The sequence below is a fragment of the Mesoplodon mirus genome (genome assembly GCF_964341445.2).
Source record: "Mesoplodon mirus genome assembly, chromosome: 3".
Classification (NCBI taxonomy): Eukaryota; Metazoa; Chordata; class Mammalia; order Artiodactyla; family Ziphiidae; genus Mesoplodon; species Mesoplodon mirus.
Window position 1 is genome coordinate 102484131 of NC_138978.1, and position 144179 is coordinate 102628309.

At 37.7% G+C, this 144179-nt stretch overlaps 3 protein-coding genes across 7 annotated transcripts in view; 1 reads left to right on the forward strand and 2 right to left on the reverse strand.

The window, feature by feature from the left end:
- Nucleotides 1-9467: 9467 nt before the first annotated feature.
- GPSM2 (G protein signaling modulator 2) lies at nt 9468-71979 on the forward strand. Of its 2 annotated transcripts, XM_082612679.1 has the most exons (15): nt 9468-9653; nt 23390-23692; nt 32468-32689; nt 33073-33208; nt 33566-33708; nt 34241-34364; nt 34529-34644; nt 37139-37294; nt 38410-38518; nt 39394-39523; nt 55248-55318; nt 57736-57912; nt 60223-60382; nt 61492-61709; nt 71170-71979. In XM_082612679.1, exons 2-15 carry the CDS (start codon nt 23637-23639, stop codon nt 71395-71397), a joined length of 2046 nt encoding a protein of 681 aa, XP_082468805.1. In that variant the 5' UTR covers nt 9468-9653; nt 23390-23636; the 3' UTR covers nt 71398-71979. The 2 variants fall into 2 exon arrangements, with proteins under 2 accessions (XP_082468805.1, XP_082468806.1); XM_082612680.1 differs by lacking the exon at nt 23390-23692.
- Nucleotides 71980-72799: 820 nt separating this feature from the next.
- CLCC1 (chloride channel CLIC like 1) lies at nt 72800-99785 on the reverse strand. 3 transcript variants are annotated; one of them, XM_082613697.1, is made up of 12 exons: nt 99673-99785; nt 88190-88330; nt 87688-87789; nt 85451-85558; nt 82381-82602; nt 81974-82114; nt 80521-80614; nt 79156-79253; nt 78727-78873; nt 76773-77114; nt 75013-75303; nt 72800-73114 (listed from the first exon to the last, which is right to left on the reverse strand). In XM_082613697.1, the coding sequence occupies exons 2-11, from the start codon at nt 88316-88318 to the stop codon at nt 75043-75045; spliced, it is 1644 nt and encodes a 547-aa protein (XP_082469823.1). In that variant the 5' UTR covers nt 88319-88330; nt 99673-99785; the 3' UTR covers nt 72800-73114; nt 75013-75042. The 3 variants fall into 3 exon arrangements, with proteins under 3 accessions (XP_082469823.1, XP_082469824.1, XP_082469822.1); XM_082613698.1 differs by having other exon boundaries at nt 72800-75303; nt 76803-77114; XM_082613696.1 differs by having other exon boundaries at nt 72800-75303.
- Nucleotides 99786-102779: 2994 nt separating this feature from the next.
- Nucleotides 102780-144179, reverse strand: part of WDR47 (WD repeat domain 47) — a 56476-nt gene continuing 15076 nt past the window's right edge. For both annotated transcript variants that reach the window (XM_082613411.1, XM_082613410.1), the window contains exons 2-15: nt 143020-143186; nt 139628-139711; nt 135243-135327; nt 132655-133457; nt 128473-128596; nt 122976-123154; nt 119066-119326; nt 115909-115984; nt 113952-114109; nt 110665-110834; nt 109700-109870; nt 108884-109015; nt 105841-106059; nt 102780-104138 (exon numbers count right to left, since the gene is read on the reverse strand). In XM_082613411.1, the coding sequence (XP_082469537.1) occupies nt 103996-104138; nt 105841-106059; nt 108884-109015; nt 109700-109870; nt 110665-110834; nt 113952-114109; nt 115909-115984; nt 119066-119326; nt 122976-123154; nt 128473-128596; nt 132655-133457; nt 135243-135327; nt 139628-139711; nt 143020-143177 (2763 nt within the window). In that variant the 5' untranslated portion in view covers nt 143178-143186 and the 3' untranslated portion in view covers nt 102780-103995. The remainder of the gene's footprint in view (nt 104139-105840; nt 106060-108883; nt 109016-109699; nt 109871-110664; nt 110835-113951; nt 114110-115908; nt 115985-119065; nt 119327-122975; nt 123155-128472; nt 128597-132654; nt 133458-135242; nt 135328-139627; nt 139712-143019; nt 143187-144179) is intronic.

The window sequence follows — 144179 nt, forward strand, 5'->3', positions numbered from 1 at the left end:
AGCCACCAGAAGGAAATGATAGAGAGGCACACTTATGGGGGGATGGGGATATGCAAATCCACGGTAATTTTTCTTAGTTTTTAAACCTTAAAAAATTCCTTTATGTTTTTCTGCTTATTACAGAAAATGTGAAAAGTAGAGAAAAGTGTAAAGAGAATGCTTCAGCATAATTCTTTCTAGTGTTTATTAAACATTTTTTACATAGTTGGGGTCATAATATACAATTTTGCAACATGCTTTTTTCACTTAACATTGATTTCCCCATGTTATTAAAAACTTTGAAATAAATACCTTTTAAAAATAGTTATATCCACTCTATAACTATACTGTAATTAATCATTTCCCTAATGACAGACATTTACGTTGTATCCAATTTTTCAGTGTTTTAAAATAACATAACAGTAAACATTCTTGCCTGTATTTTAAATTATTTACTCTGGATAGAGTCTTATGTGGGAAAGTATTAGGACAGAGTGTAAATATTTTAATGCTTTTAACATGTATACCAAATTAGTTTCAAAAGGCATATATTCTCATTAGCAACCTGGGAGTGATATACTGATATATACTCTGTAACACTAAACAGTAACATTTTAAAAATCTTTGTCAATTAAAAAATAATTTCAGGGAATTCTTTGGCAGTCCAGTGGTTAGGACTCCATGCTTTCACTGCTGAGGGCAAGGGTTAGATCCCTGGTCAGAGACCTAAGATCCCGCAAACTGCGCAGTGCAGCCAAAAATTTAAATAATTTCAGTGTTGTTTTAATTTGAAGTACTTTGATAACTGGTGTGGTTAGACATTTTTCATATGTTTACTGGCCTTTTTTTTTAAATTTATTTTTGGCTGCATTGGGTCTTCGTTGCTGCGTGCGGGCTTTCTCTAGTTGCCGCGAGCGGGGGCTACTCTTTGCTGCAGTGCGCGGGCTTCTCATTGCAGTGGCTTCTCTTTGTTGCAGAGCACTGGCTCTAGGCGCACGGGCTTCAGTAGTTGTGGTGCGTGGGCTCAGTAGTTGTGGCTTGCGGGCTCTAGAGCTCAGGCTCAGTAGTTGCAACGCACAGGCCTAGTTGCTCTGCGGCATGTGGGATCTTCCCAGACCAGGGCTCAAACCCGTGTCCCCTGAATTGGCAGGCGGATTCTTAACCACTGTGCCACCAGGGAAGTCCCTATTGGCCATTTTTATTTCTTCATTTGTGAATTATCTCAGTACTTTGCTCATTTATCTATTATCCACAATACGACTAGTTATTTTATTACAAAAGTAACTAAAAAGTAATGAACACATTGTAAAATGGATTAGAACATTTGAATATTTATAGTGTTTTATAACTTGCTCTTTAAATAACTCAATCCAATACATTGAGAATATCTTTCTATGTCAACCAGTGTATATCTAAGCCATCATTTTTTTTAAACAAACAACTTTTTAAAACAATATTTATTTATTTTTATTTGGCTGCACTGGATCTTAGTTGTGGCACATGGGTTCTTCATTGCCATGTGCAGGATCTTCATTGTAGCATGCGGGATCTTTTAGTTGTGGCATGAGAACTCTTAGTTGCGGCATGCATGTGGGATCTAGTTCCCTGACCAGGGATCAAACCCGGGCCTCCTGCATTGGGAGCGTAGAGCCTTAACCACTGGACTACCAGAGAAGTCCCTAAGCTATCATTTTTAATGGCTGTATAATATTCCGTTGTATGGATTAACAAGAACTGTTTTCACCAATCCTCTGGACATGTAAGTTGTCTCTAATATTTCCATGTTAAAAATGACTGTGATGAATGTGATGAACATCTGGTTCATTTATTTTGTGTACTTGTCCGATCATTTATGTAGGTAAAGTCCTAAAAAATGGAATTGTTTGGTCAAGAGGTACTGAAGTTTTTGATATGTATTACAAAATCTTCCACAATGGTAATACCAATTTCCTGCCCCAAAAGCAGCACGTGAAAGGACTAATTTCACATACCCTCACCAACAGTATTATCGTTCTTTAAAATCTGCAATATGATAGGCAAAAAAGGTGTCCCATTGTTTTAATTTTCATTTACTGAAACACTAGTGAACCTGAAGTTCACATGTGGGCTCATTGTGGTTCCTTGAATTTCCATTGTAAAGTGTTGGTCCCTGTCCTTTGCCTCTCTATCAGGTTGTTGCCTTTTTTTTCTGTTGGCTTGTTTCATTGTAAGAGCTCTTTAAATACTAAGTATTTAGTACTAACCCTTTGCCAGTCACATATGTCTCCATTTATCATTTTCCTTTTGACTTCACAAGAGGCAGTACAGGGAGAGACACACTGGCTCTGCTATTTACCAGCTGTGGTGTATGCTGTTTAGATGCCCTGTTCAGAGGCCCTTTACTGAATACACATCTCCCAGCTGCTGTGAGGTTGGCTACTAAGGATTACAGCTGCCCTCCTCTCTGTAGAGTTTGCCCTAGAGGGAGCTGCCATACCTGGGGAAGTTACATTTCAGCCCATCCCGATACAGGGGAACTAAAAGCCAGCACCCTTCTCTAAAGTGGGTGAGGTTTATGCTCTAGACTCTAGAGCCCTCTCTCTATGAATCAGACCAAGGCTAAGATTTCCTTGGAGTTATTGTTGCTCAGCTCTTTTCTGTTCCCTATTCTGTTTCACTCCTTTCCTTACAGGTGCCTCCTGTAGAGCTCTCCCTCAATAAATCATGTGGATCTAAATGTCTGTCTCAGGATCTGCTTCTAGGGAAGCCAATCTAAGAGTCTGTATAATGGGGATAATATTAGTACCTACTTCATAGGGTTGTTGTGAAGATGAAATATTAATTAAAATAATAGTAATAGCAAAAATTATCTAGTATTTATTATGCACTAGGCATTGTCCTAAGCAATTTACATGTATTAATTCATTTAGTCCTTATATCAGTCAGGGTCCAGGTATAATCCTTAAACAAGTAAAGTGCTTAGAACCATGCCTGGTGCATATTTAGCATCAATTAATCTTATCTATTATTATTGATTGATTCATTCTCCATTTCAAATCAAAGATTAAGCCTGTTAATAGGTTGTTTCCCCTGCATTTTGAGGTCTCCTTCCCATGCCCCTTTTCTTAGGTATTCCTTTGGAAAGTTCCTTCCCCTTCATTTTTTTCTCTTTTATTCCAAAATGTAGAGCTGCCAAGTCTATATTCTTGCTGAGGAACCTCCACACCGAACATTCTTTTTTTTTTTTTAACATCTTTATTGGAGTATAATTGCTTTACAGTGGTGTGTTAGTTTCTGCTTTATAACAAAGTGAATCAGTTATACATATACATATGTCCCCATATCTCTTCCCTCTTGCATCTCCCTCCCTCCCACCCTCCCTCCCTATCCCACCCCTCTAGGTGGTCACAAACCACTGAGCTGATCTCCCTGTGCTATGCAGCTGCTTCCCACTAGCTATCTATTTTACATTTGGTAGTGTATATATGTCCATGCCACTCTCTCACTTTGTCACAGCTTACCCTTCCCCCTCCCCATGTCCTCAAGTGCATTCTCTAGTAGGTCTGCATCTTTATTCCTGTCTTGCCCCTAAGTTCTTCTGACCTTTTTTTTTTCTTTTTTTTTTTAGATTCCATATATATGTGTTAGCATACGGTATTTGTTTTTCTCTTTCTGACTTACTTCACTCTGTATGACAGACTCTAGGTCCATCCACCTCACTACAAATAACTCAGTTTCGTTCCTTTTTATCACACCCAACATTCTGACTTTCTTTCAGTCAAGGGAGCACTGTTATTCTCTGATACAATTGTTGGAAAAGGAAGCAACAAGCATCATCCACCGGGTTATTCAAATTTGTCTTGATTCAGTGGTGTCATTTATAACTCAGAGAAAAGTCCAGCTACCCAACTTCAGCTTTTAAAAAAAGAAGCTAAGCTTGATCTATCCTAACAACCCAGCAGGTTTAAGGTTATGCACACTCATTGCTCTCTCCCTTCTTCAAGGCACTGGAAAATGGTCAAGTAAGCCCGTGTCAACACCAGGGTATTCATCTAGTAGTGTGGAAATGGTGCAGTAAGAACCCCACTGCTGTTTCCCTAGTACCCAGCATAGTGTTTGGCACACAATAGACATTTCAACATATGTGTTATTGAATAGATGACAATGAATTTACAAGGCAAGATAGGGCAATGACATCAGTTAATAATTGTTTATATGTATCTATTTATTTACCACTTTATATGGTCACCATTTCCTTCATGCATCTTTAACCATCCAAGATCATTTTCCTTCTTGAAGGAGAACCCATATAGCTTCAGTCAATGAGGGTCTGTGATGGCAAAACCAGTTTTTGTTTACCTGAAAATGCCTTTATTTCATCCTCATTTTTGAAAGATATTTCCACTGGTTAAATAACTCTAGGTTGACAGTCATTTTCTCTGACCGTAATATCAAAGATATTCTGCTTCTGGTTTAGTTTTTTGCAGTTGCAAAGTCAGATGTCTGCCTAATTGTTCCATTGGAGTTAATCAGCCCTTTCTCTCTCACTGTTTTTTGTTTTGTTTTGTTTTGTTTTTTGGCTGCGTTGGGTCTGCTGCTGAGTGCCGGCTTTCCCTGGTTATGGCGAGCGGCAGCTACTCTTCGTTGCGGTGCCCGGGCTTCTCACCGCGGTGGCTTCTCTGTGGCGGAGCACGGGGTCTAGGTGCGCGGGCTTCAGTAGTTGTGGCGCACAGGCTTAGTTGCTCCTCGGTATGTGGGATCTTCCCAGACCAGGGCTGGAACCCGTGTCCCCTGCATTGGCAGGCGGATTCTTAACCACTGCACCACCAGGGGAGCCCTTTCTCGCTGGTTTTACTTTGTTTTCAGGGCTTTGCATTTTCATTATCTCATGTCTGGGTGTAAATTTTTTTCTTTTCTTCTTTTTAAAAATCCTGCTGAAAGTGTTGTCTATTTCTCTTCTCATCTTAGAATTTCAATCAGACACGTTAGATCTTCTCAGTCTATCCTCTGATTCTCTTTTATATAAAAAAATTAGTTCAGTTCTATCTTCCAATTTGTTCATTCTCTCTTCAGAATGTCTAATCTACTGGTAAACCTACCCACTGAATTTTAAATTCTAATTATTATGGATTTTTTTAAAAGTCTAGATTGTTTTTAAACCTGCCCATTCATTTTTTGCAGAACTTCATTATTTATATTTTCAGTCTTTTATTTCTTTTATATTAAACATACTTATTTATAGTCTATGACTATTTATAATCTATGACTGTGATCTATTCCAGTTTTAAAGTCTTTATGTGTTTGATTCTCTTATCTGGTTTTTTGTTTGTTTGTTTTGGGTTTTTTTTTTTTTTCCTGCTAATTCTTGTACAAGATGCCTTGTCTCTTTGTATGATTTCTGATTTGATTGAGAGTTCACATTTCTTGGAAGTTTTTCTGTGGAAATGTTTGGGGTCTGGCTTAAGTTGGTGTCATAATCAACTTGGGTTGACAAAATACCATAAAGTAAAATACCATTGCTTAAAACATCTATTCCTCACAGTTCTGAAGCCTGGAAACCCAACATCAAGGTGCTGGCAGATTCAGTGTATGGTGAGGGTGCCTTTTCTGGTTCATAGAGGGCTATCATCTCACTGTGTTCTCACATGGTGGAAGGGGTGAAGTTGCTCTCTGGGGTCTCCTTTATAAAGGCACTAATCTCATTCATGAGGGCTCCACTCTTATGACCTAATCACCACCCAAAGCCCTTATCTCCAGATACCATCACACTGGGGATTAGGTTTAAACATATGAATTTGGGGGAGGAAAACAAACATTCAGCCTATAGCATTTGGATTTCTCTAAACGTGACCTGGTTTACCTTTGCCAGCTGCCTGGGGGCATCACCAACCTGAAACCACTTTAAGGTAAATTATGTGCTTGAGTTTTTCAGACAACTCAGGTAGAGAAGATTATTGCCTTTGGTTAAAAAAAAAAATCTCAGAGGAGATATTTCCCCCTCCATCCTATATTAAGGCTGATTATAGGCAATTTCCTTTTGTAGTCTTCTGGAAAGAGGCTGAAGAGGCCTTTTGGGGGATCCTGGCTTTATGTGTGGAGTGTCTGATGAGATTCCTCACCCTGGCAGGAACCTGGCTTTTGTCTCTTCTTTCCATGACTCATGAGACCATGACAGCTAAAACTCAAATTTATCTGATTTAGCCAAGACAAAGCTTGACTTCAGGGTTCTACTTATCTCTTTTACTAGTTCTTAGCTTGAGTAATCAATCCTTACTTTCATGCTAGCTCATTGATAAATTTTGTATTTATTTATTTATTTATTTATTTATTTTTTTTTGCGGTATGCGGGCCTCTCACTGTTGTGGCCTCCCCCGTTGCGGAGCACAGGCTCCGGATGCGCAGGCCCAGCGGCCATGGCTCACGGGCCCAGCCGCTCCGCGGCATATGGGATCCTCCCAGACCGGGGCACGAACCCGTATCCCCTGCATCGGCAGGCGGACTCCCAACCACTGCGCCACCAGGGAGGCCCTGTATTTATTTTTTAATATTTAAAAGCATTTTAAGTTGCTTTCAGTCTGAGTTGGACAAGGTATCTATTTCATTACTGTCAGAAATGGAAGTCTACAGAGTGATTTTCTTCCCTACTTTTTATTCTGAAAAATTCCAAATTTCTAGAAAAGGTAAAATAATAATACATGAATAGTAGAGTACAAGAATAGTAGAATAGTATATATATATATATCCCCATACATCCTCACCGAGATCCAATTGTTAATATTTGGTTTGTATTTCTCTCTGTCTTTTGCTGAGCCATTTGAATATAAGTTGCAGAAGTCATAGCTCTTTACCCTTAAATATTTCAGCTTGCATCTTCTAAAAATAAATTCTCCTATATAGCCATAATTCCATATCTGAGAACAGTAATTCCATAATATCATCTAATACACAGTCTATATTCAAATTTCCCCATTTGTTTCTTAAATGTCTTTTATAGTCTCTCCCTTCTTCTCTCTATCTCTCTTTCTCTCTTCTCTTTCCCCTGTCTCTCTCTCATTTAGAACTCCATCAGGATTCACATAGCTTTTTTTGGTTTGTTTTTCCTGACAATGATGTTTTTGAAGAGTCTGGGCTAGTTGGCTAATAGAATGTCTCAAATTCTGGATTTATTTCACAGTGCTTTTTAAAAAAATATAAACAGATAAACTTATTTCCATATTTAAAATCTCCCACTGGCTTCTATAACAATAAAGCCCAAACGCATTCCCCTGGTTTACAAAGGCCTACACGAGCTGTATGCTCTCCTCTCCCTCGCTGCACTTAAGCCACAGTGGCCTCTTTCCAGTTTCTCAAACCCACGAAGCTTGTCCTCACAGGCATTAGCTTTAGTCCTTGCATTAGCTGTTCCCTTTGTCTAATGTGCTCTTCCCTGAGCTTTGCTGGAAAGTTGGCTCCTTCTGATAATTAAAATTTCAGTTTGAATACTGTCCTCTCAGAGTGGCCTCTCTCACCTTGACCCTCAATGTAAAGCAGTCCTTCAGTCACTCTCACACCCCCCTACTTTGAATTCTCTGCATGTTCCCTATCACAGCCTGATATCTTTCTTGTTATTTATTTTAATTGAATTCCAGGAGGGCAGGGCTGTGTTCTTTCTTGCTTGTTACTACATTCGGGCACCTAGAACAGTTCCTGACACATAGCAAAAACAGAATAAATACTTGCTGAATACTGTGATGAATAAGCTGAAAGCTGAGGACTGAAAAGCAGCCAGGCATTTAAAGAGGCTGGGGTAAAAAACTCACAGAGGGAACTGCCAGGGAGAAGGCCCTGAGAGAACCCTGAGGCTTAGTCTATTCTAGTGTCTGAGGAATGTCCTGTGTCCTTGGAGGGAAGTGAGCTAGCAGGAGGGAGAAATGCAGGAGAGTGGAGAGGTGGGCAGGGAAAGATGGTTTAGGGTTCTGCGGATCATGGCAGGAAATTTAGATTTTATTTTAAATCAAATGAGAAGTCACTAAAAGGTTTTCAAGTAGGAGTAGGGCATCTGATTTATACCTTTTAAAAGATAATTCAACTTGAGTAATATGGAGATAACTAATATGAGTGATAGAAAGTCATATGTGTAAGAGAAGATTTGCAAGGGGGAAATAATGATTCATTTCTGACATGATGAATGTGACATATTGTACTTCCTTTGTGGCTTTCATATCAACACCCCAAAAAGAATTTATGAGTAAGAAGAGATTATAATACCTATCTCTGAAATAGTACAGCCAGCTAATTCAGTTGTTGCTTCTAAGCACCTGATATTAAGGGTAGTTGTTGATAATAATGATAATAGGTACCATTTATTGAGCAGTCAGGCACGATGTTAACCACTTACCAAAACTTACCTCACTTAAGCATCGCAACCACCTTTATTAAAAGAGGATTTACTATTTGTGCTTTACAGTTGAGGAAACTGAGGCTAAAGAAGATAAGGATAACTCGTTCAAGGTCAATCAAACAGTAAGTGGCAGAGATGGAACTCAAATCCGGGTCTAGTTTGATGCCAAAGCTGTTATTTTAACCCCTTTGCCATTAACACGTTCTCAGAGATACTGAAAGTGGAGTTTTCTTAACACAGCCTTAAGCCTGTAAAAACCTTTAAATTTCATTTCAGTGGAGAAATATCTATTTGAGAAATAATCCGATTAAATTCATCAGATTAGCCGAGAGAGATTATAGTCTTAGTATTTTTGTAAAGCACAAACAGACCTATTTTTCAGTTAACTTGACGTGAAGAGGAAGGGAATGGAAATAAAACTTAGCCTTCCTAGTGTCTTTGGAATGTAGTTGCTTGAAACTGAGCAAAGCTGCCACCCAACTTTCCCGGGAACCAGCGATTCTGAAGTCAACACAAGTTTGCTTTTTTAACAGCTGGGAACGCTGGAATTGTGACACAGCCTCAAGAACTGAGGCTGCCTTGTTCAGACTTTCACACGGGTCCCTCTGTTCCTTTCATGGAGCCCTCTTTTTCTTAAACATCCCACAAATGCCGCTGGGGGACTCATTCTCCGGGCCGGAACCAAGCCTTCAGGACAGGCGGCACTTGCTTGGGCTTCCCATCTTTTAAAATGCTCTGCGCCAGACCCCGTCTGAAGGACGCTTTCTGGACGATATTTATCGCCCACCCTTCAGCGTCTGAAGAAGAAACAGGAGGGCAGGAAAGCAACTTCAACTTGGTGGTTGAGGGCAGACGCCGGGGCAGCGGAGGGACTAAGAACCCTAAGGTCCTCCTCAGGCCGACACGCAGTCCCCAGCCCACCCTAGACAGCGGAGGCAGAGCGCCGATGGCCCCGCCCCGCCTCGCCTCCCGCGCTGGCCATTGGCGTGTCCGAAAGACGCGGGGCGTTGTCGGTTTGAATGGGAGCGCCTGGAGCTGTGGGGCGCAGGCGCAGAGGAGGGGCACGGCAGCGGGCGGGCGGCGCTGCGGGACCCTTGTGTGGCGGTCGACTGGCCGGGAGGCGAGGAGAGCCCCGAGTTCTGACCCACGTGACCTGTGGGGGCGGGGTAGGGGGGTTGCGCGCCGGCCTTCCGCGGTGCCTCTGCCTGAGGACCCGCCGGGGGAAGGCCCGCGGCCACCCGCCCGTAGCCCGGGTGGCCCCTGCCGCAGCTTCGCCGTGTGCGCCGCGCTCCCCAGACTCGCCGGCCCCCGCGAGGTGAGTTCGGAGGGGAGTTTGTGGGCACCCCGCGGAGGGAGGTGACAGGGAGGGGGCGTGTGGGGGGGGGCGGGCTCCTTTGTTCGGGGCGGGAGGGGGCCGGGGTGGTCGCGGGGGCGGGCGTCGAGAAACCTGAAGCTCGGGGTGAGCAGCAGCCCTCTCCAGGTCGAGCAGTCGGGTGTTTTCAGGTTGGAGATTTAATAAGAAGAGTACATTCTAAGAGCTTCATTCCCTAGTTTTTTTTAAAAAATAAAAAGTACAGTAGGATACAACGACTTCTTACGTATTCGGAGTGTAACAAACATTAAAAACCCGAAACCCTGTGGAATTAAATCCAAGGCGGGTCGCGTTCTCTTGTAGTCGTGAGTTTGGTGTCTAAAGCGGGCAGGCTTTTTCAGACACCTGCGTTTACCACATTGACATACATGGACTTTGGGGAAACCAACCTGTCGACTTACCGTAGAAATTGATAGTTGCTGCAAAAAGTTTTAGTAAGCAGAGAATGTCAAGAAAGCGCTTTCCTGAAAATCTATAGAATATCTTCGAATACTAAAAAGTGGAAAACCTATAATTTCCTTGTATTGATGGTAACCAGTTAGCTCATTTTACCTGGTATCATTTGAACTCTTAAAGAAAAGGAGTAAGGATGGAAATTCTATTTGCCTTAATGCATAATTTAACCCTCCCGTGGAGTTGAACGAAGTAGATTCTTGGCTTTCCTTTCAGTCGGCTTGTATTGGAGTCGCTGGTGGCGTGTGTGGGAAGCTGAATTTTCAAGCTGCCACTTTAGAAGGGTGCACGGAAGATTTCTGGCTTGATAATCACCAGTGTGATCACCTCTGATAAATACCACTTTTGCTTGGCTTGTCATTATTCAAGAAGCAGCTTTGGTTGATCGTTTAGAAGTCAGTAAGAAGCATTAAAAAGGGGCAGATCGCTGTTGGTTGACCTGTGTGTGTGTGAGTGTGTGTAGGTGGGGACTCGGGAGGAGGAACAGTCTCATACCTACTCTTCTTTACACCCTACCATGGATTCCTCCTTGCAAGCTCTTTCTCAAGATATTATTTATAATATGAGGAGTGGAGCAGATACAGAGTAAAAAGTTGTGTGTTATTGTTTTAGAGGCATTCCCTCCAAATCCTCTTTGGCTAGATAAGCTGTTTAGTTGTATTTCCTTCTGTTATTAAATCAGACATGCAGTGTTACAAATATTATATTTTAATATAAATCTCAGACTTGGTACTAGGCTAATTAAAACAAAGATAGGTTATAGTAGTTTTTTAAATGGCCTTGTTCTTAAGCATAAAATGTTTCTAAGATTTACCTAAAAGATAAAAATTCTGTAATTCTCTGGAATTTTAAAATTGAAAACCTGACATAGATTTAGACTAGTGTTCTGAATCTATTCTAATAGACGTTGTTTTTTATAATAACAATGGCAATTATCAGTATTACTACTCTATTGAGTACTTTTAAGTACCAGAGCCAGGCACTGAGGTGCTTTTTATAAATCATATCTCTAATCATCATGACACATGTTGGATAAGTATCATTACGCCAAACCAACACTGAAAGTTTAACTAGCTCAAGATCGTATAACTAATAAGTCACCGTGCTGAGATTCAAACCATGGCCTGGTCCCAAAGCACATGCTGTATTGCTTCTGTGTTTGTTTAAATCTCCTCCAGGTCTCTGGATTCCATTTGTAGAGACATAATTCTACTTTTAAGATGCCTGTGTGTGCTCTGTTTTGCTGTGAACTGTGCCGAAATATTTCAACCCTTCTTTTAGGACAGCTATTTTCCTTTCAGTGCTTTATAAGTCACATAACATTTTCAGTGTCCTTTTAATCATCTTTATAAAAACAGTAAAAATATAAGAGTAAGACTTTCCTGAGTTATTTACGTGACTATGAACATACTCTTTACTTTGGAGCAGAAATGTATTAAAGTCCGGTTTTCTCACTACCATAGGATTCTTTGCTGCTTCATAGTTCTTATCTTCTTCCCAGGCAAGAAATCAAAAAAATTTGTTGGACATCGATTATGTGCAAAGCAATTTGCTTGGTGTTGTGAGATAGCGGAGAGAAAGCTTCCTTTTCAATAATAGTTTCTGGAGTTTTTGCAGTAACTTCCTTCTGTCCTGCTCTATCTGTTGCTGCCAGTTTATCTTCCTAACACAGATCCAGCTTTGCTATTCCTTTGTTGAAAAAATTACAAGGTTTCTCATCATATAAATACAAGGACAAATACTCCTTCAGCCACATACATATTCAGTGTCCCTCACAATTTAGTACCTTCTTAGACTTCTCTTTTACTACTGCTAACCCAGTGTACTCATCCTGGCACACTTTATCTGCGATCCCACCTCCTTACTTTTGCTTGAGCATTCCCCATGACTGGAACGCCTTTTCTGGATTTGCCTAATAAGATTTACCCATCCTTCAAGGTGCAATACCGATTTCCTTGCTTTCAAAGAGCTTTCCCTAGTCCTTTTTACTTAGAATTATTCTTCCTATATCATCTCATAACGTCACTGAATTGAACAGAAACATTTTTACACTTAATTGTGATAACTTTCAGAAGGAGAAAACAGTTATATTTTCCTATGAAGAATTCTGAATTCAAACTCTCCAGGGATTCTTTTTAGGCATTTATAATCATTTTGCATTTGGGATTTATTTGTCCTTAAAAATGTGTTTGAAGCCAATTTTGCCATTTCATAGTTCTTCTGTTAAGAGAACTGATTTATTGTCATTTACTAACTCAAGAACAATGCTCAGGAAAAGGGACCACTTCTTTTCTCCTTCACTATTTAGTTCTTCATACATATATTAATTGATTTAAGCTGATGGCTGACCATCATTGGTAGTAATAAAGGACTTTTGGTCATATTTTCTGGTGACTTGGTGACGAGTTTTGCTCAAAGTAGTGTTCTCCCCATTGTTTACTAATAAGTACTTCTTTTTTTTTTTTCTGACATAGTAATGTCCTCATAAGATGATGTTTATTTTGCATTTACTTCTTTGAGCTCCTGTTAATTGCATCATGTTTGTCCGATAATTTATTTATTAACAAAAGATTACAGATTGGAAAGGGCAAAGATTAATGTATATATTTAGGTTTGGTTTTTGTCTTTTTTTTTTAAGAAATTAGGCTTAGTGTGAATCATCAGTGTTTTTGGATTGCAGACATTTTCTTGTGATCACCTGGCCTTGTAACCTGAGTAGTCATTTGGAATGTACTGAAAATATAATTGGGGTTGATTGAATTTTTAAAAAAATTATCATTGTGTCTTCTATAACCTTGATATTAAAATACTGCTATGTATCCAATTTTATGTGTTTACAGTAATGAACTAAAAATCATTTATGTGTCTAGTTGAAACTCTTCCAAAAGGTTATTAATTTTACTAATGGATTAAAAGAACAATATATTTTAAATTGTTTTATAGGAGGGAAAATTAACATTAATTTTAGACTCTGGGCTTCAGTTTGAGGAAAAATAAAACCAAGTAAGAGGGAGAAAAATACTAATTTTATTCTAATGAACATATATAAGACTTTTCTCCTTTAGTTGGACATACTTATATTCTTTTTTTTTTTTTTTTTGCGGTACGTGGGCCTCTCACTGTTGTGGCCTCTCCCATTGAGGAGCACAGGCTCCGGACGCGCAGGCTCAGCGGCCATGGCTCACGGGCCCAGCCGCTCCGCGTCATGTGGGATCTTCCCGGACCGGGGCACGAACCCGTGTCCCCTGCATCGGCAGGCGGACTCTCAACCACTGCGCCACCAGGGAAGCCCCCATACTTATATTCTTAAATGTAAATAAGTAATCTTGTTGGAATAGGATTTTTGATTCATTAACTGCTTTGCAGGGAAGAAAGGTAACCAAGATTAGAGCTGTTGCATAAAAGAATCTTCCTTTTGTTCTTGAAAATTTTAAGCAACTGTTTCATCCTCTATAAATTATTGTAATCACTAAGGACTGTGATTTCAGAACAGCAGTTTTAATGATTAGCGTAGTCACTGGCATAATTCACATTGGCTCCATGTTAATCTAAAAATAGATCCCCTTTCTAGTTTATCATCCCCTTCCCCCAGGAAAATATTCAGTATTCTACTTCTTTCTGATTTATCATGGGCTGCCAAACCTTAAGACACTAAGAGGCTGCCTGTGCAGTAATGATTATATTTGTAGTGCTTCTTGTAGAGATGGTTGGAAACTACCGTTGAACTACAAACTTTCAGCCTATCTCATAAGTAGACTCATACACTTGGTCCTTTTTCACCGTTAAACAACAATGCTAAGATGAAGTCTTGAAATATTCAAATCCCTTTCTTCTAGGTTACATTTTGTTTTAGTATTTATCTAATTTGAAATTTCATATACGGTGTTTATTAGTGTTTTGGTTATCCAGAGAACATATTCTTTGAAGTCCTTTTAGCTTTATGTGATTGATAAAAGTATAAATGCTCTTCACCAAAAAAGGAAGTTTATATATAGTTGTTTAGAATGGTGAGCTTTTAGGTGTAAACCTTGGAAAAAAATGAATTCTTATTTTATATTACTAAAATGATTTTTGGATTATACAACTTTGAAATAGTTGCATTCATTGTTTTACTTTTTTAATGTCCACAGCTCTAGACCTGAATTTCTTGTTTTCTAATCTGCCAAGAATAAATATGAGAGTTTAAAATCAATAGTGCTTTTACTTTGCATGTATTTGCTGTTTTTCAGAATGACCCATGAGGATTAATTTCAAATATACATGGGAACCCTTCTGACTGGTGATGTGCCTTTAAGATATAGATTTACTTGGAATCTAGAATCATTATTCTAATCTGTTCATTGAATTTATTCTATTTATTTAGCTGATCAGTAGTCACAGTTTATTAGAAAGTTTTTATAATGAAATATGTATTTATTTAACAGTTACACTGTTAGTTACACTTGTTTTTTAACCTAACTTGGCCTAACATCTTACAGACTATATTTACTGTTGCAGACTTAAAGGTTAGCAATAAATTGAGATGTAACCTTAATTGGAGCACATACTTTAGGATTATATATTTGCTAAAGGAAAACTTTACTGATACAGTTTTTATAGCATAGTCTGTGGCAAATTCTCATTTCTCCAGAATGATAGAGAATAGAATCATCTGCTTTACTATGTACCATGATTGTTTATTTTATTAATTTCAGATTGTGTAAAGTAATTTATGTTTGATATGTACAATTATCAGTTAACACTAAAACTATGTCCAACACTATAGATAGATATAGATACACACATGCCTATAATCTTGAGTTCACAGTATTATGTGACAGTTTGATTATATTATTGGTTTAGAGATTTAGTATGTTGAGTAAAGAATCAGACCTTTTATGCATTGCTTTATTTATTTTTTCTCCCATTGCAATTTCTCCTTAATTTTGCCACTGACTCATCACAGTTTTTAACATTTGAATCTCATGGATACTTTAAAATTTTTTAGTTTTAAAGATGTGCAAAATTAAGAAATATTAGTCACTCATTCTACTTCCCCCCTCCCCCATCCTTCCCCATTTATCAAATTTTATCTGATATCAAATTTTCTCAAGTTATCTTTTTGTTTCTTTCAGCTATTATTTGTGAACCTAGCACTTTACCAAGTACAAGTTTGATACAAATAGTCCATTTCTTTTTTCTTCTAGAAGTATCACTCTTGCAATCCAATTTGTCAGTTACTGTGCCTATTGCTACTGTTCCACCTGTTCTCAAAATTGGAAGTCTTGTAAGCTCTCTGTCGCTGCTTGACCTTTGCCTCTCACCTAGCCAGTGGGCATTGTTTTCATTTTTCTGTAGGTACTCTTAGCTAGATTACTTAATCAAGTACCCAGTCGTTCTTGATCCTGACTTCCCTTGCTTTAGGCACTAATTTCCCACATCAGTCATATATTCTAATGTCAAAATAATTTTTCTTGCCTTTGATTGGCTCCTCAACACCTGCTACACTAAAATCAAACTCTGAGCTCTATGTTGGACTTTGCTTACTACACCCTTTGCTTTTTCTTACACTTCATATTCTTCTATGTAAACTTCCTGCTTTTACCTTCCTACTCCTGATTTTACATGTATCGTTCCTTATACCTGCCACCTTGTTTGCACTGTAGCTTCCAGACAAAATTTAATTAGAAATACATGTTTGGATTAGGTGACAAGCCATATTTAGACCATCTACAAATAAATTAGTGTCTGCTTACTGATACATAATTTGACAGAAAATAACCAGTTTACCTAGGGTAGTTACCTGAGTTTATTTTATAAGTGGATGTTTTGGCCTCCTACTTTGCTACCCCCATCAGTACTATGATGTGTATTTGTTACTCTAACCTATACCCTGAATTCTAATGTGAAAGAACTTTATTTTAAATGTGTTCTTCATTCTTCCTCAGTATTTATCCCAGTTCCAATTTATAAAGAGCTCCTGTATCTGATTTGAAACATTACAACTGAAGAGATTTGGAGAATTTGAGTATTGTACCTTAGAGGGAATTATTAGGATAAGAGGAGTTTAAAGAATTTAGATTATCAAGCCTGGAGGCAAGAAAAGTAAGATATTTATTATCTGATGGGTGTTACTACTTTATAGAGACACTTAAATGAAAGAATCAGACCAAAAGTTATTGGCATTTAAGTTGCAGTCAGGAGTAGATAGTTTAGATTAATTGAAAGAAGGACAAAAGATATAGAGTTGACTCTTGAACAATGTGGAGGTTAGGGGCGCTGACCCCCTGGGCAGTGGGAAATCCACAAATAATTTTACAGCTGGCCCCCCATATCAGTGGTTCCGCATCTGCAGTTTCAACCATGTGGATTGTGTAGTACTGTAGTATCTATTTATTGAAAAAATTCCCCGTTTAAGTGGACCTTTGGAGTTCAAACCCATTCAAGGGTCAACTGTAATTGTAACTGTCTATCCCTTCTTTTTCACAGTCACCTAGTTTGAAGATACTTTACTGCTAATAGAGTAAAGCAGGGCTGGAATTTATTGTTTCCTCTGATTGCATACCTTGGACAGTATCTAGAAGTCCACCTAGGTGTATAACGGGAGTCTGCCTGTTTTGACCTCTTAATCAGGTAGTTAGACATGAGGTGATCAGAGTTCTCTACTAGTTGATCTTTCTATATGCTTCTGTCGGTTTCTGGGATATGGAAAATAATTATTGCTTTCTCTTTATCTATGGTCAGACCAAAAGATGCTGTGAGCTAACAATTTTTTTTAGCAGTGAGGCTTTTGGAGCATTGTTTGTTAAAACCTGAGAGATGCTATTAAGGGCATATGTGTTTCTTGCAGATTATTAGTTGTAAGTCTTAATGGAGGTTGGAAGTTAAACTTGATAGCTTCTTAATATTCTTTCAGACCTATAATTTCCATTCCATTTCCTGGTCCTATCATTACATTTTATTATCTTAATTATTTTTAAATATTAAAAATAATTTAATATTTGTTGTAAATTTTATTAGTGTTATCTAGTAATATGTAAACTATATGTTAAATATGAAGTGGGTTTGTTAACTCCATGTGGAGCATGAATGAACACGTTAGTAAATTAGTTAGAGAGTTTTTGCAACATGAATCACTGAATCAAGAATTGCTTGTTTGGGACTTCCCTGGTGGCACAGTGGTTAAGAATCCGCCTGCCAATGCAGGGGACACAGGTTCGATTCCTGGTCCGGGAAGATCCCACATGCCACACAGCAACTAAGCCCATGCACCACTGAGTCTGCCCTCTAGAGCCCACAAGCCATAACTGCTGAGCCCACGTGCTGCAGCTCCTGAAGCCTGCATGCCTAGAGCCCGTGCTCTGCAACAAGAGAAGCCACCACAGTGAGAAGCCCATGCACCGCAATGTATAGTAGTCCCCGCTTGCCACAACTAGAGAAAAGCCCATGCGCAGCAACGAAGACCCAACACAGCCAAAAATAAAATTAAAATTTTTAAAAATGTTAAAAAAAAAAGAATTGCTTGTTTGTTCAGTGAATAATTGTAAGGTAAGAAATGCTACTTAGGGACTTCCCTGGTGGCACGGTGGTTAAGAATCCACCTGCCAATGCAGGGGACACAGGTTCTGTCTCTGGTCCAGGAAGATCCCACATAGGCAGAGCAACTAAGCCTGTGCGCCACAGCTACTGAGCCTGTGCTCTAGAGCCTGTGAGCCACAACTACTGATCCCGAGTGCCCAACTACTGAGCCCGAGTGCCACAACTACTGAAGCCCACGTGCCTAGAGCCTGTGCTCTGCATCAAGAGAAGTCCCTGAAATGAGAAGTCCACGCACCACAACGAAGAGTTAGCCCCCACTCTCTGCAACTAGAGAAAGCCTGCACGCAGTAACGAAGACCCAATGACGAAGACCCAATACAGCGAAAAATAAATAAATAAATAAATAAATATTTTTTAAAAAAAGAAATGCTACCTAATTGTTATGGAGATTGAAATTTAAGAGTGACTTTTGCGGGGGGTGGGATACTCCTCCTTTGAAGATAGTAAAGCCATATTATAAATTGTCTTTGGTAAAATGGTGAATTGTATTCTCTGTTTTCTTGCTTATTTAAAAAAATTTTTTAGTGGTTCTGTATGCAGTCCTAATCAAGTAAGGTATTTTGCAGCTCCACTTATGTACATTTGTTAATTAAATGCTTACATTTCAATAAGTTAACTTTTTTTAATGATTGGTGAATTTGGGGATTTCATTATGATTTCATGGCTGGAAAAATATTTCAATTAAATTATAATTTAACTTAATTCTAAGTTAAGTTAATTCTAATACCTCACCTTCTGCCCCGTAGTATAAATAACAACCTAAACCTCAAAGTGGTAGTAGAAGACAGTTTAATTGACAGTGTAGCTGTTGTGTAATTTAGATGCACTTTGGAACTATTGCTATGAATATCTACACTAATTTCCTTAATGTTTTTTATTAAGGTAAAAAGGTACAGTGGAATTCTGAACAAAAGGAAAAGAGAAGATTTGTTGGATTAATAACTGCTACGTACCTTTTCATCTTTTCTTAAGACATGTGTTCCTTTGTTGGCCAAGAGAGAGGATAAGAGGAATAATATTTTGTATTTCTTATGTGCCAAACTGGTATTAATATGAAAACCTCATTTCCTCTAGGAAGCTTGTCAGTGTTCCCAAGGCTAATCCTTTCCACCTTCCTCCTCCTGCTCTGTTCCATACTAACCTCTTTCTAACTATACTTAATTAACAAAGCAGCAGGAGTATTATCTAGAGTCTAATTTATGTTATAGTTGAAATACTTAAAAGGATGTGGAAGAGGAATTAGGCTCTACTGGATGGCAGCAGAAAGGAGAAATTGTGTGCAAATGGAAAGATTGCTCAAAGTGTGGAACAACTGTCTAAAAGGACTATTCAAAATTAGGATTAGCTGCCTTGTAACCTTTTGGGAGTGTTGTAGTAATATGTTGGACTAACTGACCTATGGGGTTGTTTATAATGCTGGATTCCAGGAATGAATGAATGAATGAGTGAATGAATGAATAAATAAATTTTATTTATATAAGCACATATATCTTAATTTTACCTTATTTGTCTCTTTTAACGGTTACTTTAAAGGTTATAGTTTACTTTCCTCTTTGATTCCATTGTTGACCCATTGGTTTTTTAGTAGCATGTGTTTAGTCTCCATGTAATCATTTTTTTCTCATTTCCTTTTCTGTGGTTGATTTCTAATTTCATGCCATTGTGGTCAGAAAAGATGCTTGAGATAATTTCTATACTCTTAAATTTGTTGAGGGTTTTTTTTGTGCCCACTATGTGGTCACTCCTAGAGTATGTTCCATGTGCACTTGAAAAGAATGTGTGTTCAAGTTTTTTTGGATGTAGTATCCTGAAATTATCAATTAAGTCTAACTGTTCTGTTGTATCATTGAGTATCTCTGTTGCCTTATTGATTCTCTGTCTGGAAGATCTGTCTATTGATGTGAGTGGGGTGTTAAAGTCTGCTACTATATATTGTATTCCTATCGATTTCTCCCTTTATGTCTGTTAGTATTTGCTTTATGTATTTGGGTGCTCCTATATTAGGTGCATATATGTTGACAAGTGTAAAATCCTCTTCTTGTATTGATCTTTTATCATTATATAGAGTCCTTCTTTATCTTTCTTTATGGCCTTTGTTTTAAAGTCTATTTGTCTGATATAAGTATTGTGACCCCCACTTTCTTGTCATTTCCATTTGCATGAAATATCGTTTCCATTCCCTCACTTTCAATCTATAAGTGTCCTTTGCCCTAAAGTGGGTCTCTTGTAGGCAGCACATTGCACACTCTTGTTTTTTTAATCCAGTCTGCCACTCTGTGTCTTTTGATTGGAGCATTTAGTCCATTGACATTTAAGGTAATTATTGATAGATATGTATTTATTGCCATTTTAAACCTTGTTTTCCCGTTGATTTTATATTTCTTCTTTGTCCCTTTCTTTTTCTTTTTGTTTTTCCTTTTGTGTTTTGGTGATTTTCTTTTGTATTGTACTTATGTTCTTTTTGGTTTTTGTGAATCTGTTGTATGTTTTTGATTTGTGGTTACCCTGTTTTTCAAGTCTGTTAACCCCTTCCTATATCTACTTGCCTTAGACTGGTAGTCATGTAGGCTCAAACACATTCTAGGAGAAAAAAAATCTACATTTTCTTACTCTCCTCCCCCACATTTTATGATTTTGATGTCCTCTTTCACATCTTCATGTTCATCCTTTTGCTGCTCATTGTGGTTATCATCACTTTCACAGAAAATTTTTTATTTTTATTTTTGCGGTACACGGGCCACTCACTGTTGTGGCCTCTCCCATTGCAGAGCACAGGCTCCGGATGCGCAGGCCCAGCAGCCATGATGGCTCACGGGCCCAGCCGCTCCACGGCATGTGGGATCTTCCCAGACCAGGGCACAAACCTGTGTCCCCTGCATTGGCAGGCGGACTGTCAACCACTGCGCCACCAGGGAAGCCCACAGAAAATTTTTTGATTTTTTTTTTTTTAATCTGTGTACTGGCTTATTTAAGTGATTTATTTTCCAGTTGTGATCTTCTCTTTCCTATAGATTCTTAACTTCTTTTCTATTTAGAGAAGACCTTTTAATATTGCCTTTAGTTTAGGTTTAGTATTGCTGTATTCTTTTATTTTTGCTTGTCTGAGATGTTCTTTATCTCTCCTCCTATTCTAAATGATAATCTTGCTGGGTAGAGTATCCTAGGTTGCAGATTTTTCCCTTTTAGGACTTTGAATATATCTTGCCACTCCCTTCTGTCCTGCAGTGCTTCTGTAGAGAAATTAGCTGATAGCCTTATGGGGGTTCCTTTGTAATTAACTGTTTATCTCTGCTGCCTTTAGAATCCTCTCTTTATTCTTAACTTTTGCAATTTTTATTATAATATGTCTTGGTGTAGGTCTGTTTGGGTTTATCTTGCTTGGGACCCTCTGTGTTCCCTGTACCTGGATATCTGTTTCCTTCTTTAGGTTTGGAAAGTTTTCAACCGTAGTTTCTTCAAATACATTTTCAATCTTCTTTTCTCTTTCTTCCTCTTCTGGCATCCCTATTATGTGTAGGTTGGCATGCTTTATATAATCCCATAGGTCTCTCATACTGCTTTCGTTGTTTTTTCATTTGACTTTCTGTCTGCTGTCCTGATTGGGTGATTTCCATTATCCTATCTTCCAGGTCACTTATTCATTCTTCTGCATTATTCAATCTGCTCTTCATTGCTTTTAGCTTAGTTTTCATCTCTGCAAATGAGTTTTCTAATTTTTCTTAGTTCTTCTTTATAGTTTCTAGTTCCGTTTTACAATACTCTGCATTTCTGTTGATAGCCTTTCTTAATTCCTTCAGTATTTTCATTAGCTCCATTTTGAAATCGGTGTCTATCAGACTGAAGAGGTCTGCTTCATTTTCTTTCAGGGGAACGCTCTTGGTCTTTTAACTAGGAGTGGTTCCTCTGTTTCTTCATTTTGCTTATATTTCTCTTACTCTGTGAGTTTAGGAGAAACAGTTACCTACTGTGGTCTCGGAGGGCTGTTTATATGTGGGGGTGTCTCTGTGTTGCTTGTGTGGGTTTAATATATTTGGTGCGCAGGCTGTTTTAGTATGGATGTCTGTCGCCTCTTTCCTCAGCATGTGCTGGTTGTCATCCCGTTGATAGAGGGTGTGCCCATGCGGTGGCAGGTGCCCTGTCCTGGGGTCCTCAGTGGTGGCAGTGGCAGCTCAGGCACGCCCCTGGAGCACGCGATGGCAGCGGAGGCAGCTTGCAACCACTCTTGGAGTTCGGGCAGGCGGTCATGGGGACCTGTGACCACTCCTGGGGTCTGGGAGGGAGGAGGTGGGGACCTGTGACCACTCCTGGGGTCCGGGAGGGCAGCAGGGGGGTCCCACGACCACTTCTGTAGAGGTTATAGTTTATATATGATGGTCTGTTGTTTCTCTGTGGTATATCTGGATATTGATTCATTTTTATTTGTCCTGCTTAGGACTTAGTGTGCTTCTTCAATCTGCTAATTAATGTCTGTCTTTGATTCTGAAAAATTCTCAGTGCTTATCACTGAGGATTTTGCCTTTGCTCTTTTTTCTGTTTTTCTTTTTGGTACTCTAGTTAGACCTCTGTTAGAGCCTTTCATTTTGTCTTCCTTTTCTCTGAACTGCTCTTTAGTATTTTTCATCTCTATCTATTTGTGTATGTCTGGGTAAACTCTTCAGATATTCTTCTAGTACATTCATTCTCTCTTTAGTTTATCTGCTGTCCTGTTTAACCAGTAATTTGAGTTACTAGTTTCAATGTACATAGCAAAACTTTTAATAGTAGCAAAACAAAATCTGAAAAACTACAAGTCAAATGCCAATCAAAAGCAGAATGAAAAATACATTTGGTATACAATGGAATGTGATACAGCAATAAAACATGCAGATTGTAGCTAGTACAACAACAAGCGAGGTGAATCTCAGAAACATAATGTTGAACAAAACCATACAAAACTAAACAATATATAATTTAAACCTATACAGACAGTTGTGGCAAAGTTATAAAGAGAAGCAAGGAAATAATGAACACAATTCAATTTAGAGATCACCTTAGATGGGTTAGGTTGTGGCACCCGGGAGACTTCAAAGGCAGTGCTAATGCTCTTTATCTTAAAGTGGGTGCTATTGTGTCATTCTACCATACACATATTTCCTAAATTTCTTTTGTACTTACTCAGTGAAAACATTTAAAAGTCCTTAAAGATTTTAAATAGGATGTGCATTGAGAACAAATGAATATAAGTGTAATATTATTATCAGCACAAACATCTTCTTTGAAGAAATATGTTTACAGAGTTTAGGATTGACTTGTTCAAATGAATTATTGAAATTTCATTTTACTTGTTAATAGTTTTTAAAATCTTGAAGTATCATAATTTTAAGATACTAATATCATACATATTCTATGTTTGTAATAGAAAATATTACATAAAATTATTTATTTCAAACCAATTTTAAAAATTAAAGTACAGGTCTCAAATAAATATCATACACTCACATCCTTATTTAGAAGCCCTCTGACAGTTAAGCCCTCTGCTGTTTTTCTCCCGTAATTGACATGACAACAGTCTGTGAAGTTACCTGTGTGATTATATACAGCTTGGAAGTACTTTAGGTTATTCTTTGAAAATAGGACTTCAAGCAAAACATCTTGTATTCCTTTTGCAGAAATGTTGCTGAAGTGCTGCTGAGAGGGCCAGAGACGCAAGGATTTGGGACACATTTTGAACCTTTAAGCTGTCTGACATTGACCTCCTTTCATTATTAATAAAGAAGAAGCAGGAGCTTAGGTTGTATTAACACCAACTCATTAATATACTAACCGGACAATGTTCTGCAACGACTCTACATTGTAGAACTGGATTGGCACAAAATAAAATAATTTCTTATTATACCCAGCTTATAATATGATTCGATGGAGGAAAATCTGATAAGCATGAGGGAAGACCATTCTTTTCATGTTCGTTACAGGTAAGACTGCTGCTTTCTTAGTGGGTAATTTTTAATACTTATTTAAACGTGTATTTAATTCTGATCATTTCAAATTTAAATTTGAAAGTACTAAAAATATACTAGCCATAGTTAGAATCTCCTTTAAGCAGTGTTTTCTTTTTGTTGTGGTTGTTATAAGTTTTTATATCCTTTCTATAGGAAAATGGTAGTAGAGTCCAATTATTTACTATAGTTTGTTTATTAATGTTCTGTGGAAGAGTTTATGAATAGTTACTTTAAACTTTGTTACTCTTTATATAATGCAAATATAAAAATGAAATATATTTCTGAATCTCTGAGGGCAGAGGATGGATTTTGTAGTGTGGTTGGCTGAATGACCTAATTTTTCTGTTAAAATTTTTAGTGATCTTTTATAAAGGAACTTTTACAAAATGGGTATTAATGTTGGAATGGTTGGGTACTTTCTAAACATGATAAACTAATAGTTTAATATTTAGTGGTAAAACTGGGGGCTTCCCTGGTGGCTCAGTGGTTAAGAATCCACCTGCCAATGCAGGGACATGGATTCAAGCCCTGGTCCGGGGAGATCCCACATGCCGCGGAGCAACTAAGCCTGTGCGCCACAACTACTGAGCCTGTGCGCCACAACTACTGAGCCTGTGCGCCACAACTGCTGAGGCTGTGTGCCACAACCACTGAAGCCTACACACCTAGAGCCCATGCTCCACAACAAGAGAAGCCACCGCAGTGAGAAGTCCGTGCACCGCAACGAAGAGTAGCCCCTACTCGCCGCAACTAGAGAAAGCCCGTGAGCAACAACGAAGACCCAACGCGGCCAGAAAAAAAAAAATTTAGTGGTAAAATATTAATGACATTTCTGATACATTTAGGAAGAAAGCAAGAATATCTGCATCATCATTATTTAACATTTATTTTGGAAGTTCTGGTCATTGTACTAAACTAAAATAAAGACAAATATTAGAATGGAAGACAGTTATTAGTAAGGTGATTAGATATTAATAGATTCCTTATCAAAACTATTATAAGTTAAATATTATTGAATAATATTTAAAACCATCAGAACTTATGGCTTTGAATAGTATTCAAATCCCTAATGAGTGAAGATGTTTGATACCAAATTTTGGATGTCTTAACACATGCATAGGAAATAATGAGGAGATTTACTGTCCTTTGCTTTGGTCCATTTTAGGGCATGGTGCCAAGGAAGTTTATATAGGTAAGCTGAGAGCATTTCTATTAAAAATTTAAACTTTTCAAATAAAAGAAAATGGAAGACATTCACCATAATTAAAATGAGCTTTTAATAGAAATGCTCTCACTCTACCCTCTGGGGCATAGTTCCAGGAACCTCTGTATCCAATGTGAAGTCTTGCTGGTTTTACCTCCTAAATGTTGCTCAGATTTTATCCATCCATCTGGATCCTCCCCACCACTGCTACAGTTCAGTGTAGCAGTGAACTAAATCATCTTCCCTCCAGACTCCCTGCCTTCTCCATTCTCTCCACTTGGAATCTGTCTTTTAAATTTGCCTCTAGAGGGGTGGGATAGGGAGGGTGGGAGGGAGGGAGACGCAAGAGGGAAGAGATATGGGAACATATGTATATGAATAACTGATTCACTTTGTTATAAAGCAGAAGCTAACACACCATTGTAAAGTAATTATACTCCAATAAAGATGTAAAAAAAAAAAATTGCCTCTAGAGGGCTATGTCTAAAAACACAGAGTTAACCATGCAGCCTTTGGTGGCTCCTAGTCACCTGTAGGGCAGAGCCACACTTAATATAGTACATGAGAGTGTCCATTGCCTGGCCTCTACCTACTCCTTCATCCTTACTTCCTTCCAGTCCTCACCTTGCACTTTGAGCTCTGGTTCCCTGTGCATGACTCAGTGCCTTTGCTCATGCTACACCCTATGACTTGAATGCCCTTCCCACTTTCTGGGTTTAGCTAATTCTACTCAATATCTAAGATTCAGTTCAGAAATATTCTCCTCTTAGAAACCATTTCTAAACTCCATAGTTTGGCTATATGCCCTCACATATCGTGTGCATATCTCTTTCTTAGCACCAACTGTATTAAAATTCAGTGTATCTGTTTATATGTTTGTCTCCTCCTCCCTGCCACTCCCTTCTTTTCTTTTCTTTTTAAAACTTTTATTTTTTGGCTGCACCATGTGCCATGTGAGGTCTCAGTTCCCCTGACCATGGATAGAACCCGCGCCGCCTGCAGTGGAAGTGCAGAGTTTTAATCACTGGACCACCAGGGAAGTCCCCGCCACCCCTTCTTTGATCATTTAGCTCCCTTAGGGCAGCCATGATGCCTAGCCTGTGGTCTGGCTTGTAGTCCACATTTGATGGAATTGTCCATTGAACTTCACTGGACATAACCATCAGATGAACCTGGTAAGATGTTTATCTGTCTTGCTAAACGTTTTTAAGAGTGGTTTGCTTCTTAATACTGTAACAATAATAGATAAGCAGGAGCGGATTGTACCTCTGCCTATAAGAAGGTCTTAGATTCATCCTTTTTTCATGATATAGCATAGGTCAAACATGGTTATACATTGTTATAGGACTTCACCAAAAGAAATTTAAGACTCAACTGCTTGTAGTAAGACTATACCAAACAAATCTCTGGTTTCATCAGTGCTGTAAGATCAGCATTCTATACACTGACTGGATTATTGTCTAACTGCAGGTAATAGTTTATATCCCTTGTGTTAGGAGTTATGGCCCAATATAGGTTATTTTTTTACTGTGGAAAACACTTAGCATGTAAAGTTTTATCCATCTGGTTCTTTCATTGAGGAGGTCCTCATCTATCTCTGGAGGAGCTTCTGTGGCACAATAAGTTTGTAATTTTGAAGTGGAATAATTCTTCAGACACTAAGAAACTTCCTGAGAGATATCAGAATGCTTTATGAAATAGTTTACAACTTATTAGTGGAGGCAGAGAGAAATGGAAACTGATAGTAAAATGGGATTTGTTTCTAAACTTTTAAAAAGTGTGCAATTGATTTTAAATAACTATCATTAAATTTTTTAGGAATGATAATAGTACTGTGATTATATATTTTTTTAAATTTATTTATTATTTATTTTTTGGCTGCGTTGGGCCTTCGTTGCTGCGCGCAGGCTTTTTGTAGTTGCGGCGAGTGGGGGCTAGTCTTTGTTGCGGTGCACGGGCTCCTCATTGCAGTGGCTTCTTGTTGCGGAGCACAGGCTCTAAAAGCACAGACTTCAGTAGTTGTGGCACACGGGCTTAGTTTCCCTGTGGCATGTGGGATCTTCCCAGACCATAGATCAAACTCATGTCCCCTGCATTGGCAAACAGATTCCTAACCACTGCGCCACCATGGAAGTCCTGATTATAATTTTTGAAAATGGCTCCTTATCTTTTAGAGTTACATACTAAAATATTTACTAATGAAGTTATATGCATTCTGGAATATACTTCAAAAGAATCTGAAGTTGTAGAGTGAGGGTGGAAGTAAAGATGAAATATATATTGATAATGTATCATATATTGGTAATTGTGGATGTAGAAGGATGGATGTATCAGGTTCATCATACTAGTTTCTCTAGTTTTATATTTCTTTGAGAAATGTCCTTGTTCATACTTGTTACTGTGAATAACAAACATTTCAGTACTTTAATGTAAAAATTAGATTATTGCACATAAGTTGTAAAGGAATACAGTTTTGGTGTTGAATTCTTCAATTTTGATAGATAAATATAGTTGTTAATAATATTCTTTCTGAAGAATAGTTTGAGGTAATGTGGAGTGGTGGAAAGAACACTGTATTTGGAGACAAAGACAGGATTTCACTTCTCAGATTTGTCATTGTATGATCTTAAGCAGGTCACTGAGCATCAGTTTCTGCTTCTGTAATAATACCTATCTCAGAGCACCATTTTGAGAATTAAATTTGATATAATATATAGTTAGAATCACTTTAAAACTAAGTTACCAATCAAAATTTAAATTTAAATCAAGATGGTTTTGCACTTTCCCTTTTATAAAGTAAACTGGAATAATTAGATATATGTGGTAAATTGGATGGATGAAAATTGTTTATGGGGGCTAGGACTGGTAATGGAAAAGATCCACGCCCAAGTAGAACACATAGAAGGTGGAGCTAAGGGCTGTAATGAGAGTGGACTGCCACAGAAGACAGCACAATGGAGAAGGTGCAGGGCACTCTTGCTTTGATCTTAAGTCCTGAATCCCATCGTTTATTCTTAATTAGTATGTAAGCCCTTAGAAGGGAGAGTCAGATTTGGACAAAATCGGTTATTAAATTTTTTAAAATGTTGTAGCGTCAAGATTTTAATCCTCTTTTGCTTTCATTGATATACTATAAACATAAGAAACCAAAAATAAGGAGGTAAAAAAATTGAGTTGTAGAAGTAAAAAATAATAAAATATAAAAATTAAAATAAATTGAAATGACATGTTTGTGCAGAAGGTGAGGAATTAAAGCTATAATGTTCAGTCTGTTAACAAAAATGAAAACATTTCAGTCAAGGATAATAAGACTGTCTTTATAGTTATTAGAAATGTACTTTTTTGATTATGTAATTAAATAGGCCATTAGTTAGAATAAAAGAAACTTTGTATGTGGGATGTATTTTAATGGAGAGCTATTTTCCTGGTTTGTCTTCTACTCTGGGTATGTTCTTTGTTTCCAGCCCAACTGGTAAACAAATGAAGTAATTCTATTCTCTCATAGAGACAGAGAGGATATGAAATTACTTTCTCTGTTACTATTTAATGATCTTCTAAAAAATTTATAAACCAACCTGTGTTGGCTGTTTTGCAATTAGGTAGGTATATTTGAGGTGTTGGAGATTTTGCCAGAATATTGACTTATTTTCCAATAAAATATACCAGAGCCATAATATATGTCAAAATAAACTCTAATAAGCTAGAGAGTTTTGAGCATTATTTTGGGCATTCGTTACTGAAATGACTTTTCTAAGGTAGGTTCTCCTGTAGGGCAGTCTCACCTCATGCACTTTAAGGACAGCTGTGTAGCCAGCAGGGTTCCAGGTGGCTATCACTATTTCCAATGAGAATTATGTAAAGTACCTTTTTAAAAATTTGTAGCTCTTAGGATACCATTCAGCCTTATAGCTAACTTTTGTTAGAGGCAACAGCATTTGGATTGATGGTTCCATTGTAATGTTGTATAAGTTTAAGTCCAGAAGGTCAAATATTTGTGGTGAAGATATTTATTTGAAGAAGATGCTTCTGTGTTTTATATGGATACTGTTATTAACTTCCAGTTTTTACATATGAATAGCGCTGACAAAAAATTAATCAATAGTTAATCTTAGAAAGAAAGGGAAAATTTTATTTGCGCCAACCTGACTGAGGATTATAACCTGGGAGACAGTCTTTCAGAAAGCTTTAAGGACTGTTCTGTCTTTGAGAGGTTAATGCACAGTCATAAAAGGTTTTGAGACAAAGGGTTTTACATCAAAGTAACATGTTGACAGTTTACATAGTCCAGCAAGGTTTGAGTAGTGGATTATTGTGACCCTTACAGGATTGAGAAAGGAATGTTGTGTCTTTAATGAGTTACCTGCTGGCTCCAGGAGGAATTGCTTTTTTTTTTTTTTTTTGGCAAGTAGGCATTCCTGTGTCTTCTAAGGGGGTCTAGTTAATGTATAATGCAGGTGCACAATGCACACACTAAAGGGGAGAGGGTAATGGCTCAAATGGCAAAGAAAATTTTATGTTAATTTTTTTTGTCCTGCCTTAAAAATAATTTTGTTTCATCAGTAGCCTTATCTCTAATTTCCTGGCCAGCAACCTAATCATCCTGAACTGATGGTTCTGGTGTGACTATTTCTCTACCTCTCCCTTGGTGAAATCATGTGCCATCATTTAGTATTCCATTGTATGGTGGCATGTAATTTTTTTTAAACAATACTCTAGTGATGGGCATTTAAATTGTTGGTAGTTTTTTGCTGCTGTGACTATCCTTTTACATATATCCTTTTGAATTTGTGTACGTGTAGCTTTAAGATAAATTCCTAACAGTGAAATTGCTTAATATATAATTTTTTTCCATAATTGGTATCATGCTTAAATTAAAATTTGTTAATAGAAAAAAAGCAATGTATTTTATATGTAAAAATATCTTTTCTAATTTTTTTCCCTATGATAATTCTTAGAAGTTCAGTGGTTTTAGTATTTAGACAAATAAAGGCAAGTAGTTCAGGTACTTCATCTAGCGAAAATAAAACCACATTTTTACATATTAATCTTTTGCTGACTCATTTCTCTTCACACATGCATACACCAGTAACCTCATAAAACCTTAAACAAAAAAAATCTTTTTTTCTTAACTCTTTCATCTTCAAAAATACAGTTCCAAAGGGCAGTTGTCACTTGCGAAAGACAAAAATAGGCTTTTTTAATTTGAAATGACCTATAAAGAAAAATAAATACAGCAATTTAAGGTTTCCAGTAAACTGATTTATTTTAAATTTATTTATTTATTTATTTAAAATTTAACATTTTAAGCAAAATGTTAAAAAGAGGTTAACTTGCATTATTTTACTTTGACCCATAAAGTGAGGGTGAAGTCACTAGTCTAACCGTGAGCAAACAGTAGCCTTTGGCTAAATCACCTGAATTATTAGAAAAAGATACCTGGATGTAAAACTTAAAAATTACCTGTCAGAGATGTCTACTTTCATCTGCTGATTCTGAGCCAGAAGTCTGCTTTGAACCTTTGTTAATTGGCTCTATTAATCTTAGTCCAGACTTTTCATTTAGCTTCACCTGGTTCATTTTCTACTTTTACAATTCCATTTTAATTTATGACTCTAAGGAAACTTGAAGTTTTATAGACTAAAAGACAGCACCTGAAGAAACATATTAATTGATCTGCTACTAAAAATACAAAGTGTAATCATATTTGAATGAGTTTAGGGTGAGTGGTGGTTTAACTCATATTTCCTGTTGAAGCAGTGATACTCAACCTGCCTTGTACATTGGAATTACTTGGGGGCTTTTAAACAATACTGGGGACAGACCTCACGCCCAAGGGAGTGGGACCCAGCATTGAGTTTTAAAAAATGCTCCATGTGAGCTCTGCTGTTGTGCAGCCAGGATCAAGAACCACCACTCTGGTAGAGTTGCTCAAAGCTAATTGTAGTAAGGAATAATTTAGTGCTGCTCCAAATATTAAAATGCTTGATGAGCTAAATCAGAGTCTTCCAAAGGATGGTGTTATACCACTGGTGGTACATAAGGTAATTTTACTCGCTTTTTTTATTTTAATACTTCCATATTTGTTTTGAGGTGCATTAGAAAATGAATGTAAGTATCACATCAAACTCACAGTTTCGTAGATACTGCTTTGGATGAAACTAGATTTTTTTTTTTTAACGGCATGTGCCAATTTAAAGGAATTTGCCAAATTTTAGAAACATTTAAGTGAATGATTATGTAGTACACAGACATGGCAGAAATCATAAAAATGTTGAAGAAACACAATGGCAACTTCGGTGAAGGGCACCTACTAAAGGTTAGGATTAGAATCGGAAGTAATGGTGCTTTTTTCTCCTAGATATATTTATAGTAACTTAATTTTTCTGGCTTTTAAAATTCAGTGACAGACTTTGAGAATTAGAATTTCTGCAAATCTTTAAATCATTGCTTCCTAACATAAAGTTTCTTAACACTTAGTTCTTTCATAGGAGTGTACCTTGTGCATCAAGATATTTTGCTCCTCTATTTTTCTAAGGTATAGGTGATCCTATGGTGATAAAACGGGGAAGGGGGTGGTGGTGTGTGTGCTCATGCACGTGCATGGACACGAGTATGAGATAGGGTTGATGGACAGGTTGAGTAGATCACCTGCATACCTGGATAGAGAAGAGTATTAGTTATAGGACTTCACCTCCCACAGGCACCCCTATTCTCCCCAAACTCTCAGAAAGTCTGTAAGTCTGCCACAGTTCAGAACAGTTTAGGAAAAACTACTAGGTTCTCTGGTAAAGTAGGTTGCTCTGGGTGAGGCAAGTAAAATGAGCTCTGTCGATGAAAAAATTAATCAGTGGATCTAAGAAAGAAATGGAAAATTTTATTTAAGCCAAATTGAAGATTGTAACCCGGGAACACCTCTCAGAAAACTCCGAGAATTGTTCTACCTGTTTGAGTTATGTACGTTTTTGAGACAGAGGGCTGTACATTAGATGACGTATTATTGACATTTTACACAATCCAGATTTACACGTACTAAGCAAGTAATGGGTCAACAAAGCAAGTAGTGGGTCATGGGGTCATCGTGGCCCCTTAAAGATTAAGAAGGAAGGTTATCTCCTAAGGAGTTGTGACCCTTGATGAGATTAAGAAGGAATGTTGTCTCCTAAAGATGTCTGGTTAATGCAGATGTACAATACACAATAAAGGGGAGGAAGGAGGCCAAATGGTCAAAGAAAAATTTTATGTTTAAATTTTTCTCATCTTGCCATAAAACACGAATTTTATTTCATCAGCTCCATATAGAGGTCTTTAGCTATCATATAAAAAAGACCTCTGTAACTGAGAGACATTTGAATAGGCAAATAAGCATTTGCTGTAAATAATAGTTTACTCTTTTATCAATAATGTGTATATACTTCAATTATAGAGGCTGCTGTTGTAAGCAAGAGTAGCCACAGTCCACATTTAAATTATATTACTGGAAGTTAAAACACTGTGGTGCATTTGTAATGTAATCTTGTAAATGTCTGTCCTATATAATTTTATAGAATGGAAGCTTCTTGCCTAGAACTGGCGTTGGAAGGGGAGCGTCTGTGTAAATCAGGAGACTGCCGTGCTGGTGTGTCCTTCTTTGAAGCTGCAGTTCAAGTTGGAACTGAAGACCTAAAAACACTTAGCGCTATTTACAGCCAGCTGGGCAATGCTTATTTCTATTTGCATGATTATGCCAAAGCATTAGAATACCATCATCATGATTTAACTCTTGCAAGGTAATTAATTTAAGCTGAATTCTCCCTAGATTAACTGTCACTTTAAAACACACTTTCATTCAATTAAAAAAACTAACAATTCAGTACATTTAGTGAGTTCTAATTTATTAGCATTGAATTTTAAAACTAATCTTTAGGCTGAATACAGTTTAATTAAGTAAATGAATAGTAGTGAAATGATGCTAGAGTTTAATTAAATGAATGAAAATTAATTAAATTTAAATACAGAAATGTAAGTTTAAGATTTTTATTTAAAGAAGGTTTCAAGGCTAATGGGTCTTTCTTACCTTAAGCATGTCAGCTGTTCTCTAGGGAAAACTGTATTCTGGCTGCTTTATATTTTAACACACCATTTGCCTTTTTTTCTTTTTTTTTCACCCTAGGACTATTGGAGACCAACTGGGGGAAGCTAAAGCTAGTGGTAATCTGGGAAACACCTTAAAGGTTCTTGGGAATTTTGATGAAGCTGTAGTTTGTTGTCAGCGACACCTAGATATTTCCAGAGAGCTTAACGACAAGGTAATAAGGAAACATTAGATGGTAGGCCAAATGTTTTTATTGAAATTGCTTTGTGTTTTAATCCTGTTTAATTATACTGTAGTTTATCTAAAAGTTAATACCAAAAAAAAAAGTATTTGTAGAAAAATGGAAGAAAAAGAGGAACATAATGAAAAATTTTTAATAGATGAGAAAAAAGAACTAATGAGAAGTCCTTCTTTCATAGGTAGTCATGTGTTTGGTTCTGTATGGATGGCTAATGTAAACATTTCTTTCTCTTGACCGTAATATCAAGGATATTATGAATAAATATATGTGATAGCATTATAATACCTGGCCTCTGATTTCAAATTGTAAACTGCTGTTATCTTCATCTAGGTGGGAGAAGCAAGAGCACTTTACAATCTTGGAAATGTGTATCACGCCAAAGGGAAAAGTTTCGGCTGCCCTGGTCCTCAGGACGTAGGAGAATTTCCAGAAGAAGTAAGAAACGCTCTGCAGGCAGCCGTGGATTATTATGAGTGAGTAGCATCAGCAGTCATGTGGCCCACCCAAGCCAGTAGTAAGTTTTTAAGTTTGGCAAAGGTTTTAAAATCATAGACTAGTAAGTAAAATAAACCATCAAATCATTGCTAAAATGTTATAGTGTTGTATTAGAAGTAATCCCCTCCCTCCCCAGGAAAACTTTCATTTAAACTGCAGACCAGTGCCACTTAGTGGCACAAACAAGAAGCATCAGTAGTTAGTCTTAAGTTATTTGGAGTAAACTTAGTCTTTTATCAATAGAATTTCATAGAACTTTTTAGCTATAGGGGTTCTAAGATTAGCTCTGTCCTGGACTCTGGGCAGAAACCTACCTGAATGTTTGAGTAAAATGTTCCCAGTTATTTCCTGTAATCACCCTCCAGCATAGCTATATCTTTTAAATGTGGCACATTATGGTTGTAAGCTTATTTAAGTATTTTTTTCCTGATAAAGAGTTTAGATTTGTAAATAAAGTCAATAAATGTTTTTCTCAAACTCATTTTTTCACAACTTTTTATTATCACTTAGGGAAAACCTATCACTAGTGACTGCTTTGGGCGACCGAGCAGCCCAAGGACGTGCCTTTGGCAATCTTGGAAACACGCATTACCTCCTTGGCAACTTCAGGGATGCAGTTATAGCTCATGAGCAGGTATGATGCAAGGCTTTGGAGCCAGGTCGTTTTCTCCATTAGTGTTTTGAACAGTGATTAGATTATTCTTTAGTTTTATTATAGTTCCATTAGTGTTTTGAACAGTGATTAGATTATTCTTTAGTTTTATTATAGTTATATCTAATTAAAATTTTCTGTTTCAGCGTCTCCTTATTGCAAAAGAATTTGGAGATAAAGCAGCTGAAAGAAGAGCATATAGCAACCTTGGAAATGCGTATATATTTCTTGGTGAATTTGAAACTGCCTCTGAATACTATAGGTTAGTCTAATATTTCTGTAGATAAATGTAAAATGGGTAGTTATGCAATCCAAAGAATCATAGGCTTTGGGTTTAAAACTTTTTTGCTGCATACAAGCAGCAGAACCTTGGGCTTTCTGTCTCAGTCTTCTCATCTGTAATGGAAGATACCAATACTTGGCTTTTGGAATTGTTATGAGGATTGAATGAAAGAATATATTAAGCACTTATTTAGCACAGTACCTGGCACACGGTGCTCAATACATATTATTGTACCTAAGATTTAATAGCAGCAGTATGGCCCCTTTATATTTTTATTAGCTTTTATCTTTAAAACATTATTTTTAATGAGATTCTAAACATTTAAAATCCTTTAAACCTGTTTAGCATGTATGGTGTGTATAGTTATATGCTCCCACACCACCACCACCAGTTACGGCTTTGCAGAGAGGCCACAAGAAAGCTTGGTAACAAATAGATGCCCTAGTTTTCTCCAGTGATCACTGAATTTCCCGCCATCATCCTACCATCTTATCGAGCAGTTATCCTCCCACGCTCTCTGCCCAGCTTTGATCCTTGCTGTAAGCTGAGGCCCCGTTCACTTACTCGAGGAGTTAGTACTCCCAGCTTCTTCTGTGGCAGGGTCTCTTTAATCTATCTGTAGACTTGAAGCATACATGATAGCAAAGTTTAAACTGCTTCATATTGCCTGCCCTGTGCTTTCTAGATTGTTCAGAGTTTTCTCTAATTAGTGGGAACTGAAGGCCCATACAGACCTTAGGCAGAAGCCAGTTTGACTGAACCAAAGACACAGTCTTGATTGATTTATATTTTATTGTTGAAAAATCCATGAGAGAGTTCTGGAAAGTTCATCATCTAAAAAAAAAGGTAAAATTGCTTTAGGTCCATCTAAAAAACTAGAATGTCATCCCATCCTCCTTTAAACTTCAACTAATGGTTGATATTTGTTGGTTGACTAGTTATGACTAGTTAGATGTGAAATATCCTTCCAAATAAAGTACATCACTATATAAGGAGCATATGTTTTGATTTTAAATACAAAAGTTTCTTATATTTTAAATCCAAAACACATAGAAAAGTCTTAATAAATGATGTACTTGTATTAAATACTGAAAAGTTCCGTAATAAAGTGGATGGTGCCTGTCTGACTAAAGAAGCATGAGTATAAAGTAATGAAATTTACCCCTGCCCCACACACCCACAAACAGGTAGAACTCAGAACTTTACACATATTCCAAAAATACTGATTAAAAATATTTTTGGAACTCTTCTTTGGAATTGTTTTCAGGGCCACACAAGAAAACTCTCTTAACATTATAGATCCATAATAAAAAGGACAGAAAGCAGTAGTTTGGTAAACCTACTTTAGTAAATTGAGTTTGGTTCCAGAAAGACTTCCAACCATTTACATATTAGCTGTACTCTCAAAGAATAACAGCGTGCCAGAAAGGGTTGTGCCACAGGGCCGGAAGCAATTCCAAAAGTCTTCCGAAAGTGTTTGAGAGGGCAGGCGATGTTAGAACACGCGGGTAGCCTCCCAAGGTAACAGCTTTAAAGGTATCATCATTAAACATATAATTTCAGGTTTGTTTGCTTAAAAAAAACTATCACATTATCATATAGTTATAAATGATATGAAGTATTTATACTGTTTGGCAGAAATTATAGGAAAGAGTCATTTAAATTACTGGATCCAAAAAGCATCTGTAGATTTAAGCACTGATGATAATAATAACAAAACATATTAACATTTATTAGCATCTGTTGTGAGCAAGATGCTATTCTAAGCACGTTATATATACTAATTCATTTAATCCTCACAAACCCCTGTGAGGTGTTTTCCCCATTTTATGTAAAAGGAAATTAATGCATAGAGAGGGTGAGTGACCTGCCCCAGCCAGTCACAGAGCTACTAACTGACAAAGTTGGGATTTGAACCCAGTCAGCCTAGCTCTAGGGTCCATGCTCTTAATTGCTACACTAACTTCTTGTTGATTCCACAAGGTAGAATTTGGTTAATATTTAAATGTAGCATTTAATATTTTTCATGAATCAGTGACTAATGGCCTATACATAACAATTTTAACTAAGTATTTTCAATTTTGACAAAATGTAAAGGCAACAGTATGATTGAAAAGAGAGGGTAGGTATGTGGACAAACTTACTTTATGTTATTGCACTGCAACAGCGAAAGTTTTTTTTTTTTTAATGTTAAAAATACTGTGATAATCTTTAGAGGCATTTGATCTCATGCATCTGTTCTCCTTTTCTCTGGGGAATTACTAGGACTCCTACATTCTAAAAGTCTGGATTTGCTTTTTGTGTTTCAAGGACATTTTTTCATTTTATCTAGAAGTAATGGAGAAAATATGGGATATTAGGATCTAAAACAAATTTACTTTAAAGGCAGGAGGAAAAGTGAGCTTTATTTTATGGTTATTATAGCCAATATAGTTATAATAGCCATTATGTAAGAATTAATTTCTTTTTTCAGAAAGACACTACTATTGGCTCGACAGCTCAAAGACAGAGCTGTAGAAGCACAGTCTTGCTACAGTCTTGGAAACACATATACTTTACTTCAAGACTATGAAAAGGCCATTGATTATCATCTAAAGCACTTAGCAATTGCTCAAGAGCTAAATGATAGGTAAGTTATATACCTTTTTACTATAGTTATGATAAAATATGGATACATTGTTGAATCCCTAGAATATTTCCTTTAAATTTCTTTTTTTGTTTCCTTTGTTTTCTTTTTAATTCCTTTTTAAGGTATTTCCTCTGTTTCAGTAATGTCCTGTGTATGTTACTGTTTGAAGGGCTAGAGAGGATTAGAATGGTTCCATATAACCTTGAACCAAGATCAGTAAATAGGTCACAGACTCAATTGCCTGCAAAGGTCCTCCTGACTAGATCAGTGTGGAAATTGTAGTGAAATTAATAGGCCCAACAGTGTTAAGGGGACAGCTGCTAGTCAATTCCAGCTAAGTGTTGCCTGGCAGGAATGAGGATCCAGGGCCGCCTCTTTTTTCAAGAGAAGCTGCAAAGTCCTGGGTTTCATATAAAATCTTCTGATTTTTAAATGTTGGTGGTTAATTCTTCTTTTTTTTTTTAAACTGTATGAAGAAACAGAGTATCTGTGCAGGACTTTAGTCTGTGATGTTTGCTTTAGTAGGATAGATTTTTATCTCAGTATGAAGAACTCTGTACAGTTATTCAAAATGAAGTATGCTACCTCAAGAGGTGAGCTCTCTCTTCCTCATGGCGTTCAAATACAGACTGAATGATTACAGACTGAACCCTGGGAAGGATGCCATGGAAAGAAAATGGGGTAGTTGAACTGCAAGACCTATCCCTGAGACTTTATTTATAATATACTGCATGTTTAAAAAGGATGTTTTCCATTTTAAAACTTGACTCTTGAGTTCATTATTATCTGGTTATTCTAACACAGTCGTCCCTTGATACCTGCAGGGGTTTGGTTCTAGGATCCCTGTGGATACCAAAAGCCATGGAAGCTCAAGTCTCTTATGTAAAATGGTGTAGTACAGTCGGCTGTATCCGGGGGGTTTCTCAGATCACGGTTGAATCCACGGATGTGGAACCTGAAGCAGGCCATCTAGTATTATGATAGTTTGTTCTTTATAAGAAAGACCAAATAAATCCAAAGCATTGTTTATGCCTTTAATTACTACTAGATAGATTTTATTCTTCACACAGACCTCCTTTCAGATAACTGCATGTTAGCTTTGAATTATCTTGTAGAATTGGTGAAGGAAGAGCATGTTGGAGCTTAGGAAATGCATACACAGCTCTAGGAAATCATGATCAAGCGATGCATTTTGCTGAAAAGCACTTGGAAATTTCAAGAGAGGTATGAAACTAAAAAATTATTATCTGTGCTATTGTGATTCACAGATCTGCAGCCCTATTATTTCTCTAGAATGCTCCTATATGGCTGAGTAATAAATTTAATTATATATTGTTCTCTTGGCATAAGAACTGCACAGAGCATTTTGAGATACAGATCAGCGGTATGTTTGCACTGGCCTTGATGTAGGAAGACAGGAAGGAAAGGCTGAGCATGGAGGAATGGGAGAATTACTAACATGTGCCTCCACTGTCCCCCCATCTCTACGTGGAAAAGTAGCATGGTATGAAAGGAAGAACATGGCTCTTAGAATCAAGGACTGCTTCCTGTTACAGTTCTGCCATTTGCTGGCTATTTGAGCTTGGAAGCTTTTCTGAGCATCATTTCTCTCATCTGTAAAATGGGAATAATAATAATAATAATAATATCTGCTTTGCAAATTGTTATACAGATTAGAGATAAAGTATATAAAAGTACCTAGTATAATGTCTAGTGCTAGCTTAATAAATACTGTTATTATAGGATGGAAATACAGTATTCTAAGGAAATTGTATTCATGTGATGCCAAGTTAACGTGTCACAGAGTAACCTACTTTATTATTTAAGGTGATCATAAAGATTAAGAGCAATCTAATATTTAGAGAAGTAAAGAATTGGTAGAATGTAATTATCTGTCCTCTTGTCATATTTTAGTAACTTTTCTTCTTTAAAATACTATGAATGAAAAAACCTATTTCATTCATAGTATTATAATTTTAAAATAACTATTTTCATCTCCCTATAGTTTCTTCCAGTTTTAGGTTGACAACATTTTCAACTAATCTTCACCATTCTTTACTTTAAATACTACTCTAAAGTATAAATGCTTGTGGTTGTAGGTTGGGGATAGAAGTGGTGAACTAACAGCACAACTCAATCTCTCAGATCTTCAAATGGTTCTTGGTCTGAGCTACAGCACAAACAATTCAATGATGTCTGAAAATATTGAAGTTGATAACAGTTTGCATGGTAAGTATTAGGTCTTCAAAACCCAATTTCTTTATCCTCAAGATTTACATTTAAATTACTTATCTCATGTTTACCATATCCAGAGAGAGATATAACATAGGAAGCTCAACTTTTATACTTTTTTGCTTTACCACTGTCCCATTAATTTATCAGTATGGAATACAGTATTTTATAGCTTTTATCATGAACTTAGAAATGGTAAAGGTATAACTATTTCGTTTAAAAAATTTTTAAATACACTTAAATTCTGTATCTCTAGGCTCACTCAAAAATTTATAAATGTGAAGATGTGAAAATTAAAACATTTTATTGTTTAATCTCTTTGTTTCAGATGTCTTTACATATTTGATTTTTGTTTAGCTTTTATTCCCCCCGTTTCATTTCTAAGGGGGAATCTCAGGATTTTTTTTTTTTTAATTCAGAAAACCCAGAAATTCTCTTCAGGTGCTGATTTGGTTTTGACATTGCTATAAGAAAAAAATATGCTATAATGTCTCTGTTTCTAAGTGAAAAAATAAACACCTACTTTTGATTAAAAAAATAAAAAGGAACAAGAGTAGAACCACATTTTTGGATACCATCTATATGTAACTCTATGTGAGATCCATTTTAAAGATCCAGCCAAGGCTTAAAAAATTCTTAGTCTGAAAAAAAATTACTGAGACAGATGTTTTGAACTTGGAAGTCAGTGAAAAATCTAGCGTTTATCTTCCCAGTATCCTCCTTTAACCCATACAAAGAAAATGAAAAAGAAAAAGAAATTAGTGGCTAGTCATCTAAGACTTTGAAAGAACATTTAATTGAAAAATGATACTGAAGTATGAACAGTATAGTAAACTGGACCGTGTACTTTGTAATTGAATAATGGGCTAAAAGGTTTTCCTGTGTTTAATTTTCAAGTTGGTTAAGTTGTAATAGCTCTCATATTTTAACAAATTATCACTTGTCCTCATGGACCGCTCTAGCTATAGACCTATTCCTTTGTTCCCCTTTACAACAAAACTTGAAAATAATATCACTGTTTTTTGTCTTTACTTCCTCACCTCCCATTCTCTCTTCAAACCACTGGACTCTGGCTTTGGCCCCATCATGATACTAAAACCTTTTCAAGGTTACCAGAGAATGCCATTTTACCAAATACATTGATCAGTTTTAGATGTCAGCATATTTGATTTCTCAGCAATATTTCCTGTAGCTGATCATTCCCTCCTCATAGTGCTTTGTTCGTTTGGCCTCCAGGATCACCCTCTTCTTCTGGCTTGCCTCCACCTCACTGGCCAGTCTGTCTTCATAACTCCCCTCTCTTCCTCATCTTTCCAATCCTTGACATTTGTAGTACCTGGGGTTCTGTTGCTGGACCTCTTCTCCCTTCCCTCTTCCCTCTCTCCTTCTCTGTCTTCTGTCCATCCATATCCTTCCTTCCTTTCTGATTTTATCCTTTTTCCTCTTATCCTACACTCTAGATCAGTGCTTCTAATAGAAGTTTCTGTGAAGATGGAACTGTTCTGTATCTGTGCTGTCCAATATAGTAGCCTCTAGCCATATGTGACTGCTGAGCACTTGAAATGTGGCTAGTGCAAAAAGAAGTGAATTTTTAAATATTATTTAACTTTAATTAGTTAAAGTTTTAAAAGCCACATGTGGCTAGTGGCTACTATATCAGACAGCACAACTCTAGATGATTTCATTCAGTCGGTTGGCTTTTATATCATCTATATGCTGATTTTCAAATTGATATTTCCAGTCATAATTTCTCTCTTGAGTTGGAGTTTCATATATTTAACATTTCCACTTGAATATCTAATTGGCATCTAAAACTTAACACATCCAAAATGGATCAATTGTTTTTTTCTCCCCAAACATGTTCTTCCTTCAGTCTGCCCTATCTCAGGAAATGGTACCATGATTCACACCAGTGTTCAGGCCAAAAACCTAAGGGCCATCCTTGTTCCCTTTCTCCCACCCACTCCTACATCCAACCTATCAGAAACCCTACCTTCAAAATATATCCCTATTCTCTCTTACAGTGTACACTGCAACAATCTTAGTACAAGCTGCCAACATCTCCCAGTAGAGCATTAGCCTTGCAACTGTTTCTTTTGTTTCCGCCGTTGATCCCTCACACTGACTTCCACAGGGCTGCCAGAGTGCTTTTTTAAAATACGAATCAAGTCATGTCATATCTCTGCTCAGAACCCTCCAGTGACTTCCCATCATACCTGGAACCAAATCTTCAGTCCTCATCGTGGCTAAAAGGCCCTGTAATCTGGGCCCAGACTGCTTTATCATTTCCTCCCACACCCCCTGCTCACTTTGGCTCCATGAAGACAGGTATTTTTTGGTCTCTTAGGTTCATTGCTGTATCCCTAGTGCCTAGAAAAATCTGCTGGCTAGAGGAACTGCAAGAAAACTTGTATAGGGACTTCTCTGGCAGTCCAGTGGTTAAGACTCCGTGCTTCCACTGCAGGGGGGCACGGGTTCAATCCCTAGTCGGGGAATGAAAATCCCTTATGCCATGTGGTACAGCCAAAAGAAACAAGAAAACTTATATATTTCTGGTGTTCGCTCAGGGTGGAGAAAAGGAGTCTCCCATAAGAATCTGAATTCATAAGCCTGTCTACACACTGGTTTGGAATTTGATTTATTCTACCTGCACAGTATAAGAAAGCCCAATCCATTAAAGTGCTTTTGGGTTAGAAATACTCCTAGGGACTTAGCAGAAGTAAGATCAAATATTTTCTGGAGGTAAGCAAGCCATCCTTTATCCAGGCCTATAAAGACTCACAACAACAACAATAACAAAATTACCAAATACCTAAAGAAACAAGCCAAAATGAGTAAGAAAACAAACAAAAGCAAAATCAGGTCACCAAGATCTTCAGAGCATAAAATGACTATGATTAAATGTTTACAGGAATAACAGAATTGAAACAAAGGAATAACAAAAATGATCATGCAGATTTGAATAAATAATAATAGCTAACAATTATTGAGTGCTTACTGTGTGCCCAGGCAGTGCTTTGCCTGTTTTAACTCATTTAATCCTAACAACTCTAGGAGGCAGGAGAGGTTAAGTAAATTTCCTGGGGTTACCTTTTTAAGTGGTAGAGATGGGAGTTCAACCTAGTCAGTCTGGCTTCAGAGTCTATCTTAGCTGATACTTCTAGCTTAATGTGATTTTAACATACCTCTCAGTAATTGATAGGTAAAAATCAGGAGTCAGATATCAGTAATAATATAGAGGATTTGACCAGCACAATTAATGGGCTTGATGTGTTTTTCAAATTGTGTGTTTGACCCATTTAATGAGTTATAAAATCAATCTCAGGTGTTGCAACTATCATTAAATACATACACACACATACATACATATTAATGGAGTTGTCATACATAATAAGGGCAAGTACTGTTGTGTGGAGATTTTGTTCTACATTTGTGTAAGTGTATTTAGGGTTGCAATGCAAATGTATTTTTTAAAGTTATAGTGGATCTACATTATTATGTTAGTTTCAGGTGTACAACATAGTGATTCAAAATTTTTATAGATTATATTCCATTTAAAGTTATTATAAAACATTGGCTATATTCCCTGTGTTGTACGATATATCCTTGCATCTTATTTGTTTTATACATTGTAGTTTGTACCTCTTAATACCCTACTCCTATCTTGCCCCTCTCCTTTTCTCTCTCCCCACTGATAACCATTAGTTTCTTGCCTGTATCTGTGAGTCTGTTTTCTTATATTTATTCGTTTTATTTTTTTAGATTCCAAATGTATTTCTTAATATGGGTCACAGTTAAAAATATGGATCACACTGATTTAATGGACACACAGAATACTGTGTCAAGCAACTGATCAATTCACATTCTTTTAAAACATTCATGAAACAGGTCTAAAAATTTGACCACATGCCAAACCAACAAATTTGAAGGAATCTGTATCACATAGATTTCATGCCCTGAGCACAGTGCAATTCAGTTAGAAATTAACAAGAATATAATGTATAAAACATATTCATTTGAAAATACACACTTCTAAGTAACTTATGGTATGACTTAAGAAGAAATCATAAATTAGAAAATGACTTAGGACTGAATTATAATTTATGTTGATACAACTTACTTAGAGCAAAATTTATATTGTATCATTTTAAAGGGAAAAAGACTCAGTGACCTAAGTATCCAGCTTTTAAAAAGTTAAAAACAAACCAAAAAACTCAAAAGAAAGTAGAAGGCAAGAAATAATAGCAGAAATTAATGAATTTAAAACAAAGATTCAATAGAGAGAATTTTTAAAAACCCAAATTTGGTTCTTTAAAAAGACTAACAAATCTACAGCAAGATTATTTGAGGGAAGAAAAGAGAGAAAAGGGGATATAATGTGGATGCAGCAGACATTAAAAAGATAAGAGATTATCCTGAATAATTTTATTTGAAAACCTAGGGGAAATGGACAATTTCCAGAAAAGCAGCTTACCAAAATTGAATCTAGAAAAATCTAATGGTAGAATGTAATGTGAATGGATGGCATCTCTAATGCCTAAAACCATAGGGAAACTTGATGAGTCATTTAAAATCTTTCTACTGAGAAAATACCTGGCCAAGGTGATTTTACAAGTGTGATCTACCAAACATTTAAGAAAATTGATTCCAACCTTCCATAAATTTTTATAGGTAACTAGAAAAGTGGGAACACTTTATCAGTCTTTCTGAGAATAGTATATCCTTGATATCCAAACTAGACAAGAATAGTATGTACAAGAAAGGAAAATTACAGGCAAATCTTTACTCATGAACATAGATGCTAAAATTTTAAACAAAATATTTGCAAACCAAACCCACAGTGTATTTAAAACAAATAAATAGGAATTCAAGTGGACTGAATATCAGGAAATCAATTAATGTAATATACCAGTAAACATAGTAAAGGAGAAAATAGCTCAAATATCCAAATATATCAGTAATTCTATTAAATGTAAACATTCCATTTAAAGGACCAGGAATATCAGATTGGTAAAAGAATAAAATCCAACTAAGCCTGAAAGTAAAAGGATTGAAAAAACATACCATGGAAAAACTGATCAAGAGAAAGCTGGTACAGCTGTATTAATATCAGATTAAATGTACTTTAAGGCAAAAGACTTTGTTAGAAATGAAGACAGTCACTTCACAATGGTTAAGAATTCAATTCACCAGGAAGATAAAAGCCTTAAAGTTGTATGTATCTAGCAAGCCTAATAACAAAGCTTCAGTGTACATAAAGCAAAACTGACTAAACTAAAAGGAGAAATGGGAAAATCCAGAACCATAAGGGGAAATTTAAACACATTTCTCTCAGGAATTGCACCTATCAGAAAACTAAATATTTTAAAGGTTGTCAGTTCTTCCCAAATTGATATAAATTCAGTGTGCTGCCAAGCAAATAATGACAGTTTTTCTGTGGAACTTGACCAGGTCGTTCATGAATGTATATGAAAGAAAAAAGGGCTAAGAACTCAAAGCCAAAACATTCCTGATGAAAAACAAGAGAAGAGAAGTGCTTTCTCTACAGATATAAAGATTATAAAACTACAGTAATGAAGACAGTGTGTTACTGGCATAGAGACAAATAGACCAATGGAATGGAATATAGAGTCTATATTTATAATCCTTGCATATATGGAAATCAATATCACACAAAAATAAATTCTTGATGGATCAAGGATTTAAGTATGAAAGACAGATTTAGAGCAATAATTATGATCAGCCAGCTAACACTTGCTGAATGCTTACTACTTACCAGGCATTATACTGACCCCTTTACAGATGATGGTGCATTTATCATCACACAGTGATCTATGAGGTAGGTATAGTTGTCCTTTACAAATGAGAAAATCACTGAGAGGTAGTTGCCCAAGGTCATATCACAATGAGTGATTGGTCTGTTCAACTCAGTATGCTGTACTACCTCTGAAAATAAAGGAGAATATCTTCATGATATCAGAGAGGGTAAGGATTTCTCAAAACACAAAAACAAAACCATTACGAAAAAGATTGACACTGAAATTAAGAACTTCATTTCATTAAAAGAAACCGTAAAGAGTAAAACACAAACTGAGAGGACATTTGCCACACAGATGATTAAAAAAGGATTTGTGGGCCTCCCTGGTGGCGCAGTGGTTGAGAGTCCGCCTGCCGATGCAGGGGATACGGGTTCGTGCCCCGGTCTGGGAGGATCCCATATGCCGCGGAGCGGCTGGGCCCGTGAGCCATGGCCGCTGGGCCTGCGCATCCGGAGCCTGTGCTCCGCAACGGGAGAGGCCACAACAGTGAGAGGCCCGCATACCGCAAAAAGAAAAAAAAAAAAAAAAAAAAGGATTTGTATCCTCAATTTATAAGAACTCCTATGAATTAAAAACAAGACAAATAACCTAACTAAAAGATAGGCAAAAGTGATGAACAGAAGAAACACAAATAGCCCATAAATAATGTGAAAAGGTATTTAACTAATCAGGGAAAACCATAGTGAGGTAATATTGATGGATGAGGTAGATGAAAATTAAAAGGCCTGATAACACCAGTATTGAAACAATACAGGTAATAGAAACTTTTATGCAGTGTTGATAGGAGTAGAAATTGGTTATTCAAAAGAGTAGTCTGGCAATATTCTGGTAGAGTTGAAGATGTACCAACCGTATGATCTAGCAGTTCCACTCCCAGTTACACTCATCTGTTATCCAGACTGGAACAAAGTCTTGCTCATGTACACGAGATATTTCCAAGAATTTCTGTAATAATATTGCTTACAGCTGTGATAAAGCGAAAGAGAGGCATGGACATATATACACTACCAAACGTAAGGTAGATAGATAGTGGGAAGCAGCCGCAGAGCACAGGGAGATCAGCTCGGTGCTTTGTGACCGCCTGGAGGGGTGGGATGGGGAGGGTGGGAGGGAGGGAGATGCATGAGGGAAGGGATGTGGGAACAGATGTATATGTATGACTGATTCACTTTGTTATAAAGCAGAAACTAATAAAAAAATAATAATAATATTGCTTACAATGACAAATGATTGGAAGCAACCTAAATAGCTGTCACCAATAGAAAGGGTATATGCTTTCCTAGTCCTAAAATCGCAATGAAAATTAAACTACTCATACCAACTTGGATGAATCTCACAAACATGAAGTTGCTCAAAGTAAGCAAGTTAGAGAACATACACAGTATGAGACCACTTATGCAATGTTATATAATAAGCTCCATTGCTTAGAGATATATACATATGTAATGAAAATATAAAAACTTAGGGAGGAAGAGGGAAGTTATGGGGGGAATTACAAAAGGGGGAGTTAATGTGTTGTGGTTTCTTTTTCTTTTTTTCTTTTGGCTTCTCAGAGTTCTTCTATTTTACAAAGTAAGCAGCACATGATACACAATTTGACTGAAATAATTTTCAGAGTTGGAAAAGTTACAGATTTTTGTGACAAGAAAACACAGGGTAGGAACTACTTATGGAAAGAAGGCAATTTCTGGAGAAACTACGTTCCCTTACCCCACCCCCATCAAGTAAAAATCTCAAAGAAAGGGACTGAAAGGGTAGCAACTGGAGAGGTTTACAGATTCACTTTGTACGCAAAGAATGACTTTACATTTCATTACTTTCTAGTGCATCCAATTTCTTTAAGAAAAATTTTTTCTCTTTATGTGAAATAGCTAAGAATAAATGAAGTAAAAGGCTTGTTACAGATGATGATTCTTCAAAAAAATTTGTAGTCATAGTTCAGATTACCTTCTCAGTGACTATGTTTTCCAGTTAAACTCTGAGAGCCCTTCAACCAGCCTCATTATTTTGTGAGCTTATTGTTTTAGAAGATGTATTTATTTCATTCTTTATCTTCAAGAGTTTCTTATCAGGGAAGAAAATTCTTGACATCATAAACAGTAACAACCACATTATGTGAGTATTTGTTTTCTGATGGTATGTATTCAAAAGTAATTTAATATTTTTAATCTATTTCCTACAACACTATTCCCAGAATAAAACTGTCTGAATAGAATAAGGTGTGGGAGCCAGTTCCTACTATCACCATGCCTCAAAGAAGATCATTAGAGCACTTCATGTTTAAAATGGAGCTTATAAAGTGGAGCAACAATCATGTTTTTTAACATATTTATTGGAGTATAATTGCTTTACATTGGTGTGTTAGTTTCTGCTATATAACAGTGAATTAGCTATACATATACATACATCCCCATATCTCCTCCCTCTTGCTTCTCCCTCCCACCCTCCCTATCCCACCCTTCTAGGTGGACACGAAGCACAGAGCTGATCTCCCTGTGCTATGTGGCTGCTTCCCACTACCTAGCTATTTTACATTTCGAAGTGTATATATGTCCATGCCACTCTCTCACTTTGTCCCAGCTTACCCTTCCCCCTCCCCATGTCCTCAAGTCCATTCTCTATGTCTGTGTCTTTATTCCTGTCCTGCCCCTAGGTTCTTCAGAACTTTTTTTTTTTTTTTTAGATTCCACATATATGTGTTAGCATACGGTATTTGTTTTTCTCTTTCTGACTTACTTCACTCTGTGTGACAGAATCTAGGTGCATCCACCTCACTGCAAATAACTCAATTTCGTTTCTTTTTATGGCTGAGTAATATTCCATTGTATATATGTACCACATCTTGTTTATCCATTCATCTGTCAATGGACACTTAGTTGCTTCCATGTCCTGGCTATTGTAAATTGAGCTGCAATGAACATTGTGGTATATGACTCTTTTTGAATTATGGTTTTCTCAGGGTATATGCCCAGTAGTGGGATTGCTGGGTCGTATGGTAGTTCTATTTGTAGTTTTTTAAGGAACCTCCATACTGTTCTACATAGTGGCTGTATCAATTTACATTCCCACCAACAGTGCAAGAGGGTTCCCTTTTCTCCACACCCTCTCCAGCATTTATTGTTTGTAGATTTTTTTATGATGGCCATTCTGACCAGTGTGAGGTGACATCTCACTGTAGTTTTATTTGCATTTCTCTAATGAGTAAAGATGTTGAGCATCCTTTCATGTGTTTGTTGGCAATGTGTATATCTTCTTTGGAGAAATGTCTATTTAGGCCTTCTGCCCATTTTTGGATTGGGTTGTTTGTTTTCTTGATACTGAGCTGCATAAGCTATTTGTATATTTTGGAGATTAATCCTTTGTCAGTTGCTTCATTTGCAAATATTTTCTCCCATTCTGAGGGTTGTCTCTTCGTCTTGCTTATGGTTTCCTTTGCTGTGCAAAAGCTTTTAAGTTTCATTAGGTCCCATTTGTTTTTGTTTTTCCATTTCTCTAGGAGGTGGGTCAAAAAGGATCTTGCTGTAATTTATGTCATGGAGTATTCTGCCTATGTTTTCCTCTAAGAGTTTGATAGTGTCTGGCCTTACATTTAGGTCTTTCATCCATTTTGAGTTTATTTTTGTGTATGGTGTTAAAGAGTGTTCTAATTTCATTCTCTTACATGTACCTGTCCAGTTTTCCCAGCACCACTTATTGAAGAGGCTGTCTTTTCTCCATTGTATATTCTTGCCTCCATTATCAAAGATAAGGTGACCATATGTGTGTGGGTTTATCTCTGGGCTTTCTATCCTGTTCCATTGATCTATATTTCTGTTTTTGTGGCAGTACCATACTGTCTTGATTACTGTAGCTTTGTAGTATAGTCCGAAGTCAGAGAGCCTGATTCCTCCAGCTCCATTTTTCTTTCTCAGTATTGCTTTGGCTATTTGGGGTCTTTTGTGTTTCCATACAAATTGTGAAATTTTTTGTTCTAGTTCTGTGAAAAATGCCATTGGTAGTTTGATAGGGATTGCATTGAATCTGTAGATTGCCTTGGGTAGTTTCTGGTAGCATCTTTAGGATTCTCTATGTATAGTATCATGTCATCTGCAAACAGTGACAGTTTTACTTCTTCTTTTCTGATTTGGATTCCTTTTATTTATTTTTCTTCTCTGATTGCTGTGGCTAAAACTTCCAAAACTATGTTGAATAAGAGTGGTGAGAGTGGGCAACCTTTTCTTCTTTCTGATCTTAGTGGAAATGGAAACTAGTTTTACACCATTAAGAACGATATTGGCTGTGGGTTTGTCATATATGGCCTTTATTATGTTGAGGTAAGTTCCCTTTATGCCTGCTTTCTGGAGGGTTTTTATCATATATGGGTGTTCAATTTTGTTGAAAGCTTTTTCTGCATCTATTGAGATGATCATATGGTTTTTCTCCTTCAATTTGTTAATATGGTGTATCACATTGATCGATTTGCATATACTGAAGAATCCTTGCATTCGTGGGATGAACCCCACTTGATCATGGTGTATGATCCTTTTAATGTGCTGTTGGATTCTGTTTGCTAGTATTTTGTTGAGGATTTTTGCATCTATGTTCATCAGTGATATTGGCCTGTAGTTTTTTTTGTGGTATCTTTGTCTGGTTTTGGTATCAGGGTGACGGTGGCATCGTAGAATGAGTTTGGGAGTGTTCCTCCCTCTGCTATATTTTGGAAGAGTTTGAGAAGGATAGGTGTTAGCTCTCCTCTAAATGTTTGATAGAATTCGCCTGTGAAGCCATCTGGTCCTGGGCTTTTGTTTGTTGGAAGATTTTTAATCACAATTTCAATTTCAGTGCTTGTGATTGGTCTATTTATATGTTCTGTTTCTTCCTGGTTCAGTCTCGGAAGGTTGTGGTTTTCTAAGAATTTGTCCATTTCTTCCAGGTTGTCCATCTTATTGGCATAGTGTTGCTTGTAGTAATCTCTCATTATCCTTTGTATTTCTGCGATGTCAGTTGTTACTTCTTTTTCATTTCTAATTCTATTGATTTGAGTCTTCTCCCTTTTTTTCTTGATGAGTCTGGCTAATGGCTTATCAATTTTGTTTATCTTCTCAAAGAACCAGCTTTTAGTTTTGTTGATATTTGCTATTGTTTGCTTAATTTCTTTTTCATTTACTTCTGATCTGACCTTTATGATTTCTTTCCTCCTGCTAACTTTGGGGTTATTTTGTTCTTCTTTCGCTAATTGCTTTAGCTGTAAGTTTAGGTTGTTTATTTGAGATATTTCTTGTTTCTTGAGTAGGATTGTATTGGTATAAACTTCACTGTTAGAACTGCTTTTGCTGCATCCCATATGTTTTGGGTCATTGTGTTTTCATTGTCATTTGTTTCTAGGTATTTTTGATTTCTTCAGTGATCTCTTGGTTATGTAGTAACATATTGTTTAGCCTTTATGTGTTTGTATTTTTTACAGATTTTTTTCCTGTAATTGATATCTAGTCTCATAGTGTTGTGGTCAGAAAAGATACTTGATATGATGTCAATTTTCTTAAATTTACCAAGGCTTGATTTGTGACCCAAGATATGATCTATCCTGGAGAATGTTCCATGAGCACTTCAGAAGAAAGTGTAATCTGTTTTTGGATGGAATGTCCTATAAATATCAATTAAGTCCATCTTGTTTAATGTATCACTTAAAGCTTGTATTTCCTTATTTACTTTCATTTTGGATGATCTGTCCATTGGTGAAAGTGAGGTGTTAAAGTCCCCTACTATGATTTTGTTACTGTTGAGTTCCCCTTTAATGGCTGTTAGCATTTGCCTTATGTATTGAGGTGCTCGTATGTTGGGTGCATAAATATTTACAACTGTTATATCTTCTTCTTGGATCGATCCCTTGATCATTAGGTAGTGTCCTTCTTTGTCTCTTGTAATAATCTTTATTTTAAAGTCTGTTTTGTCTGACATGAGAATTGCTACTCCAGCTTTCTTTTGGTTTCCATTTGCATGGAATATCTTTTTCCATCCCCTCGCTTTCAGTCTGTATGTGTCCCTAGGTCTGAAGTGGGTCTCTTGTAGACAGCATATGTACAGGTCTTGTTTTTGTATCCATTCAGCCAGTCTGTGTCTTTTGGTTGGAGCATTTAATCCATTTACACTTAAGGTAGTTATCAATATGTATGTTCCTATTACCATTTTCTTAACTGTTTTGGGTTTTTAATTGTAAGTCTTTTCCTTCTCTTGTGTTTCCTGCCTAGAGAAGTTCCTTTAGCATTTATTGTAGAGCTGGTTTGGTGGTGCTGAATTCTCTTAGCTTTTGCTTGTCTGTAAAGGTTTTAATTTCTCCGTCAAATCTGAATGAGATCCTTGCTGGGTAGAGTAATCTTGGTTGTAGGTTTTTCCCTTTCATCACTTTAAATATGTCCCGACACTCCCTTCTGGCTTGCAGAGTTTCTGCTGAAAGATCAGCTGTTAACCTTATGGGGATTCCCTTGTATGTTAATTGTTGCTTTTCACTTGCTGCTTTTAATATTTTTTCTTTGTATTTAATTTTTGATAGTTTGATTAATACTTGTCTTGGCGTGTTTCTCCTTGGATTTATCCTGTGTGGGACTCTCTGTGCTTCCTGGACTTGATTGACTATTTCCTTTCTCATGTTAGGGAAATTTTCAACTATAATCTCTTCAAATATTTTCTCAGTGTCTTTTTTTTCTCTTCTTCTTCTGGGATCCCTATAATTCGAATGTTGGTGTGTTTAATGTTGTCCCAGAGGTCTCAGAGATTGTCCTCAATTCTTTTCATTCTTTTTTCTTCATTCTGCTCTGTGGTAGTTATTTCCACTATTTTATTTTCCAGGTCACTTATCCGTTCATCTGCCTCAGTTATTCTGCTATTGATTCCTTCTAGAGAATTTTTTATTTCATTTATTGTGTTGTCCATCACTGTTTGTTTGCTCTTTAGTTCTTCTAGGTCCTTGTTAAACGTTTCTGATGTTTTCTCCATTCTATTTCCAAGATTTTGGATCATCTTTACTGTCATTACTCTGAATTCTTTTTCAGGTAGACTGCCTATTTCCTCTTCATTTGTTTGGTCTGGTGTGTTTTTGCCTTGTTCCTTCCTCTGCTGTGTATTTCTCTATTCTCGTTTTGCTTAACTTACTGTGTTTGGGGTCTCCGTTTCGCAGGTTGCAGGTTCATAGTTCCCATTGTTTTTGGTATCTGCTCCCAGTGGGTAAGGTTGGTTCAGTGGGTTGTGTAGGCTTCCTGGTGGAGGGGAATGGTGCCTGTGTTCTTGTGAATGAGACTGGATCTTGTGTTTCTGGTGGGCAGGACCACGTCCGGTGGTGTGTTTTGGGGTGTCTGTGACCTTGTTATGATATTAGGCAGCCTCTCTGCTAATTCGTGGGGTTGTGTTCCTGTCTTGCTAGTTGTTTGGCATAGGGTGTCCAGCACTGTAGCTTGCTGGTTGTTGAGTGGAGCTGGGTCTTAGTGTTGAGATGGAGATCTCTGGGCGAGCTTTCACTGTTTGATATTACTTGGGGCCGGGAGATCTCTGGTGGTCCAGTGTCCTGAACTCGGCTCTCCCACCTCAGAGGCACAGGCCTGACACCTGGCCGGAGCACCAAGACCCTGTCAGCCACACGGCTCTGATGAAAAGGGAGAAAAAGAAAGAAAGAAAGAAAAAATAAAATAAAATAAAGTTAATAAAATAGAAAAAAATTTATTAAAAATAAAAAAGTAATTTTAAAAAAAGAGAAATAAAGAAGAGAGCAACCAAACCAAAAACCAAATCGACCAATGATAACAAGAACTAAAAACTATAACTACTAAAAAATAAAATAAAACTAAATGGACAGTCAGAACCCTAGGACAAATGGCAGAAGCAAAGCTGTACAGACAAAATCACAGAAAGAAGCGTACACATACACACTCACAAAAAGAGAAAAAGGAAAAAAGAGTATATATACATATATATATATAAAATAAAGGAAAAGAGCAACCGAATCAATAAATTGCCAATGATAATAAGCTCTAAATAGTAAACTAAGATAAACATAAAACCAGAAACAAATTAGATACAGAAAGCAAACCCCAAGTCTACAGTTGCTCCCAAAGTCCACCACTTCAATTTTGGGATGATTCGTTGTCTATTCAGGTATTCCACAAGTTGACTGAGAGTACATCAAGTTGACTGTGGAGATTTAATCCACTGCTTCTGAGGCTGCTGGTAGAGATTTCCCTTTCTCTTCTTTGTTCTCACAGCTCCCGGGGTTCAGCTTTGGATTTGGACCCGCCTTTGCGTGTAGGTCGCCTGAGGGCGTCTGTTCTTTGTTCAGACAGGACGGGGTTAAAGGAGCAGCTGATTTGGGGGCTCTGGCTCACTCAGGCTGGGGGGAGGGAGGGGTACGGAATGCGGGGCGAGTCTGCAGTGGCAGAGGCCAGCGTGACGTTGCAACAACCTGAGGTGCGCTGTGTGTTCTCCTGGGGAAGTTGTCCCTGGATCATGGGGCCCTGGCAGTGGCGGGCTGCACAGGCTCCCAAGAGGGGAGGTGTGGATAGTAACCTGTGCTTGCACACAGGCTTCTTGGTGGCTGCAAGAGCAGCCTTAGCGTCTCATGCCCATCTCTGCTGTCCATGCTGATAGCTGCGGCTGGGACCCGTCTCTGGAGCTTGTTTAGGCAGTGCTCTGAATCCCTTCTCCTTGCACACCCCGAAACAATGGTCTCTTGACTCTTAGGCAGGTCCAGACTTTTTCCTGGACTCCCTCCCGGCGAGCTGTGGTGCACTAGCCCCCTTCAGGCTGTGTTCACGCAGCCAACCCCAGTCCTCTCCCTGGGATCCGACCTCCAAAGCCCGAGCTCAGCTCCCAGCCTCCACCTGCCGCAGCAGGTGAGCAGAGAAGGCTCTGGGGCTGGTGAGTGCTGGTCGGCACCAATCCTCTGTGCGGGAATCTCTCTGCTTTGCCCTCCACACCCCTGTTGCTGCACTCTCCTCCGTGGCTCTGAAGCTTCTCCCCCGCCACCCCCCGCCATCTCCGCCAGTGAAGGGGCTTCCTAGTGTGTGGAAACTTTTCCTCCTTCACAGCTCCCTCCCACTGGTGCAGGTCCCGTCCCTATTCTTTTGTCTCTTTTTCTTTTTTCTTTTGCCCTACCCAGGTACGTGGGGATGTTTCTTGCCTTTTGGGAAGTCTTAGGTCTTCTGCCAAAGTTAAATAGGTGTTCTGTAGGAGTTGTTCCACATGTAGATGTATTTCTGATGTATTTGTGGGGAGGAAGGTGATCTCCACATCTTACTCCTCCGCCATCTTGAAGGCACCCCTCACCCACCCCGTGGTTTATTTCTGAAGCTGGCTATCAGGTATCATGTATTTCTTACATTATGCCTTTTAAAACATTAAAGATTGAATGGATATGAAAGTTCTTCATATTTAATGACAACTTTTTGAAAAAATATTTTGAAGATCTTTTTATTTAACTTTTTTCCTGACTGGCAGTAAATCTGTCATCTAATGAGATCTTAAAATGGAAACGGGTAACTCAGAAGAGTAATAATAAAGTATTGGGATGTTATTTTGAAGGCCTTATGTTTTCCTTATGTTTCTACTTACTTAAACCTCTCTACAGTTTGTTTGGGTTGTGTGTATCATATAAAACCAGTTATTATAAAAATGCCTTTTCTAAATTAAGGGGTAGTTAGTAACCAAAGTTAGTTTCCAACCAAAACGTTAACTTCCTTACATCAAAACGTTTTAGAGGGAGTGTATATTTTATTTTAATTTAGTTGGTGTGGAAAATTATTATTCTTGAAAGAATACATGTTTCCTCCTTCCATGTGGGTTTTTGTAGCAGACTTTAAATTTGAATAACACAGTGATGCTGAATTTTCAGTCTTAAGGGCTCCCTGGCTTACTTAAATTAACTTTTTTTTCCAAAGGTGCACGCCCCAAGTTTGGACGCCGACACAGTATGGAAAACATGGAACTTATGAAGTTAACACCAGAAAAGGTTGGCAGTTTTTATTTCTTGAACAATTATAACAAAATATTTTAGCAACTTTTAATTTAAATAAGTCTTGTCATATATGGGTATCACTTTAACATTTTCCTTTGAAAAGAATCGAGTACAATGCAAAAAGAATGTGTATGGAATGCTGCCATCTGTTTAAGTTTTATGCATATATATCCTTTGTAGATGCATAAGACATTTCTGGAATAATATATAAGATACTTGCTAGTAACGATTGCCTCTGGGAAGAGAATTGCTGTCTGGGTTAGGAGAAACACTTTTATATACTATTTTGAACTGTTTGAAGATTTTACTATTTTACCATGTACATGCATTACTTTGTTTTTTTAATTAAAAGAAGAACAGGAAAATCAGAAAAGGATTAGGAAGCTTTTTTCAACTAAATAACAGCAACATTATTGGCAAGATTAATGATATGTATGATCAAGCTAGTGTTTTTAGCTGCATTTTTGAAAAGCATTTTTTTTAACAAAGGAATAACTGTTCAAGATGCATCTTCTCTAGGTTTTTTTTTTTAAGTAACAGAGAAGGGGCTTATATATAATTGGAAAAAGGTTATTGAAGAACAAATCTAGGCTGCTTTCTTCTACCTCCATTTATCTTAATTTTACATTGTTAAGGTATGCTCTTACTCCTTTATGGTGTATTTCTTGAAACACTTTTTATAAAATGTGTTTATTGTAGTAACTTTGGAAACTTCCAACAAGGAAATTAAAATTATCAGTAATCCCACCTCCCAGTAGTAACCAAAATTAATGTTTTTGTATTTATTTGTCTTGCATTTTCATATGAATATCATATTATAGATACTATTTTATAAGACATAGTAATATATCAACATCTTTCCATGTAATGAAATATTCTTCTGCCCTATTATAATAGGCATATTATTTTTTAATATTGACATTTTTTGTGTAAGTAGTCTTCATAAGACCAACATCTGATTTGAACTAATATCCAATATTTTTTTATTCCAAACAGTTACAGTTTTTTAAAAACTTCTGGTTAACTTCTGAAGGGCTTTATGATTTCCCCCATATATTTACCTCTTATATTGGTGAGTGGTTCTCAAATCCTTAAATCTATAGATTATTTAAAAAAAAAAACAGAACACAAAAAACTTAAGTCAATTTAGATCTCCTTCATTTTTCTAGTAGGAAGGAAACTAGTAATAAGCAGCATAATTAATTTGGTGCATCTGTAGTGGTACCAACAGTAAATTCCATGAGAAGCTGACCAGATTCAACCCTGTAATTTTCCAAGAGCCTAATGATGATAAAGCTTATGTCTAATTTAAAATATGTTTAAGTGGAATTAGTTCTTTGTGATTTTTTTTTTTTACCTCATAATAAATATTTATTTGTTTTAGTTTTGGCTGCCTTGGGTCTTAGCTGAGGCATATGGGCTCCTCGTTGTGGCGCGTGGCCTCTCTAGTTGTGGCCTGTGTGCTCAGTAGTTGCAGCATGTGGGCTTAGTTGCCCTGTGGCATGTGGGATCTTAGCTCCCTGACCAGGGATCAAACCTGCGTCCCCTGCATTGGAAGATGGATTCTTAACCACTGGACCAACAGGGAAGTCCCTAACTTCCTGTTTGGAAGTCATAATAAAGTCAAAGAGTTCAGTACAGTTTTATCAACAAAAGATTACTACTGCTGTGTAAGTTTTAGATATTATTTTTTAGGGTTATAAATTCTACATACATCCAAAATTTCCAGTTGTAACAGATTTCTAAGTAACTCTTATCAAGAATAAAACTTTGGCTTCTTCTCTGACCATTTAAATTTTATTTTTATGGACTTTTGGCAAACTTTGTTTTCTTTTCTTAGGTTTTTAAAAACCTCCATTTTAATATTTTGATAATGAGAAATCCATAACACACATTTGGTACAAGCTGTTGAAAACAGTGAGTTAGGGACTTTCCTGGTGGCGCAGTGATTAAGAATCTGCCTGCCAATGCAGGGGACACTGGTTTGAGCCCTGGTCTGGGAAGATACCACATGCCACAGAACAACTAAGCCCGTGTGCCGCAACTACTGAGCCTGCGCTCTAGAGCCCATGAGCCACAACTACTGAGCCCGCATGCCACAACTACTGAAGTGTGTACCTAGGGCCCATGCTTCGCAACAAGAGAAGCCACTGCAATGAGAAGCCCGCGCACCAAAACGAAGAATAGCCCCCGCTTGCCACAACTAGACCCGCACATAGCAATGAAGACCCACTGCAGCCAAAGATAATTAATTAATTAAAAAAGAAAACAGTGAGATATACTGGCAAAAAGGAATATATTAAGAGATCTAAGCCACTCACCCCCCTCCCCACATCCAATTACTAAATGGCAGTTATATATAGCTTTGGTGTTTTTTTTTCATGTCCTGCTTTCCATTTATAATTGTGTAGGTTCAAAACTGGAACAGTGAAATTCTTGCTAAACAAAAACCTCTTATTGCCAAACCTTCTGCAAAGCTCCTCTTTGTCAACAGATTGAAGGGGAAAAAATACAAAACTAATTCCTCCACTAAAGTTCTCCAAGATGCCAGTAATTCCATCGATCATCGAATTTCAAATTCTCAAAGGGTATGTTTAAAATAAGTTTTGAGTATTGTGTTTTGAGTTTTTTATATTCATACTGGACTTCTGTAATATATTTTTAGATATTCAGTATAAAATATCTTTGTTATTCAAAGAAGTCTTCTGTATTTTCCTATCTTTTCTGTGTTCTTCAAAGCTAGAAACTATAATTACTCCATTCATAGATAAGTTGCTCCACTACTTTGGGTAGTAATTATTTCTTTGTGTTTTAAGTCACTGTTGTTTGCAAAAATACTACCTTCATTTCACCAGAGTGTCTCCCAGTAAAAATGTCCTCCATTCAGCCAAGAAGTCAGAACAAATGAAATTCAGATGTTCAAGGAGTTTTAAATACTAATTTAAAATGAAAAGTGTCTGCATGCATCAATTCCTATTTATTTCTGTTGTTAAAATTATAGAGTTAAAAACGATTTTGTTGAAAAGTGAGCATAGAAATCAGATTATTAAACATAAAAAAATATTTAGAAGTTGAAAAATACCATGGCTTTACTGGTAAGTATCAGGGGTATTTCTACCTACCCTACACTCTGATAAAAAGATCAAAATAAATTACAAAGAAGATATTTCAAATTATCAAGTCCATTTTTCAAGCAGTTGAGAACCTTTGAAAAAATTGTTAGCCTTTTATTTTTTAACAGAAATTTCTATTGGTCCTGTTGTCGGCATTTTTTTTTTTTTTTTGTATCTGCACCCTTGTAGTGTCCTTTGCCTTGGTTTTTATCAGTTTTTTACATGTTCCTTACACATGTATGACTAACAAAATTATTATTATAATTATTATTATATTATTAAAAATATTATGGGGTATATAAAAATGGTCTAAGAATATTTTTGTAGATCTGGAAGGCATATCTTTGTTCAAGGTTTGAGGTCTTAACTAAGCCCACTTAGCCCAACCAAAAATGTCCGTATTTTTGGAGCCTGTCTTTTGATATTCAGAATTTTTAATTAGAGGCTTTTTGCCCCTAGGAAAAAGTCTTTTTGTTAGTGATTAAGACAGTTGACTATAGCTTATGTACATACTTATTCCCAAACCTCAAGCTCGACATGTTAAAAATTGTGCTGTCTCAAGCCCTCCTGTTTTCCTTACTTCAATTAAAGGGATACCATGTATACTACACTGTCACCCAAGCTAGGAACGCGGGTGTCATTCTAGACTCCCTCTCCTTCATTGACCACATCCAGTTAATCCCTGTATCACTCAGATCTGCCCTCACCACCCTCCCCCCACCTTTAAAAAAAATCTCTGCTACTGTGTGTTAGTTCTTAATGTACTGCTTTATCTCTTACCCAGATTTCTGGAATAGGCACCTGAACTGACCCCTTTCCTTCCATTATTAACCCTTGCAATCAATTGGAAGGGCCAGTTCTGTTTCTGTACAAAACCACTTAAAATTGGCTATTACCAGTGCTTCTCTTATGTCACATAGGATGTCTTTAACTTGTATGTCATACAGAGGTCCTTATGTTGGTCTCTTCTTCCCCTCCCCTTTTCACCACCCCTGCATATCCTTCAGTTCATTATCCCCTAAATACTACAAAGCTTTGGAATTGCGCATTAATCAGTGTGAAACATCTCTACCCTGCAAATGCTTATTCACTCTCCAGGAACCGACTCAAATATCACATAAGTTTCTGCTGTTTCACTTAAGAATTAGTTACACCCTTCTCCCAAGGCTCATAACAGTTTGTATATATGTACTTCTATTATAATACTATCATTATGAAAACTAAAATAATTACTTTTATTAAACATTAGTTATTTTAGTTTTGAAGCTTTCCAAATAAAGTATAACTGGTACCCCTGTCTCAAATATTCATTTATTTGAAGTTTATATTTTTTCAGGATCTTCAAATCTTTAAATACAATAAAAGACCTTACAAATCACTATGCCAGGAAAATATACATGCTTTCTTACTTTAATCAGTTCTTAGAAAGACTAGTTTACTTAAATTCTGTTGTAGAATCTTAGAACTGAACTTTGAACCTGGGGTACATGCCTGTATCACTGATATTTGCATAATTTATTCAGTATCTGTAGCAGTTCCCCTAAGTCTGAGGTACATTTATTTAGCTTTAGGATACAAGGATTAAAAAATAACTAGAAATGCTTTTTGTCAGTTGGATTGAAATAACTTTTTATTACCAAGTGGTTGGCATCTTGTATAAAGAAAATGTCAATTTTTTATTTTTAATCTTCATCGTTTACCATTTGTATGAGGTATATATGATATTGTTTCATTGATGATCTAAGGATAATGCTGAAATATTTAGATTTCCTCTCAATATTTTAGAAAATCAGTGCAGATACTATTGGAGATGAAGGGTTCTTTGACCTACTGAGCCGATTTCAAAGCAATCGGATGGATGATCAGAGGTGCTGCTTAAAAGAACAGAACTCTGGATCAGCTTCAACAGCAGCTTCTGCCACTCCCCCCAGAATCATGCTACAAAGTAAGTTATCTGTGCTTCTCCTGCAATTTGATATTCTTTTGATTTATTTCTGAGAATTTAGGAGGTAAAGGAGCCTGAATCAAGGTATATCTGAAACGCTGGTATCTGTACAGTTTCAAACAAGGTTTTGTTTCAGTTCCCCTAAGTTTATCTGTATTTCTAGTCCAGTGCACTTTCTACTAACTATATCATACTGCCTCCCAAGTTTCCTAGGGGTTGGGGGAAAAAATCTAACTTTAAAAAACTAAAAATAATGAGGAAAAAATTATAGTTATACATACCTTATGATTACATGTAAAATGCAGATACTTCATATGTGGATTAAAAAAGAAAAGCCAAGACAGACTGAAGAGGAACCTATGGCTATGGCAGAAGCTAAGTCTTGCCTGAGCCTTTGAAAGGTCTAAAATAGGTTACTTAAAATTTTCGGGCTTCCCTGGTGGCGCAGTGGTTGAGAGTCCACCTGCCGATGCAGGGGACACGGGTTCGTGCCCCGGTCCGGGAAGATCCCACATGCTGCAGAGCGGCTGGGCCCGTAAGCCATGGCTGCTGAGCCTGCGCGTCTGGAGCCTGTGCGTCTGGAGCCTGTGCTCCGCAACGGGAGAGGCCACAACAGTGAGAGGCCCACGTACCACCAAAAAAAAAAAAAAAAAAAAAATTCTATTTCAGCTACCAAAAGACTTCCTCCCCCATAGACCAAGACTTGCCAGCAGCACTTAACTCGAAGTTTAGTTAGCTGAATGTCCTATCCAGGGCATGGGATAATAATACTGTCCATTCATCCTGGTCTGAGAAAGTATGTGAGAAAAGCAATTTAGTTACCTTCTGAAATCTAGCCCCATATCTTATAAAGTTACATATTGGGTGACATTAGATAAAGGGAAATATAGTCAAGTCCGAATTACCTCCAAGCGGACCATCTGAAGTACTCTGGAATTCATTCTTCCCTCCCCATCCATTTAGTCTGGCCCCAGCCTATCAGTGACAAAGCTAAAGCAGGAGGGCACAAAGGGTGTTGGGAGTGAATAAGGCAGAAAGAAATTGTATGTATATAATAAATATGCTTAAATAACTTTATTATTTTTGGATTTTTTTCCCTCTATTCATAGCACCATCTGTTTCCATGGTGTCCCCCAACACAGATGAGTTTTTAGACCTTCTTGCCAGCTCACAGAGCCGCCGTTTGGATGATCAGAGAGCCAGTTTCAGTAATTTGCCCGGGCTTCGTCTGACACAAAACAACAGTCAGTCAGTACTTGGCCACCTGATGACTAATGACAACAAAGAGGCTGATGAAGACTTCTTTGACATCCTTGTAAAATGTCAAGTATGTCTGCATATTTTTGTCATTCCGTATATATAGCTCAGATGTTGTTGAGAGCTTTGGCAGTATTATGATTCTAAATTGGGAAAAGCTCATTTTGTATTAGAAAGGCAATAAGTTGATTATTCAGGGGTCCATCAGACACTGTTTCTCCCTTATGGTCGCTTCGTATTTTGTGTTCCTTTTGGCTGGTGAGATGGGATGTTGCTAATGACTCCCTCTAAGCTGTAGTAGAGACTACAGGAAGAGCCCCTCTTCTGAATTTTCGGAATAGCATCAGAAGCAACCAGTGATTAATATGGAGAGAGTCTAGCTGGGGCCCTTTCTAGACAGCTTACCATTTGGGAGAAATGTATATATTGAGATAGCTTTCATATTTTAGCTGTTTTAGTAATTATTAACCAAAGTGGTTAAGAAATATCTCAAATGGCTTGGACAGGACCATGAGAAAAATAATGCTTATTTTCACTAAAAAGAGACATTTCCTGTGCCTAACCCTAGTTCTGTGTTCTATGTCTCAGTTTTCTCATTCATAAAAAGATGAGATGATCTCTCATTCATTCAATCAAAATATTACCGAACACCTTTTATGTTCTGGGCACTATTCTAGATATTGGGGATACACTGCTTTTTAAAGGATCCTACATTTTAGCGGGAGAGACATTGAATAAGAGTGTGTGTGTACAGATAGATAGATAGGTAGTATATGTCAGGTACTGATACTTGCTATAAAGAAAATTAAAGCAAGATAAAGAGGTAATGGGTAACCAGGGGTGGTGGTGGTGGTGGTTGATGGAGTGTCTGTTTTAGACGTGGTGGTTAGGCAAGACCTTTCTGGGTTGACACTTGAACACAGACCTGAATGAGGTAAAGCAGTCAGCCATGTGCATATTTACTGGAAGAGCGTTCCATGCAGAGACAGCAAGTCCCCTCTTGGATACAGAAGCTTAGCAGGTTCAAGGAATGGCAAGGTGGCCAGTGTAGTGTGACTGGTGTAGAGTGAGTAAAGGGTAGAGGAAAGTGCTACAGGATGAGGATAGAGAAGTGATCAGTGCCTAGATCATATAGGCTCTTGTAGGCCATGATGAGGTCTTGTGTTCCAGAGTGATAGGAAGACATTGGAGGGTTCTGGGAGATCATCCTGACCATCGTTGAAAGAATGTAGTGGCAAAGGGTGTTTGTTAGTAGGAAAACCAGCTAGGAAACTAATGTGGTAATAAGGCAAAAAATATTGGTTACTTGGACTAGCATGTTGGGAGCTGTGATGATGATAAGTGGTCAGAATAGGGATATAACTTGAAATTATGGTTGGTTGGCAAGACCTGTTAATAAACTGGATGGAGGGTATGAGAAAGAGAATCAAGGATGATTCCTACCTTCTTGGCTTGAGTAACTGAGTAAACGGATGGTACCATTTACTGAAATGGAGAAGACCAGAGGAGAGACAGGTATGGGGAGAAAAGCAAGAGTTTTACTTTAGATATGTAAACGTGGGAAACCTAATTAGACATTCAAGTGGAATAGGCACTATTAAAATAAAATCCTGGAGCCCCAGAGAGAAGTAACTTTAGGAGTCATCAGCATATAGCTGGTATTAAAGCCCTGGGAAAGAGATTACCTAAAGAATAGATAAGGAAATAGGAAGACTAAGCCCTGGGCACTGGAAAACCACTAATTGGATAAAGGAAGATGAACCATTGAAGCAGGAAATCAGCCAGAGATTTGGAAGAAAACTTGGAGAGTGTGGTAGAAGCCAAGTGAAGAAAGTGTTTGTTTAAGGAATGTTCATCTGTGTCAGATGCTGCTAAGAAGCTAAGTAAGATGATGGCTGAGCCTACTAGATATGGCAACATTTATAATTGAGAAAGATACTGTTTTAGTGGCATGAGGGGGCAAAGGACTGAGTGGGTTGAGAAAATGGGAAATGTAAAAGGGGAGATAGTACACAGAAAAACAGGCAGGCAAAGAAATGAATCATGAGTTGTTGGAGGGGTTACAGGATATAGGTGGGTTTTTTCTTATTTTGAGAGTTAGTATACAGCATGTCTGCTGATGGAATGATCATGTAGAGAGGGGAACCAGTGAGGCAGAAGAGTATAGGATAAAGAACAGTTTTTGCATAGGTAAGAAGGAAAACAGAGTATATGTGTACAGATTTGGAGGTAGAAGCAAGTAGGAATTATCTCTGGTTGCTTTTATTTTCTTAGCAAAGTAAGAAGTAGAGCTATTTAAGGCAGAAGACCTAAACAGACATTTCTCCAAAGAAGACATACAGAGGCCAAGAGGCACAAGAAAAGATACTCAACATGGCTAATTATTAGAGAAATGCAAATCAGAACTACAGTGAGGTATTGCCTCACACGGGTCAGAATCCCATCATCAAAGTAAATACTAGAGAGGGTGTGGAGAAAAGGGAACCCTCCTACACTGTTGGTAGGAATGTAAATTGGTAAAGCCGCTATGGAGAACAGTATGGAGGTTCCTTAATAAACTAAAAATAGGACTTCCCTGGTGGCACAGTGGTTAAGAATCCGCCTGTCAATGCAGGGGACACGGGTTCAATCCCTGGTCCGGGAAGACCCCACATGCCGCGGAGCAACTAAGCCCGTGCGCTGCAACTAGTAGCACAGCTACTAGAGCCTGCGTGCTGCAACTACTGAAGCCTGCGCGCCTAGAACCCACGGTCCTCAACAAGAGAAGCCACCACAATGAGAAGCCCATGCACCACAACAAAGAGCTAGCCCCCACTCGCCACAACTAGAGAAAGCCCGATGCAGCAACGAAGACCTGGAACAGCCAAAAAAAAAAAAAAAAAAAAAAGACAATCCAATTCAAAAATGGGCAAAGAGGCACAACACTGTAAACCAACTATACTTCAATTAAAACAAACAAAAAACTAAAAATAGAGTTACCCTGTTATCCTGCAATTCCACTCCTGGGCATATATCTGGAGAAAACTCTAATTTGAAAAGATACATGCACCCCTACGTTCATAGCAGCACCATTTACAACAGCCAAGACATGGAAACAACCTAAATGTCCACTGACAGACGAATGGATAAAGAAGATGTGGTACATAAATACAATGGAATACTACTTAGCCATAAAAAAATGAAATAATGCCATTTGAAGCAACATGGATGGACCTAGAGATTATCATACTAAGTGAAGTAAGTCAGAGAAAGACAAATACCATATGATATCACTTATATGTGGAATCTAAAACATGATACAGATGAACTTATCTATGAAACAGAAACAGCTTCACATAGAAAACAAACTTATGGTTACCAAGGAGGAGAAAGGGGACAGGAGGAGGGATAAATTAGGAATTAACATATACACACTACTATATATAAAATAGATAACCAACAAGGTTCTACTGTATAGCACAGTGAACTGTATTCAATATATTTTAATAAACCATAATGAAAAAATATGAAAAAGAAAATATAACTGAATCACTTTGCTGTACACCAGAAACTAACACAACATTGTAAATTAATTATACTTAATTAAAAAGAAAAAAAAAGAAATAGATGGACTTCCTTGGTGGTCCAGTGGTTAAGAATCTGCTTTCCAATTCAGGGGATGCAGGTTCAATCCCTGGTCGGGGAACAAAGACACCCCACGTGCCAAGGGGCAACTAAGCCCACATGCCAGAACTAGAGAGCCCATGTGCAACTACAGCGCCCACGAGCCACCACAACTAGAGAGAAGCCTGCACACTGCAACAAAAGATCCTGTGTGCTGCAACTAAGACCTGACGCAGCCAAAAGAATGAATGAATGAATCAATGAAAGAAAAATAGAGCCATTTAGCAGAGATTGAGGTTGGAGCATGGTAATTATGAAAAAAAAAGGAAGTGGAGTATAGTTGACTTGGAGAAACTAAAAGCATGCTGACCAGGGAAAACAGGGTTGCTGAGCTGTGCTGAGGTTCACAGTCATGGAACTAAGGCTGGTCAGTGTAGTTGTATATTTTCTCCAGTCATAACCAGCTGCTTAAGGAGGCAGAGAGAGAGATTTAATCAAGCTTTGTATTGCCAGGAGAGTAGGACAGAGAGGGAGAGCAATGTCAGGAAGTGCTTTTAGTAACAGATTTTGGAACCTGGACTGTGTCTAAGAAGGGATGTAAGGAAAGGTGTGAAAGTGAAAAGTGGCAGTGGTCTCAGTGGATTCAAGAGATGCTGAAGTTACCTAATAACACACCATCAACATATATAAAGCAAAAATTGACAGAACTGAAGGGAGAAATGGAGTTTTTACAATAATAGTTGAAGACTTCAATCCCCACTCTCATTATTGGGTAGGGCAACCAAGCAGAAGATAAGAAAAAACAGAGGACAACAACACGATAAACCAACTACATCTAACAGATTAGAATAATACATAACAGAACAGAATACACATTCTTACATGTATATGGGACACTCTACAGGACAGACCATACATTAGGCCACAAATTAAGTCTCAACAGATATCTTAAGATACCATACAAAGTATCTTCTCCAACCAAAATAGGATGAAGTTAGAAGCAACGGAAGGAAAAATTGGAAAATTCACAAATTTGTAGAAGTTAAACCAGTGGGTCAAAGAAGAAATTAAAAGGGAAATTAGAAAATACCTAGGGACTTCCCTAGTGATCCAGTGGGTAAAACTCCGCACTCCCAATGCAGGGGGCCTGGGTTCGATCTCTGATCAGGGAACTAGATCCCCCCATGCATGCCGCAACTAAAGAAGCCCACATGCTGCAACTAAGTGTCCACGTGATGCAACTAAGAAGTCCACATGCCACAACTAAGAGCCCACCAGCACACAACCAAGTGTCCACATGATACAACTAAAGATCCTGCGTGCCGCAAGGAAGATCCTGTGTGCCGCAACTAAGACACAGGGCAGACTAAGTAAATATTTTTTAAAAAAACACAAAAAAACCTAGAGACTAATGAAAATGAAAACACAATTTACCAAAACTTATGGGATGCAGTGAAGGCAGTGCTCAGGAAAATTTATAGCTGTAAATGCTTACATTAAAAAAGAAAGATCTCAGATCAACAGCCTAACTTTACAACTTAAGGAACTAGAAAAAGAACAACAAACTAAACTTAAAACTAGCAGAAGGAAGGAATAATAAAGATTAGAGCAGAGGCAGATACAACAGAGAACAGGAAAAAAATAGAGAAAATCAACAAAATCAAAAGTTGGTTCTTTGAAAAGATTAACAAAATTGACAAACTTTTAGCTATACTAAGAAAAAGAGAAGGTTCAAATTACTAAAATTAGAAATGAAAGCAGGGACATTACTACTGATTCTACAGAAATAAAAAGGAATTATATGAGAATGCTATGAATGACTGTATGCCAACAAGCTGGATAATCTAGATGAAATGGGCAAATAACTAGAAACACAAAACCAAGACTGAACGATGAAGAAATAGAAAATAGATCCATAATTCATAAGGAGATTGTATCAGTAATTAAAAACCTCCTGACAAAAGAAAAGCCCTGGACTTTATGGCTTCACGGGTGAATTCTACCAAATATTTAAAGAACACTAATTCCAAAAATTGTACAAAAGGGAACATTTCCTATTCCTAAGTCATTCTATGAGGCAAATATTGCTGATACCAAAGCCAGTTAAGACTTTATAAGAAAACTACAGACCAATATCCTTTTTGAATATAGATGCAAAAATTAGCAACAAAATACTAGCAACCAGAAGCCAGTGGCATATTAAAAGGATTATATGCCATAACCTGATGGGATTTATTCCTGGAATGCAAAGATGGTTCAACACATGGAAATCAATCAATGTAATATACCAAATTAATAGAATGAAGGAAAAAAACACAGTCATCTCAGTTGATGCAGAAAAGTCACTTGACAAAATTCAACACATCTTCATGATAAAAAAACAAACTAGGAATAGTAGGCAACTACCATGATGTAATAAAAACCATTTATGAACCACACACACACAGCTATCATCATACTCAGTGGTAAAAGACAAAGCTTTTAAGATCAGGAACAAGACATGGATGCCCACTTTGCCACTTATATTCAACATAGTACTGGAAGTTCTAGCCAGTTAGGCAAGGAGAAGAAACAGAAGGCAGCCAAATTGGAAAAGAAGTAAAATGATCTGTTTGGAGATGACAGGGTCTTATATGTAGAAAATCCTATAGATTTCACGAAAAAACTATTAGAACTAAGAAGGAAAGTTACAAGATCAACATCCAAAATCAGTTGCGTTTCTATACACTAATAATGAACAGTCCAAAAAGGAAATTAAGAAAACAATTCCACTTACAATAGCATCAAAGAGAATAAAATACTTAGGAATTAACCAAGAAGGTGAAAGACTTGTACAGTGAGAACACAAAATATTTCTGAAAGAAATTAAATATGACATAAGTCCCTCCCACTGGAAGACTTAAGATTGTTAAAAAGTCAGTACTGTTTTGACACCTGACATAATCCCATTGCTCCTCATTTGTAGGATAGTGAAGGAATGGTCAGATCAGTATACTGGTCTGACAATTATTTAATAAAGTGAAAAATTTTTTTAAAGTCAACACCACCCAGAGTGTGATCTACATATTTAATGCAATCCCTATCAAAAATGTCAGTGATGCTTTTTTACAAAAATTTAAAAATCCATCCTAAAATTCATATGGAATCTCAAGGAAACCCAAATAGCCACAACAATCTTGAACAAGAAGAACAAAGTTGGAGGACTCACACTTCCTGATTTCAAAATTTATCACAAAGCTACAGTAATCAAAACAGTGTGATACCAGCAATAATGAGACCCAATGGAATTGAATACACAGCCCAGAAATAAACACTCTCATATACTGTCAAACAATTTTCAACAAGGGTGACAAGACCATTCAATGTGGAAGGAAGTCTTATCAACAGTTGATGTTGGGAAAACAGGATATCCACAAAAGAATTAAGTTGGACCTTTACCTAATACCATATACAAAAATTAACTCAAAGTGGATCAAAGACCTAAATATAAGCGCTAAAAAACTATAAAGCTCTTAGAAGAAAACGTAAGGGGAAAGCTCCATGACTTTGGATTTGGCTATGGTTTCTGGGTTACGACACCAAAGGCACAGGCAACAAAAGAAAAAAAAGACAAATTGGACTTCATGAAAACTTAATAAAACTTTTATGGATCAAAGGACACCATCAACAAAGCAAAAAGGCAACCCACAGAAAATATGTGCAAATCATGTAACAAAGATTAATCTAGAATATAGAGAACTCCAAAAGCTCAACAACAAAAAACCTGATTCAAAAGTGGGCAAAGAACCCAAATATTTCTCCAAAGAAGATATACAAATGGCCAGTAATTATAGGAAATGATGCTTGACATCACAAATCATTAGATAAATGTAGATCAAAACCACAATGAGGGACTTCCCTGGTGGTGCAGTGGATAAGACTCCATGCTCCCAATGCAGGGGGCCCGGTTCGATCCCTGGTCAGGGAACTAGATCCCCCATGCATGACGCAACTAAGAGTTCACATGCCACAACTAAGACCTGGAGCAACCGAATTAAAAAAAAAAAAAAAAACCCACAGTGAGCTACCACCTCACGCCCATTAAGATGGCTATCAAAACAAACCAAAAAATGCAGAAAATAGCAAATGCTGGTGTGGATATGGAGAGATTGGAACCCTTGTGCACTGCAGGTGGAAATACAAAATGGTGCAGCTGCTATGGAAAACGGTATGGCAGTTCATCAAAAAGTTAAAAACAGAATTATCATATGCAGTCCCACTTCTGGGTATGATTGAAAGCAGGGACATGAACAGATATTTGTACACCCATATTCATAGCAGCATTATTCACAACAGCCAAAAGGTGGAAGCAACCCAAGTGTCCATCAGCAGATGAATGCATAAACAAAATGTGGTGTACATACACAGTAGAATATTTTCAGCCTTAAAAACATGCTGCAACATGGATGCTGAGAAATATGCAGTCACAAGAGGACAAATACTCTGATGCCTCTCATGTGAGCTAGAGTGGTCCAATTAACAGTGACAAGGTAGAATGGTGGTTGCAGAGGCTGGAGAGAGGGGAGAATGGGGAGTTGTTGTTTAATAGGTTTAGAGTTTGTCTTGCAAGATGAAAAAAGTTCTGGAGATGGTGGTGATTATTGCACAACAATATGAATGTACCTGATACTGAACTGTACACTTAAAAATGGTTAAAGTGGTAAATTTTACATTTATTTTACCTCAGTTTTTTAAAAAATGATTTACTAGGGGTAGTACTGGGGAGCTTGATCTGGAAAAATAGGAGTCCGTGGTCAACCTGAGATATTTTAAAATCATGATTTCAAAGACGGTGCAGTTATTGAGAATGACTGTGTCTGGCCTCTGACCATGGGAGCTAATGGATAAGGCAGAGAGGGCAAGGATGAAACACCAGAGGAGGGGAGGTCTAGGAACTGAAGCTCCTGAGTGTTGGGGAAACTTAGAAGACAGTGAAATGACCACGAATCGTGACGGGAGAGATGATGAAGAGTGAACCAGGTGTGTGTGGAGGGTGGGATGGCACTGACTAGGAATCCGGGAAGCAACGGCCCCTTACTGGGCGGTGGGGTTAAACATTCGGGCATGTTAGTGCACAGTGCCTAGCAAAACGGGGCACTCCGATGTCAGCCATCACATTCCTACTCATATTCTTGAGTTACAATACCAGACACTGTCCTGTAGACTTTTAAGTGCTTTCATTTGATCAAAAACATTTCTAACGTACTTCTAAAATAAGAATCGTTAAGTCAGAACTTGAAGGAAAAATTCACTCTGGGTTATTTATTTCCTTAACAGATTTTATTACCTAAGATGAGGGTAGGCAAACTTTTTCTGTAAAGGGACAGAGAAAATATTTTAGGCTTTTCGGGGCCCTATGGCCTTTGTTGCAACTGCTCAACTCTGCCCTTGTAGCAGGCAAACAGCCATGCATAGTTCATAAACAAACAAGCGTGGTATTGAAATGAAAGTACTGTTTACAAAAACAGTGGGCAGTGGGTTATAGTTTGCTGACCCTTGGCCGAAGACAGTATTTATAAGGTAGTGATGTAGGGTTTTTGTACCTCACATGATATTCCTAAGGATTTGGTACATTGTATTTGGCGATGCCTATTACGGTAAGATTATAATCTTGGACATAGGTGACCTTGCATCTTAACTAATCTTACCAAAGCCATGAAGCTATGGCTTCATAATACTTGTTATACACAATACTTGTTATGCTCTGATTATATAAGTCATTTCAAATAAAAGATCTTACTAGGTTTCAGGTCTAAAGATTGAGTAAATTTCTAAGAGGCAGTAAATGTTTAAAGCTACATTTTGTTGTGAAAGACAGACATAACATACCTTGGTGCTCTCCTTCCCTGCAGTATTTGTATTTTAATTTCTTTCTTGTAAATTTTTAGGGATCCAGATTAGATGATCAAAGATGTGCTCCACCACCTGCTGCCACAAAGGGACCAACAGTACCAGATGAGGACTTTTTTAGCCTTATTTTACGGTCTCAAGCAAAAAGAATGGATGAACAGAGAGTTCTTTTACAAAGAGATCAAAACAGAGACACTGAATTTGGACCGAAGGACCTTTTGCAGAGTAATGCTCTGTTGGAACTTGAAAATTCTGGAAAAAAATAAGCAAACCACTAGTATACAATGAATATCTTTTTTAAAGCGACCTTATTTCCTTTCAGAACACTGCAGGAAAATTCAATCTATTACTTTTTTCCTTCAAAGGAGAAATTATAGCACTGTACTGCAGCTTAAAATGTTTTTAGCATGATGTAAATATTTAACCTTTGATAGCACAGTATTAATTAACATTCCTCTGGACACTCGTTTCAGGGTAGAGGTGTCTTAAAAGGTGCTTCATCAACTTTTGTGATTACTGCTTGGGATTATGTTCTTCAGCAACTTGTCAGTTTCCTTTACATAGTATTTGTAAAGTAGGAAGTTAAATGAATCTAGCCTAGGATTTAATCCTCTTGCTGAGGTCGTTTTTTTTTTTCACTCTTAATTGACAATGGCTCTTTTTTATACCAATGTAGGGCGAAATTATGCTATTTCATAAAAATAATATAGTTGACCAATGTGTAAAAAATTATACAGTCTATTAAAAAATCTAGATTTTTTTTCCACTAAGAAAATCTCTATTTTCAATATAATTTTAGGCCAAAACCATTATAAAAGAAACTCTTAAAAATAAACTTCTTTAGCGTGTTTTGGCCTCTGTGTAATTTTTTAAATAACTTTTATATATATACATATATAAGTACAGATATGTATATATGTACATTGTGTGTGTGTGTGTGTGTATGTATATAAAATGGTTTAAAATTGTATGTTCTGTTGCAAAATATTGTTGTAAAACTTCTTTAGGACCTAATGTCAGAAAATCCAAAACCCTCATGTGACTCTGTCAAGAACCTAGGTCACAAAAATTAAGTACGAAAGACGTAGGTTAAGCCCTCAGTTGTCATTAAGCCTCTTCCCAAAAACTGAAGGTGGTTTTACAAGGGGACATAATGCAACATGATATAAGTTAAGTTTAGCAAAAGTAAGTCAACAAGTCAACAGAGCTGGGCCTGGACTGAGGCTGAATTGCATAATACAAATGCCCACGCCTGGAACAAGTTGGCAACTCATTCACCTCTGGTTGCTTCTGATTCTACACAGCTGGGGTGGGATCTAGGGATCTGGGCCTTTGTTCTTTCTAAAAATCCTCCAGGCGATTTTTATGGGCAGTGAAAAGCACTTCTACAAATAGCGAATGTTTTAAAAAATGAGAAGAAAGAATAATTACACAATCTGGACTCACATTAAGGGCTCAGAGGAAAAAAAAAAAGATTACTCCTGGTTCTGAGATCAGACACAAATTTTGTCAAAAGTACTAACACCTGGATTATATTATGTTTTCTGTATTATATATAGGGTATAATGTCCTGGATTAGCATCCTTTTAAAACCTGCACTTAAATTCCACTGGGCTTTTTCTTACAAGCATATTTACTGAGCAAAGACAGCATACCAAACCACAATAATGTAAATGTAAAAATGTTTATTTTGTGTATACGGTAGTTCTCAGACCCTGTAAACATTCAGCGTTATCCGTTCCACTTAAAAACTGCTTTTGAAAAGCTATCTGCCCCACTCCGATTTTCCTAAAAGCTCGTTACTATAATCCTTGATTTTAATGATAAATATTGGCTAAACAATAAACCAGCCTGTTTCTTCTAGCTATAAACTGCCCTTGATATGTTCAATTTGCTTTAATAAGTCTTCCCTGAATTGCTGTCACCTTGCAACAGTACCTTGCTGCCCTGCTGTCAAAGTAGATTTCATCCCCAAATGGTTATCTGTAATGAAAGAACACAAAGGTGAACTTTTTCTTAAATTTTCTTTTAAAGATTCGTTTTTGGATAGATAAAAAGCAGTCAGAAGTGCAAAACAACATTAACTGTACTCTCACAGTTACAGTCTATCAACTGAGGCATTCATTTCACAGCTCAGAGGATAATTAGCACCTTCGGAGCATACAATCAGTGTGAACAGGCCTAGTCCCCAGATGACTTTATATTCATCAGTGTTCACAAATCTATCCCAAGCTGCCGGCATCCCTACATGCCTACTATGTTATAAAGTTTTATATAAAATCCTTTTGCATTTCTTGGAGGAAATTACCTTTCTGATGAAATACTAATGTTTGCAGTACTAAGCTAGAAAATAATACTAACACATAAAATTAAATTGTTACAGGCATCTAAGTGATGCTTCTGGGAGCCAAAAAGGGGTATTTCTGCATTTCACGTAAAAAATATATCAAAAAGCAAATGCTGGGCTTCCCTGGTGGCGCAGTGGTTGAGAGTCCACCTGCAGATGCAGGGGGCACAGGTTCGTGCCCCGGTCCGGGAAGATCCCACATGCCGCGGAGCGGCTGGGCCCGTGAGCCATGGCCGCTGAGCCTGTGTGTATGGAGCCTGTGCTCCACAACGGGAGAGGCCACAACAGTGAGAGGCCCGCGTACTGCAAAAAAAAAAAAAAAAAAAGCACATGCTTTAAATACATCTTTTTTTCTGAAAGAAATGCCTGCATGAAAATTTTAAGACTATTCCTGACTGCTATCATTTTTAGTAAGCAGCTGAATATAAATTATAGTGTGAAGGTTAAGATAAAGGATACCCGAATATGTGTAATGTATGTGCTTCCTAGTTAGATCTTGTGCAAAATTTATAAATTCTTTTAGAAAGTTTAAAATGAAGAATAGTTTAAAAATCAGAATAACTAATTTGAAATGTTGATTATATCACCTGTCTAGGGTTAAAAAAAAAACCTACTCTGTTTTCCTTATTGTGGTATTTATTCCTCTCTTTGTATAGATCTCTAAAAATTAGAACTTCATATGGCTTGGACAATACGGTTTACTGTAATATAAATAAGATATAGTAATATCTAACAATCACAACTGCTGGGATTCTGAGTAGCAAGGAAAACAGGTCTTATAAAGCCTGTGTACTTCATCTGCTGGGGAAATAAAGCCATTCTCAAAGGATGTAAAACTGAGATTACTGACTTAACAAGCTATGTAATCTAAATTCCCCTGACAATCTTCAGTTCTGTCTTAGCTAAGGATAAAGTAAAAGGGGTGATAAGGAAGCAGGCCCAGTAATAGCGGTAAGAGTTGAGAGATGAAGGCTGATCTGCAGGCAGCCTACACGAGGCAGACTGACACTGGTGATGCAGACTCCGTGGCTGCACTAAAATGCTGAAGTGAATGAAGAGGGTAAGCATGATTACAGTGACTTTCCTTAAATGTTGTTTTTGAGTACCTACCACCTGAAATATTCTGAGTCCAGTGCACAACAAATAATTCTGTTAACTAAAGTAGGTATCACAGGACTTCCACGAGGCAACACACACCTTGGTGAGTTGGTTCCTATATACGCCTGTAAACAACAGAACTTCTTTTTCAATGTCCCCTAATTCAAACTGGCCTCTTTGATTATTCAAAATCATTAATGCTTGCCATATGTCATCTATGAGATCCTGCTCCAGAATTAACACTTCAAAACTTTATAGGATGCATCTTAATATCAAAGAAAGATGAAATTAAACAGAGATACATGTGCGCTTGTTAATTCTGATTGTCAGTAAAAATACTGATGTTTAAGTTGGCACCTGTGTAGTAAATAACAGAATATTTGTAGAGAAGAAGAAATAGCTGTGAAGAGTATACTTTACAAAACTCAAAGATGACCTCAGAGCTGTGGTCCATGTCTGTGTTCCTCTAGCCACATGGGCTACAGTCTGGATCCCTTCCACACACCCTCACTGCAGTGCTTGCTGGGCTGGATGTGCTGCCTTCCTCTGGGCCGCCTGTGGCGTCAGTGCTGAGCTGGGCCTTTTCCACTGCAGGGGAACCTTCCACACACTCTGGTATCTTTTGGCCAGAGACAGGCTTAGCAGACTGGCTGCTTTCAGTCAGTGTGCTTTCTCCTGAGATTCCACCAATTTCTTTGGGCTTTGTATCCAAAATAGGTGATTTATGCTACAAAGTAGAGAATTACAGTGTTTTAATTATTTAATTAACATAATGTGAAGGTTTGTAATAAACGTGTTCAACAAGTTCCCACACAAATCTGTTATAGCAAACGTTGAACTCTTTCAAGTCCTGGTTCCAGTGCTGGACTGTAATTATATAAATGTTATTAAGCCTCACAGAACTGTACATGGAGGAATGGGAAACTCGGGATATGCCAGGTGGTCTAGTGATGCAGCTTAAGGAAGGGTCAGGAAGACTGGTGACCAGTACTGCTAACTGCTCTTGCTAGGGAGAATAATTCATTCAACAAATATTTACTGAGAGCATACATGAAGTTCTAGGTGCTGGGGATACAAGACAACAAACAGACAAAAACCCCTGCCCTCCCTGGAATTTACATTTAAGCTGGGGAGAGAATCAGGCAATAAATTAACAAAGTATCATGCTGGGCGTGGGAGGGTTGGATAGCTGTTTAAATAAGAGCAGTCTGAAAAGATAACATGAGCAAAGGCTTGAAGAAATGAACCTTATGAATATATCGGGAACAGCATTCTTGATAGTGAACAGCAAGTACAAAGGCTTGAGTTCAAGGAATAGGCAGGAGGCCCTTGTGGCTGAAGGAGAATGAGGGTGGAGGGGGCACAGGAGGAGAAAGCAGCGTGGTAACAGAGGTGGGAAGCCCTAGGCCTCTTGATATCTCTGGCTTTCCCTTCAAGTGAGCCCGGAACTCACTGGAGGATTTTTGAGATGAGTGACAGATAACCATTAACTATTAAAGCTGAAAGGAACATCTTAATTTTCTAGACGCAGGCAGATATGTTTCTTCTAAGGAACTCCATGGGAAGGGATTCTACAATTCCCTAGATTCTACTGCGCTTCTTACTATTTCTCAAAGGTTTGCGTCTGCAACCTAAACTTTGCAAATGACAATACAAAGTCCTCTCTCAAACAGAAATGGAAACGTCCCTTTAAATGGCCAATAATGGTGGAAAAGAGGCCTCACCGTTCCATAGGTAAAAAGTATAGTCTAGCCAGCCAACGATATAAAAGATTTGGGAAAGCGAGGTTTTTGGTCCTTTCCCAGCTCACTCTTCCATCTAGCTAAGGCTTCAGGGCTCTCCTGCGGGTTGGCTCCCTAAGGCTCCAGGCCTTCAGTGAGGACTTCTCTCTGATCTCTTCAAAGGTAGACATTTCAGTCATGCTCACTTCTTGGTTTCCTATGAAATGTCATTATGAATTACCATCTGTTCCAACAAATTACTGTTAAACACTATTTAACATAAAAATTAAATCTCATTTCTTCTGAGGAGGCTGGACTAATTTTCGACCAGAAAGGGGGAGAGAGTGAATAATTATTAGCACTGGTGATATAATTAACCATGAAAAGTAAGAGTAAAAGCACTTAACCAAAAGCACTATAGGAAGCACTTACACCTAGTATGAAGGGACAGCGAAATAAACAGTTGCTGACTTACACTGGGTACCACCTTGGGATGCTCTCTCACCTCTGCGTCTGGTAAATCAAATGCCGGAAGCACTTCAAGGTTCTTGTTGCCAGTCTGAAATCTCAAGTCAACATCTCTCTCTCTCAAAACATCTCTTCTACCCTCACATGTTTTGTCATTAGGGCCTTGCTCAATGGGGCCAATTTGGCCCCTATAATAGAAATCGGCATCACCTGCTCCACCATGGGGTCTATCATCAATTTCCTGCTGCCATCTTCTTTCACCTGGCTGAAGTGCCTGGGGTGGTTCTCTTTCAGGGCCACCCACATGTCTCAGCATATTAACTGATTTTCCAGCACCATAGCAGAAACTCTAGAAGGAAAAGAAATACATATTCCTGAGTACTTAATGGCTGACTTACAACAAAATTTTGAGGTGCTTTCCACGGTGCCAACAAAATTTCGTAACTTGTGGCATTTATAGACATGAACATCTTAATTTCCTCTAGATTAATACGGGGCCAGAGTAGCCAATAAAATTTGAAAAATCGCCAAGTATTAAGTTAAGTAGACATTTCAATCAGCTGGACACATTTTTATTGAATTATAACAGCAGTTAAGCTAAAGCCTAGAAATTTAAAAGGTATTAATTGTCTGATCATTGCTCATGTGTTGTCTACATTCACACGCATCATATAAGGTAAATGCTGAAAATTAAAGTTGTACACCATTATGTAAATATTCTCCTGTAGGTTTATTTATTTTTTACAAACTCGCTTTAGCTACAGCTAAAATTCAACAGGTTTTGAGTCACACTCCAAGGGAAAAACTAGGCAGCAGCTCTCAAAGTGTGGCCCAGGGACCCCTCAGGGGATCTCTGAGACTCTCAGGAATCTGTGAGGTCAAAAGTTTTCATAATACAAAGACATTAGTCTTCTTCACTCTCCTCTTGTACAGCAGAGTCTTGTGGGGCTAGAGTGACTGCCTCACTCTGATGGCTCATGCACTGTGTGCTTGTGTATACTTGTATTTTAAAAATTTCTGGTAAATATCAATAAATAAACCTCCCACAAACAACTGCTCTTTGTGGTGTTCAATTCTGAAGAATACAGAAGGGTCCTGAGAACAAAAAGTTTGAAAACCGCTGTACTAGAGATACTACTCTTTGAAGACAGAGCAGCAAAGGGCCTTTTCTTAGGCAGCAGATGAAGCAACAAGCAATGAAGGGGTTTTGCTTATAATTTCAGTCTTAGAGACTAAACTACTACTATACAACTAATGTCACCTAACAAAACCATATCCCTAAACCACTGAATCCTAATCACAAGCCGAAAAACGAAACAAGAATAATTTTTAAATAAATAGATCATAGTGAATTTTGTATCCTTAAGGGGAGACAATTCTTTAATAATTTCCCCTGGCACATCTGAGTTCTTTGCATTTTGTTTTATGAGACAACTGTTTTATTAGGGTAAGGGCTGAAAATCAACCAAAAAAAGAGCTGAAGAGGCCATGGATGACTGACAAGTAATACTGTAATATTCCTTAATAAATGTCTGCTCCTGGATCCCCCAAATTGTTTCTTAGTACACCCACCTCTTTCTACATCCCTTTCTGATTCTATGTTAAACCCAATGTTCTTCTGTTCTCAGTGTGGCAAAAATTCAGACTGAAATAAGGTCCCCTTTCTCAAAGAGGACATAACTGATATCATGTGTATTAATTCGTGAAGTTTAAAGAACAAATGTTAAAAGAGGGTATTATTCTAAATCACCGCTTTGACATCTACAATCAAACTTGAGAACCGTTTTCTTGCTTAGAGGAATGTACAAGTAAGTATAAACAATCATTTATCACTTAAAAATCATCTTTTCATACCATTAAGCATGACTTAGACTGATTTACAACATAAAAGAAACCTAAGAATTTCAGAATTGCCTTTTTTCTGTAAATCCTGTTAATTGTTAACAGTGCTCTATACTAACCAGGACAGCTAATGCCATAATTATCAGCACTGGAAGGTGTAGTAACACTGGGATCTCCTTCATGAGTGCTTTAATAAATTCACCAGCTCCTTTTCCAATATGCTTCAAGGGCTCCGTGACAAAGTTGGTGAAAGTAACTGCTAGTGCCTACAACAAAAGATAAAAACAACTTAATTTTTTTCCTCAAAGGATTGAGGCATATAGAATAAGCCAAAATCGACTGTACTGAGGCTGAAATTATGAAATTCCATACATTTAAATGTTATCATATACTTTTCATGTGAAAATCCCTGTGTAATGGAAGTATTTTTTTCTAGAACAAAGGTTTATTATTAGCAAAATGATGGTAAAAAACACTAACAATTTTTAATAAATACAGAGACTTTTTACTTGCTTTGTATAAGTAATTTTCACAAAATATATTCTAACCTTTGTTGGTGGGACCAACCAAATAGGGTTGACTAATAAGAGCTCATAGTATTTTTGGCATGAGTCATCCTTATAGGTCCATGAACTTCTAAGCCATTCTATTTAGAGAAACAGACAAAAACAGTCATTTTTTAAAAAAGTCGCATTTCATTCCCAAATAAGCCAATATTTTAGTTTTAACTGTCCCTCTCCCCACAACCCCAATTTTAAATTGTTTTGCAAACAGACTCCCAGTAAGTGATTTTTAAAAATTTCATCTTATGTCCAAAATGTTTATTTTAAAAATCCATTCAAATCATACAAGTCTTATACAGGTAGAATATATTTTATTAAGATTTCTAAAAGGTAAACAATTAAAAACAGTTCTTTACACACACAAAGGAATCCAAGTAAAACTGGGGAAATCTGAGTAAGATTGGTGGCTTGTATCAAAGTTGATATCCTGGTTGTGATACTACACTATTGTAAGTATGCAAGATGTTACCAGTGGGGGAAGTGGGTAAAGGGTACACAGCATCTCTCTGTATTCTTACAGCTACCTGTGAATCTACAACTATGTCCAAAAAATTTCAATTAAAAAAGTCAGTTCTTTACTTATTTTACAAAATAAAGTAGAACATTAGTTCTCTCACTTTTTCTAAATCAGACTCATGTACATTATGTACTAGCATGAGCTACAGAAGGCATTTAGTTGTTCCCTGAAGCCTGGAGGCAAGGCTGGGCTGGTTTGGCTCCCATATCTTTTCAAGAAAATTAATTTTTTGGACACCTTGATTTGTTGCTGAGATTCTATTCTGGGTCAGTCATTACGGACTTGCATTTATAAAGAGACTTTGATCATTAAACCATTCCCACTGTTAGATACCTATAACTAAAGGCAGTCAACATTAGTGAGAATGTTCATAAAATCTGTAAGAAAAAGTAAAATAATTCCTAATTAAAAAAACAGTATAGTAAAGCTACAATAAGATTTCACAAGTCAATACAAGGAGATTAAATCGAAGATGGAAATGAATTCATATATACATTGATTCACTTCTCTAATAAACTTCTGCTGAGGACCCAGAATGTGCTAGACACTGTGCTAAGGACTAGATGAACAAAAGTGAGTCTAATGCAGGGAGACAGATAATGTAAGAGCCAGCAATATACACGCTTTCTATCCCTTTCCTGTCACATTACATGAACACAAAAGTCACTGGTCTGAAACCTAAGACTCTTCTTGCCTGTTCTGATACAGTCATGGAAAGATTCAGTCATGGAAAGCCTCCTTCTGGCATTTTATCATTTCTTTGTAATTATTAATATGTTTTTTCATTCTCAGAAATTTTACTCAAAATAAGGCCAAGGGAACCAACACCTTACCCAAGAGACTTCCAGTCCAATCCATGTTCTCAGCACACACATTGTTTAATGGCTCCATCTTGGCAACTTCAGCCTGATGCTGGGCAAAGGCTAGCTGACCAACACCAAAGGGAACCATGAAAGGCTGCTAACAACGAAGGTTACACCTACACATCCTAAAAACCTTAGTTCAAAGTGTGTCTTCACCATTCACCCAAACCAGATTATTTAAAAATTTTTCACAGAAAAAAATACATATTATTTTTAAAAAGTGGCTCTTTTCAGCTCATGGCAAACAGTCTTAATGCAACAGGTAAAGAACTAACTACAATTACCTTCTTTGTAAAGTAATTATGAGAAGGAAGGAAAACCTTTTTACTAAAAAGATTGTTTTAAAAATTAGTTCAAATATAGTTGATACCATGCCCCCAAATATAGTTATACATAATAAACGACTACTCATTCTCTTATACAATTCATGACAAAATGGTGTTTTGCTCTGGATGATTTTTGGCACAAATGACCAATATGCCTTTTATAAATAAAAGCCCTGGGGGAAATCATTGAGAGAACAATTTTCAACCAAACTACCTTCTTTCCTCCAATTTGTAAATACTTAGTTCTAGAAGTTATAGAACTTAGAGCTAAGGAAATATCACAATGATTTAATCAGATGAATTCACTGAAAATAGTCGGCTCCTTGACTCACCCTGCTAAAAAGGTCTAAAATTTTCCTTAAATGATTATGCTATTTTGACAGGAACAATAATGCTTCTTCAAATTTCTATATATAATGTGGTCTTGATTTTTAAAGAATTAAAAATTTGGAAAAGGTTTATAAAGAAATACTCAAAATATCGACAGTGATTATCTCTAGGTGGTAAAATTATAGACAATTTTATTTTATTTTTGGCCATTGCATGCAGCTTGCGGGATCTTAGTTCCCCGACCAGGGATTGAACCCGGGCCCCCGGCTGTGAGAGTGCCGAGTTCTAACCACTGGACTGCCAGGAAATTCCCTAGACAATTTTTAAGAATTAAATTTCTCTGGATCTATCTTTCCTACCTTCTCTACCATAAATATACCACTTTTATATTCAGAAAATAACCTACCTTTAAAAAACAGTATTTTGGTATCACTTCTAGCAAATAAAAAGACATACCCCAAATTACCTACATGAGAATTTTTCAAGTGTGTCTACATAACTCTATTCTGATTTAGCCATCCAGATGCCACCCATAATCAGGAATTGGGTTATGAAAATCAGGACTGCACATTTTTCCCCACTAACTGGTCAAGGACCCAAAACACCAGGGACACCTGAGCAGCTGCCAATTTCCTCACCATCACCATCTCCAATCACTGCCTCCTGCCCTCGTCTGAGGCAAGATTATATACTAGCTCTAAATGGATTACAGCCTTTCATTATGAAATAACATTTGAAAACTTAAAAGCCTTCTATCTATACAATACCTTATATAAATACATCCAATTCCATCCCAAACTGATGAGAAAACAGATGAATAAAAGACGTCTCAACTGGGTGTACCAACGCACAGACGTCCACAGCTCAGTAGCTACTAACATCATGATGAAGAGCAGACACAGAAGTATCTCAAAAACAGAAACAGAACAGAAAGAAGGGTCACCGCCAAGCCATCCTTCCCCCAAAAAAACACTGATCGTCAGCAAAAACAAAAGAACTGGACTTGAATATGCAAAATCATTTGTACCATTTTGCTGCATGTTCGTCAACCCAGTATCAGTGACTTAGTATGAGTTCTCAACATAATTATGGTGGGGTTTTTAAAGTGTTTTAAAAAATAAAAACATGTTAAAAATAAAAACATGTTAATCATGTCCCCTTCATCCCATCTTACCATCAATACATTATATGGATCCACTCCAAAGAAATCTTCAAATTGCCACTTCCATGTTTCAAAATTATGAAACTTAAAATTAATTAAAATATCACTTAGTGCATCATCCAAGGCTCCTGGCTTCCAATCCTCTCCACTGAGAAACTTTTGTATTTCTAACAAGGTTTGTCTTTTAAGGATAATCTCGGCATCATAATGCATATCACCTTTGTTTTCATCAGGCTGAATTAAATTTGCCAAAAAAAAAATAGAACAGAAAAGGAGAATTTTATCATTATATTACTCAATGAAATATTTTAAGACAAAAGCTAATTTGGAACTAAATATATAATTAGTTCACAATATTTCACAGGTATAAAATAAGAGGAATAATATCTACCTGTCTGTCTCACAGGCCAACATGAAAACCAAAGATAATACACGTGAAAAACTTCAAAAATTATAAAACTCTATGCAAGTAACATACAGTACATTTTACTAAATTACAGTTGATTCCTGCTATCTGCAGTACTTACATTCTATAAAGTCACCCTGAACACTAGTTAGCAAATACTGAACCACGGCTCCTACAGGAAATACAGGGTTAGGTTCCTGCAAGCACATTTTCATCAACCAATCAATTCATAACCTTTTTATGTTACTGTTTAAAGACACCTTAATATAGGGACTTCCCTGCTGGTCCAGTGGGTAAGACTCCATGCTCCCAATGCAGGGGGCCCGGGTTCAATCCCTGGTCTGGGAACTAGATCCCACATGCATGCCGCAACTAAGAAGCCCATGTGCTGCAACTAAAAAAAAAAAACCATCCCGCATGCCACAACTAAGACCCAGCGCAGCCAAAATAAATAAATAAATAAATATTGAAGGAAAAAAAGGAAAGAAAGAAATTTTAAAAATAAATAAAGACACCTTAATATATATACTGTGGATCCATTAACACTGAGCTCATAGCCAACAGCACTATGACTCATGACTGAACTAAGCTTAACTAACAAGGGAATTTTCTTTAAGGCACATCTCAGCCTTCTTGTGCTTAGGAACACTAGACAGCACAACACTTGGGAGATTTTTATTTTTTTATTTTTGTTTTGCGGTACGCGGGCCTCTCACTGTCGTGGCCTCTCCCGTTGCGGAGCACAGGCTCCGGACGCGCAGGCTCAGCGGCCATGGCTCACGGGTCCAGCCGCTCCGCGGCATGCGGGATCCTCCCGGACCGGGGCACGAACCCGCGTCCCCTGCATCGGCAGGCGGACTCCCAACCACTGCGCCACCACGGAAGTCCCGGGCTTTCATTTTTTAATTTTTAAAATTTTGCTGTTTAAAAATCTCCGAGGCGTCCCTGGTGGCGCAGTGGTTGGGAGTCCGCCTGCCGATGCAGGGGACGCGGGTTCGTGCCCCGGTCCGGGAGGATCCCGCATGCCGCGGAGCGGCTGGACCCGTGAGCCATGGCCGCTGAGCCTGCGCGTCCGGAGCCTGTGCTCCGCAACGGGAGAGGCCACGACAGTGAGAGGCCCGCGTACCGCAAAACAAAACAAAACAAACAAACAAACAAAAAAAATGAAAGCCCGAAAAAATAAACAGACCACATAAAAGTACTTGTTTATAACATGAGAGCTGAAAACAAGAAGGCAAAAAATGGCCTTGTTTCACCTCATCTGAGAATGGGCTTACTGAGCAACTCAAACATCTTGTCGCTCCGCGCATGTCTGAAAGTGACCACAAAAGCAAGAGTACTGATTCTGAGGTTACAAATAAAGTTTAATATTTGAAATATTCAAAAATATGGAATCCACAAATAATGAGGATAAACTATCATTATTTTATGATTCCGTTTATGACTTTCCATTTGCTGACACAGTTTTCAAATAGCCTAAAATTTGCAGCAGTACAAATAAGAAAAACAAAAAGGATCTCAAAAAGCAGAAAAATCTGGGTTTCCATAAATATGCATGACAGTCACAACTATATTACTGAGAGTTCAGGTTAGCAAAATCATTATAAACATTATCTTTTCTAATAGTAAATACTGATATTTATCTTAAAAAGTAAATATAAAATGAGAAAAACCAAAGTGTCATGTAATATCACAAATCATCAGTAAGTATAAAAAAGCGGCCATTGATTAATATTTCTAAAAAACCAGGAACGAAATATTCCAAGCATCTCCATCTTGAGGATTTTCTGACTCTACCTGTTTCCTTATCTATAAAATAGACTCTTTTCCACCTTGCACTCAGTTATAAGACTCAAACTGAAGGGTGTACATGTGAGTACATCTGCTTTTACATCTCCAAAATAAGGTGGGATTACTATTCATCTAACACCCCACTTTTTTAAGTTTTCTTTATGTTTCGACTCCTCAAAGTGAAAACAATGACTCTAAAAAATGGAATCTTAACATTAATCATGAACAGTATGTGCCTGATATGTAATTTCTATAAAGCAGCCTTGCCACAGTAAACAGCTAGGGGGAAAAAACTACTTAAAACACACTTTTCTTTTTCTCAATATATAATGATATTACATCATCTGAATAAGAAAGTGTGGAAGTGGTAGAAAACAAGAAGTAAGGACTGGGATAGAATTTCCTTACCAAGTCATGAGTTTATTAAGTTTCTAACTGTTCAGTAAAGTTCAAATAGCAAATCTAAAACAATCTCCCTCTGGACTTCCCCTTCACCTTCCAATACAGGGAGGCGTGTGTTCAATCCCTGGTTGAGGAACTAAGATCCCACATGCTGTGCAGTGCAGCCAAAATTTAAAAAAAACAAAAAAAAACCTCCCTCTCCCTCCAACTCAATTAAGTGGTAGGGTAGTGCACAGAGTAAGTAAATCCCCATGAACTATAGGAAAAAGAGGAGGGATCTGCACTGCTCACTTGCCTTCCACCAAACCACTGTAAAGCAGGCAGCTACCTTCAATCCTGCATGAATAGGTTTTGGTAAAAGGGTGAGTCAGGTATTCTCTGTTGAAGCATAATGATGCTTTGTCACTGCTTGATATAATGTGAAATTAATAAATAATGAAAATATCCACTACACTGATTAGTATCACACCACCAAATACTCACAAGGCCAAGCTTTCTGGTTTCAATTAAAATCTTATTTAAGTATCTCCTAAAAACAGGATTGCTTTGACTTTCATAGTCTTTTATCTTCTGTTTTTCACACTCATCGATCTGTAACCACAAAATAAATACAACATTAGTTAGCGTCAAAGTTTAATGTAATAAGGGTCAAGTTTCTAGCCTAGTGGCCCCATCGAGATCAAAGTAAGGAGCTCGTTATTTTTTATCAAGCTTGCATTAAAATGTAGATCTCACCGGCTTCCCGTGGGTTCTCTTTGCAAAGGGCAAGTAGGCCACAAATAAGCAACACACGTCCCACACTGCACCCTAACTGGCAGTTTTCTTGCTGACTTTCGGCAATTTTAAAACTGAAGATCATGAAACAAGGAAGCAGAGATGTGGACAAGCAGAACATCTGGACCAATCTGCCTCTTCCTGATTCCAAAGTAATGGTTTAACAAAGAAAGGAATGAAAGGAAAAAGGGGGGGAACCCCAGAAAGAAAGGACAAAGAGAAACAGGGATAGCATGAAGCCCGAAAATGAAGGACACAGCAAAGATTTTCTTGAATGTGCATATTACTTTTGGCCTTTTATTAATTTTTCCTGCCAACTATTGATCACCCCCTACCATATGTCAGGAACCATGGCTTCTCCAGAGTGTCCTACACATGGCACCCCCTCTGCACAGAGTCCTTTATTAGAACAGACTTCCTCTGAAATTAGCTCTACAAACACCACAGTGGTCTAGTCTCTGAGGGAGGGTAGTGCACATCTTACAGACATTTAGAACCTGTGAAAAGTACTTTTTACTTGAGTGTGGACCACAAGTTGCATGGAGCACTGAAGTGGGCTTCAGATGATAAACATACAATAACTGAGCAGCACACACAGACTCAGGACAGAAAGACACTCAAGAAGTCACAGGGGGCTTCCCTGGTGGCGCAGTGGTTGAAAGTCCGCCTGCCGATGCAGGGGACACAGGTTCGTGCCCCGGTCCGGGAAGATCTCACATGCCGCGGAGCGGCTGGGCCCGTGATCCATGGCCACTAAGCCTGCACGTCCAGAGCCTGTGCTCTGCAACGGGAGAGGCCACAACAGTGAGAGGCCCATGTACCGCAAAAAAAAAAAAAAGGTCACAGGGCAGTCTCCTCTGCTTTCAGGCAAGGTTTACGAACCCTAAAAATTTTTAGTTCCTTTTTAAGAGAAACAATTTTTTAAGAGAAACAATTTTTTAAAAACAAAGACTAAAGACTCCATTTTACCAATCATGTTGTTACAACGTTTGAACCAAAGTCACAAACAATGGAATGAAAAATTTCAGAAAAAAGGCATTTCTCCATTTCCTAACATCCAGCCAAATTAATTCACTATACCACAAAATGCAGTTAAGACTGAAGCAAATTTTATCCAAGCATTTCTTTGCTAGCACTCGGGTGAGAAAACATTCACATTTGATAAGAACCACAAGCAGCTGCTTATAGATCTCGAATTCGGATATACCTGGATCTCAATTAAAAAGCCCTCCCAGTCTCTCAAGCTGGAAACCTCCTTCATTCACACTATCCTTCCCTATCCTTTTCCCCTCCTCCCTCAACCATCACAACTGGCTTATTCTACCACGGAAAAGTTGCACGCTTTCCTCTTCTCTTCACCCCGTCACTGGCTCAGTGTGAGCCTCCAGTGTCCCCCATCCCAGCCCCCTCCACACTGCCACCAGCACCCTGCCTCACAACCAACCGAGGTGGGTTCCCGCAGCATAACCTGTGTTCAAACTCCCCAGCAATCTTGACTTACTTCCTCTCTCATAAACTCTACTTCAGCCACATAAAGGACTGCATAAATGAATCGCTACCACACACTAACTTATAATAATCCCTTATATTTATAAGAGCCACCAGTACGCTTAGAAACTCGCAGTAGAGCCATTTCTTCATTTGCTACATTTGTGTTACTACAGCCCAGCACTGCAACAAGTGATAGAGCATCACCTGGTCCCATTCCTTGACCCAAGAAATTTTCAGTCTGGTAAAGAAATAATTACAGCATAGTGAGATGTCATTACAGCAAAATAAAAGTACTATTTTAAAAATCAAAGGCCAGAGTAACTAAAGAAAAAAAACCATATATATGTAAATTGTAGTTTAGATAGAAACACAAATAATGTTAGCAAAGATAGGAAAACAGAGGGCAATTTAACATACGATAAATAATACAAAAATCATGAATAAAAAAACCTAACCTTATGACTTAAAGAATCAAGTCTGCTGTAACATTCTGACAATTCATCAGCATGTGATAAGTCAGGACTGACCTCTTCTTTCTCTGATATACCATACTTCACCTAAAGCAGAGGAGAGAGAGATTTTCTTTCTTTATAGTTCAGTTGTAAAAATAACCTAGTTAATGAGACTAAAATTTTTCCTTCATCATTTTATGGCTTTGCTCATTATATTCCTCAACTGTATTAAACCACCAAAAAAGTAAGAGCCTCAAATTTATATACTAGCTAAGAACTAAAATCACATTACTTTGCTTCTTGACGGGCTTTACATTCAAATTTGAAACAGAAATAAACAGGTGAGGTTGAAGTCATCTTAGACTAGGAGGCAAGAAGACATTCTGCATGATTGCTAATCATTGATATAGGACTCTCATAGCTCTGTGAAAAACAATAACAAAAGTAGACTATTTCCATCACAGGACTGATAAGGTGTTATACACACATGCATTTTTTTAAATACCTGAGATTTTCTCATGGTTCCTGAAGCGGCATCATAGTTAAGCATGTCTGTGGGGTCAATCCAGTCATCATCATGAGCATAAGCAGTTATCAGCCACAGACATTCACAAAAGAGCAGAGAACACAGCATCCTGCATGAAAGCTACAAAAATTAATAGATATAGTGAAGTATGATTACTTTTGGAGGAAACTGTTTTAATAAAAACAATCTACTTCCTTCTAGTGTTAAGATAATGCTTTCTTAATAATAACTGAAATAAAAATACTCAGTAAAGTGGTATTCGCATAAAAACACATACACACATGCACACATATTCTCACTGAGACAAAAAGTATACATAAGATTTTCTAAGTGATTCAGCAATTCCACTTCTAGGTATATCTCCAAGAGAAATGAAAATATACATCAACATAAAAACTTGTACACAAACATTTATAGTTGCATTATTCACAATAGCCAAAAAGGAGAAACAACCCAAATGTCCCTAAACTGATGAAAGAGTACCATACAGTGGAATATTATTAGGCCATAAAAAGGAATGAAGTATTGATACATGCTACAACATGGATGAATCTTGAAATCATCATGCCATGTGAAAAAAAACCAGTCACCAAAAACCATGTATGATTCCATTGATACAAAATGTCCAGAATAGGCAAATCTATGGAGATTGGTAGGTGTGTAAGTTTGAGGATATAATAAGGGACAGAGGGGTGGTAGTTAAATGGTACAGGGTTTCTTTTTTTTTTGACTGAAGTATAGTTGATTTACAATGTTGTGTTAGTTTCTGCTGTACAGCAAAGTGATTCAGTTATACATATGTATACATTCCTTTTTATATTCTTTTCCATTATGGTTTATCACAGGATATTGAATATAGTTCCCTGTGCTATACAGTAGGATCTTGTTATTTATCCGTTCTATATATAATAGTTTGTGTCTGCTAACCCCAAACTCCTAATCCATCCCTGCCCCACCCCTTGGCAACCACAAGTCTGTTCTCTATGTCTGTGAGTCGGTACAGACTTCTTTGGGGTTTTTTTTCAATTTTATTTATTTATTTATTTTACTTTTGGCTGCATTGGATCTTCGTTGCTGCACACGGGCTTTCTCTAGTTGCAGTGAGCGGGGGCTACTCTTCATTGTGGTGTGCGGCCTTCTCATTGTGGTGGTTTCTCTTATTGTGGAGCATGGGCTCTAGGCGTGCGGGCTTTAGTAGCTGTGGCACGCAGGCTCAGCAGTTGTGGCCCACGGGCTCTAGAGTGCAGGCTCAGTAGTTGTGGCCCACGGGCTCTAGAGTGCAGGCTCAGTAGTTGTGGCCCACGGGCTCTAGAGTGCAGGCTCAGTAGTTGTGGCGCACACGCTTAGCTGCTCCGCGGCATGTGGGATCTTCTCAGACCAGGGCTCGAACCCACATCCCGTGCATTAGCAGGCGGATTCTTAACCACTCTGCCACCAGGGAAGTCCCCGGTACAGAGTTTTTGATGAAAAACTCTGATGAGAAGTTTTAGATTGTGATGAAAAACGATCTAAAATTAACTGTGGTAATGGTTGTACATATCTGTGAATATACTAAAAACTGCTGAATTGTACAATTTAAATGGGTGAATTGTACAGTATGTGAATCATTTCTCAGTAAAACTGTTTTAAAGAAAACAGGTATTTGAAGCAAACCCTCCCCATCCCCCATTTTTTTTAACAAATGGGAAATTTTTTTTAATTTTTGAGTTTTATTTTATTTATTTTTTATACAGCAGGTTCTTGTTATCTATTTTATACGAATTAGTGTATATATGTCAATCCCAATCTCCCAATTCATCCCACCTCCCCCCACTTTCCCCCCTTGGTGTCCATACATTTGTTCTCTACATCTGTGTCTCTATTTCTGCCTTGCAAACCGGTTCATCTGTACCATTTTTCTAGATTCCGCATATATGCATTAATATATCATATTTGTTTTTCTCTTTCTAACTTCACTCTGTATGACAGTCTCTAGGTCCATCCACATCTCTACAAATGACCCAATTTCGTTCCTTCTTATGGCTGAATAATATTCCATTGTATATATGTAACAAATGGGAAATTTAAAAGGTGCAAAATTAAGATTCAAATGATGTGACTGTACTCTCAAACAGAGAAAACAGCCTGCTTCGTCTAAGCCTCTGCATAAACACCCTCAAATCGTTTCAACACAGTATCTCCTCTATTCAAGTGTTCAACACAGTAGTCATTAGCCACATGTGGCTACTGAAATTTAAATTAATTAAAATTAAGTTACATTGAAAATCAGTTCCTCATTCTCACTTAGCTGCATTTCAAGTGCTCAGTTGTCACATACGGCCAGTGGCTACCAAACTGGACAGCGCAGATACAGAATACTTCCATCACTGCAGAATGTTCTGTCAGACAGCCTCTCTTACACCTACTCTGAATATGGATCAGGTAAGGGATTTCCAAGATGAGAATGCCCTGGGCCCGGCCCACAAATGGCTTACACTCTAGCTGCAGGAATAAAAGTTACTCCAGGCTAAACTAAACACTCTTTTGTGTTCCTGGTGTGCTCTGTTTCTTCTTCTAGAGAATCACACACTGAAATTAACCACTTACTGGTCAGTCTCATCCCTTAGCACCGTGGCTCTCAGTCTTGGCTGTGCATTAGAATCACCTGGGAAGCTTCTCAATCCTCCCATCTTCTGGCCACATCCCAAGCCAACTGAATCAGAATCTCCAGGCGAGGGACCCAGGCACTGGGATTTTTAAAGCTCCCCACCGGGTTCCATCACACAATGAAGGTAGAAAACCACTGCACTGAAACGTGAACTTTTCCAGGGAAGGTAACATCTTACTCAAGTCTAAATTCACCTTCCCAATGCCCTCTCCATCTTGCCCCCTCCACCTCTCCAAGCCCAACACTCAGCCCAGTGGCCAGCAAGTGAAAGACATTCAGCAAATGTTTGTTAAGCCACAAATGCAAATGATCAAACCTCAGCAGGGATTCAAAGGGTTTTAGGGGCTCACAGGATGAAGAAGCACATCTGACTGGGAGAAACTGGGAAGATTTCATGGAGGAATGGGCATGGGAAATGGACTTTGAAGTATGGGCAACATTCTAAGAGTACGAGATGAGGGAGGCAGAGACAGAGAGGAAAATGTACTCCTCAGAGACTGGAAACACGAGGATGGACGTGGTGGAACACAGAGGTGGAGAGGTGGCTGTGATGACTTTGCAAAAGTAAAAACGCTTATGACTAACTTCACGGGCTAACAATAGCTTTCAAGGGTGATGGGAACTACATTCTGGGAAGATGAAACTAGCATTAAATGTACACTCAGAGAGTTCAACAAGGAGGCTTGAGTAGAAAAAGGATGTTGGTCTGAAAGAGTGATGTCGATGAGAACAGGAAGAACCCACTGGACAGGTTTTAAAGATTAAGTCTACAGACCTCAGCAACTGAATGCACGTAGAAGGAAAGAAAGAGAACGATGGCAGACATGACCCCAAGGTTTTAAGGCCCACCAACAACAAACACGGTGCTACCGTTAACTTAAACCGGAAATTCAGAACGAGAATAAGGTTTTGGGAGAACGTTCAGCACTCTTGTTCAACGTTTACAAAATACCTGCTGGATACTGGGCACTGTCGTAAGTGACAGGGCCACCAGGAAACTAGACTAGCCAGGTCTTCTTTAAGAAGCTTACACTCTAGTGGGGGATGACAATGAATTGGCAAAAAAAAAAATTTCAGATAGTGATAAGTCATATAAGGAAAATAAAACAAGACAATGGTGTAGATGGATTAGGTAATGCTGGGTATTTTACAGAAGGCCTCTGAGGAGATGAAACATGGCCTCAAATTCTCTATCATTTCCCGCACTGAGAGATGGAGTTTATTTCCTTTCCTCCTAAATCTGGGCTGGCCATGTGACCAGCCAAAATACTGTGGTAGAAGTAATGCTGTGTTGGTTCTGGGCCTGGCCTAACCTAAACCAGGATCAGCTGCTTCTACTTTATCACTCTGGAACACCTGCTTTTGGGACACCCTCTTGGAACTCAGCCACCACGCTTTGAGAATGCCAAGTCACCTGGAGACACCACGTGCAGGGGCACCCTGAGCTCCCAGTTGGCAGCCAACATCAACGACTAGCCATGTGGGTGAGCCTTCTAGGTGGTTCCAGTCCAGTCCCTTTGTAACTGACTTGGTGATCCTGCCAACATCATGTGGAGAAAAATAACTACCCAGCTGAGCTCAGTCAAGCCCCACAAGCCACAGAATCATGAGAGATGATAAAATGGTTGTTGAAAGCCCCTAAACTTTGGGGTGGTTTGTTACACAGTGGTAGATAACCAACAACATTTAAACAGAAAAATGATAAGCTAACCTTAGGAAGATTTAGGAAAAGAAAACCCAGAGAGAGGGCATAGCAAGCATAAAGGCCCAAGCAGGGATTATGTTTGAAGCATTCAAAGAATGGGCAAGAAGGCCAGAACAACTGGGTCCTGGGAATGAGTTGGAGGGGAGAAGGGGAATAGGCCACAGTAATGAGTGTGGTTTTTACTCTAAGTGTAATAGGAAGCCACCCACTAGAGGTTTTTTTTTTTTAATTTTTGAATTTTATTTTATTTTTTTATACAGCAGGTTCTTATTAGTTATCCATTTTATACCCATCAGTGTATACATGTCAATCCCAATCTCACAATTCATCACACCACACCACCAGCCCCCCGCCACTTTCCCCCCTTGGTGTACATACGTTTGTTCTCTACATCTGTGTCTCCACTAGAGTTTGAGCACAGATGTGATAGAATCTGGGTTACATTCTAAAACGACTGGGGCTGCTATGTGGAGGCTGGAAGAGAAGAGCAAAAGCAAGAGACTAGAAAGAAGGATTTTCAGTAGTCCAGTTGAGAGATGAAGGTGGCACGAACTAAGACAGTAACAAAGGCGATGATAAATGATAACATTTTAAAATTTGAGGTAGACATTACCACATGTGGTGAAGACCAGCTAACAGATCACCAAGCACATTCCATCTTCTTCCTTCTGGACACATGGTAACTACACATCCCAGCCTGTCCTCCAGTTAAGTATGTGACAATTAAGTCCTGGCCAGCACAACAGCAGTGGAAGGGATATGCAACACATCCATGAAAGCGTCCCACACGTGACCCTCCATAAGCTGGCCCCCTCGACCATCAGGGAATGGGGAGGACACTGAGCCCTAGAGGAAGGCGGCCAAACTAAAGGAGCTGGGACCCTAAATGACCACATGCAAGGCCACCTACTAAGTGGGAACATGTTTTTTGACTTTCATGTGAACAAAAATACATTTCTTTTATGGTAAGCCCTGAGATTTGGGGGTTTGTTTTTTTAACACCATCTTGTGCTACCCTAACTAATACAGAAATACACTGCAGAAATTGCTGGTAAACTGGATGTAAGAAGTAAGGACAAGAAAAGATTCGGGATGACATCAGGTTTGTGACCAGGGTAACCGGGAGAATGGGAAAGACTGAGGGACACTCAGGTGAGCAGATAGCAAGTTCTGACATATCAAGAGTTCTGTTTTAGACACAGTACACTTCAGATGCCTACTAATATCAAAGTGGAGATGTCTAATCCACAGTATGGAGCTAAGGAGAGGAGTGGGGCTACAGAAACACAGTTGGGAGCCATCAGGATGTAGATGAGGTTTAAAGCCACAGACTGGATAAGATCGCCATAAGATCCATTAAGAAGATAAAAGACCGAGTCCTAGGGCATGCCAACACTTGGAGGTCAGAAAGAAGAGGGGGAACTGATGAGACACTGTCAGTGAGTACTAGTAAGGCAGGAAGAAAACCAGGAGAGGCTGGTATTCCAGAAGCCATGTGAAGAAAGAAGGGAACAGATAACTATATCAAACGCTGCTGAAAGATCAGGTGATCAGAGGGCAGCAAACTGACCACTGGATTTGGTACAGCAGTTTTTAACAAAGTGTTAGGGACAAGAGCCTGACAGGAATAAAGGAAGAATTCAGGTAAAGGTTTGGGGTTAAGATGACATAGTAACTCCATGCTCCAAAGCACTCCCCGGACTCCTACTTCTGGCCAAGATGGAGTAACAGGGACCAGATTTACCTTCCTGCCTGAACAACCAAGAAAGAACCCTGCATAAAATATATGAGATGGTTTTCAAGAAACTGGACACCAGGCAAGAAAGAATGGTGGTCCTTGAAAGATGGGAAACAAACATGGACAGCCCTTTCACTGCCCCAGGCTACTGTCTTAAGTAACCATGGGCACCCAGAGAGGAAATTCAGGGAGAGCCCAGGAGCTGGGATCCTTGAGGAGATGGAGTTGAGTCTGGAGAAATCAAGGCAGCTGGAGTTCAGAAGGGAAATTTGCATAGAGACAGACCTGCAGAGGTCTGCAAAGGGTCCCTATTACTCCATCTTGGCCCCAGCTCCTTCAAAAACCCTTGAAATTTCCTGAGTGATAAGACTGTCTGTTATGCTAACGAGGTGCCTCATGGTGGGCTTCTAGATAGCTTCAGGTTGGGGAACGGTCATCCAAAAGACCAAGCACATGATTAGAGGGTTGGAACTTTCAGCCATCCAACCTCTGGGGATGAGAGGGCAGCTGGAGATTGAATTCAATCATGTGGCCAATGAATCAATCATGCCTATGGACTGAAACCCTGATAAAAACTCTGGACACTGAGGCTCAGAGGAGCTTCCCGGCTGGTGATACAGTGATGTGCTGAGATGGTGACACACCTGGATTCCATGAGGACACAAAAGCTCTGCGTTCTCCCCCACAGACTTTGCCCTATATGTCTCTTCATTTGGCTGATCTTCATCTATAGCCTTTATAATAAAACCATTAACTGTAAAACTTACAGTGAGTGGTTCTAGTGAATTACCCAATCTGATGAGGTCATGAGAAGCCCTCAATCTACAGCCAGTTGGTCAGAAGTACAGGGGGCCCCCAAGACATGCATCTGATGTGGGGAAAGTCTTGTAAAGGACTTTGCCCTTAACTTGTGGGGTGTGCAGTAACTGGATAGTTAGGGTCAGAACTGAACTGAATTGGAGGACACAGTCTGTATCAGAGGAATTGGTATGAGAACAGACTCCCTTGAATATTCAGCACCACAGTGATCAGTGCACACATCGGAGGAAAGTACCTGAGGCATGAGAAAGAATCATGGAAAAGATTCAATTCAAAAACAAAGAGTAAAAATTAATAAATTAGAAAACATGTAGTAGAGAAGATAACAAAACCAAAACTTGGTTCTTTGAAATGATGAATAAAATTGATAAACCTATAGTAAGATTAATGAAGAAAAAGAGAAGGCCCCCAAAACCAATATCAAGAATGAAACAGGATAAATTCATTCATGATTACAACAAAACACTTAGCAAACCAGGACTAAAAGAAAACTTTGTCATAGTACTACAGCAGCATCACACTTGGTGGTAAATATTGCAAAACCCTTCCCTCTGAGATCAAGAATGAGACAAGGGGGAGGTGCTGGAGGGCGTCTGAGACCATGGCAATGTTCTACTCCCTAACCTGGATGGTAGTTACATAGGCGCTTGCTTTTTAATAATTTGCTAAGGTGAACATTTGTATTTTACACACTTTTCTGTATGTATATTTCACATTTTACAAAAGGTTTTTTCCCCCCATGGGAAAGACCAATTAAGATATAGTTATGCTTATTTGCTAGGAAGAAATAGAGACACAGATGTAGAGAATAAACTTATGGATACCAAGGGGGGGAAACAGGGGTAGGATGAATTGGGAGATTGGGACATATATACACCACTATGTATAAAATAGATAACAAGAACCTACTGTATAGCACAGGGAACTCTACTCAGTGCTCTGTGGTGACCTAAACGGGAAGAAAATCTAAAAGAGAGGGGATATATGTATACGTTTAACTGATTCGCTTTGCTGTACAGCAGAAACTAACACAACATTGTAAAGCAACTATACTCCAATGAAAATTAATTTTAAAAAAGTATTGTTACAGTCTAAACTGCATCCCTCCACCAAATTCATATGTTGAAGTGCTAACCCCCAGTTCTTCAGAATACTGTATTTAAAGGCAGGATCTCTAAACAAGTAACTAAGTTAAAAATGAGGTCATTAGCCCTAATCCAATATTACTCATGTCCTTATAAGCAGAAATTTGGACACAGGTCAGAGGGAAGATGATGTGAAGACACAGGGAGAAGATGGCCACCTGCAAACCACAGAGAGAGGTCACAGAGAAACCCACCCTGCTGACACCTTGATCTTGGACTTCCAGCCTCCAGAACTGTGAGAAAATTAATTTCTGTTGTCTAAGCTGCCCAGTCTGTGGTACTTCGTCCAGGTAGTCCTAGCAAACTGATACAAATTTCTTTAGACATAAAAAAAACTAATAAAGTCTACAACCCACAGACTCTTGATATGTTAAAGAAGTTTAACCTCAATGAGGAAAGGTGTGAATAAAAGATATACAACAACGAGCATGGGAACTGATCAAGCATATCGATAAATTTAGTAAACAACTGATAGTTTTTTTTAAAAACCTAACTTTCTATGTTTAAAAATGTAAAGCCAAAATACTAGGTAACAATAATGGGGGGAAGGCATCCTAAAATCCCTGTCATGCTCCAGAGATGCTTAGAAATACTGGATAACTGTATAATTTACTGGGGAAAAAAAAAGAGTTAAGCTAAGGAACAAAGCCTTGAGAAGACCCAAATACAAAAGAAGAGAGTAAAGACTAATGAGAGTGATAGAAGGCAAGCTAAAAACATGCAAAGTGTTTTATGCAAGAGGGGCTTAATTTGAAGAAGGAGGTATTAGTCAACTATATTAAATACTTCAGAGAAACTGAGAAAAATAAAGTTTGAAAAAAGCCATCGGATAGGTTAATTAGTTGGTCATCTGTGAACTGACTTTCATAGAATGACAGGGAGAAGCCTAATTCTAAGCAGTTAAGAACTAAGAAGGTGAATAGAGAACAGACTTGTGGTTGCCAAGGGGGAGGGGGTTGGGGGAGGGATGGAGTGGGATGGTGGGGTTAGCAGATGTAAGCTATTACACATGGAATGGATAAACACCAAGGTCCTACTCTATAGCACAGAGAACTGTATTCAGTATCCTATGATAAACCATGATGGTAAAGAATAAAAAAAGAATGTATATATATGTATAACTGAATCACTCTGCTGTACAGCAGAAATTAACATAACATTGTAAATCAACTATACTTCAATGAAAAAAAAAAAAGAACTAAGGAATTCCCTGGCGGTCCAGTGGTTAGGACTCTGCACTTTTTCACTGTGTGGGCCCGGGTTCAATCTCTGGTCGGGAACTAAGATCCTGTAAGACGCGTGGCGTGCCCCCCCCCCCAAAAAAAAAGAACTAAGTAGGTGACAAGGGGAGTGTCTGAACTGAGGAGAGACTAGGAAAAGATGGCAGTGTCTAAAATCAAGGCTACAGTTAAGGCTTTTCATAGGCAACAAGGTTTTACATGACTTCATCAATAGAAATGAATGAGGAAGGATGGAAATAAAGGTTCTAAAGCAAAAAGAAGAGAAGCTCAAAGTTCACATTACTGTTTGATATCAAGAGGATACTGAAAAAGACCACTGGAAAGCCCAGAGTGTCCCTGTGCACGCAGAGGCTGGGATGGAGAATGGAGATGTGGAAAAACAGCACTAAAGGGAGCATTCCACAAAGGGAGATAAATCAAAAGCCTGTCAAGCAGCTGAGTTTTGACTATGACTCCCACAAAGTCACGCTATTGGCAACTATGCTATTTTCTCCAATAATGATCAGCAGATCCGGGGTAGGGTTTAGCAATGCAGAAATGATGGAAGACCAGGAGGTGATGTAGAATAGTGAAATCAGCTGCAAAGTCAAGGCCTCCTGACAAATCCCTGTGGTCACTGATTTCTCCTTGAGAAATCCTTCAGATAATCTCACACTTCCTCCAAACAAAGCCACATCTAAACCTGGTGGAGATCTTGTTAAGAAACAGATTCTGATTCAGTAAATCTGAGGTGGGCCTGAGATTCTGCATTTCTAACAAGCTCCTAGTGATGGCAGAGGCACTGGCCCACAGACCACACTCTGAGTAGCAAAATGTTAAGGAAAAGTAACCATCCTATGTTGGTGTAATTCAGTGGTGGCACCTGTTATTCTACCATTTGTCAGTAATAGTCTCTCTCCCTTAGTTCTATTTTTTAATAATTTTTTCATCTATGTGTCTTTGACACTAATAATGTCAAAATTATTATATAATAGTAACTAGTGACTACTAGTGCGAATTACTATGTAATTTGATTACTACGTGCGAAACCCTGTTACGTGCATTCATTCATTTAATCCTCACAAGAACTCTTAGAAGTAGTACTATTATTATCTTCATTTTATAGATAAGAAAAACAAGTAACTTGCCCAAGGCCACTCAGCTATTAGGTGGTCAAACCCAGACTGGCTCTACCTAAAACTGCCTCCCCAGGGCAAGATGCTAGTGGCCCTGTGGGGCTCTTCTGAGAAGATGGAGAGGAGGAACTGCGGGATCCCCACCTCCACAAAGCAGGAAATACGGAGAATGGGCTTTAACAGGAGTTACTAGACTGGACAGCTACCAACAAAGACAGAGATCTCCAAGGAGACTGCCAGCCACTGAGTGGAAATCGGCACAAAGGAGACACATCTGATTTCAATGAATTTACACGTGAAATGAGTAAGACAAAGCTAACTTGGGTATTAGAGTCAACTTCTGTATTAACCTAGAAGTAGCCTGGCATAAAAGTCAGGGTCTTGCAATTTAGTTCGTGTGCGTTTGTGTAGTTTCCTGGAACCGTGGTTCTCAAACTTCAGAATATGCATTTCTAACGGTTCCTCGATGACTACGATGATGAGGCCAGTAATGGTGATAAGCTAGTCTGGGGACCACACCTTCATAACCACCATCATTGTTTTTCACCACCCACTCATAAATATACATCTCTAACTTTTAACATTCAAATTAATTTGGAGTTTTTGAAAACAACTACAACCAAATCCTAGCCATTCTGCTGACGGTATTTGTTCAGATTGTACCTAAAGTTTTCAGAGATAACTGAAGCCAACAAAAGTCAACGTTCGCTCGCGTCTCGCTTTGCCCTTCTTGCCCCTTTTCCCTAGGCCGCTCTCTGAACGGCGTAAAGTAAGAGCAACCGCGTGGCACCCAGAGTTAAGACCGCCAACTGGCCGGGGAGATAAGGGGGAAGGTTTCTCGCTCATCCCGGTCTGCGCCGGCCTCCAAAGTCCCCCGCAGGCCCGGGCGAGCTCGGCCCCCGCCCGGACAGAGGTCCCGGCCTCCCCTGCGTCGCCGCCCGCGGAACCCGCCCAGGCCGAACCGCAGCCTCGCCCGCCGCACAAACACACCCGACCGGGCGGACTCACGTCTCTGGTCGTCAGCCTACCGCTCCGGGAAGACAAACACCTACCCGAGAGGCTGGAGAAGATGGCGAGGCGCCCCCGGAACCGCCGAGCACTTAAGCTGGGACCTAGCTCTCGCTCGTCCTCATCGACTCGCTCGGCCGGCAGCTGTACGTCCTTCCCGGGTGCGCAGCTGATTGGCCCGCCGAGGCGGCGGGGCCGGCCCCAGTAGGCTTGTTTTTAGGCCACAGTTTTTTTTACCCTCGTCAGCCGAAGTCTGCAAGGGAAGGCTTACACGGAAGCCAAATATATAAAACGGATACGAAGCGTATTTTCTTAGTATCGATTTATTTTATAAATTCTCGAATGTGTAACATTTGCAGTAAAACCCGGGAATCTATTTTGAGTATAATTTTTTTAATGGGGCATAATGAATGACAAACAGTAGTTCTAAAGTATTGGGTACTGGGGAGGGGTGGGGGAGTGTACGCTATGTGGTAGTTGGAAATAGTAAGTTTTCTTTTGATTTTATCCCTTACTGGCCTTGCAAGCTCAGAAAAATTCTCCAAAGAGGAAATAATGAGTTTTACACACTTGGAAGAAATGAGAGGTGTACTCAAAAGTTATTGGCAGCAAGTTTAAAAGTGAGTTAAAATTTGGTATATCATATAGTACACTTGAGTGTGCGTGTTGCTTATCACACTTTTTTTAAATTAAAATACACCGGACAGGGACTCCCCTGGTGGTCCAGTGGGTAAGACTCCGTGCTCCCAATGCAGGGGGGCCAGATTGGATCTCTGGTCGGGGAACTAGATCCGGCATGCGTGCTGCAACTAAGAAAGTCCGCAGGCCATAGCTAAAAGATCCCGCATGCCACAACTAAGACCCAGAGCAACCAAAATAAATAAATAAATATTAAAAAAAAAATACACCTGACATAAAATTTACCATCTTAACCATTTTTAGGTGTACAGATGTCATTAAGTACATTCATAGCTGTGCAACCATCACCACCATCCATCTCCATGAACCTTTTCATCCTGCAAAACAAACTCTGTACACCGTAAACAATTCATCATTTCCTCCCTGCCCTAGCCACCTGCAATCACCAAAGATACTCTATAACTTCATATCTCTGTAACTCTGACTGCTCTAGGGTACCTCATACAAGTGGAATCATACAATATTTGTCTTTTTGTGACTGGCTTATTTCACTTAACATAATATCCTCAAGGATCATCCATGTTGTAACATATATCAAAATTTCCTTCCTTTTTAAAGGCTGAATAATATTCCATTGTATTGTATACCACAGTTTATCCATTTATCTGTTGGACTCCAGTTTCTTGCACAGTTTGGCTTTTGTGAGTAATGCTGCTATGAACATCAGTGTACAATATCTTTTTGCGACACTGATTTCAATTATTTTGAGCATATATACCTAGAAGTGGGATTGCTGGATCAAACGGTAATTCTATTTTTAGCTTTTTGAGGGACCACTATACTGTTTTCCACAGTGGCTGCACCAATTTTTATTCCCACCAACAATGCACAAGAGTTCCAATTTCTCCACATGCATGCCAACACTTAGTTCTTTTGATAGCAGCCATCCTACTGGGTGTGCAGTGGTTTTCAACTGCATTTCCCTAATGATTAATGATATTGAGTATCTTTTCATGTGCTTATTGGCCATTTGTCTATCTTCTTTGGAGAAATGTCTATTAAAGTCCTTTGCCCATTTTTTAATCAGACTCTTTTTTTTGGTTGTTGTTGAGCTGTAGGAGTTCTTTATATATTCTGGATATTAATCCTTTATCAGACATGATTTGCAAGTATTTTCTCTGATTTCATGGGTTGCCCTTTCACTGTTATGTCCTTTGGCTTATCACAATTATTAAAAAAATAATTAAACATTAAAAAAATGAAACTTGGGGAATTCCCCAGCTGTCCAGTGGTTAGGACTTGGCATTTTCACTGCAGTGGCCCAGGTTCAATCCTTGGTCAGGGAACTAAGATCCTGAAAGCTGAGCAGCAGGGCCAAAAAAATTAAAAATAAAATTTTTTTTAAAAGTGTAATTTGAATCAGACCTCTGAAGCTTCTGCCAGGGAGAAGCCAAGAACTTCTACACCGCCCTCCCATCCCCAGTCTCCTTCCCTGAACCCCCAATAGAGGATTCAGAGATTATAGATACTTCAGTTCTCGTATTTTCTCTTTCACGTGAACCTCCAAGAATCTATTCACCTCCATGCAGAAGACAGTGTGGAGGCACAGGAAAAAGGACATATGTAACCAGACAGTTACTGAAATAAGTAAGATAAGTTCTAGTGCTTATATCTAATGTACTGCAAAGTACAAATACCCAACATATGGGAGGATCTTAAAGTTTTCTCCTTGACAGTGATGGAGGTAGAATACATAATTTTATGAACACTTCTTACCATGAAGTTGATCTGGTCTACATCAAGAAATTGCCCTTTTCTAGTTTTAAATTAACACTAATGGCCTGCTATAATATCTAAAATGTGTAAAACTAAGTATGAAAGTAAACTAAAGGAGACTGTGGCCTGTTTTTAGCAGAATTCCTTTCTGCATGCCTGAGAGGTAGGAAAACTGTACTGCTGAATATCCACAAGCTAATCATATTTTATTTCTAAAGTACTCGATTCAATGTATTTGTAGTCAGTTAGAATTTATATATTTTGCCCAGCTTTTATTAATTAACTTTTACAATATGTTCAGTATATATAGTTCTCTAGATAGTGAATAAAAGAGAAGACACACAAAAGACAGTTGCGAAGGATTGAAAAGTAAGTTACTATGAGAAATTTAAAAAGAAACTTAAGAAAGTGATTGTGGGGCTTCCCTGGTGGCGCAGTGGTTGAGAGTCCGCCTGCCAATGCAGGGGACACGGGTTCGTGCCCCGGTCCGGGAAGATCCCACATGCCGCGGAGCGGCTGGGCCCGTGAGCCATGGCCGCTGGGCCTGCGCGTCCGGAGCCTGTGCTCCGCAACGGGAGAGGCCACAACGGTGAGAGGCCCGCGTACCGCAAAAAAAAAAAAAAAAAAAAAAAGAAATTGATTGTGGGGTTCATCCACTGGACCACACTACTGCCAAGTAAGCTGGAAAAAACAACACTCTAAACTGAAAACCACAGACACTGAGGAACAGGAATAGTTTAAGGTGTCAAGAGGTCTTTATTGAAATAATAGCACAGTTACACTTCTAATACCCTTTCCACTTGTATACAATAGATTAAAAATGCTTGCTACATACAGTGCACAGACAGTTCAACAGTTAGAACCAACTCAACTGCATGTGAAATAAATAAAATAGGCTATTTAATAATTTAAAGTAAAATTACTGTACAATATGAAAATAAAGATACATAAATGTTAGGATCTACAATGCCATAGAAATAAAATCATTATTCTGCATCACACAAAACAGTGCAAGAAAAGAATCTGAATAAGCTTTTGGAGTGCAAAGTTTAAAGTTTCCATTTTAAGTTATCATGCAGACATAGCATTTCAAGCCACGCTATAGTCTATGGCCAAGTTTTTAATTTTGAAAAGGAAAAATGCTAGCTGGTAAATTTACTGTACCATCAAGTGTTGCATCACATAACGCTGCTGCTCTGCCTACAGTACAGTTTAGAAGGGAGGTATCTTGTTGCATCCAAAAAATTGAAATTAACAAGTTTCTGAAGCAAACACGTTTACCTTTTAAGCCTGAAACAAAATAATGTGACAAAAGAGTAATTCTATCCCTGGGTTTAAGAAAAAAGAAAAGGCCTATACCACATAATGAACTAAGAAGCAGTTTTCCACGCATTTTTAAACTCCATAGTGATCCTTAGTTAAAACAACAATGTAACTCTGGGGAGACATATAAAATTCTGATCTCTAGCTGACAAGTGATACAATATCATGGGATTGTGAGAAAAGCAAAAGTAATTTCTGAATATCTATGTTTAATCTGTGTAGAACTTGGTTGCATTACATGTAATAATACGCTTAAAGTATAGTTCAGTTTCAATGTGTATATAAAACTGTCATTTAGGCGAAGACCAAGGAATGCATTTAATACTAAACTGTAAACACATCGGCCACCTTGACTTAGAGTGCACACTGACAACATAAGAGCTCTTCCGCAGACTTTGGCAACAAGACTACATACAGCAGGTCACAGCAGCACGAGCTCACATGGAAGACTGAAAGCACTGCAGAATAACACCACCCAACAGCTCCTATCACAGGGATACGTAGTAATAAGGGGCCTCCTCGTGCTAAGACACCTTCCAGGTCAGTCCGTGTTCTTCAAGTTTGTAATGTTCATAACTCAGTAGTCTTAATTCTGTGCCCTCACTGCATAGACTGACATTGGCTGTACTCTATCCACTGTATGTCCAGAGGGTTACAGTTCTGTCTGCAGAGGACGACAGGAAGGAAAGATCCTGGGTGTGCCACCTGCACTGAATGACTTTGTCCTTGTGTTCCCCCACCACCATGATAGGAAGCTGTTTAGTGAGGTCTCCTAAATTAAAGAAAAGAGATTTGACTTACAGTACAAAATATGTATAGATTTCATAGACTTCCTATTACTTTAAGACATTACAGTATATAAAAGCCTAATACATTAATATAGTACACTGAAAAGTTTAAACAGTTTAAATTACTGAAGATCTAATTATGTGAGCAGTATTTGGTAACATATACACAGCAACATGACACGGCTGCCACTCTCTCCTTGAAACTCTCTCCCCTTGATATCCCCCTGACTTCAGTGCCACTACACCTCAGCCTCCTTTGATGTTTGTCCTCTTCTTCCTGAGTTAAAGTTTGGTGAATCCCAACAGTCAGCCTTCAAATTTCTTGTTCCCTTTATACCTCATCTCCTATGAAATTTCACCTAGTACCATACTACCACAGCCATTTATATACTTAAGATTCATGTACATTTCATCTCCAACCTTGACTTCTCACCTGAGCTCGACTAGTAGACCAACAGCTATCTGACATCTCACTTGACTGCCTTGACAGTCATCTTAAGTATAACTTGTTTAAAACAAACTCTTGATTTTCTTGCCTAAACCTGTTCCTCTCCCTGTCTTCCTCATCTCAACGGTACCATTTGCTTGCTCATGCCAAAAACCTAGGAATCAGCACTGATTCCTTTTTCCCTCACTCCCCAAACTTAACAGAAACAAACTAAAATACATTCGTAATTCAGTCACTTCTTACTACCTCCACCTTTACAACCCTAGTCCAGGCCATCATCATCTTCCACCTGAATTGGTCCAATCGCTTCCTCGCAGATATTTATACTTACACACTCTCCCTATAATTCAAAATTATTTTTAAAATTTACAGACCATATCACTCCCTATTTTAAATCATCCAAAGGATTCCTATTATGCTTTTTAAAATGCCTACAAAACCCTGCCTCTGATTTATTCTCCTGCCTCTCTCTCCCTCGGTTCACTAAGTTCCAGCCACACTGGAACTTAGCAGTGTCATGAGCAAGCCAAATCCATTCCTGCCTCAGCACCTTGACCGTGCTATGGTCTGTTCCTAGGGTCCTGGCACAGCTTGTTCTTCTCACCAGGTCTCTGTGCAAATGGCACCTCGCTGGTGAGACCTACTCTAGCCTGTCCAGCACAGTCTTCCCCTAGCCACCCTGTCACTCTCTCCTGCCTTGCTAATCGTTTAACAGCACTTGCCAATACCTAAAATTACACTGTTTACTGGTTTGCTTTTTACTGACCTCTAAAATGTAAGCTCCATCAGGAAGAAAGTTACCTGTCTTATTCATCTCTCTGTCTGTCCCTAGTTGGTACACAGTAAATATTTGCTTAATGTATGTTTAAAAACAAAACTAGATACTGAAGATATAATTATACAGATTATACACTATGTTATTTTAAAGTAGCAGCAGGAGTATTGATACATAAATGTATATTTTAACATCTACCATCATTGAACTCAAAATGACTCAGTATAAAAAATGTTGATTCTTTTAAATACTGTAAAAACTATTTAACAATAAGACTATTCGCTCAATTTAATAATTTGTTACAATTCTTCTCAATACATTTACCAAGTAATTTGCTCAGCAGAAGCTACAAAACTAAAAGTTGAAAATGTTGTATAGTCAATCACACTAGATTAACATAAAAGAAAGATTCCAAATAGAATAGGAAAGACTAAAAAAAAGGAGAGAGGTCAATTTCCATCACCTTGTAGGTCTGTCACCTTTATTTTCATATCATAGGATCCTGTTAGCAAGTAGTGAGCTCCAGGAGAGAATCGAACAGAGCGAACATCACTGGAATGAGGGTGGTAACTTTGTACCATTCTTCCTCCTCTTATGTCATATAACATGCAGCTGGAATCTTCTTGTCCTGTGGCTAAGAGACGGCCACTGGGATCTACAGCTACAGATGCCACTGCACTGCCTGTATAGCAGGAGGAATGGAAGGTTCGATATGCAAAAATCAATATAGCTCAACTACAACAGCTACTTATGTTCACTGAACCATACACTAAAGATTTAATGTAGCTTATCAATACTGTTCCGTTATGGAAAAATCCAAACTGTCAACCAATAAATACTTGCATCCTTTTTTTAGAGGATATGTGAAGCAAGATTCTGTGAGAAATGAGAAAGCTCCTTTTTTTTTGTCCTTTGGGGAGAACCCCCTGGAGCAGCATTACCTATAGTGCAATAGATGAGCCACTTTTCCTAATGCAGTGTTTTCACTACTGGGTAAGTGTCCAGAAATTCTCCCATACCCAGCTCAGAGTCTAGTTGGGGGAACAAAAGATTAAATAACAAAATATGTTTTAGGACACAGTGTGGGAAATATCTCTAAGCAACATATGATTAACCGCCAACAGGAACTGAACAAAAAATAAGCTCTGAGTCTACAGGTTGGACCCTTGACTCTAGGCCACGAAATAATGCCTCCATGGGGGTGCAAACTGGTTCTCAGAGGACAAAAAAATCCTAAATATTAACAATGGTTTGTAACCCTTCGAAGTTCAGCCCTACCAAACCAAAATCTCATTCCTTAGTATTTAATTTCTTTTGTTAGGAAAAAATTTAATTTTGTTTTTCTCCTTAAGGAAAGCAATAATGATAAGGTTGAAGAGCACTACTCTAGACCAAAGTGGCCTGCGAAGACTTAACAGAAAAAAGGGATATAAGTTAGATCTTGAAGAATAGTAAACAGTATAAATAAGAGAGAATGTGTTTACATGTATTACACATATATGTAATTAGAAATAATCTTTGCTTGAATTTTTGATAGAGAAAAGAAGAGGCTATCAGGAGGAATTACATGAGAAACTGTTTAAAGGAAAGGAATGAAAACGTTTAAGGATAGGTAGCTTAGTTTGACTGCAGTTACTTGCTTTCACAAGTTAACATAAAAGGTAGCTTGTAGCTGAGTCATAAGGGCAGGTTAGGACCAGACCGTCAAGCATCTTGAAAGCCAAACTGCAGAGTGTGAGCTTGTTCCTGTACACAGCCCAACATCACTGCAGGTTTCTAAGCAAGAGATTTACATGATCCAAGGAGTGCTCTGGGAAGATTAATCTATGTGAAAATGTGTATCAAATTAAAATGGACAGACTATAGAAGGGAAACCACTGGAAGACAAGATAGAATAGTAGAATAATGAGAGAATAAGGGCCTGAATGATGACATGTAGACAGATTTCAGGAAAAAATTGAATAAAGAATCAACCGTCTTGTCAATTAACTGCCTGGATGGGGGCAAAAAAAGAAGTGAAAAATGAGCCCCAGATTTCAAATCTATGTACACAAGGAAATAAGAGAACCATTATCAAACACAGAGAAAATGGGAATAAGAGTGGATTTCCAGGGGAAATATAATGAGTTTAGCTTTACAAGTGCAAAGTTTATGGTGCCAACAGAAATCTAGGTTCATTTATTCAACAAAGTTATTAGATCACTACTCCCTTGGGCCAGGCACTATGGTAGATTTTAAATCTACTCTGAGAAATAAAACAGATATGACTGCTGCCTTTGTGAAACTTAAAATCTACTGAACGAGACCAGCAATAAACACACAAATATATAACTTTAAATAGTGATGAGAGGTATAAAGGAGATAAACAAGTTCGAAGATAGAAAATAATGGTAAGGTCCCAATTAAGGCAAAGAAGACCTTTCTGGCAATGTGCTAATAAAGCTAAGACCAAACATGAGAGGACCTGACCATGAGCAGACAAGTGGAAGAACATATCTGGTTTGATTCAAAGTATAGAAAAAGGTCCGTGAAAGTTGAGAGAATAGATAAAGCATTACAGAGAAAACAAAAAAATTAAGAATATAAGACAGGTCTTTTCACTTGGAATAGTACCACAGAACTGCTATTAAAAACTACAAAGGCAGGGCTTCCCTGGCAGCACAGTGGTTGAGAGTCCGCCTGCCGATGCAGGGGACGCGGGTTCGTGCCCCGGTCCAGGAACATCCCACATGCCGCGGAGCGGCTGGGCCCACGAGCCATGGCCGCTGAGCCTGCGCGTCCAGAGCCTGTGCTCCGCAATGGGAGAGGCCACAACAGTGAGAGGCCCGCGTACTGCAAAAAAAAAAAAAAAAAAAAAACCTACAAAGGCAGAAAAGGGACTCTAAAATAAAGACAATGGCAGAATACTGTCACTTTTAGATACCAGTATTTTAAAAGGTGATATAACACAAAGAGCAGTAGTCTCAGTTTACACGGAGCAATCCACGTTAAATTTAAAAAGCGAGGCACGTGTCATATGCTACCATTTGTGTCTGTGTATATGTGTGTTTAAAGGAGAAGGGAGAGTATGATATACAAACTTTTTGCTTATATACTTAGAGAATATTCCTAGAAGAATAAATAAGAAACTGGTCCCTTAGGGAAAGACACCAAGAAACAGGAGTGGGAAGAAAATGTTTTACACCCTTTTGCTCAATTTTTGCCATGTGTATGCAATTTAAAAATTTTTTTTAAAAGGTCTGAGTTCTAAAACGACCCTGCTAACAGAATAATCAGGGCATGATATTTAATCTCCACGGGCCTTGGTTTCCTTAGCTGAATATTATTTTTACAAATAAAGTAACAGATGAAAGCATTTTGTAAGAATTTAAGGTAATCAATAAAATGCCAAGTAGTTAGTTTCTATTGTTCCTATTGTTTTTTAACATGTTTTGCAGGAGAGAAGTAAGTGCAATCTATAAAGTTTCTTTCTCATATAAATTTATTTAAATTCCAAAAAAACCTACCAGTTCCATGGAATGTTGTGCCAACAACACGAACACAGCTTGGTACACGGAGATCCCAGAACCTAACAGTCTTATCTTGGGAACCAGACGCAATCATCCAGCCGCTCCAAGTGTAAAGCGCTAAAATATGCCCTATAAAAGATCATATAATCAGTTATTACTGTGGAACAGTATTTTTCTATAACACATTCAAAGCTAAGTACTCCTTACTGTTGAGCACGTCTAATCTAGTTAATCAAATATACTGTGTGGCAGGGATTTTCCATATATATCAAATACATTGGCAATTTTCAAAAAATTGAATTCAGTAAAAGGCACATCAAAACCATGCTGTATAAACTTAACCTTTTTTGGTGAGTCAAATAATTCAGGACATCATAATTAGTACTGAAAAAAATATTATCATTTGAAATTAGGGCAAATTTTCCAAAGAGGAAGCAAAGGATTGTGGGATTAGATCACCAGCTTTGGAAGGGACAGACCTGTTCTGCCATGTTTGGCAGTAAGATAATGAGCAAGTCATTTTGCCTTTTCAAGTTTTGCCTATTCCACATTTAAGATGGAGATAGAACTTCTGGCCTTATAAGGTTGTTGTGAGGATTAAATTAAGGAATTATGTGTATAAGTAAAGGAAAATGTTAGCTATCATTACTGTGTTGTTATCCAAAGTTCACAATTTAGATTTTTGAAATAAAAATTTCCTGTCCTGAAGAAATCCCTTTTGATGCAATATACCCCCATTAATGAAAATGCGTAGGGGGAAAAAGCATGGGATGAACAAAAAGAAGAGTAGCGTCTAAGACTGATATCACATACCGGTATGCCCACTCAGAGCATGGAGGCCCTGTCCTCTTTGACAATCGGTTGTATAAATGTTACAATCCCCTGCTCCAGCACTTATCAAAATAGCTCCACCACTTTCTGGGCCTTCCATAAATGCCAAGTCTCTAATTGTCCCATCATGCATACTAAATTCCAGATCCGGTCCTGAAACAGCAATAAGAATTTTAAAAAAAGACGCTGCTCAACTTACTGTGATAATTTGAGACTGCTAAACTGCCTCCAAACTGACCAAGAGTAGTAGAACGGTAGAATAGTATGGTTTATATTTTCATTTTGGAATTGATATAATAATCAATTTCACTTTACTGAGTAAAAAAACGTCAAGAAATCAAAATACCGACTTGGTTATCATCATCACTAAAACAGAGCTATATGTAGAGTTACCTTCTTGGCTTTTATCCCAAAGAAAATGAAAGAAAAAGCAGATACTCTCTGGAAAATATTCACTAATACAATTCTGGAAGTTATATAAAAGTTATTTTTTTGCTGACAATAATTTTCTGAGGATTAGACACCACCTGGCCACCTTGTAAGAAGTGATTAAAAAAGAATAATGCCAGGCTTCCCTGGTGGCACAGTGGTTGAGAGTCCGCCTGCAGATGCAGGGGACACAGGTTCACGCCCCGGTCCGGGAAGATCCCACGTGCCGCGGAGAGGCTGGGCCCGTGAGCCATGGCTGCTGAGCCTGCGCGTCTGGAGCCTGTGCTCCGCAACGGGAGAGGTCACAGCAGTGAGAGGCCCACGTACCGCAAAAAAAAAAAAAAAAAAAAAAAAAGAAGAATGCCAATGCCTCATGAACACAAGCAATTAGAATGTAAAAAAATTCTTAATGGTATATTCTTAGATTTTACTAAAAACAATACAGAGCTATATCAGAGACACATGGGGAAACATAAAGAACACACTGGCAAGCTACTGCTTACATACTCGGCCCCTACCTGTTGCATTACAAGTCTCTGCATTGAAGGGCAGCACTTTGACGTATTTGTCATTTGATCCTGTCGCTAATAACTGTCCACAAGGACTCCAGGCCACACAGTAAATGGATCCTTTGTGATGTTTATTCCTTTTAAAACGTACCACTGGCTGCTTAGGGATGTCATGTGCACTAGAAAGAAAAATCGCAAAAAGATATTTCAATTTCTTGCTTACTAAGGTTAATGAATGTGAAGTGAATGTGAAGTTCTGCATTATGGTTGTTCTTGAGGGAGGGAGCAAAAAAAGTATCAGACAGTACGTTAACAATTTTCAAACTCTTAGATGAAATAAATTTAAAGCATATTTAAAATCCAAAAGTAAAATTATTAACCATTATTATACTAACCTTAAGTCTTATTTCAGACCACATAGGGAAGAGGATATTTTTTAAGTCTTCATTTCACATATTTTCATATATTTTTCAATTCCCAGAAGAATTTTAAAAAGAGCTAATGATGCTTCTAATTCAAAAAGTTCAATAAACATTTATTAAACATATAATATGAGCAATTGCCTGGGGCTGGGGGAAGGCAAAGGATAGAGAAAAGGACAGAGAAAAAATAAAAGCGGCAAGAGCTCTGTCCTGAGTTTAATATCTGGCAGGGGTAGATGTTTCATGACTACCCACATACACTAAAGCAAGTATAAATATTATAGTCCAATACAAGGTACTAGGCCTTAAAGGACAGGGAGAACTATTACAGAAAAATATGAAGGCAGGAAAACTGCTTCAGTGAAGATAATATATAGTGGGGAGACCAGCCCAGCATGCAGCATGGGAAAAAGTCTGTAGGATTGGCGGGGAGAAGCCTGGGGCATTCCAGAGACTGAGTGGGACAGACATGATGGGTGAGGAGCAGCAAGCACAGCTGGGGAAGGTCCTAAAAGCCATGCTCCTTGATAGCTTGGCCTTTAATGGGAGTCTAACACTGGTTTAGTGGAGTAGTAGCATCTTATTTGTACTTTAAAACATAGACTAATATTAAGATACTATAGGTATAATGATAACATCAAGTCTATGTAAGAAAATGTACATGTTTTTGGAGATTCATCCTAAAGGGTGAAATGACAAACCTAAGATTAAAATACCTTAAAATACTTTAGTAAACAAAAAGGATGAAGAAATGTGACAAAAATCTTGACAAATGCATTTCAGTGCACTAATCTCTACTTCTGTGTATGCTTAAAATTTTCATAACTAAGAAATTTTTAAAAAACAATAATATTGATAAATCTTCAACACTTACAAGGTACTTAATAGTGATAGAGAAAATAAATCAGATCAAGATTCTCTTTTCAGCTGCACATCCAGTTCATTGCCAGGGCCAACCAATTCTTTCTTTAAATGGATTTTACCTCCATCCATTTTGCACTGCCATCACACCGGCCATTGACAACAGCCTCCTACCTTTCTCCTAGCATCTAATCTTATTGCCATCTGACCCAGAGTTTACATCACAATACTGTTCTGCTGAAAAATTTCAGCAGCTTCCCACTGCACTCACCATAAAATCCAAAATGGATACAAAACTGCATAACTTAGTTCATATCTATCTCTGTAGCCTCATCACACTACAGCTCACAATACTCCAGCTGATCTGAACTTGTTTTGGTTCCTTAAAAAGCCAAGCTCTTTCTCACGTTATGTTTCCTCTAATTACTATCTTCTCCCTTCTCTTCACATGGCTAGGTTCTACTCACCCTCAGATCTCAGCTTTAACACCTCTTCTTCAAAGAGGTCCTACTCTGACTCCCCAGTTCCCTCATCTCCCGTTTTACTATGTTACAGCACCTTGTACTTTCTCTTCATAGCACCTACAACAATGTATAATTACATTTATTAGTGTGCCTATCTCCATAATATCCATCTTCTCCACTAAGACAGAAGTTCCATAGGTCAATGAACATGTTTGTTTTACTCACAACTATCCCCAAAGCCTAGCACATAGAAGGAGCTCAAAATATATTTGTTAAATAAATGAATTTATTTTCATAAAAATCAGTTTCTTCAAGGGAGTCTATGAAACATCTGTGCCAGCATGAGAAATACAAAAGAGGAAAGTCAATTTAAGATCAGATTAACCTTAAATACACAAAGTCTTTGGCTCTGCCTATATAATTGTTTTTCTTTTCCACACGCTGATCTGGAATTCTGCCTATTCTCTCATATAATCCTACTTAACTAACACAATGAGCACCAATAAATTATGTTACTATCATCTAACATGATCCCTATTCCCCTTCCCAACCTTTAAATGCTACTGCAGTCAAAAAGCCTAAATTTCTAGTTTCAGATACAGAGATATACCAAAAAATGCAAATAAATAATCTCACCCCCTCTGTTTTCCAAACTGGGGTTATAATAAAAAAGCCTAAGGGTTGTAAAAAGTTTCCAAAACATATTATGACATGTACTGCTTTTTATTAAAAATTTTTTAAAGATGTGTAGCTTGTTTTGTTTGAGTGTTTTTGTCTACTGGTATGAAAACTATTCCATTTGTGGCCATTTCTCTAACCACAAAATCTACCAAATAGTTCTTGATCTTTATAATGCCTATTTATTTTGATAGTAAAAGCCTTGACAAATAAATTGACAAAAAAGAGTTCAAATTCGGTTTTCTGTGAGATTATATCTAAGGTATATGCTTTCTCAGTAACTTTAAAGAATTAGTTGTACACCTAACACATAAGGTCACGTGCCTGGTTTTTTGCAACATATGCCTTTAAAGATATATCTCTTATTTTCAAATCCCATAATCTGTTAAAACAAGAGACTAAAATCAAAATTAGGTTGACCGAATGAAAATTGAATCTTTCTAGGTCAAAATGGTCAAATATCAGCAATTTCATATAGTTCAACCTAATACTTCTTTGAAATTATTAGTATAAGATATTTTAAATTTTCTCCAAGTCTATAACCAGCAATACTTTGTCTTTATGTAATTAAGCTAGAATAGAAGGATCTTGCATATTTTTTAAAAAATTAACAAAAACCATGTAAATAAAGAAAACTAGACTATTGAGTGAACAATGGCCTAATCAAAAACATTTTATGAAAAACAACTTATAAAGTTAATCGATGATTCTTACGTATATTTTCTAAGTATTGAAAACAAAAGTGTAAAAGCTTAATAAAAGGGAAAGAAATAAAAATTAAACACTACTGAATGGCAATTCTTAAAAAAGGGACCATATAGCTAAATTAAAAACTAAAGTAAGAATGGCACAATAAATCATCTATCCTTACCTTGGATCAATTACTTCTGGATATGCACATACTCTCAGAGTTTTTGAATTTGAACCGACAGCATACAGACCACCACCTGGATGAAAAGCCACTGCTCTAACAGCTTGTGTGTCTTCTAGGGTATTAATACAAACAAACTGCTTTTTTGTTTTGTCATCCTATGGAAAGAATGAATATAAAAGTCATTTTATAAAAAAATGAATTTGAAAGAATTTGTCTTTATCTCATTTTAAATTCATCTGAACTGTATTATTCACTTCATCACTTTAATGTTCATAATCTACAATCATACATTTTTTTGAATGGCAAATCCAAATTAAGCCCAATTTTTCTATTTTTGCTACTCATTGCTAAACTAAGCTCACATAGATCACAGACATTCAAGTTTTTCTTCATTTACTATGACAAAATATAAGAATATGCATTCCCATATTAAGTTCTCTTTAACTGTCAAGGAAAAAAATAGCCCACATGTATAGTTCTTACAAAAACAGAAAACTGTTCATGTTTCTAAAAGTAGGAAATATAAAACACTATTATTTAATCATTTTAGGGTTAAAAAAAAAGTTTGCCATTATCTCCAGCAATGAATACTTTAATATTTCAAACTCAAATTGTAAAATACCCTTTTAAAACCGTAAAAATGATTTCAATCAGAACATTTAATTTCAGCCTCATTTCTATTTTAAACTGTCAACCTGTCTATCCACAGCCCTCTTCTGAGAAGGCAAGTTGAAACAGCTCTGTGTAAAAGCTTTGGTGACTGCTATTATTGGTATCATTTGAAACCACCCTGCTACCCTGACCAGGACTGGACCCTGGACCTGGAACAGAGCCCTCCAGGCTGGTTGTGGTGCACAGACCCAACCAAATTCTGTCTTTGCGTATGTACTTGACATTCATACGTTCCAAAGGCAAATCACTTCAGCTCTGGTTGTATGCTGAGAGCTCTAGAATCCATAGTGATTATATCAATGAAGAGACTACGCAGCTCCCTACCCAAACTTTTATGTATTCAGCAATACATCCTCATAGGGGAGTAGGAGTTAAACCTAATATATTACACTCTGTTTGTCTTACGTAACTGAATTGAATTCTTGTATTATTGATATCAATTTATTTGACTAGAAATACTACATTTTCCATTAATTCATATACAAGAAAGGTGACTGTTTACCAAATGAATAGCATGGGTAGATAAGAGAAAAATGGAGGGGAATGACTAATTGATTAAATGGCCGATAGCACATTAATAATAATTACTAAGGGTTGCTTTACAGCAGAAGTGGCAGAGCCAAGATTAACTTTACCTGCTCTTCTCCATTGTATTTAAATTTTTTTTTAATTTGTTGCCATTGAAAAAATAGATTTCACACAAAAATCTAACCTTCTAGCTTTTCTTGAAAATCAAAAGAACTAGAAACACTAGGCCAGCATATTTCTTTGTGCAAGGGACAAATATTCCTATGTACTTATCACAAAAATAGTCAACTTTATTCATTTATGTTACCTGTTTGGCCCCATAAGCATCTGAAATAATTATTGTTTATGGGGTTAAAATTTGAACTAGAGAAAATAAGATAGAGTGAAGGTGTACACTGGTTAGGGAAGGATATCTGGTTCCAAAGCAAAAAACAAATGCATTGATGAGAAGTCCAAAGGAGTAAAGATATAATAATACCTTAACTAATTAACCACAGGGTTCAGAGAGTAGTGACACAGCCCTAACTCATGCGCCAAGATCACCACTGGACAATTAATATGAATACTCTCAAAATGTGATTTCTCAGGCAACCCCGTCACTTCACTCAGTGAAAGCTCAACTACCCTGAGGTAACTACCAGCATTAACAATAATGACTATTTCTAAAGGTTGTTCTTTCTTTAAATTGAGAATTCCTTGACAAAATTTGCAAATAAATATAAAAATAATGAACCTTCCTTCCCCTAAGTATTACCTCTTCCCCTCTTGATCTTGACAGATTCCCTGAAGAATCTCCAAGAGGTGGCTTAATGACCGAATGTTCTGATGAGCTGTGTGAATAGAAATTCAAGTACAGTTTACTCTGAATATCAAAACAGAAACTAATTTGTCCTTTCAATCTCTAATATTTATTTTTTTGGCAAATGACACCCACTGACTCCAGTCATAGTTACTCTCTGGAGCCATTTATTAAGAGGCTCTGGACTCCATAACACAAAGCATAGTTAGTTGTAAGGAAGGAATGAGAAGCCATTCTAGAAAAGAGATTAAGTCAAAGTCCACAAATTTTATAGTCAGATGTCAACTACCTTTTCCCTGCTTAGTTCCAGAATCCTGGTTGCTATGCTTACATCCTAACCCAGGCAGGAACCTGGATTGCTCTTTAGAAAAAATTATCTGGGCCATGAGAAAAGACTAACAGAAACTGGACAGTTCAGGGTCCCACAATAAAACAATGTTTCCATTTAATCACTTTTTGGTGAGGCCAACAGGTAAACACATGCATCCATACATGTGGCCCTTCCTTCCAATCAGCTTTTTAAAAAAATGCCTCACTCCCAATAGTCAAATGCTTGAAGAAAGCCTCCTAAATAAAAAACAGAGACTAGGGTCTTCCCTGGTGGTACAGTGGTTAGGACTCCATGCTTCCACCACGGGGGCACGGGTTCCACCCCTGGTCGGGGAACTACGATCCTGCAAACCCTGAAACGCAGCCAAAAACAAAACAAAACAGAACAAAAAAAACGAAGAGTAAAATAAACAAGAAAGGAATTTGGAAGAAGGAAGACAATTAAGGAAACAAAAGCTACAAAAATATAATTAAAATTCTAAGAAATATAAGGGGAAATAATGAATCCAGGAAACAAGAAAAATATCTATTAAAAAATATAAGGAAGGGCTTCCCTGGTGGCACAGTGGTTGGGAGTCCACCTGCCGATGCAGAGGACACGGGTTCGTGCCCCGGTCTGGGAGGATCCCACATGCTGTGGAGCGGCTGGGCCCATGGGCCATGGCCGCTGGGCCTGCACATCCAGAGCCTGTGCTCCGCAATGGGAGAGGCCACAGCGGTGAGAGGCCTGTGTACCGCAAAAAAAAAAAAAAAAAAGATATATATATATATATATATATATATATATACACACACACACACATATATATATATATAAGGAAAGTTAGAGAATAAGAAAGAGCTTAGAAAATAAAATATGATACCAGAAAAAATTAATCAATAGAAAATGGAGGTAAGAAAATTGCTACATAAATGTTTTCAATATTCTAGCACTTAAGTTTCCAGCTTAAAAGAGCCCACAAAGTATCCAGCAAAATGAAGTAAAATAGACCTACTCTGATGTGTATCATCATGAAGTTTTAGAACATCAGGGAAGACAAAGTCCTAAAAAATCCCAGAGTGGAAAAAGCAGTAGTCCTCATACAAAGGATCATATCACAATGGCATCAGACTTTTCAATATGTATGTGAGCATGTAGCAATGACTCTGAAACTCTGAGAAATGATTTCCATCCTAGAATTCTATACTCTGCTATACTAACAAGTCAAATGTGAAATACTTAGACATGCAAGATCTCAGAAACTTCTACTCTGATGTACCCCTTTTCAGAAAACTACATGAGATCCTAAAACAGGGGATCCAATACAGGGAACAGACAAAGGAAACTCCAAGGAGAATGGTGAAGGAAAGTCCCAGGACTCTCTAGGCCTGAATAAAATGACTTAGAAGCAATGAATATAAAGTGAACCAGGAGTGATCTTGGAGGGGTTTCTCCCAGGGGGGAAAAAATGGAAAGAGAAAGTACCTAATATTTATTACTGTAATGAGGAGTTTTATGATTTTACAGTTCTGTCACAGCACCTGCAGATAGTTTAGTACCAAGAAAACTAAGCATGTATACACATGCACATGCACACCAAAAATGAGGCAATTACTCCCCCCCATGAAAAACAAAAAAGTTTTGTGAAAGGAAATAAATTCATACTATATGACTCAGTTGTAAATAACATTTACATGGCCATAGTAATGTTAACACTGAATACCGATTTAAACAAAAATTGATGTATATTAGAAGAAGGTGTAGACAAAATTAATGTGTTGTAGGTAAGGTATGGTAGCTAAATCTAATTGGCAGGGAATCAAGGGATAATAAAAACAGCAATAGAAGCAGATTATTCAGAAATGTGGAGATACATAGCAAAAGAAACAGCTAAGTAGGCTGAAAATGGCAGCCTAGTAGAAACAGAAGTCATGGACCAAGATGGGTAAGAGAGGGGATTCTGTTTTGTTTTAAGTCTTGAAGTGCTATTTGTCCTTTTAAACCATGTATGTATATTACTTTGATAAAAATAAAAACCAATTTTAAAATTTGAGTTCTAGTTTGGGGGGTACACAAAACAAGTGTTATAGGAACTGTAATAAAGAAGCAAATATTAGATAAACTTATATTCTTAAGTATAAAACTAGAGTTTTTGATACTAAATGGATAAAGCTAATTCCTGTAAACATCCAAATGCCAAAAGCAAGTTATGCATTTTAAAACGAACTACTCCCAAAGGTGTTTAATGTTATAATAGAGGAAGAAAATGCTCAACTATTCCCATTGCATAAATTAACACTTGTCTACTGATAACAAGATGAAAAATTTTCTGACTACTGAAAACATAAATATGCAAGAAGTCTCAATTGCTGTAACTACCAGAGCTGCCAAGACTGTCTTGCTGCAATCATTCCACCATGTCAGAAAACATCTTCTTGTGCCCTGGATGTCTGTGAATTAAAAGATTACTTGTTGAAAGGTACCAATGGCAAGGGAAAAAACTGGGGAGAAGATAAAGCCTAAAACTGTATGATCTCTGAGTAAGATGGCTCATAAAAAAATAGAATTGCCTTGGTGGTGGTAAGAAAGCAAAAAGAAAAATAGGAGAATAAAGACTATTAAGAGACTCAGAAGTTAGTAGAAGAGAATATAGATAAATGAAGGCAGATCAGAAAAAAAATTTGGTAGGTAATGAACTATAAAAACTTTCATTTGTAAGGCTCCAAAGAGAAGTTCAACTTTCCAAGTCTATTTATTAGTATGAAGTTAACATTTCCAGGTCTAACAAAGTAAAACACTTACATTTGGTTTCCACAAGAAGGTGATTCCTCAAGAAAAGGTGTGTGATTTATTGATCCAGGATTACTAGGAGTGCTTGTGTGAATATCTGAAGCATCATGTGTTAATCTCTGACTAGAGTCTTGGGATGGTGTAGAAAAACTAGTGATGGAAGAATTATTAGATCCATTGCCTTTGTTCCCATTACACTGCTGGTTGAGCGCTGGTACCTCATTACCAAGGCTATCCATTCCAATATTTAATTCACCTAGCTTTTGAATGGACCTATAAAATAAAACAACGTAATTATATTAAAATAAAAACTTAGTCATATTCCTAGCATATAGAAGACTGAAAATTTGAGAGGGTAAATACATGCACATATAACATATATGACAAGTTTAGTACTAAAAATTACCATCATCAGTTTAAGACACAACCAAGAAACTGAAAGAAGATCCAAATTTTCCTATAGTATACCACTGTAAAGGAGATAGGCATAATGGGTATCACTGATTTTTTTTAAAGCACCTTTTGCCATAAAAAAACAAAAAAAATCTGTTTCTTCTCCAGTATAACTTTGGTTCAATTTTCAACATGAAAATTAATTTCCCAAAATAATAAAAATATCACCACTATCAAATTTCTCACCAACAAAACAAAACAAGCCATTTTCATTTCAACTGTCTAGTAATGTCATATCAACTAAGAAATGGATGACTAGAGCAGGCCATGATGGGACAAAGTCAAGTGGCATCCTTATTATCCACACATTCACTCATTCATTCATTTATTCATTCTACAAAAACTATTTGCCAGGCTCTGATCTAGGCACTAGGGAGATAAAACGGGGAGCAAAACAAGGTGGCCTTGGGATCTTTCCCTCACTGCAAGTCTCTCTACGTCAGGGTAGCCTGACTCCTTTTGCTGGACTCAGGGCTCCAAAGGGCACAGAGGAAGCTGTCAGGCTCTCTTAAGATTTAGACCAGAACTGGAGAATCACTTTCTCCAGCCTAGATTTAGTATGAGAGAGGACTACATAAGGGATGTAACTACCAAGGGGTATTGTGGCTCATTGTATTTTCTAATTTATCTACATTAAACATTAGTGTTCGTGTGTGTGCTTGTGCATGCGTGCATGTGTATGTTTAGGTCTTAAAAAAGACTTTAAAAGAGCAGTTTAATATTATTAAAGGAATTGGCAGCCATTACTAAATATTTATCAGTTAAAATGTTTAACTAGACAGTACTTCTAATCTTCTATGAAACACTAATCCTGTGAAATGCTCCCCATAAAAAAAGAGCCTGAGTCAAATAAATGTGGGAAATGCTAAGTATAAAGAATCTAAAATGCAAATTTCATATTGATTCTCTCAAAGTGGGGAGGATGGGGAAGGGGCAGAATATGCCTATAATAAGTGCCAATTATTAGTAACAGAAACAAAATATCAAGAGGTATAAAGTAGTGATACAGTGCTGTTAATAATAATCCTATCACACTTTAGTTGATTTTTTTCAGTAAGCTCTATTATAGAACATGACTCTTATTTCTCTGCCTCTTTCTATGTCTCTGGGAAGGAAGAAACAAAATTTAATTCTGGAAACTGTGCTCTGCTGCTAGAATGATTTGGAAGACTAAAACATTAAGGGGAAAAAAGTATATTTTAATTTCTAGATTCTATGTCTATTCAATTTGTCCTTGGTATTAGTCAGGTACTTTAATGTCCTGGTACAGGCTCAGATATATAAGGTCCAGAAAAAAAGGATTGAACTATTATTTTAAAGAGTTAGAAAACGGATAAGAAAAGGTTAAGACAACAACAGAGGGCTTCCCTGGTGGCACAGTGGTTAAGAATCCGCCTGCCAATGCAGGGGACACAGGTTCAAGCCCCGGTCCAGGAAGATCCCACATGCTGCAGAGCAACTAAGCCCGTGCACCACAACTACTGAGCTTGCGCTCTAGAGCCCGCAAGCCACAACTACTGAGTCCTCATGCCACAACTACTGAAGCTCACGTGCCTAGAGCCCATGCTCCACAACAAGAGAAGCCACCGCAAGGAGAAGCCCGTGCACCGTAACGAAGAGTAGCCCCCCGCTCACCGCAACTAGAGAAAGCCCGGGCGCAGCAATGAAAACCCAATGCAGCCAAAAAAAAAAAAAAAAGACAGCAACAGAGAATTTATATGAAACTAATTTACAAAAACTTAGGATAAACACCCATTCATATTTATTTATAACAGACCTGGTTATCTTATGGATTTTTATAACATGCTTACCTTTAGTACAATTTAAAATTCTAATCTCTAAAGAAATTGAGAACAGTTGATAAATAATAAATATGCTCTAAACTGAAACTAAATTATAAGAAATAATTTGAATTCTATTTATAATTGTCTTTAAAGGAAGAATAAACCATCTTGAATAGTTTAACTTTTTTTCTGAGAAAGGACATACTACTACCAGAATCACAGAACCTTGCCACTTCATGTTCTGACTTAATGCTAGGTATCTGCTTTTACTGAAAAATAAAACAGTCAGGAAGTCAAACTGCAACCATGACTTTTACTGATATGAAGATGACATCCAAGAACTAGAAGTAGCAATTCATCAAATTAGGATAATTCTCATAAGCCACTGACTTGATCAGAGGTGATAATTAAACGACCCTCAAACTGAATGTTCAGAGGCCTACCTAGACTCTATAGATTACCACTATACAAGTTCCTTGTGTGAAGGTTTGAAGACAGGATCAGTTTCAGGCTCACTGACTTGCATAACACGCAGAGTGTCAAGCAGATTACTTCCAATATTACTGAACCAAGTAAAGACAGTCGCCGCTGCATTACCATATTATAATCATGATGATAGCCAACATTTATGGCATACCTCCTATATGCTAGATATTATTCTAAGTAATTTTTTATGTATGTTAATTCAATCTTCCAACAACCCTTGCTCATTTAAATATACATATTCAGGCTTCCCTGGTGGTGCAGTGGTTAGGAATCCGCCTGCCAATGCAGGGGACACGGTTCAAGCCCTGGTCCAGGAAGATCCCACATGCTGTGGAGCAACTAAGCCCGTGCACCACAACTACTGAGCCTGTGCTCTAGAGCCCGCTAGCCACAACTACTGAGCCCATGTGCCACAACTACTGAAGGCCACGCTTCTAGAGCCCATGCTCCACAACAAGAGAATCCACTGCAATGAGAAGCCCGCGCACCGCAATGAAGAGCAACCCCGGCTCGCTGCAATGAAGACCCAACGTGGCCAAAAATAAATTAATTAATTTTTATAAATAAATAAACAAACAAACAAACATATTCTGGTTTACTGATTTCTAAAAAAAAAATGTTACCATATATTTACCTCCTATAGTTAAAAATAATATAAGTTCATACTGTCTTGGCAGAAATTATAAGAATCATTTTAATATACTGAATTCAATAGAATCTGAAAGTTTAAGCTCTCAAAATAACAATAAAAATAACAGGTAACACTTAATATAGTGCTTACTCTAGGCCAGGTACTGTTTTAAGCACTTTACGTGGATTAACACATTTAATCTTCATGGCAACCCTGTGAAATAGATGAGGAAACGAGTAAATAGAAGGTAGTAACTTCCCCTAGGGTCCTCAGCTACGCTGGGACAGGGCTGGATCCAGAAGTAGTCTACTTCCAGGCTGTGTGCTGAAACCACCACGCTCACTGCTCCCTTTGCTTAGATGTGAAAGGCCATTTAAAGGGAAGAAGGACAAAACTAGATGAGCCCTCAGAATGCTGTGACTGGAAGAGATTAAGTAACTCCACACTATTTGAAACACTTAAAAAGCCTTAAAATTTCAAACTATACATGGCAAGTAGCAGTTGCTGCATGCTCTTAATAGCTTTTAAATAATTCCTTATATTTAAAAAAGTGACTAAAAAGACCGACCTATTGAGGAATTGTTCAGTAAGATTCTGCTGCTGATCAGGACCATCCTCCTGATTCACACCTCCTTCAAGCAGCATCTGTTGGTATATCTGTCGCTGTTGCTCCTTCTGTTCTAAATGCTGTTGATAGCGTAATCTTTGCCTATAATATTCTTGAAATTGTTCTGTTGAATCTCGAAGCTTAAAAATATTAGAAAAAATAATATATTTGAGCAGACTACAATTGAATATGTCACCACTCAACAGTAACTTCTATAAGTGCTGAATAAAACATACAGATAGCTATAAATAACAGTCAGAAAATACTTAATATATTGGCTCTTTGAAAAATAACATAGTATCCATGAGTCTTAACAAGTCACGTAGATCAGATCAGTTAATTTGCTGAATTCCACGGCAAGAGATTGACCAAAATGAATGGTCATCCTGGATCCCTAACACCAAATAAAAATACAAGTTACAGTTGTCACAAGGGAGACATAGATAGAGAATACAAATGTAGATAAAGACAAACACAAATCTATCTATATTACTAGAAAAAAAAATAATTACTGAGGGGCTACATTAATATTTAATAAACACAATATTAATCTTATCCAACACATTTAATTTAAGCATGTAAGTGGCTTAATAGGTTACTCTGGAGGGAAGCTTATAAAATTTCCCTCAAAAACAATACCTTAATTCAAACAGCCTTTCACAAGAAAGTAGAATAAATGGGTGTTAAACTTAGCAGTCTCAACATTCCTTCCTCACTCTTCTAGAAGCCAACTTAAAGGACTTAGATATCATAGTGAATTCAAATATTGGCAAAGAAAAACGCCTGCCAAGCCGGAGTCTGGTCACATTACACAGGTCACGTGAACTGGAACAAATCAGTCATCTCTAAACTTGGCCAACACTGATAAGAAGCTTATCTAAGAGTCTTGTACTGCTAATTAAAGCTAAAACTGTCTCCCTTTTCCAGAAAATAGTAACAGTCCCCCTTTATTTCATAACTTATAGCAATAACTCTGAGACAAAATTATCTGTATGTCCTTTAAAAAAATTTTGTGGTAAAATACAAATATTGTAATTTTAACCATTTTCAGTGTACAATTCAGTGGCATTAGATTCATAGTGTTGTACAACCATCACTATTATCTATTTCCAAAAATTTTCATCACCCCAAATAGAAATTCCATAAACATTAAGCAATAACTCCCCATTTCCCTCTCCCCCTAACCCCTGCTAACTTCTACTTTCTGTCTCTATAAATTTGCCTGTCCTAGATATTTCACATAAATGGAATCATACAATATTTGTCCTTTTGTGTCTGGCTTATTTCACTTAACACGATGTTTTAGAGGTTCATCCAAGTTGTAGCATATCATTCCTCTTTATGGCTGAGTAATATCCCATTGTATGGATATATCACTTTCGTTTATCCATTAACCTGTGGATGGACATGGGTTATTTCTACCTTTTGGCCACTATAAATAATGCTGCTATGAACATGGATGTACAGATATCTGTTTGAGTCCTTGCTTTCAATGCCTTTGGGTATATACCTAGAAGTGAAATGACTGGGTCATACAGTAATTCTATATTTAGCTTTCTGAGGTACCATGAAACCACAATGACAGCACCATTTTACATACCAACCAGCAATGTATGAGGGCTCAAATTTCTCTGTTTCATCATCAACACGTGTTATTTTCCATTGCTTTGATTTTAGCCATTTTAGTAGTTGTGAAGTTATATTTCATTGTGGTTTTGATTTACGTTTCCCTAATGACAAGTGATGTTAGGCATCTTCTTCATGTACTTATTGGCCATTTATAGACATTTAGCCAATTTGCAGAAATGTCTATTCAAGTCCTTTTTTAGATTGGATTTTTTTTTTGTTGAGTTGTAGTAGTTCTTTACATATTCTAGATATTAAACTCTTGCCAGATAAATGATTTGCAAATATTTTTCCCATTCTGTAGGCTGTCCTTTCACTTTCTTGATAATGTCCTTTGATGCACAAAAGGTTTTTTTTTAAATATTTATTTATTTATTTTGGCTGCCCTGGGTCTTAGTTGTGGCATGTGGGATCTTTAATTGCAGCATGCGGGCTCTTAGTTGCAGCATGCAGACTTCTTAGTTGTGGCACATGTGTGGGACCTAGTTCCCCGACCAGGGATCGAACCCGAGCCCCCTGCATTGGGAGCATGGAGTCTTACCCACTGGACTACCAGGGAAATCCAAAAGTTTTTAATTTTGATGAAGTCCAATTTATCAGTTTTTACATTTGTTGCTTAAGCTTTGGTATCATACCTAAGAACACATTACAAAATCTAAGGTTATGAAGATTTATCCCTTTGTTTTCTTCTAAGAGTTTTATACTTTTAGGTCCTATACTTAAGTTGTTGATCTATTTTTAGTTAATTTTTATATATGGTGTGAGGTAGAGGTCCAACTTCATTCTTTTGCATGTGGAAATCCAGTTGATCTAGCATCATCTGTTGAAAAGGCTATTTTTTCCCCCACTGAATGGACTTGGCACCCTTGCCAATAATCAGTTGGTCATGGATATATGGAATTATTTCTGGTCTCTCAATTTATTCCATTGGTCTGTATGCCTATCCTTATACAAGTACCACACAGTTTGGATTACTGTAGCTTTGTAGTAAGTTTTGAAATTATGAAGTGTGACTCCTACAACTTTGTTCTTCTTTTTTCAAAATTGTTTTGGCTATTCAAGGTCCCTTGCAACTCCATATGAATTTGAGTATTGGCTTTTCCATTACTGCAAAAGAGGTGGTGAAATTTTTACAGGAATTGCATGGAATCTGTAAATAATACTGGGGTAGTACTGACATCTTAACAGTATTAAATCTTCCAATCCATTAACACAGAATGTCTTCAATTATTCAGATCTTCTTTAACTTCTTTCAGCAATGTTTTGTAGATTTTAGCATACAAGTCTTTCAACTCCTTAATTTATTCCCAGATATTTTATCCTTTTATATGCTGTTGTAAATGAAATCGCTTTAATTTCCTTTTCTGATTGTTCATTGTTAGTGTATAGAAACACAACTGATTTTTATGTGTTGATCTTGTACCCTGCAACTCTGCTGAACCTGTTTATAAGCTGTAGTAGCTGTCTTGTGAATTATTCATGATTATACATATAATATTCATGTCATCTGTGAATAGAGGTAGCTTTACTTCTTCCTTTCCAATTTATTTCTTTTTCTGGCCTAACTGCTCTGGCTAGAACTTCTAATAAATGTTGAACAGCAGCGGTGAAAGCAGGCATCCTTATCTTTGTTCCTGACCTTAGGGAGAAAGCTTTTACTCATTAACTATTGAGTATGATGTTAGGTTGGTTTTACATAAATGATCTTCACCATGCTGAGGAAGTTCCAGTTTATTCTTAGTTCTCTGAGAGCTTTTATCAGCAAAGTGTTTGATTTTGTCAAATGTCTTTTCTGCATCAATTGAGATGATTGCATGTTGTTTCTTTTTTTCCTTCATTCTATTAATGTGATGTATATTAAACTGATTGATTGCTTTTTTATGTTGAACCACCTTGCATCCTGCAATCAATCCACTTGGTCAGAATGCATAATCCTTTTAATATGCTGATGGATTTGGTTTACCAGTATTTTGTTGATTTTTGCTTCTATGTTTATAAGAGGTATTGGTCTGTAGTTTTCTTGTAATATTTTCACTTGGTTTTGCTATCAGGGTAATGCTGGCCTCACAGAATGAGTTAGGAAGTGTTTCCTCCTCATATTTTTTGGAAAATTTTGAGGATTGTTAACGCTTCCTAAATGTTTGTAGAATTCACCAGTAAAGCCATCTGATCCCAGTCTTGTCTTTGTTGTGAAGCTTTTTGATTACTGATTCAATCTCTTTACTCATTATAGATCTGTTGAGATTTTCTATTTCTTTCTGAGTCAGTTTAGTAATTTGTGTTTCTAAGGAATTTGTTTATTTCATCTAAGTTATTTAATTTGTTGGCTTACAACTGGTCACAGTATTCTCCTATAATCTTTTTCATTATTGTAAGGTTGATAGTTTTATTTTTGATTTTAGTTATTTGTGTTTTCTTTTTCTTTGTCAGTCTAGCTAAGGGCTTGTCAATTTTATTGATACTTTCAAAGAACCAACTTTTGGTTTTGTTGATTCCCTCTGTTGTTTTCCTTTTCTCTATTTTATTTCTCTCTCTTCTAATCTTTATTATTTCCTTCCTTCTGCTAGCTTTGGGTCTAGCTTGCTCTTCCTTTTCCTAGCTCTTCAAGGCATAAAATTAGGTTATTGATTTGAGATCTTTCTTCTTTTTTAATGTAAGCATTTGCAGCTATAAATTTCTCCCTGAGCACTGCTTTTGCTGCATTCCATAATTTTGTTGTATATTTGGTATGTTGTACTCATTTTCATTAGTCTCTAAGTATTTTCTAATTTCCCTTGTGATTTCTTCTTTGATCCAGTGGTTGTTTAAGAGTGTGTTGATTACTTTTTACAAATTTTGGATTTTAAAATTTTCCTTCTGCTATCAATTTCTAGCTTCATTCCACTGTGGTCAGAGGAGATACTTTACATGATTTCAAATCTTTTAAAAGTTATTGAGACTTGTTTTGCATCCTAACACATGGTCTATCCTAAAGAACACTGCACGTGCACTGGAAAAGAATGTGTATTCCACTATTGTTGAGTGTTCTATAGATGTCTATTATGTCCAGCTGGTTTACAGTGTTGTTCAAGTCCTCTATAACCTTACTGATCTTCTGTTAAATGTTCTATCCATTACTGCAAGTGGGGTATTGATGTCTCCAACTATTATTGCAGAACTGTCTATTTCTCCCTTCAGCTCTGCCAATGTTTGCCTCATATATTTTGGGATTCTGCTGTTTTGTGCATATCCATATGTACTTTTAAGAATAATTTTTCTACTTCATTCTAAATATTTAGTCAAAACCAAAAAAACTTATTCAACTTATTAAACCTACTTACTCACCCCTTATAAGTGGGGATAATATATATAAGATAAAAGTTACACCCTATTTCACAGTACAATTTCCTTCCCAAAGCACCACAGAAAAATAATCTGGAACTCTAAAGGCTTAGATAAAGTATTATTCTATATTATAAACGTCATAATTTCTTGCTCATTAAATCTAATTAGCAAAATACAGAGCATATATCTTAAAAATACAAGCTGTCCACATTTAATGCAAGTTCAATTACGTGAGTGCTCAAACATGCAGAAGCAATGTCAACTGTGATATTTTAAATTGTTAATAAATCCATCCATTAAAAATGCTCCAAAATATACAGTGATAACTAAAAATACTATAAATTCTTAAGGAAGAGGAGAGAAAATGATCTAATAAATAAGAAAATCTAGATATTCTCTCTCCTACTCTCAAATATCAGAAAATTCTTTTTAAATTCTATCCAAGCAAATAGTATTACTTCTTACAAAGAGAATAACTCTAAAAGACTCAAGGTGTAGTAAGTATTACCTCATTTTTTTCTTGCTTAGCTGGTCCTGAATTCTGTGCTCCATTTGCAGGCTCTTTTTCTGAAACTGAACTCTGGCCCAGGATTTCACTGCTCATAGGCCGCTGTGCCTCAACAGGTGTATCACTTCAGGGCAAAAAAACAAAAAGGAAGAGGTAGGGGTAAAGAAAAACATATTGTAGTTAGAGAAATTTTAATGTTAAAAGTGAATATTTAGCCTAGGTGTTTATCAGATGCACAAAAACAGATTTTTAAATTTACTTTCTTCTCTTAAGTACACTATGTAAGGGATTTTTTAAAATAGAATGTGCTTATAATGGAAGAGCACTGCATTATTAAGCAAGGAGGGTAGGGGCTCCCATCTAAAATAATGCGTGTGGCCTTGGGAAAATCACTTACATTCTCTATGGCTCAGCTTCACCTACAAATTAATAGGTTAGATGACCTAATGCCTACATTCTCTTAAAGAACTCTTAATCTGTTATTTTGTTATCCAAACATCAATTTTCTTTCCTCTATTTCAATAAAATTTTAAGAATAGTTGAGATTTTATTAAAAGGCTTTCTTTATTTGCATTTAACACAAAAGCTAAACATACCTCTTTCAAATTAAAAAAATTTTTTATACTAATTATTTTTATTTATTTATTTAAATTTTATTTAAAATTTATTTTATTTTTGGCTGCATTGAGTCTTTGTTGCTGCACACAGGCTTTCTCTAGTTGCGGCGAGTGGGGGCTGCTCTTCATTGCAGTGTGTGGGCTTCTCATTGCAGTGGATTCTCTTGTTGCAGAGCACAGGCTCTAGGCATGCAGGCTTCAGTAGTTGTGGCACATGGGCTCAGTAGTTGTGGCTCGTAGGCTCTAGAGCGCAGGCTCAGTAGTTGTGGCACACTGGCTTAGTTGCTCCACGGCATGTGGGATCTTCCCAGACCAGGGCTTGAACCGTGTCCCCTGCATTGGCAGGCGGATTCTTAACCACCACACCACTGGGGAAGTCCCCAAATATTTTTAATGTATACTAATTAGTAAGCTTGATGTCTTATGTCAGGCTGTTCCTAACAGTCTTCTAAAATACTAGCAATTTCTAATTTTCACAGTTATGCTGTTCAAAGTTTTTAATAACTAAGATTATCCAAAGATGACAAATACCACATTCACATAGATTACTTATCAGTAAAAGGCACCACAGGAACAAGTAAAAAAGTAAATTGATTTTTGTCTTCAATTAATTTGATTAGGATATGACTTCCTAACGGCCTCTCCAGGCAGAAGTATGTAAGACATATCAAAATATAGGTCTAGGGTTTAGAAAAGCAGAGCTAGACAGTCATCTTCACAAAGGCACCATTAGTTAGGAGCCTAGTAGTCTTAAGTACCTAAACATACATACACACACATGCACCCTGAGGAGGAAGTAGAAAGACCTGGGAAGAGTTTTCAGCTACCAGACTGTGCTGTAAGCTGCTAATGACCATAGGAAGCCCCATTTTAGTCCATAAATTGAATTTGTAAGAGTTATTAACTGTATAGAGATAGAATAAAACAACCTTTATAAAGTAACATTTGATTTAATTTTGCAATTTATACAGCACTTCCACATGCATTATCTCATTTAACTTGCATAATATCCTGTAAAATAGGTTAAAACTCCCATTTCACACATGAGGAAACAGACTCAAAAAAGTCATTTTCCCAAAAATACACAGTAAATAAAGCTAGGACTTGAATCCAGGTCTTCAGACTCCAAATCCAATGCTGGCACATGTATGAGAATAGATCTTTTTTCCTGCCATTTCATTTTGAGACCATTATATTGTATAGTCACAGCTTGTGTATTTCAACTGATTTTTATTACTTTTTTATTTTGAGTTGGTTTCTGTTCGAGTAAAAAGATATCCTTCAAAATGCCACACACTCTTTTAAAAACTTTTCTTCTGTGTTTTATCTTCTTCTTCACCATAGTAACTCAATCATATCCTGGGGATGCAGCACAGTGCTAGCACAGAGTAGACAATCAAATATTTTTAAATGAATCCTGACTTCAAATTACCACAAGAAGGAATCTCTTTATGTTGCATTTTAACATAATTGATCTAACTGAGCTTTCCAATATTTTTTAATTACACCTAAAATATTCTTTAAAACCAGGTAAACTTTTTTCCAAAGTAAATTTTTATACTTTATCCACGGCACAATAGCTCTCCCATAGTATGTTATTAGTAGCCCTTTTGACACACTGTACTTTCCAAGGGTATGAACCCTGAACAGGGGAAATTGATATTTATTAAGCACTAAGCACATGTTTACCACTCTGCAAGTCAACACTCTATTTTATAGAGGAGGTCATTGAGGCTCAGAGAGATTAAGTAACCATCCCAAGATCACACAGTTAGAAAATGGCAAGGCTACAGTTCAAACCCAAGTCTGACTCCAAAGACCATGTTCTATTCATTGTTCTACACTGCTTTGTCTCATAAGTTTTCCAATTTCAGAGACATGACAGATGTTTTCTGGGTTATTACTACTGCTCAGCTAATAACACACGTATTACTTACCTTTTGACATGTCACGTTTTACCCCACTGCTTATCGATAATGGTCTAATAACTTATATTCCACTTCTTTCCATCTTTATTCAGTCATTCCTCAATTTACAGTAGTTGTTTTACATAGGGAATAGCACATGTAGAGTCAAATTTGGCTGGATTTTTGTGTGTCTTTTTTCTTTATAAAGACAATCCCACTGGTGTACAATTCAAAACATGCTATTCATTATATCAACCAAGAAGATCCTATCATCTCATGTACTCAGAAGAATATCAGCAGTTCCCCCAGAATTGAAGCCCAGCATCCCAAACAATGAGAATTTTCTCTAAGGGGATCAGAAAGCCCAAGAAAACTTTAAGATAGTCTCTACCAATGCTCAAGATTCTCTATTCCTTTAGGATTTAGATAATAGGATGTTCCTATATTAAATTATATTCATTCATTTTTATCACTAGATATCATCTTTATATTTCAAATATAAAATACAGAGCAATAAGATGCCTTAGGAAGTCACCCTAGGCTCTGGGAAGTCCCTCACTTAACTGATCCCAGAATCCTCTCCTCTCTTTAAAGAACATTAAAGAAAATCATACCCACCCACCTCAACAATCTCACAGCAACTTAACAGAAAATGCTTCCATAAATATTTATCCTGTAATTCTTGTGCCTTAACCCTTAACTAAAGATCACCTCCTGTTTTAGTTAGAAATAGAAATTCCAAGTCCAGTGCTCCTTCTTCAATAAAGAATGCCTTCAACTATCCTATATGAATAGTAAAAGGTTTAGGTTTAGTTTTTGTGCTTTTAATAAACTTATTGCAGTCGATAGTAATACTTCATAGCATCAACTCTGAGTATAGGAAACCAGGATGTGTCCCCAGTGGGTTTCCTGGAAAATGGAGGCAGGAAGTTTCCTAAGCCTTGAAATAAAGAACTGCTAATCAGGAAATTATTATTTCAAGCCAGGTTTGAAGGAAAAACTGAGTGGTAGTCTTAATACTTAATTTCCTCATGTATGTATATAAAGAATTACTAAAAAAAGATAAGTGGAAATAATCAGAGATTTTTATACATACATGTTCAATACGTAATATTTATGGGAAACAGTCTACTCTCCTACAATAAGGAACTAGGTAAAATCATGATCCAGTCATACAATGGAATACTGCACACACCATTAATCACTGACCTCAATAAATGTTTAAAAATATGGGAAAAAGTCATGATTTATCAAGTAAAAAAAGCAAATTATATGAAAATATATATAGCACCTTCTCAATTTTTAAAAATGTATTCATAGGAAAAATGTTGGTCATCTAAGTGCAATATTGTGTGGGATTTTAATTGCCTTATTGATACCCTTCCATATTTTCCAAAATTTCTTCAATGCACATGTACTGCCTTTATAACCAGCAAAATGATAATACAGGATACAAAAATAAAGGTTTTCCCTGATAATTGTAATTATCAAAATTTTTAAAACGCCTTATAAATCAAGTTTTAAAGACTTTCAACTAAATGGACTTGAACATTTAGAAAACACACACACACACACACACACACACACACACACACACACCCCAATTAGATTATCTCACACTTGTGGAGATCTCCCAATTTTCATGAGCAAATACTTACCGTTCAGGGGATTCTTCATAAATACTGTGACATTCTGTATTCTCAAGCATGAGACTTCTACTGAGGTTTTGTACCCCTGGATAATGGAAGTTAGCAAAGGAGTGTGACATTGGAGAAGTTTTGTTCCCAAGGTCTGAAATTCTCTTATCGTGACTGGTTAGTCCACAAGTGAGACCGTCTAAAGCAGGATTCAGAGAGCGGGTCATATAGGCATCAGCTGACTGAGGCCTTCTCATTGGAGATGATGGATAGGGAGAAAGTTTGCTGATAAGAGGAGTCAAAAGATCAGCATATGCAGCTTTTGTGGGTTTCAGAAGTTTGTCAACATGAATATTAAGCATTTTCTGTTCAAAAGCACAAGAGAAGACCGAAGATGGGAGATTCTGAAGCCATGACAATAAACTCAGATCCAAATCATCACAACCATTACCACATAAGAGGTCGATGCCAAGTAGTACTTCACTTTCTGTAATTTCTTCTCCAGTTGCTTTACTTTGACAAAATTCTACACAGCATTCATAAAGTAGGCCCTTCATTACAAGCTGAAATAAACGATTGTTACTTGCTTTAAAACCAGCCTCACTTAGCTTCCTATCAGCAGGGATGAATTCTGCAACCATGACACAAGCCTCTTCAAAACAGTGAACTCGTGCAGTGCTGGGATTCCAGTCCTTAAATTCAGCATGATTGGTCAGACGAGGCAAAGTCAAAAGCAAACAGAGCTTGCTGTAATCATCTTTAGAAGGACAGTACTCTTCTAGGGCATGTAAACATTGCACAGCTTCTTGCATGGTAAATTCCAGCTGTAAGAAAAACATAAGTGATTGCCATAAAGAGAGATATGAAAACAATGAGAGTATTTTATTCAAATATAAAGACACTTTACGAACTTTCACAAACTGTTCATTTGCAAAAGGATAAACTCATGTCACAGAATACTCATATAATTGTGGGCTATTTAACAACTTTCAAGTCAGGAACCAAAATGTTTTTTACTCCTAAAATAAAGGTTTTAAAATTTGGTTATTAGCACATTAAACTTTTACCTATAAAAAAAGTGTTGTAATTCAGACTTAATACTATCATTTTCAAATGTATAATTTTTTAAGAGTAAGGATAATTAAGTTTTCTAGCAGTGAAACTGAAGCATGCCAAAATTCAATTATTTATTATAGCTTGCTATCACTCCAGCTTACTCAAAAAGCAAAAGAGCCATTCTCAAACTTACCTTAGGACAAATGTGTGTGGGAAAGAAAGCAAATCAAGAAAGGGAACACCTACAGTTCATTTCTACAAAAACAGTGCAGAGACAGAACAAAAGGAAGCTTAGCTGAAAAACAAATTACAATAATTTGTATAGTGAATATTATCTTAGGATCATAAGCTTTTGATGATGTAAGGAACCTTAGAGCTTGCATAGCACAGCTTCTATATCTTACCTGTGGGAAAAGTTAGGGTGCAGTTTTTTGGGGTTTTTTTTTACATCTTTATTGGAGTATAATTGCTTTACAATGGTGTGTTAGTTTCTGCTTTATAACAAAGTGAATCAGTTATACATATACGTATGTTCCCATATCTCTTCCCTCTTGCGTCTCCCTCCCTCCCACCCTCCCTATCCCACCCCTCTAAGTGGTCACAAAGCATAGGGTGCAGATTTAACCTAAGTAATTCAGTTGGTTAGTGACGAAGACAGAATAAAAATTCTTATTGACTAATATTCCAGTGTTCTTTCCACTTTTTTCTTTTTTTTGGCCACAACATGCAGCACGCAGAATCTTAGTTCCCCGACCAGGGATCAAACCCGTGCCCCCTGCAATGGAAGCATGGAGTCTTAACCACTGGACTACCAGCGAAGTCCTTCTTTCCTCTTTTAAACATCATTATCTGCAAACATTTCTCTATTATTTCAATGATTACTTACTGGCACTTAATAAAAGTTTCTTTGGTTTTGGATGCAACAATACTAATATTAAAACTTTAAAAGTATCTCTCTAATCAAAAAGGATTTAATATCATTAAATCTAAATTGTTATTAAAAATACACACTGTATTAAAAAAACACCTTTGGGGAATTCCCTGGCTGTCCAGTGGTTAGGACTCTGTGCTTTCACTGCTGAGGGCCCAGGTTCAATCCTTGGTCAGGGAACTAAGATTCTACAAGCTGCACTGTGCAGCCAAAAAAAAAAAAAAAAAAAAAAAAAGAGTTAAAAAACACACCTCTGGATCAAAGAAAGTACTGAAAAGACAGAAAGAGGAAGTAAACATAATCCACTTCTGGGATAAGAAAAGAAGCAATGATGTAGAGTCATCAAGTCAAACATCTTTTGCTATCTATATCACCTTAAACAAGAGGGGAGCACACACTCTCCAACCAGACAGCCACTCATTTATCATCTTTGCCTAAATCACAGAACAAATTCAGAAGCACTACAGACTGAAAGTACTACATCTGCAAAAGAGCAGATCTTGCCCCATACCTGCTCATAAAAGCTTTGAAAACTCATGATACTAATCTTTTGCTTTAGTGAATAGAATACTTATGACTGAAACAAGACTGTGGCGCAAACCTTTAGGAATAAAAATCTTACATGCTGGGGCTCATCTTCTGCTGACATTGCATTGTTAACACATAAAGCTTCTAAAAACTTCTGCTTCAGGATAATATAACGAAACCTGTGAAAAATAAAATATGAAACATTAAAATGATTAAAATCTGAATTATAGCAATGTCGAAGACTAGAAATGAAACTCAAGTTCCTAAAGCAAAACAAGCCAAGATTTTCTTATAGGACTAATTATTTCTTTAAAAAAACACTTTAAAAAATTAATTTCCCAATGTCTCATAAATCAAATGTACTTATTAGTTACTGTAAGTACCTTTGCTTTCAGAAAATTCTTTAATTATTTTACAAAGCTGATCACACTGAAGCCATAATTAAAATAATTTCAGTAGCAAGTAATCACAATTTAATACTCAAAGGAAGGATTTCTATTTGCAATATTAATTCTAAGCAATCAAGTTTTCATGGAAGATGTCAAATGTCACCTAATATGAAATCAAAATCCTTTATATTCCAAATATTTTATTTCCCAAAATATGTCCTCTTTTCTTTTCAAACATGAAAAGGGTCTAATAAAAATAGAGCTGAAAGGATAGGAAGGAATGAACAACATTGCTAAAAAACCATAAGATAACTATAGACTTAAAACTTTTTAAAAGGGATTATTCAGAGAGGGGAAGGGAGTGTCTACCTGACTTCTCTATGAATCAAAAAATGTTGAGGGCTTCCCTGGTGGCGCAGTCGTTGAGAGTCCGCCTGCCGATGCAGGGGACACGGGTTTGTGCCCCGGTCCGGGAAGATCCCACATGCCACGGAGTGGCTGGGCCCGTGAGCCATGGCTGCTGATCCTGCGTGTCCGGAGCCTGTGCTCCGCAACGGAAGAGGCCACAGCAGTGAGAGGCCCGTGTACCGCGCGAAAAAAAAAAAAAAAAGTTGAATGCCTTAAGCACTTTAAAGAAAAGTGTTTCTAAGGGCTGAAAGAAAATAATAATGAACTTCACAGTCATTCTTTCAACCACTGTTGTAACAGCAAATATGTGTCCAATAAAACAAAATCCCTGCCTTCAGGAAGAGGGTCATCTAATGGAAGCAACCCAAGTACCCATCAACAGATGACTGGATTAAGAAGCTGTGGTGCGTTGCGTGCATGTGTACACACATACACACACAATGAACTATTATTCAGCCATAAAAAAGAACAAAATAATGCAATTTGCAGCAACATGGATGGACTTAGAGATTGTCATACTGAGTGAAGTAAGTCAGACAGAAAAGGACAAATATCATATGATATCGCTTATATGTGGAATCTAAAAAGTGGTACAAATGAACTTATTTACATAGAAATAGAGTTACAGATGTGGAAAACAAACTTATGGTTAACAGGGGGGAAGGGGAGGAGGGATAAATTGGGAGATTGGGATTGACATATACACACTACTCTATATGAAATAAATAACTAATAAAGACCTACTGTATAGCACAGGAAACTCTACTCAATACTCTGTAATGACCTACATGGGAAAAGAATCTAAAAAAGAGTGGATATATGTATAACTGAATCACTTTGCTGTACACCTGAAACTAACACAACATTGTAAATCAACTATACTTCAATAAAATTTTTTTAAAGTCACACAAGGAAGCAGAAAAAGAATGAAATATTGCCATCTGCAAAAACATGGATGAACCTAGAGAATATTGTGCTTACTGAAATAAGTCAGACAAAGAAAGACAAATACTATATGATAACACTTATATGTAGAATCTAAAAAATAATACAAATGAATATATATACAAAACAGAAACAGACTCACAGACACAGAAAACAAACTTGTGGTTACCAAAATGAGGGGGGGGATGGGGAGGGATAAGTTAGGGGTATGAGATTAACAAAGGCAAACTACTATACATAAAACAGGTAAGCAACAAGGATTAATGGTATAGCACAGAGAATTATACCCAATATCTTGTAATAACCTATAATGGAATATAATCTGCAAAAATACTGAAACACTATGCTGTATACCTGAAACTAACACAATATTATAAATCAACTATATTTCAATTTTTTTAAAAAAAGAAGATGGTCATCTAATAAATTGCATGAAATATGTATAGGATTCAGCAAGATTTCAAAGGAGTAAGAAACCAGGTCTACCAGAAATAGTGAGAGTCTTACAAGAAATGACTCTTGGAAGATGATCAAGAATGTGTTATGTAAAGGCAGAAGATGATGTAAGAAACAGTATCCCAGATAAATGAAGAATGTATAAAAGCAAAGAGTGAGGGCTTCCCGGGTGGCGCAGTGGTTGAGAGTTCGCCTGCCGATGCAGGGGACACGGGTTTGTGCCCTGGTCCAGGAAGATCCCACATGCCGCGGAGAGGCTGGGCCCGTGAGCCATGGCCGCTGAGCCTGCGCGTCCAGAGCCTGTGCTCCGCAACAGGAGAGGCCACAACAGTGAGAGGCCCGCGTACCACAAAAAAAAAAAAAAAAAAAAAAGCAAAGAGGTATCAAATAGCATGGTTTACAGAGAATCAGAAACTAATATGAGGTTCCACTTCTGATAATGGTGGAGTAACTTGTACCTGGCTAACCTTTCTGCAAATAACAATTAAACCCTAGATTAAATGCAAAAAATATTTGAAAGCACTGAAGAAAAAAAAAAAGCTGGCATAACTAGAGGGAAGTCAATCCTTGAAAAAGGGAACTTTAGGGGGTAAGACTGAAGGGTATAAGGCCTTCCAGCTGAGGGCACTCCCCAGTCCACACAGTGTGAGCTAGAACTCAGGCAGAAAGCTGCAGTTTTACAGGCTTTGGAGAAGTCAGGCTTTTGAGAAGTTCAGCTGCCAGAACAGCTGAAAAGTGGTGGGCAGGGTAGGAGGATCGAAAAAAAGAGGAAACCACAATGAAAAATATACCAAAATCTACTGTATAAACTGTGCCTAAATCCTTGGTCATCCCTAAAACTGAAGATGCAAGGGAGACTCCAAAGAGCCCAGGGAAAGCAACAGATTGAAGGCTAAATAACTGAGCAGAGATTTCATCTGGTGTCCACTAGGTGAGGGACAGAGTTTGCATTCTGAAGTACAACAAAGTAAACTCCCTGCATGAATAAAAATCAGTACCTTCCAAAGGAAGATAACAGAAATCCAGAGTTTCAACAATGAATCCCAATGTGCAAAACACGTTAAAAAATGACTAAACGTGAAAAAAGAGTGACTCATAGTTAAGAGAAAACGCAATCAATAGAAACTGAGCCTGATATAACCTAAAAGTTGGAATTAGCAAATAAGGACTCTTAGTGAACAAGCAGTTATTAAAAATATGTTCAAGGGCTTACTGGGAAGTACAGTCACAATGAACAAACAGATAGGAATATCTCAGAGAAAAATTATAAATAAAAGTAAATTCTGCAACCAAAAAGTACAATATCTGAAATGAAAAATTCATTGTTTATGAGCAGATTGCTAATAACTGAAGAAAGTGTCAATAAACATTAAGGTAAATCAACAGAAATAATCCAGACTGAAGAATACACAGAAAAAATGTTTTTCTTAAAAAAGGAACAAAGCCTCAAAACTGTGGAACAATATCAATCTGTCTAATATTGTATACTTAGAAGAAGAAAAAGGGGCAGAAAATATTTTTGAAGATATAATTGCCAAAAACTTCCCAAACCTGATGAAAGACATAAACTTATAGATCCAAAAAGCTCAGCAAACCCCAAGCAGGAAAAAATACAAATAAATCACACTTAGGCACATCAAAATCAAACTGCTGAAAACTAATGACAAGGAGAAAATCTTGAAGGCAGCCAGTAGAAGAAGAAAAGAAAGAAAGAAACATTACATACAAGAGAATTAAGGATAACTGTTTGTCAGAAATAATGGAGGCCAGGAAACAACGGAATGACATCTTTATATTCTTTGTACTATCATGAAGAAACAACTGCTTCAGACATGGCCCTTGTGATGTTTTATATATAGACACTGTTGACTAAGGGGTTTATATATCAGATGTTCAACTAATTGAAGTACATGCAAGCTGTCCTCTAGAAGTTCTCCAACTCAATGGGATTGAGTGTACTATTTGCTAGGAAAGCTAATAGTCTTGTTTTTAAATTTTTTTTTTTTTGCGGTACGCGGGCTTCTCACTGTTGTGGCCTCTCCCGTTGCGGAGCACAGGCTCCGGACTCGCAGGCTCAGCAGCCATGGCTCACGGGCCTACCCGCTCCGCGGCATGTGGGATCTTCCTGGACTGGGGCACGAATCCGTGTCCCCTGCATCGGCAGGCGGACTCTCAACCACTGCACCGTGCCACCAGGGAAGTCCTAAATTTTTGTTTATTGTTTTGTTTTGCTCATCTTCTACCAATGATAAGACACTAAAAAATTCAGATGAAATCTTACCTTTTTTTGTCAAATTTTTCCATACATTCTAGAGGCTGAATGAACTGAAGAACTTCATCCCATTGACCATCAAGGATTAGCTGCCTATATAAAGAAAAATCCACACATGCTATCAAATTTGTGTTACACTAATTAAAAGCAGAAGAGATGACAAGATAGCATTAGAACTTCACAAAGCAGGTAATGAGAATAACATTTTACTTGGTTTCTCAACCACTATAATAAACTTCCTCACAACTTATGTGTAACAGCATATGCTATATGAGAAGAATTTGTGAATCTGCACCCACTCCTCATTCTAAAATGTTTTTTTACCTATGTAAAAACATTGAACTAAGTCTAAAAGTTTCTTTATTTCCCCACTAATCTTATAGTTTAAAGTTATTCTGTATTATTCCGGGGCCAGTGTGTTGGTATGTTCCAGTCTCACTAAGTCATTGGTTCTCAACTGGGTGCAGTTTTGCCCCCTGGAGAAATCTGGCACTGTCTGGGGACATTTTTGGTTGTCACAACTAGGGTGCGACTGGCATCTTCAGGGTATAGGTCAGAAGTGCTGCTAAACACACTACAATGCACAGGAAAACCCCCACACTCACACAACAAAGAACCATCTGGCCCAAAATGTTAACAGTACTGAGGTTGAAAACCCTGCTCTAAACTGTGAATTCAACATCTTTGAGTCATTTAACACTAAAGTTTGTATTCTGAGAATGAAAACAGTAATGAATAATATCATATTTCATCCTACTTAAGTAGTCTACGGGAACTTCTAAAAGTTATAAGGCATTCGGATTACTGTTCTTCTTTTATAAAAGTAATTTCCCTATTTATGCTTTTTAGAACAGAAAATTTAAAAATAGGCAGGAAGTTTTCCGGGGTGGAGCCAGGGAGGGTGGGCGTTTAGGCTGCACCGACCCCTCAGCCCCACTCCAGGAGACGTTCGGAACCCAGGACATGTTGGGATTGAGGAGATACGAGGTGGCGCTGGAGGCTGAGGAGATCTACTGGGGTTGTTTCTACTTTTTCCCCTGGCTGCGCATGTGGTGGAGGGAGCAGAGCTCAGCGCACCCTCGGGAGCAGAAGCTGGAGCCTCTGCGGGGCCTGATAAGCTATCTGTCCAGCGGACTGGGCACTGCTCCCCAGCGCTCCGGTCGCAGCCTCCCCCGCCGCACCCCCCGCTGCCACTGCGCGCATTAAAGATTTAAACCAAAAAAAAAAAAAATAGGCAGGAAGATCGACAAAGGATTGCCAACTTTTGATTCGACAAAGAATGAATATTAATAAAAAGCAATCACAATATGTATCATAATCATTTTATAAAGGGACATTTTATTTTATTTTATTTTTTAAAGGTTTTTTAAAAATTTGTTTATTTTATTTATTTATTTTTGGCTGCATTGTGTCTTTGTTGCTGTGCACAGGCTTTCTCTAGTTACGGTGAGCGGGGCCTACTCTTTCGTTGCGGTGTGTGGGCTTCTCATTGAGGTGGCTTCTCTTGTTGCAGAGCACGGGCTCTAAGTGCTCGGGCTTCAGGAGTTGTGGCTCACGGGCTCTGGAACACGGGCTCAGTAGTTGTGGCGCACGGGCTTAGTTGCTCCGCGGCATGTGGAATCTTCCCAGACCAGGGCTGGAACCCATGTCCCCTGCATTGGCAGGCGGATTCTTAACCACTGCGCCACCAGGGAAGCCCTAAAGGGACATTTTAATATTTCAAAAGTAAGAAGGACACAATTTCAAAGGCCGGCAGCCCTTTAAGATGAATACATTTAGTTTAATGAAAAACTTACTATCCTGTAATTTCACCTAAGACCAGTAAAACTTCATAACAAACCATCAGGTTTCTGCAGGGGGATATCTGAGAGCCACTGCTAAATTCCAGAAGGAGCAATGACAGAGCCCAAAGAATACGGCCTCAGTACTGGTTCTTGACTATATCGTTGACTAAGCTCCCTGGGGCTGAATGACATTCATAATATCTAATACAGGGAAGTGCAATGAGTTTAAATAAACTCTAATATAATAAAGCTTTTTAAAAAGCTCCTTCTTCATGAGTTAGAAACACTTCATTTCTTAAGGCTTTCCTAGTCACAAAATGCTACATATCCAAGAATCTGTACTCCTTATCAAGGACATTTGGTATCACATAAGCACAGAATACATTTCTGCCTGGAAATTAGGGTTTTTCTTTTTCTATCCAATTCAAGGAAGGATATATTTAGCTTTCCATTTTGGCAAACATGTTAACTCCCTTTTGCTCTGTAATTCCACTTCCAAGAATCTTGTTTTAAGGAAATAATTCAAGATACAGAAATAGTCACATGTATGAAAGATGCTCAGTAGAGCATGTATTTAAGAAAAACTGCAATTTAATTGTCTAAAAATAGGGGAATCATTAGGAAATTAAGTAGATCGAACATTTTCAAAGCATAAATTTGTAATCACATACGAGAATTCTTATAATGTTAATGGATAAAGCAGTATACACAATTCTAAATACAACAGAATTGTTTTTTTTTCAATATGCACAGAAAATTATCAGTAGTATGTGTGGATGGTGGGCTGATTTTTCTTCTTTATTTTTCTATATTTTCTACAAAGAATATTTTATATAACGAGTATGTTTTACTTCTATAACATAAAAAAGGTATTTCAGAAATTTTTTTTTTAACTTTACAGAGTCTCTTGATTTCTTAATCAAATTTTTTGTGTGTGTGTGGTACATGGGCCTCTCACTGTTGTGGCCTCTCCCGTTGCAGAGCACAGGCTCCGGACGCGCAGGCTCAGCGGCCATGGCTCACAGGCCCAGCCGCTCCACAGCGTGTGGGATCTTCCCGGACCGGGGCACGAACCCATGTCCCCTGCATCGGCAGGCGGACTCTCAACCACTGCGCCACCAGGGAAGCCCAAATATTTTTTATGATGATGCCACAAACACAATAGAGTTGTGCCTCTTTTTAATGAATCTCTGGATCTTACTCCTGAAAACATTCTACAGAAAACTTTGTTTTGTAAACGTTCTTTATAAAAATAAACATTTAAAAAACTATACTTTGGGGCTTCCCTGGTGGCACAGTGGTTGAGAGTCCGCCTGCCGATGCAGGGGACACGGGTTCATGCCCCGGTCCGGGAGGATCCCACATGCCGCGGAGCGGATGGGCCTGTGGGCCATGGCCGCTGGGCCTGTGCGACCGCCTGTGCTCCACAGCGGGAGAGGCCACATCAGTGAGAGGCCCGCATACCGCAAAAAAAAAATAAAAAATTAAAAAAAATTAAAAACTACACTTTGTCTTTTCATGATTACAGAGGTCTATCCATACTGTACCTATTATCTTATTAATACTTAACATTTCTTGGAATGAGCTACAAACCTCACAGTGCTAATGAAATCATACCTCAGGAAAAGCATATCATCTGAAAATAGGCCATTTATGACTCCACTTTCCTTCTCAAGGGCCAACATACTAATGTGAAGCTTCTTTGAATTCAAGAAGTCTAAAATTAGCTTAATGATTTCAACCTCTTTTACATTCACTGTTTCTTCAGCCGTCATGTTGATAACCTAAATATTAAACAAAACAAAAACAAAAATTAGTTCTATTATTTCTAAGCATTATTAACTACCTGAAAACTACACATAACAAGTTTCTTGGAAGTATTTAATACAGTTATTCTAAGTGAAACTAATGTAATATTTGTCAAAACCAAGTCATTCTTTAAGGTGTGATATAGGAATGGCTATGATTTTAAGTCCTTATCTTTGATACACAATGGATTGATATGAAGTTTGTAATTTGCTTCAAAATAATACAAGAAGAAGCATGTGGGAGGAAGTAAAGATAAAACAATAATCACGACCATTAAAGTAGGATAATGGGTAAATGAAGGTTCATTATATTTGCTATGGTCTAAATGTTGGTGTCCTCCCAAAATTCATATGTTGAAATCCTAACCCCTAAAGTGATGGTATTAGGAGATGGGGGCTTTGGGAGGTGATTAGGTAATGAGGGCAGAGCCCTCATGATTGGGATTAGTGCCCTTATAAATGAGACCACAGGGACTTCCCTAGAAGTCCAGTGGTTAACACGCTGTGCTTCCACTGCAGGGGGCACAGGTTCGATCCCTGGGTCGGGGAACTAAGATCCCACATGCTGCGCGTCTTGGCCAAATAAAAAAAATTTTTTAAATAATAATCATACGCTGCGATCTACTGAAAGTCAGCCCTCGACACAAGGGTTTGTCGCTCCCGCCGCCGCAGCGGTGGCGGCGGCGGGGCCCGGGGCGGGGCTCGGCGTCCGTTTCTTCCTTCCTCCCTCCCTCGCTCTCCGGACTCCCCCACCCAGCACCCCGCTGGCGGCGTCCTCGGCCCACCCTCGGCGGCTGCCCACCTTCCGCGCGATGGGAGCGGCGGCGGGTCTCGGCGCACATGTTCCCGAACCGGCCCGCGCCGGTCGGTCGGCGGAGGCGCCCGTCCCGCCGGAGGAAAAGGGGGTCGAGAGGGAAGGGGGCGCCCCTCGCGGCGCCCCCCGGCCTCGGCGCACCGCGCCTCCTCCCC

Bases quoted from the DNA above. Each gene is read 5' to 3' on its own strand.
- GPSM2 (XM_082612679.1), top strand. From the start codon at position 23,637: ATGGAGGAAAATCTGATAAGCATGAGGGAAGACCATTCTTTTCATGTT. The intron at 23,693-32,467 runs GTAAGACTGCTG...ATAATTTTATAG, and splicing joins TCTTTTCATGTTCGTTACAG to AATGGAAGCTTCTTGCCTAG. The intron at 34,365-34,528 runs GTATGATGCAAG...TTTCTGTTTCAG, and splicing joins CAGTTATAGCTCATGAGCAG to CGTCTCCTTATTGCAAAAGA.
- CLCC1 (XM_082613697.1), bottom strand. From the start codon at position 88,318: ATGCTGTGTTCTCTGCTCTTTTGTGAATGTCTGTGGCTGATAACTGCT. The intron at 87,790-88,189 runs GTATTTAAAAAA...CCTCTGCTTTAG, and splicing joins GAACCATGAGAAAATCTCAG to GTGAAGTATGGTATATCAGA. The intron at 82,115-82,380 runs GTAAGATGGGAT...TCTGTTTTTGAG, and splicing joins ATCCATATAATGTATTGATG to ATACTTCTGTGTCTGCTCTT.